The sequence below is a fragment of the Pagrus major genome, chromosome 18, assembly GCF_040436345.1.
Source record: "Pagrus major chromosome 18, Pma_NU_1.0".
Classification (NCBI taxonomy): domain Eukaryota; kingdom Metazoa; phylum Chordata; class Actinopteri; order Spariformes; family Sparidae; genus Pagrus; species Pagrus major.
In genome coordinates this window covers 15018868-15146719 of record NC_133232.1, presented here as the reverse complement: position 1 = coordinate 15146719, position 127852 = coordinate 15018868, and the positions used below count along the sequence as shown (strand labels likewise).

General features: G+C 41.2%; 5 protein-coding genes across 8 annotated transcripts in view; 1 reads left to right on the top strand and 4 right to left on the bottom strand.

Annotated features, from left to right (window-relative positions):
* Positions 1-2045, bottom strand: part of ppox (protoporphyrinogen oxidase) — a 9132-nt gene extending 7087 nt beyond the window's left edge. The window contains exons 1-3 of the mRNA XM_073486299.1: positions 1975-2045; positions 1179-1265; positions 315-449 (exon numbers count right to left, since the gene is read on the bottom strand). Coding sequence (XP_073342400.1) covers positions 315-449; positions 1179-1262 — 219 coding nt within the window. The 5' untranslated portion in view covers positions 1263-1265; positions 1975-2045. The remainder of the gene's footprint in view (positions 1-314; positions 450-1178; positions 1266-1974) is intronic.
* Positions 2046-7065: 5020 nt separating this feature from the next.
* On the bottom strand, positions 7066-83238 carry dyrk1b (dual-specificity tyrosine-(Y)-phosphorylation regulated kinase 1B). Of its 3 annotated transcripts, none has more exons than XM_073486959.1 (13): positions 82521-83238; positions 23941-24113; positions 22450-22569; positions 20650-20838; positions 19220-19367; positions 18506-18655; positions 16417-16553; positions 15612-15758; positions 15018-15158; positions 14303-14423; positions 12401-12583; positions 10019-10122; positions 7066-8699 (listed from the first exon to the last, which is right to left on the bottom strand). In XM_073486959.1, the coding sequence occupies exons 2-13, from the start codon at positions 24007-24009 to the stop codon at positions 8184-8186; spliced, it is 2025 nt and encodes a 674-aa protein (XP_073343060.1). In that variant the 5' UTR covers positions 24010-24113; positions 82521-83238; the 3' UTR covers positions 7066-8183. The 3 variants fall into 3 exon arrangements, with proteins under 3 accessions (XP_073343060.1, XP_073343059.1, XP_073343057.1); XM_073486958.1 differs by lacking the exon at positions 82521-83238 and adding an exon at positions 50678-52613 and having other exon boundaries at positions 8098-8699; XM_073486956.1 differs by lacking the exon at positions 82521-83238 and adding an exon at positions 50672-50870 and having other exon boundaries at positions 8098-8699.
* Positions 83239-83841: 603 nt separating this feature from the next.
* fbl (fibrillarin) lies at positions 83842-96849 on the bottom strand. Its single transcript, XM_073487005.1, has 9 exons — positions 96731-96849; positions 95137-95274; positions 94718-94870; positions 94451-94545; positions 93622-93792; positions 92675-92807; positions 90815-90927; positions 90262-90407; positions 83842-84088 (listed from the first exon to the last, which is right to left on the bottom strand). The coding sequence occupies exons 1-9, from the start codon at positions 96738-96740 to the stop codon at positions 84064-84066; spliced, it is 984 nt and encodes a 327-aa protein (XP_073343106.1). The 5' UTR covers positions 96741-96849; the 3' UTR covers positions 83842-84063.
* A 13746-nt stretch (positions 96850-110595) lies between these two features.
* gprc6a (G protein-coupled receptor, class C, group 6, member A) lies at positions 110596-123186 on the bottom strand. The gene is made up of 6 exons (XM_073487755.1): positions 122839-123186; positions 119774-120068; positions 117401-118204; positions 115295-115510; positions 114920-115043; positions 110596-112545 (listed from the first exon to the last, which is right to left on the bottom strand). Exons 1-6 carry the CDS (start codon positions 123039-123041, stop codon positions 111428-111430), a joined length of 2760 nt encoding a protein of 919 aa, XP_073343856.1. The 5' UTR covers positions 123042-123186; the 3' UTR covers positions 110596-111427.
* Positions 123187-125470: 2284 nt separating this feature from the next.
* Positions 125471-127852, top strand: part of cnih4 (cornichon family member 4) — a 5864-nt gene continuing 3482 nt past the window's right edge. Inside the window, exons 1-3 of one of the 2 annotated variants that reach the window (XM_073487689.1) lie at positions 125471-125551; positions 126335-126403; positions 126626-126738. In XM_073487689.1, coding sequence (XP_073343790.1) covers positions 125483-125551; positions 126335-126403; positions 126626-126738 — 251 coding nt within the window. In that variant the 5' untranslated portion in view covers positions 125471-125482. Of the gene's footprint in view, positions 125552-125738; positions 125796-126334; positions 126404-126625; positions 126739-127852 lie in introns of those variants that run through there. The other variant, XM_073487690.1, reaches the window with a different exon arrangement.

Here is a 127852-nt window from a genome sequence, read left to right as displayed (position 1 = left end):
CCTAATTATGATTTCCTAATTATGTATTTAGTCCTTTTGTTTCCTAATTCAGAAGGTCCTTTTCCTGAGCCTGCTGTTTGTATCTTATTAATGTTGTTCAGCTGTGACCCTTTAAGTTCACTGTGAAGTCATTATTGTGAGTAACTATTCCACAGCAGCAGCAGCAGCAATCATTTTCATCTGGACTAAAAACACACAAATCATGATCAGAAGTCTTTAAAAGGATTCATCAATGATTTTAAATTGTGTAAATTACAGAAAATGATGAGTGAACACAACACTGACTACAGCCTCAGTACTCAGGCAGAACTCACCATGTTGAGTGTGTTGCGTCCCACCGCCCCAGCAGGTCGGATCCCTCTGGGTCCGTGTTCAAACACGGCCCCATCGGACCTCCTGGTGCTCCACAGCCAACCTCCAACTCGACTGCTCGACTCCAACACAACAACCTGGAGAGAAACAAAGAGACCAAACTCTGCAAAGCTGCTTCAGCAGGATGATGATTTAATTAACTACAACACACACAGAAATATAATCAGGAGATGAAAGTTAATGGTGACAACAGGTTACACTGCTACAGATTATATACACACACTTCTGACTACTTTTTCTACTGCATTTACTATTATTATTATTATTATTATTATCATTATTATTATTATTATCATCATCAGTCAGTGATCCTTTATGTTAGAATATTTTAACCACAGAATATTTAGAATGTATGAAACAAAGTAGCATGGACTGCACGAAGACAGCTGGGATGTAATGATGTTGTGATTTGTAGTAAATGGTCTTATTTAAATGTTATCCAGCTCGTTGCTGCCTCGTGTGGCCGATGGACAGAAAACACCCAATCCAACTATAACTGTGACAGCAGCAGCAGCTGTAGGTGTTCTGTGTTTCAGGTGAGATGGCTGCGTGTTTATGAAGCCCTGATACTGGCTATAAAGTGTATGTTAGCTCCACCTTCAGTCTCATGTGGGATCAATGATGGACACCATGATGACAGCAGACACAGCTGGACATCATGTGACCATGTACACACTGCCTCTACCTTCATAACCACTTCACTACGGCTAACAGTAGATTGAAATGAGCTACTGAGGCTGTTGTAGTGTGTGTGTGTGTGTGTGTGTGTGTGTGTGTGTGTGTGTGTGTGTGTGTGTGTGTGTTACCTTGGCAACCTGAGGACTCTTGCAGAGGTAGTAAGATGCTGCTAAACCTCCGATCCCTCCTCCAAGGACTGCAATCGTTCTCATTAGCTGATTGTTAATGGAAAACAAACAGCATTAGTTTGTACAGAGGGTGAGGAGGGTGAGGAAGGAGAGGGGGGTGAGGAGGGTGAGGAAGGAGAGAAGGGTGAGGAAGGAGGGTGAGGAGGGAGAGGAAGGAGAGGAGGGAGGGAGAGGAGGGTGAGGAGGGAGAAGAGGGAAGGAGAGGAGGGTGAGGAGGGAGGCAGCAGAGCAGTGTGACAGGGTGTGTCTGTGTCTGTGGCCTGCTGATAAGGAAACAGTTGGTCTCATTGTGTCAGCAGCTCTTCCTGTATGATCACTGACAAACAGCACAGGCACACTGACTGAAGCTGTACAGTGTGTAGTGTACAGTGTGTAGTGTACAGTGTGTAGTGTACAGTGTGTAGTGTGTACAGTGTGTAGTGTACAGTGTGTAGTGTGTACAGTGTGTTTCTGTTGTTGTGTCCTGTCACTCACACTCACACTCACATTCACCACGTCTCTCCAGTGTTCCTGAAATATCCACACACTTCTTCTGTGGTTCTGGAGCTCAAAGTTACAAACGTGTGAGTTTAGAGTGATGATGTGAGCTGTGGTCAGTTCACACACACACTCCTATACACACACACTGCTGTACACACTGGCACACACTGACACACACACTGCTGTACACACTGGCACACACACTGGCACACACACTGACTGCTCAGTATTCATTGATAAGAAGCTCCGGTGTTACCTCTGCTTAGTGCTCGGTGCCTGACGTCTGCTGTCCTACTCTCTCAGCTCTTCTTCTTCTCTTCTTCTCTTCTCCTCTTCTTATCCAATCCCCCGTCACTCCGGGCTCCGCTTCTTCTTCTGCTTCTTCTCTTCTCCTCCTCTTATCCAATCCTCCGTCACTCCGGGCTCCGCTTCTTCTTCTTCTTCTTCTGCTTCTTCTTCTTTTTATTTCGGTGTTTAGCGCCAGTTGACATCCTCCATGTTGCATCACTGCCCCCTTCTGGATAAACTCGTGTACTTCGTCACTTTTTCTACAGTCTGTTCATTATCCCAGTTAACTGCTAAGAAGGAGGAGGGCTATGGGAGATGATGGAGAAGCACAGTAAAACCAACATATCTACAACGTGTGACTTCTGATGAAGAAACGCGTCCACAATATGAAAGGACACACTTCAGAGAGGTTAACAGGTTAAATGATTGACAGGGCTGAAAATATTGTGATCAAATGAGGACCGCCCGACTGGTTCCTGCTGATGAGGCTGTAATCACTGTGAACAGGATTCTTTCCCAAACGAAATCAAGGAAGGAACAACGTGTGGACAAAAACCTCAGCTGACACCAGAGTGACATTCAGTGACGTCATGACCCTTCCTTCCTTTTTAGGTTCCTTGGTTATTTCCAGGAGCAGAAGTATTGCTGCCCTCCCCTCCTTCATGCCTTCACACTCTTTGACCTCAGTGTGGTGGAAGCCTTCTGAACAGCACACCTATCACTGAAGCTTCTGATGACCTGGAGGCTCTCACACCTCATCACGTCCTCCACATCTCCAAGAGAACCAGTGATGCTATCAGGACTTTTAGACCAAAGAGATCTATACATCAGGAGGAGGAGAGTGTGGTGTTTGGTGACCTCTGTTGGAAGCAGTGTGTCTCTCGAACGTAACGCAAGAGAGTCAAACATGGTCCAGAGCCAGAGGAAACCTCACTCCCGCCATCAATGCAGATGATGAGCAAAGTTCTGGAGGCCAAAGCAGATGCTAAAAGGCCCAGTCTGCACCCTCTCCCCTCAAACAGAGCACAGTACACTGGAGAGGCCCGTCACACAGGTCTGTGTGCTCCTGGAGACAAGAGAGAGAAGCTGTGATGCTCCCAACGAAGAAGAGTCAAGAAAGAGAGACATGATGAAGAAGCATAATGAGTCGTGTCATCAGGAATGATTCTGTGTTACTGTTGTCTCGTGTTAATGACTTCTCTACAAACCACTTTGTATTGTGTTGTATTATTTGCCTTGAGTTTATTTGACACAGTTAGTGGCTATTTCACTGTTATTATTATTATCAGCATCAGTTGTTTTGTATATCGTTGTATTAACTGTATTATAGTTTTGGACAAAGCACCAGATGGAGCACGTGTTCAGGATAAAGGTGGAAGTTGTGTCACCCTGAAAGCTGTGAGAGCACAAACACTTGAAGAATGACAGCGTGTCAGAACCAGAATCTTTGTCCTCAAACATTCTGCACTCAGGCTCGGGTCAAAGTTCAAAGTGCACTGTCATGACGAGGTAGTGTGTCCCAACACTGTGTACGGTGCTGGACCAGTATGTACTGTGTCAGGGCAGCTAGCAAGTAAGTGATTTGGAACCCTGGATATCAGGAGATGCATCTGAAGGAAATGTTTTTTAACCATGATGAACGTAGGTTTCACTTTTCATCTGGAGAATACATCGACCCAAAACACAGATCCTGTCTGAGCGGGCCAACCAGTGAACCAGTGCTCCAGTGGCCCTCTGTTCTGAGTTTGCTTTTTTAAGAAAACTTTATTTATTTTATCTTTTGACAAATTTCCACTTTAATGATTATCACTGTTGTTGTGCTATGATCAGTATGTAGTGTGATAAACTATCCCCGTTTGATAAAAGCTCATTTTCAAAAGCAGCAGAGTGATTCCATCGACTTCATAAGAGAACGTCCAACACGTTGCTCCTCACGCTGCCGTCTTTAGACTCAGAGCATCTACATCTCCAGACCAGAGCTACTGCCGGTGTTCAAAACTGTCTCTTGTAAATAACTGTTTGCATCTTCGGTGCTGCTGTAAGCGTTGTGGTGGTTTTAGCTAACTTCCTGTCAGTGTTAGTTAGCTGTCCCCTCCCTCCTCTTCGTCGCCACACTTGCATGACTCCTTTCTGTCTTTTTCTCTTTCTTCTCATCATCACATCCTGTCAGGAGTGCTGGAGTTGGAAGTGTTCCCTGCTCCTCCATCGCTGCTGTAGGTACCAGATCAGGAGGATCCTGCAGACAGAACCGCCTCTTTATGGACTTCTCTGTCCTGATTGGATAAAGTGGACAGTGATACCAGAGAATTATTTGCTCTGTTACTGTGTGAGCAGGAGGAGAGACACTGACCAAACACTCTGTAACTGAGATCACTGACAGAAAAAGGAGTATATGAAAGAAACGATCATATTAACAAACAATTAATATAGATTCATTTCTCTGCTGTCTGCTTCCCCATGTCTCACATGAAGATGTTAGACAAACTTTTTGTGCATAGTCGTGATCATTTCATAGAAAAACACAGTTCAGTGTGTGATCATCAGTGTGTGATCATCAGTGTGGCTCAGGAGCTGATCGCTCCACCTCAGTGACAGTGAAGGAACTGATAGAAGCAACATCTGCTGCAGTGTTTAGAGACTTGAAGCATCTGACACCTCTGAACTTATTACTGAAGAACCACAGACAGCCTGCTAGAAGAAACATCAACATGTACAAAACACTGAAGTTAAATCAGAGTTGTTGAAGGTTTCACAGGGTTCAGAGCTCAACCCTAAACTGTTCACACTGTACATAATGATATTTGTAAAATGTCTAAAATATTAACATGTGTTTTATTTGCTGTCGGCACTAATTTATATACTGCTCCGGGAAAAGTTAGTGACATCTCCTCTGAATACAGTGGAGGGAACGTCTTACAGAAACAGTCGGATATCAACAAGTGATCACTGAATTAAGTGAAACAAAGTTTATAACATTTTGATAATCAGTTAAAAAAAAAAAAAAAAGGGGGGTGATTGAAAGAGTAAAAATACATTTCTGAGCAGGATAACTGATCATAAGTTATTCTGGAAACCGAACATTAATGATGTCCAACACCAATGCAATATTAGATAAAACTGAAGATAGCTTGAATCAAAACTCACTGTATGTATTGTACAGCAGACTTATTCAACTGGGGCCTTTAACAACCTCTTGTTAGGGTCAATTATCTCTTTCATTCGTTATGTCTCTGATTTCATTAAAAAGACTGAAGCCAGTTTAAGCAGAGGGAATCTACTAGAATCAAACTGACACCCCACTTAAACATTAATAAGGAGCATTGTTTTTCTCCCATACTTTTATTACACTTAATGTTTCTTTTTCAAATTTTAAAACTAATAAAAAAGTGCATTCATTGTTTTAACATATTCAAATATATTGGCCTTCAGAAGTAGTAGCTGAACAGGCCTGCTGTACTCTCTGTCTCATACATCACCTGCTGTGTGGAGACACACATAGAAAACCAACTCTAATCCAGTTGGCCTGCTACAGAAGAAGCATTCAGATTATTATGAATCACCCAACACATTATTCATTAACTTCCATGCTTTAAACCTCTGCGGTGTCGCTGATTATAAAAGTGCACAGATCATGTATGAAGCTCAGAATAACACCTGTACTGTATTCAGAGGCTGTTTTTAATAAGAGAGCTCAGGGGAGAAGGTGTTTCAGAAAACCGCAGGAGGACAAACATAGAGACAAGATGTTCATCTGTTGGAGGGCTGAAGAGTTGTGACAGAGAATAAGAGCGTGTCGTTCACTTTAAAAAAATGTTGAAAGATAAGGTGGGAAGCAAATATGAAATGAAAAGGTTTAAGTCATTGTTCCTGTTATGTTTTGTTAAAGGTGCTGCTTGTAAGAAAAGTTGTTTTTTGAGTCTCAGACCCAACTCGTCAGAATCTGAAGCTCTGGGAATGTAGGACGGCTCGGCCACCATCCCAGAGCTTCAGTTTCTGATGAGTTGGGACTGACACTCAAAAATTAACTTTTCTTACAAACAGCACCTTTAGAGGGCCATTTTGTAGTTTTGTAGAAGAAATTCAAAGTCAGAATTTTAATATTTACAATATTAATGAGGTAATAATACAAACTGTTTCCATAAGTGAATAAACAAGCTGTTCTCAGAGGAAAATAAGGAACACTGTTTGAAGCTAGAAAGGTGGCAGGGTCCGCCACATACAAAGTATGAATGAAGATCTATGAAGTATGACGATCTTTCTCTGCTCATTAACATTTCTTCACCAAAACTACAGACTGCTCCTTTAATGTATAGAGTAGTAGTTCAGCCTGCAGCTTTTCCTTCAATATATTTGTTGTTGCCGTTGTGTTTTTGTAATTTATTTGTTTGTGCATACAGACAATGATGACCCACATCAACTGAACGGAATAAAAAACAATGAGCACAGAACTGTGAACGAGTCCAACACGGTGTGAAGCTCTCCACATGATGACGACGTGTAGTTTCATCCTGCAGCGTGTTGCAGCTCGTCTGAATCACAGTCCGTCTGTCAGACACTTATTGATCATCTGCTCATTCAGACCAAAGCAGCAGCTAGTTGTGGTTCATGCTCACATTACACTCTGTCTTCTGCATCTTTATTCAAGGGAATAATTATCTTAAGTCTTATTCTTTTTTACCAAATATGCCTCCAGTGGTATTGTGATTTCCCATAATATGACGTGTTCACGGGTCTTCCAGTTGGTTTAAAGGCACGATAGAAGCTGAGCGTCAGAGCGTCCCGTGTGACCTGTGGATGAGCTTCATGAGGTCATGAGGTGGTGGATCGGATTAGTAGGAAGAAAAGCGGAGATCTGATGTTTGTTTGACTTTGGTGTGCAAAAGTATACTCTTTATTCTTATTATATATCCAACTTTATTTTGCCCCAACCCCTCCCCTCCACCCAGCCCCCACAACTGGTGGCATTCCCATGTCACCAGTTACTGTCACTGTTACAATAGCCAATCAGAGCTCACCTGCAGAAAGAAGGCAACCAAACAAAGAAGAGCAGAAAAAAGGGTTACTTTCAGTTTGTTTTTTCATGTTAAATAGTAATAAATACATTGAGATGCAGTGGTTCTTACTTTATCCTTTTCCTTAAGCAGAAGGGTTAAAAAGTTTTTTTTAATTTCTGTTTCTATTTCTTTTTATTTCTTTATTGATCTGTGTTGGATCTTTAGCAGCAATCCGGACCAGTTCTCATGGTGATTAGCAGCACAGAGAGGAGGAGCTGTCTGGAGGAGAAACACAACAGGAGGAGGAGAGGAAGAAGAGAGCAGAGAGGCAGGGAGGAGAAGGAGGAGAAGGAGATCCCTATGAGCGCCAGGAAGGCATTAAGTGTCCTGTCACCTTCTCCTCCCTCCACCTCTCCTAACTCCGTCACAGCCGGGTGGAGAGCGACAGAGGGAGGACACAAACTCTAAGAAAAAGTGAGCTGAACACAGACAGGAGAGAGAATCCATGAAACCTTCCTGAATCACACATATGTTGGTGTTTCTCCCTTTGAAACCAGCTACTGTCTTCATGATGCAGCAGTATATATACAGTTTATATGTGTGTGTGTGTGTGTCTGTGTGTGTGTGTGTGTGTGTGTGCGTGTGTGTGTGGATGTGTGTGTGTGCATGTGTATGTGTGTGTGTGTGTTAAGACTGCTCGTCTCTCGGAGCTGTAAATATGAAGATACTAATGTCAGGACTAACCGTTGTGAACATGAATATGTGCTCTTTCCACTTCCAACCACCATATGAGTAAGATGGAAACGTGTGGCTCCTCTCTCTTTCTTCTTCGTCCTCCTCCTCCTCTCCAGGCTCAAACAACAACCAAGTAGAACACACAACTCCTCAAACCCGAGAAAAATCAAATAATATTAAACAACAATAATAATATTAATAAAAACAAACTCGTCACAATCATTCCTTTCCAAGTACAGTCGCAACAAAAGACAACAAACTAAAACAGGATAAAAGGAGTTTTCCCAGCATCCTCCTCCTTCCTCCTTCCTCCTCCTCCTCTCATGCAGTACAAACTGTCTCCTTCAGCACAAAGTTCACCTCTTTGTCTCTGAACTCTGGCTGTATGGGTGTAGTTGTAGTAGTTGTAGTTAAAATTGTATGGCTTTAGGGCATGGTTCAGGTTTTATCAAGAGTTGGCTGGCCCCTCATCTGAGTCCGGCCTCCCTCTGCCCCCCGCAGCGGGGTTATTGTTGTTGGAGGCAGGGTAGTAGTCCTCAGGGGGCGGGGCTTGTGGCCCTGGGGCGGTCGGGGCCGTCCGAGTCCGGAAGGCAGACAGTCCAATTGGCAGAGCGAGGGGCAGGGAGGCAGAGCCGAACTGAGAGGCCTCCATGGAAGACACTGCCCCCAGGTGGTGCAGCCCTAGGGACACGCCCACATCCATGCTGTCACTCATCTGGGGTGAGGATCCCTGCTGGCCCCCACCTCCACCGATGCCCGTCTGTCCGCCCTGCCGCAGGCCACGCCCACCGTTCCCGTGGTGGGAGTAAGTTGGGTGGGGGTGGTGTGGTGGGTCCAGGAAGTGGCGCTGGTGTTGTTGGGAGGCAGCCGGCTTGTGGAGCAGCAACTGGGTGTATGCTGGGTCCTGACCCCCACCTCCACCATCACTGCCTGGCCACATCCTCATCTGCTGCTGGGAGGGAGCCTGGTGGACAGAAACACAGAGGTGAGACACACTCTGAGGTACACAAAGAACAACAACGTTCCTGTCTGGGTTGAATTTATGTTTCTGGAGATGTCAAAGATACAAAACAAATGAAGGTGCGACGCATGTTGAAGCACAGCGAACCTTGTTTCCATGGTTTTGTTGAGTAATGTGTAAAACAAAAAATGCACATATGTTTCCTGTTCGCCACGATCAGGTCAAACAAGAAAAACTGCCTTGTTTCTGTTCTATCATACCGTATTTATCACAGCCTCTCTGTTGGATTCAGAGTGACTGCTGAGGATGTTTTCCTCTGTGTGTACAAAACCACAGCGGTCTGTGATGGATCCTCATGTGTAACTCCACATCACTTTGAAAATGTGCAACACTTCCTCAAACGAGTTGGAATGACATCCGGTCCTGCCTTCAGACGGCTGTCAGAATGTAATTACTCATAAGAGAAGGCTGCCACACCCCCACAGGCCGCTGCCTGAATCTAACCCAGCACAAACTCAAAGTCAAATACTCTTCTGATATGTGTGATGTAATGTTTTTGACATTTCTGCTCGCTGTAGAATACAGGACCTGTGTGAAACAAGGAAGCAAAACTTTCAAGAAAGCATTCATGTGATTTTAGAGAAGGTGTGGTTCTGGGTCAAATCACGTCAGGGTGCACATTGCACAACAGCACCACCTCTAGTGGGGACCTGGATTGTCCATCGGTGTATAAAGTTGTGTCTCGTGTTATGATGTTATTTACACCTTTTCTAAGAAGAAATCTTCACTGTAGCTGCTAAGCTAAAAGCATTTGTCTGAAGTGGGTGAGCAAGCTCCACCTTTTTTCAAATCAGTTTGGGATCTCAGGACTACCAGAGAGTTGGATTATGTCAGTAGAGCTGATGTTTTAAATCAAGTCTCCAGCTACTTCAGTTGTTTAGCAGAATGCTGCAACTCTGTTTTATTGTGAAGCTCCAGAAATGTTTTGTGGACTACGAGACTTCACCTGACTTTCATCAGCATGGAGGGAGGAGATGATGACTGAATTTTACTTTTTGGGCGAAGTGTTCCTTTAATGACACATATCTAAGAAGCTCATATTTTGTCAGATATAGTGACAACACAAAGGAGAAGTAGGTGCCAAAGGCTCAGAAGCTGTTAGTTCCTGCAGTGGAAACAAATGTTCAGTTGCCATGGACTTTAAAACTAATGACTCTCTGTTCCAGGTGAATACCATACCATAGATACAGGATATGACTCAGAGCCATCATAGAAGTGTGTGTGTGTGTGTGTGTGTGTGTGTGATGCAGTGCTGTGTGTACCTGAGGGCTGGTCATCTCATAGTCTGAATGTGTAACAGCAGAGTTGTAGTAGCGGTTACTGTAGCGGTAGTTGCGGTTGTCATTGGAAGAACCACTGGAGCCACCTGGAAATAAAACAGAGCAACATTAGACTCACACCACTGCTGGCAGCACTGACATATCTCATTCATTATATGTTTCTGTCTTTTTTCTGTTACTTGATAGGTACAGCTTAAGAGAGACAGGGGATGACATGGAGCAAAGGGACTGGGCTGGGATCCAACCCAGGCTGCTGTGACTAGAACATGGTGCACATGCTCCAGCACTGCAGCTCCGGGGCGCCCCCTGCAGGTCATCTATCCACTTATTTGATTAGTCCCAGTTTTTAACTCTGCCTCGACTACGTGTCAGTGAATGTGAGACAGTGTGGCTGACAGGGACGAGTCACTGCTGCTACATTCATTATTACAAACAGACAAAGAGGTTTAATAATGGACACATTTGGACTGACAGCAAGTTGTACGACAGCATTATTTAATTAATGTGAGCATAATTATCCCTGTCACAGCTATCGTCTGTCATTCAAAACAAATCAATATTTAAACCTAGTCTATAGTACAACTTCCATGTGGATGTTCAGGCCTTAAATAAACTAATCATCTCACATCATCATGAGATGAAGCTGTCTTTTGAATTTATTGTGTAACTTATCATCATATACGAGATATGTCTCGTAGGATCAGTGATTACTCTACGAGTGGAGTTGGCAAGAAGGAGACTGGCGAGCGCAGGTGAAACGGTGCTGACCTCATGTGATTATGTGACAGTAATCATTCATGTTAGTGACGACGTGTGGGACATTTGTCAGGTCTGAAAGTAGTGCAAAACCACAAGATGTGGAAGGGAGAGGATCAGAGTCAGTGTGCAGGACAGAGGAGGAGTCGAGGCCGGGGGACCCACTTACTGGGGAACAGCGCTGGGTTCAAACTTCCAACTTTTTAGCTGACGGTTATGAATCGAGAAATTGAGAATTGAAGGCTTTGAGGACACAACTGAATAAGAACATGGAGGCTGTTGTCTGAAGCAGCTGTCAACTTGTTATTCTGCTCAAGTATCATTACAGACAGACACTTTTTACAGTGGTGGATACACCAGTATACACTGTAACTCTTCACACAGAGACTGCATTATCACTGCAGCGCAGGCTCGCCTTTACACCGCCTTTTTCTGTTCACACTGAATGAAGCAGCGCCAACATAAAGCGGAACCAAAAGACGCGTGACGGTACACATCATGACGTTGACAACCGTGTGGTTTTTTTTTACGTGTTTACCTGCCACCATGTATCCACCGACTGTTTATAATCATATGGATGCTGTTATAATGTGTTGTGATTGGGATCCTGACACACCATGCATCATGGAAAGTGACAAAGTTACGTTTCTCGCTCTAAATTACATACATCGCCATAGGATAACAGAGGACCCTGTCTGACTCTCTCACTCGTGGGGAGGGATGCTGTTTTCTGGGGGAAAGTTCACTGAAGTCTCTGTCGGGAGGGCTGATTTTTTTTTAAAGTTTTTCGAAGTTGCCAGAGAAAGTAACTACAACATCACAATAGTGGAATCGACCAAGACATGGTGAGTTAAAGTTTTTTGCTCTAAATCTCGTCACATAATCACTGCCATTCAACTGCAGGAGCTGTCTGGCTCTCTCTGCTGGGGACAGATGCCGTTTTTTGGGCAGAAATGTGACGAAGAGTCGGTAGGACGCTTTTCCATTCACACAGACGCTGGCTCTCCTCTGCTGCAGCTCTGATACTACCTCTGGAGGCGGATCAGAGCCGCAGCAAAACTGATGAAATGATTCCCGCACTGAAAGGACAGTGGGAACGGGGCAGTGTGTATGGGGCTCGTGTTGATGCTTATAAAAGAGGACTTTGACCATTTCACTAACAGGCCACTCAGGCTTACATTCATCCTCACAGATTTGATCACAAATACAGAAAAACTGTCAAACAAAGTTAATGTTACAGTTGATCTGATTGCTGTTTAACTGTAAATTAACACATTCACACACATGTATTCATTTACTCTTCAGTATTATTTATCTTCTTCAAAATTAAAAATGTAAATTATTTGAACTCCAAAAATAATTTTTTTTAAGAAGTTGTCAGTCAGTTACAAAAACATCCAACTGTGTCCAAGTCACTGAACATCCCCCGGAGCTCAGTTAAATCCATCATTAAGAAATGAAAGGAATATGGCACATGTGTAAATCTGTTTATCCTTGATAAGGATTGATCATTTTCAGGGAGCTAGAGGAGGAGATAAAGAGCGAGTGATGAGCTGCTATGAGTGAAGCGTCTGAGTGTGTGTGGAGTGTGTGGAGTGTGTATTGTACCAGAGCTAGAAACAGAGCTAGTAGTGGAGGTTGAATGGGAGTGGTCCATGGCAGGAGAGGTGGATGTAGATGAACTGGTGTTGGTTCCTTCATCTGTCGTCTTCTTGAAGAAATTGTGCTGCAGGGCGTAGAATGGCGTGATACGGCTTTTAGGGTCGTAGTCCAGCATGCGCAGGATCAGGTCTGGAAAAGGACAAACATGTTGATAATGATGAATATGTTTTGTAGTAGCTACAGGACACAGGTGTCAAAGAGTATTTCTTAAAACAAAGCTTTTTCTCTGAGTTCTTCACCAACGTAAACAATGTTTAGCTCACTGAAAATGGACCTTATAAAAACTTCCAGGGTGGAGATATTCAGAAACACTGTCGTCAGTGTTTACATCTGGGCGGGCAGATAGAGAGGTTTTAGGAAGCAATGATGCAGACACATGTTCTCTTCCTGATTGGCCTTAATAATGTATGTAGCATCATTTGCACATGTGAAAAGAGTGTGTTTCTGTAGTTGAGGGGTATTGGAGTTTATACACTGACATTACATCGTCTTTAATGAGAAAGACACAAGCGGACATCAATGACACAACGGTGGAAAAGGGACAAAAACAGCTGCTGACAGTGTTTAAATAAAGACAGCAGAATCCAGGAGGGTTCTGTGAAGAGGAGTCACGTTCTTGATTCATTCAGAGTATTTTCTGTAACTAACCAGCTGACCACATAGTATACAATCTGCTCCTGTACATGAATGGTCATGTGATGCGTGTTTTCAGGTGTGTTGGTATGGACAGAGACCATTTCTGTTTCCATAACCAGCTGTGTACATGTGGACGAGGTGGCGAGGTGAGTTGAAGGGCTGCCCTCTTCGATTTCATTTGGTAGTTCTGGCAATATTACCATCACCTCCATGTTGCTGTTACCTGTACATCACTTGCTGATGTTGTTTATGGTAATAATGCATCTGACCAAATTTACTTTATGCTCAATTACCAGTGGTTTTATGAAGAGGTCAGTCAGTGCTGGCACTTTCACTTCATACTTTGACCTACAAACCTGACCTGCGAACATATAAAGCCTGTTGTTCAGCTCCTCCTGAGAGCTAACAGTGACACTGTGTGGAGCTGTAACCTTTCATGTCTCTGTCACATCATCCCACTTTTGCAAGGCTAAACACTGCTGTGTGTGTTTCACTGAGACTCCTGCACAAAGTGTGTGTGTGTTGTACACTGCAGTATAATTCAGAATGTGAGACATTATACAACATTTATTATTGAGTTTAGATTTTTTTAAGGAGAATAACTGAAGGACATCGTTCTCCACATGGTTCTTGTACCCACTAACAATGGTGCACAGGGTGATGATGGACTGTTCAGAAGTCAGCCTGTAACTTCCTCTCCATGTTTGAGATGTCCATACAGGTGAAGAGCAGGTTTTCAGTGTCATTTATATGGAATCACTTCTATAATCACTTTCAGATTCTAAGTATTGATATTTATGTCAATACATCTTGTAATATAAATACAAATCAGTATTTGATGAATGGATTAGTCTGTCCCTGACTGCAAATCAATACAAAGGCTGTTTCTGCTGAAGTTCTTTTCAGTACCCTTTGAACCCTGCAGAACTCCTGGTACCAGTACCTGAACACCAGATCTTTAGTGTGTTTCCACTGTGGACAGTACGCTTCAATGTACTCTAACTCTGGCTGTTCCGACTGACCAATCAGTGATCTGCAGTGTCTGAACTCCACCTTTTAGTATCGGATCAGTGTGCTGGGTACCTCAACAGAGGGGTGACCAAAAAACTGAATGGAACTTTCTTTTGATACCATCCACAACATTTGACAAAGAAGCAAAGAAGTGAACTAAACTGGACTGCTCGCTGGAAACGGGCTCAAGTGTTGGATTACCTTTAAACTTCAGGTAGTCACAGGGGGCGTGTCCTGGCTCACCTGCCCTCCGGCCCCCCGGCCCGCCAGTCTCAACACCCAAAATCTCATGAAGACGCCGTGTGGCTGGGGGCTTATACTCCTGGAAAACAAACACACACGCAACCACACACACACACGCACACACACGTTTAGATACAACATTTTTTTAATTTAGGATCCTCCAAACCCACATTAAAACTATTACAAAGCAGTGAAAGCCCTTCTGCTCTTACACCTGCACATTTTGTCCTGCAGCTGCCACCGTTCTCACACTCTGTGTATATTCTGGATTTTTAACAATGTTGCTGAGGTTTTTAAACTCTTGGACACTGACGCAAAAACAATACAGGTGAATTAAAATCCACAACAACTCATGTCCTAATAATCCAGAGAGGATTTAGTTAAATTTAATATTTTCAGTTGGAATTCATCATCTTTTATAAACCTTTACAACTTAGGTTAGCTCCTTTCCACTTCAGCTGGAGTATACACACAGATCACAGTGACCTCAGTCTCTCTCATGCAGCCACGACTGTTTCAAACACTAATAAAAGCCTCATTTTCTTTACTAGAGCAGCTTGTTTGCTTGTTTACAATAACTTGAAACACCGCATTGGGTTCTTGTGCATCAGGTCAACAGGTGAAAGTTGACTTTTGAATGAAAAGTGTAAATAATGCATCTGACGTCACAAACCTTCTTGATGTCCTTGTTCTTCTTCACTGTCCAGAGACCATCTGACAGCTTGTCAAAGTACTTCCTAGCTTTAGGAGCTGCATCCAGCATGTGGCTGGGTGGGACCCCCAGGACCTCCACAATCTTATTCATCTGGTCAACCTACACACACACACACACACACACACACACACACACACACACAGAGAGTCTTTGTATTGTGTACATCCATGAAGAATAAGGCTGCAATCAAACGTATACACTCACTCTGACTACAGTACAGTTACTGACAGCTCATACACATGTACAAACGCTCTCACTAAATTAACAAGTCTTGTGAACCTTAACCTGTGAATGAGCAGAGGCAATGAAAATGAATGATTTTTAAAATTTAAAATGAATATTTTAATGTCAAACACTCAATAATTCTACAACACCTCCTGTGATGAACAGTCAGATGAAGACATCAGTATATTGTAGTTCATGTCTGAGCAGTTGATGAGAGAGCACACAGCCTCCTCCTAAACGACTACACAGCAAACTGCCACATGACAGCTCGCTGAGTGACATGTGAACTGGGAGAAGTTAACTCATGTGCGGTGTGGTCACTGTTACCTCATTGGAGCCACTGAAGAGAGGCTCTCCTGTGTGCATCTCCACCAGGATGCATCCCAGAGACCACATGTCGATGGCCAGGTCATATGGCATTCCCAACAGGACCTCAGGAGAGCGGTAAAACCTGCTCTGGATGTACTGATAGATCTGAGAGGAGGACGAGATGGAAGAGGAGACGAGTTCAGAGACTCTGCTCATACATGTGAAGAAGTTCAATTACTTTGATTACACCGTGAAGCTTTTCTTTATATCTATTCATGTCCAACCGACTTCTGAAGGCCGAGGGGCCGGACTATGTCTAAACTGTAAAACTCTGAATTTAAATATGGTAAAACAATGAATGCACTTTTTATTAGTTTTAAAATTTGAAAAGGAAACATTTAATATGTAAAAGTACAGGTAAAAAACAATGCTCCTTTTTAGTCTTAAAGTGGGATGTCAGTTTGATTCTAGTAGATTCCCTTTGCTTAAACTGGCTTCAATCTTTTTAATGAAATAAGAGACATAACGAATTACGAGCTAATTAACCCATTAACAAAGTGATCGGCCCCGCCTCTCTAGCGGCTCTGAGTAGCAGCTCCTCCCCACAAAACACTGCAGATGTCTTATGTTTTGTTTTGATAGAGAGCCTCCTAGTGGCAGAAAGTACATATTATACATTTAAAACACTAACGAAAGTGCAGAATTTTGAATTACATCTCGCTTTTACAGGTTTGATTTCGAGTTAACTAAGACATGTGTATGATATGATAATCCTTGACTCTGGGGGTTGTTGGGAGCATCTCCCAGCGAGCACCACACTTACCCTCTGTCCGAGCTGGCAGGAGGATCCAAAGTCGACTATCTTGATCGCAGATCTCTTGGGATTACACAGCAGGATGTTCTCTGGTTTCAGATCGCAGTGGATGATTGACAGCTCTGGAGTGGCTAGGAATAATAACGCTGTGGACAGAAAGGACATCATTCTTTTAATTACCACCTCCCACAGTGGGTCATTGACTGTGAGCGTAAACGGTTATTGTAATATATACTGTAGATCGAAAAAAGTTGGGACGCTGTGTAAAACAGGACCTTGACAATATATTTAATGTTAAACCTCATCAACTTCACTGTCTTTGTAAGTAATAACTTGTAAGTAAAAAATGCTTCTTCTGAACTTGATGCCAGCAACATGTGTCAAACAAGTTTGGAACATTCCACAGGTGAACAGGTTCATTGGTGACAGGTGAGAGTGTCAGGACTGAAAGGATGGGCCGAGGTTCACCACTTTGTGAAGCACATGATCGTATAAAGGAACACTTTGTTAAACTGTTTCAAGTCTCTACATTTTGTTGTTTTTTTTAACCAGTGTCCCAACTTCTTCGGCAGGCTTATGTGATTGGCCACCACAGTGTGATGTCAGCTTTTCTTCCTCCCAGAGTCGATTGTTTCAACTTTATATCACACGGCTGCAACGCTTTGTTTTTTTTTAATGAATGGAAGACATGCATTTTTGATTTGATCTGAATTGAGTTTCTGAAAAGAGTTTCTAAGATCACCCTGAAAAACATTTCCATTCTGACCAACTCGTGTCCTTCGTTCATCATGTAATATAACTGCACTGATCAGATTCATTTTGCCACTTGGGGCAGGCAACAACAAGCTAAAAGTCATGTGTGACATATTATGCTGCTGCTGCACGATAGCTGGGTTTCCATCCTCCTATTTCTATGCACATTTTAAAAATTATTAAATTTTATTTTAATTAGAAAATCTCATAATATTGATAGAAAGGAAAAATGCAACAAAGTGCAATAGAAACAGACTTGGCCTATGGATAATGCAGTACATGAAGCATGTGACCTCCACGTCCACAGAAGCTCCACACAAAAACATCAGCCCTGTGTGGAGCCACGAACAGAACGTACGAACAGAAATGCCAGTTTTCTACATTGTTTTCACCGTTGAAGGTTTGACTGGTGCTCCATTTACTGTCATCTTGTTGCACTCTCTTCTACTGCAGTCGTATAATGGCACCTGACTGCAGAATTAGCACCACCTACTGCTTATCTCAATGAACCAACACGATGATGGTGGATGGAGACAAGCAGACATTTGGATTTTTTTTGCTGATTTTTTTTTTAATAAATTTGGATAAATTGCAATAAATTTGGATAGAAACCACCTAATATGAGCCCAATAACAGCCCACCTGACAGATGTAGGGAGTTGGAAATGAAAAAAAGGCATCAAGGACCACAACTGAATGTTTTTTCCTGACACAGGATCTTGGCTGCCTTATGTTGTCCCCACAAGAAGACAAGCAAACACATACAACGAACTCATCTGGTGCCTTACTTGTGTACTTACTTGCCTACTTTACTCATTTCTCAGACAGACTCCGTGTCTTTTGTGTGTTTTCACAAATGGAAATGTAAATTGAGCATCTTTCAATAAAAAAAATCTTTACAAAAACCCAAGCGTGTGAGAATCTTTTACGATGAATTCCACAACGTGTTCTAGACATTGACCAATAGGAGCACTGTGTCCACTGTGACGTGCCTGAGTGAAGGACGACTGATAATGGTGACGTTTCCTCTGTTTCCATCACTTTTTTGTCTTTGTTTTTTTTTTTTTTAGGCTTTTCTGAACATAAGACAGCCAGCATTATACAAACCACTGTGTTTTCATTCTTGGTACAGGAAGTTGTTCCCTAGAATCTCCTTCCCGACGTCATCATGAAGGTCTTGAAAGACGGCAAGCTATGATTGGTTGGGGAGCAACATGTTGTCTGTCGTGTCTCTCAGCACCGCAACAATTTTAGTCTCCATAATCACCTAAACTGGCACAGTGACTGTCTTCATGAACCAACCACAGTGCAGTGTGAATCCGACGTGAACGTCTCCATGAACCCACCTGTACAAAGCTGCTGTGCAAATTTTCTGGTGAGGTTGAGGGAGACTCCTCTGAAGTTGGTGTTCCTCAGCAGATCGTACAGGTTGTAGCTCAACAACTCAAACACCAAACAGAGATGGTTCCTAAACATAAAGTGACGCTTCAGGTGGACTGCACCGAGACAAATTGACAGACAGACACACACACAGAGACAGATGGGAGACAGGGAGGAAGGTTAAGATATACCCTGAAACAAGGATGAGGTCAGGCAAGAGTACTGAACAACATGAAAATCATTTCCTCTCTTCTCTCTGACGATTACACACTTTTCAAGTCCTGGCTTTTTTCAACAACCATGTGACTAAACAATATGAGGAGATCTGATGCAGTAAATACTTTGGACATCTCGACACAAGGTACAATGTTCATCTAGTTATCATTCTGAAACACACTGTACAACTAAATCCAAGCTGTGGTCCATTTATGCTACTCACAGTGAATATTAAAAACAAATACCATAATTATATATCAATAATAATATGTAAATATTCTTTGAACTGAGTACATCCATGCAATTCAATTCTGACTGGCAACATGACTGCTACAACCAGTGTGGAGTAAACACATCTGTGAGGCTATACATGTGTTATATCTGACCTCTGACCTCTCTCACCTCACTGTCGTGTGTGTGTGTGTGTGGTGTGTGTGTGTGTGTGTGTGTGTTGTCCATCTTACCTATGTAATATTTCATCTCAGTGTCATGCTTGTTCATGAGCTCCAGCAGGCGTAGTTCAATCTGTGCCTGGTTTAGAAACGCCTTTTTGTTCTTGATGATCTTAATGGCAACCCATTCCTGCTCGTGGTGGTCGTAGGCCTTCACCACCTGCAGACGCACATCAACACATTACCATCACACACCCTGATACACATGGACTCACTCAGATCCTTTGTGTTTAGTGAGTCCCAACAAGAACAGATTAAAGCTAACGTTCAGTAAACATTAAAGTCCACTCGATTCATCCTGACACCCAAAAACATCCTTCCAGAGAGGACTGTTACATCCTCTACAAACACAAATTGTCCTTTTTTTTTTACATTTGTCTTCATGTACAGAATAAACAAACAAGATATAACATATCAACTAGTATACTGTTTCAATTATTCATCTTATTTTCTTGGCCTTTTCATGGCTTTATTGGACAGGACAAGTTAGAGAGAGGGGGGATGACATGCAGCAAAGGGCCACTGCTCGGATTCGATTATATATTTTTGAAGTTTTCTACTTTTGATGCTCAGCCAAGCTAACAATATCATAATTCCAGCTCTGTACTAGGAACACACCCACCTACTAGTCAAGTCAAGTTGAGTCAAATTTATTTCTATAGCACATTTAAGACAACATGAACCGAACAGAGAATAAAAGATCATGTTCAAGATGAGATCCCTGATCAGTGTAAAAACTAGAACAACAACCTTTCTGAGAGCCTGTTAGTAGTAGCAGTTTAAGATTGATTGAAAGCCAAAGAAAGAGGTGTGTCTTGAGTTGTGCTGTGAACCACTCAATAGAGGGGGCAGATCTGATGTGGAGGAGCAGTTTGTTCCACAGACTCGGGCGCTATCGAGCTTTGAGCTTCAGCCGAGCCCGAGGGACGACCAGAAGTGACGGGTCAGAGGCCCTGAGTGGTCTCGATGGTCAGATAAAGAAGAGGGGGCCAAACCATGGAGTGCTTTAGAAACAAACAGTAAAACTTCAAAACGAACTCTAAAAGTGACAGGGAGCCAGTGGAGGGGAGATCAGTTCAAGCCCACGAGTCAGTTAAAAGCTGGCAGCAGCGTTGTGCTCTACATGACACCATGATCTGTGATCAGGACGACTTACTGACACTAAGTAACTGCCACTGACTGCAGGAGCCACTGAGGACATCACACACATGAACTGCAGTCTGCATGCTTTGTTTCGTCTCTGATGAATTCAGACCTTTTTCATGAGAACAGTTATGTCTGAAGAAGAAATCTTTGAAGGTTGGTTCCTGACGCTCCATTTGTGAAGACAGCCAAAACTGTTGGTGCTTATACGGAGATACTGATCTTCTGAGAACAAGATTTTATAAACTATCAGGTCATGTGGATTGGGTTTCGCGTAAAGTCTCCTTTGTCGACCTTACCTGTCCGAAGGAGCCCTTCCCGATCAGTGAGTCTATCTCATAGCGGTCCAGCCACTTTTCTCCATTTTTGACTATGTAGTCGTAGTTGTCGTCGTCATAGCCGTCATTGTAGACTTTTCTCTCCTTCTTGGTGCTGCTGTCCTCTGGAGGGACCTGCTGGGCCCTCCGCTTTTTCTTAGTATAGTACACCTGTGGATGAACAGGTTAGAACAGTTTAGGTTCCCAGCTCTGCTTCACAGTGCATCTTAGGACCAACCCATTACATTATCTGCACATCATTGACTGTTAGCTGCTTGGAGCCTGTGCTGGTTACAGAAGGACAGACCAGGTGGGTCACCCAGTGGTCCCATCACAATCTCTTCTTCTGACTCAGCATTCACACAATTGTTCCATTTCTCTTTTTCTAACCTGGACTTAAAACACAAAGCTTTTTTCAGCAAATCTGTGCAACATAAGAAAATGGAACAATCCGCAAATCCTCTTCAAACTTACTCTACTTTGAAAAGCTAATTTCTGGTTTCCAGCAGTTGTTGAAATGTATTTAAGACTGCATGTTCTGCAGTATTTGGTCTGCTACTAGTTACAAAAAACATTCAAATGTCAAAATGTTGAAGGACTTTTTTCTACCTTTTAAAATATTGAGCTTTTTCAACAAACAGCTTTTGAAATATGACGGTTTTGGTTTGATGCATTTTTCACTCCTTTTCTGAGTTTATAATGGGTGTGTGTTGTGCGTCTTGTGCACGTGTCACATGACTCGTGAAGTCACCCACCTCTCCTCTTCTGCTTTCTTTACATGTATCTACCTTATCCCTTGCAACTTCCACAACCTTCACTTCTCAGCCACAATCTAAACATCAAAAAGTGGACACATTTGTCTTATTTCAGCAACAGGATTTATAGTTTCTGACGTTTCTGCCTCAAAACACCAAAAAGGCCATTCACCTGTTTCAACTGTAGCTAGTTAGCTCAGTTAGCCATGCAGCTAGTGGTGTAGACTGGAAGCTCATGGACCAGGTGTTAAGTGACGTTAAGCACGCTAGCTTCAGTAGATTTCGCAATACATATACTACATAATGAAAAACTGGTTCTTCACTCGTTCACCCGTTCGTCACTCCCTGCGCCTGGTTGGTTTAGGCCTCAGCAGACTGTGCTAACATCTTTCTCCTCTCTTCCTGCCAGGCCTCCACCAGCTGGAATAAACAGGACTTTGTGTTTTCACACTGCATCCATTACTGACCGAAATGCCTAACATTGTTATTTTATTTCACTTTAAGCTCAGAAATCTGTTAACAATCATGTACATTATCGTTTCAACCATTTATCTGGAAATGTGTCATTTTTGGCGCCTATTTAACGTCAGCCTGGTGGTTGAGGTGCGACCATGTGCCACATTAGGTAATTATCGGGTTAATTAAGGTTGTGATATCAAATTTGGTTATTTGCTACTACTACATTTATTATCATTTTTGTCTGCACAAACACTTTGGGCAGTAAAACACAGAAGACCTAGAAAACCCCCAAAAACTGCACTCACTACTCAGGCACATACTGTATAATGTCACTCATTAAGCTCATGGTGACACTTCAATACTTAAGTTTTCACAATGATCAAGAACACTGCTTGTCCTAGAGATGAGATTCTTTCAACATTCTAGTCATCAGTATCTGGTCATCAGCTCCAAAATGTCCCATGTTGATGATTGGTTGCAGTCTGCTCGGACCCCAATGAGTTTTTGGAACTACACTGTATATTTTTTTTCAGTTGATCCAAATCTGATGTGTTCATGAAGGCCATACCTCATTGATGTGCTTGTAGGTTTTGATGAGGTCAACAGAAAGTTTCCTCAGTGGAGCGCTGGCAGGGTCTCTGAAACTGGGGGGGATCCTCCGCTGGAGTATGGTCATATCAGACAGCACCTGCAGAGGACACACACACACACACACACACACACACACACACACAGCAGCACTTCATACATCAGTCTGTTTGTCTCCAGTGATAACCACATTTGAGAGCTCACTGTAAATAATATGCATATATCGGCCGATATATCGATATGGGAACTTTTTGCTCCCTAATATCGCCATCGGCCCCAAATACTGCATATCAGTCGGCTCTAATGATTCTGCTGCGGTTGTATTGGGTTTCTTCTCTCCTCTATCGTCTCTACTGTGTTTTTAATATCTGGAGCACTGGACCAAATGGATTTCCTGTTTGGAACAATGAGACTGACCTGACTCTGAATATAAATAAGCACATGAGAATCTAGCGATGAGAAGGTGGAGTGTTGTTGTGTGAGACAACACAAGTGCCTGCCTACAGACATGCAGCTGTACAGGGTTTAAATGGACAGTACAGACATTTTAATACATCAGGACATTTCTGATGTTTTTATATTTACATGTTTTAAAAGTCAAAACACTGTGTGTAGTCTGAGTCTCAATTCAAACTCACATATTTTCCTCTGAGAGCAGCTTGTTTATTCACTTATGGAAAAAATACATATTTCTGAGTTTGTATTATTACCTCATTATTATTATTGTAAATATTCAAATTCTGAGTTTGAATTTCTTCTACAAAACTACATAGTGCCCTTTAAGCTCAGCCGACCACCAGGACAACAAAACACTGCAGATGGAATCATAATCTCCATTGTGTCTGTTGTGTGGAACAAAGTGACAACAAACATCATCTCAGTTGCACATTTGTGCCAGTTGCAGATCTCTAACCCTGTTTCTTACTGTGCAGTAGCTGAAAAAAAGACTGAAAACATATTTAAATCTGCTAGATCCAGATTATTATTCTGGTCGACATCAAATTATAATCACTTACAGATAAATAAATACACCTGAGTTTTTTCATCAAGATCCATGCATTATTTCCTGAACAGTTAAGGTGAGTGTGGCCGATCTCACAATGTTAAAGAAAGACAGAAAAGAATGTCCTGGATCCGTCCCTTTAACTGGATCATCAAAAAGAGTCTTCTCTGGACCAAGACCATTCCACCCATCCAGTTTTGGACACAGGTGAAAACATGACCTCCTCGATGGAGGTAACGTAATAATATAGACAAGTGCTGCCATGTTCATCAACAGGTGGAACACAAATCAGTTCCTGTGCAAAAGGCACGAGTGGCAGATCCACCGTCAGTTTTATTATTCATATGTAGGTTAATACACCATCAACAGTGTGATGAAATGCGTCAGCTCAGCAGTCAGAGCACTAGTTATGTCAAGATAAAACAGAAAATGTAAATGAAACAGAAAGATCTCAGACGTGTGTGTTACCTGCTGCTGCTCGGCCATGGAGTGGATGGAGCTGAAGGAGGGGTGTGTATGTGTGTGCTGGCTGGTCATGGCTGGCTCAGCGAGGGAGAAGCCCTGGGCAGTGGAGGAGGAGGAGGAGGAGGAGGAGGAGGAGGAGGAGGAGGAGGTGGGCGGACATCCTGAGCTGCTTACACCTGGGGGAGAGAGAGAGAGAGAGAGAGAGAGAGATGATTAGAGAGGGAAACCCCAACATTCTCATCTGTTTCCATGCTGCCATCTTTGGTCCAACACAGATACTGCTGCTCTGTTTTCACACACAGAGTACTGTCTTTATTCACCGTACATACTGAACTGTCCACTACACATATCCAAGTCTAGAAGCTGTTCCTTGTCAAGTTCCCAAAACTCAGTTTAAACACATCACTCTCAGAACTGAGAGAGTCCAATCAAGCTGGATCCCAACCAACAGTTACATGTATTTTAACATGTCACAAGTCTGCTCAGGTCATTAAATGATACGGTAGGGTGGGTTATTACTTATCAGCAAACACATAGGTTTATTGACCTGCATACCAGGTTTCTACAAATAATGATCTATTTACACATTTCAATATACAGCAGGTATCTACACAAGCTGCCCCTCTCATTATTGCGCAAACCCTTAGAGCACTGATAACTGACATCATGTTTCCCTCTGATTCAATCACAGCTCAGATATGAAACAGAACATCAGGATGTCCTCACTATCACCTGCTGGTCTGATTCTGGTCAAACTCAGAGCCAAATGAATCATCTGAAAGTTAATGATTTCCACTCAGTGTAGAGTAGGGCTGGGTGACTGGACTGTCATTTTATTCTACTGGTTTAATGGTGAGGCTCTGAAGAGCGTGTGAGAGCCTCTGCTCAGTGACAGCAGGTTAACACACACAGGCCAGCAACAGCAGGGAGAGGCAGTGGGGACAGACAAACAGCCTGTAGAGCCAGAAATCAACTTCAATCCACTTTTTAATCCCAAAAGTTTAAAAAATAAACTCTGCTTCTGCCGTTAACGGCTCTGGATTAGAGCAGCTGTGTCGCCTCTCTCCTCCAGCAGCGGTCTGTAGGCAACAGCAGCAGCAGCTCTGTACCTCCGCTCAGCACTCTGTGAGGCCCACAATATCTCACACCTAACTGCCCCAACCTGAGTGTAGAGGTCACCGTGTTGTCCGACAACTTCATACAAGCACAAGCAGTAAGATCATTAGTGACTGCTTCAAAACACAAACAGCTCAGATGCAACTGCATGAAACAAAGTCTCATCTCTTTAGAAAACAGTTGGAGAAAAAAAAGCTTTCCAATCAGCCAGCGTTCGATCGGCGTTAGATCAGCGTTCACAGGGGTGAACTGAAACACTGAAACTGTGCCATGAGTAAATTTCAACTCTATAATGCTGCTTTAAGTACAAAACGATGTTGGTATGGGAGCATACTGACATACTTTGGTTTCTGAGTTGATAGTTCTGTTGACAATAAAAACGCATTGTACTAAAAATAATAATGATAATAAATCTTTTTTTTTCATTCGTGTTTCACAGACAATGAAGGTCAAATGTTCTGTTATTTCTCTGCTACACTTCTTTTTCCTTTCAGTTTTCTTGAAACCTAAATCAATTCCACTTGATTCAAATTCACCAGCTCTAATATGGCACAGGATTAAATTCTGAATGTACAACCATTAAAGATCAGTTTCCTTTGATTTGGTAACACCACCCCTTGGATCAGTACAACATCTAGATGTCAGTGTCCACACAAGACGAAGGCATTCATGAGCCACAATGACAATCCAGAGAGCAGACAAAACGGCTCCACGTTGTCAAGGGTCTGCAGAGCAGTTATCATATATCTAGATTGTTGCTGTTTCACTGTCCATCATATTACAACTAACATAAACAACTTTTAACTACTAACTACTACTTTTTTACTTTACTGACCAAAAATAATCTAAAATTAAAGCTGCAAGCAGCGATGAACGGGCCCTCGCAGGCCACGCGGGTCGGGCCGTGCTGCTGTCGGGGCGTGCTCCTTACCCGGACCCATTGCCCCGTTATTGTGCGCGCATGTCTTAACTGATAGCCAAAAAGCGGTTTTGTGTTGATAATAGCGCCACCTGCTGGTGATTTTTGGTGTGTGAGTTACAGATGCCAGTCTATACCGGCCCAATCAGTTTCATATCCATAAGTGTTATGGTGTGGGCACAGTGGCAATTATAAAATGAAACTGCCACCAGAGCGCCACCTAGTGTCAGATCGGTAACACCTTCGTCAGCTGTCCTCAGGAGGCCATTGGCAATCAGTGTACCAAGTTTTGTGTTAATCCGACCAACTGACGTCGAGATATAAAATACTTCAATTTAAATAGCGCCACCTAGTGGTCATGGGCCAAGATTTTGCACAGAGCCTTAGGGGCTCATGGGGAAGTAGTGTCCTTAGTTTCATGTCATTTGGACACACCAATGTGGAGATATGCAACACTTCCTGTTTTGACCCGAATCCACAGGAAGTTGTTATTTAATAACTTGAGTATTGTTTGGAATATCAAAATTCTTTTAATAACTTTTTGTCAGAAGGGTCCACTGATGCTGTGTGCAAAGTTTGGTGCAAATCGGTGAAATTGCCTGGGAGGAGTTCTAAAAAGTAGGTTTGCGACATTTCGCGAGCTAGCGAAAAAAAACGCTAGGCGCAAATGGGCGTGGCCTATATCAGGAGATTCAGCAAGATTCACTGAACGCGTGGATATAAGGTTTTTGAATGTGCGACAAAGTATGTGGGAGTTATTAGGCAAAAACGGTTTGTGTTGATGATAGCGCCACCTGCTGGTCATTTTTGGTGTGTGAGTTACAGGGGCCGGTCTGTACCACCCCTATAAATTTCATATCCATAAGTGTTATGGTGTGGGCACAGTGCCAAATATAAAATGAAACTGCCACCAGAGCGCCACCTAGTGTCAGATCACTAACCCCTTTGTCTGCTGTCATCAGGAGGGCAGTGGCAATGAGTGTAACAAGTTTTGTGTTCATCCGACCAACCGATGTCGAGATATAAAATACTTCAATTTAAATAGCGCCACCTAGTTGTCATTGGCCACATTTTCGCACAGAGCCTTTGGGCCTCATGAGCAAGTAGTATCCTGAGTTTCACGTCATTTGGACAAACCAATGTGGAGATATGCAACACTTCCTGGTTGGAACGAAATCTGCAGGAAGTTGTTATTTAATAACTTGAGTTTTTTTTGGAATATCAAAATTCTTTTAATAACTTTTTGTCAGAAGGGTCCACTGATGCTGTGTGCAAAGTTTGGTGCAAATTGGTGAAATTGCCTGGGAGGAGTTCGAAAAAGTAGGTTTGCGACATTGCGCGAGCTAGTGAAAAAAACGCAAAGCACAAATGGGCGTGGCCTATATCAGGAGATTCAGCACAATTCACTGAACGCGTGGATATAAGGTTTTTGAAGGTGCGACAAAGTATGTGGGAGTTATTAGCCAAAACGTACTTACATTGATAATAGCGCCACCTAGTGGTGCACGTTCACAACAACAACAGATTATAAAATTTTTCGCCAAGCCCACTGACTTTGCCAAATAAAATCGACTTTTCATTCACATTCAGGCAGTGAAAAATGCCATCATTTTGGACGAAGGAATAAAATAATAATAATAATAATCATTGCAATTACAATAGGGACCTCGCAGGTTCCCTGCTCGGGCCCTAATAAAAATCAGGGGTCTGCGGAGAATCTACACTACATTTTTGTGTACGTACAAAATATTCAGATTTATAAAACTTGGCGTACACCCAACAGTGTGTAGTTTCTCTTTATAAATCCCAAATCTACTTGGAAATGTGCACAAGGAGTAATATGGAGTAACACACACTTGTCATTTGTTGCTGCAGCTTAGGGAGAAAACTGGTGCAAACCTGGAGAGTCATGAGGTGAAGTGTGTGAGGATCATTCCAACAGCTGATGGCTGATGCCTTTCCCCTTATGGATATAAGGGGGTGCTAGACCCCCACCACGGGCTACAACTGTAGCTGCCCTCAGCACACCTGGAAACACGCCTCATCATGACCAACATGTCAAAGTTTATTTGACAAAGTCTATTGAAAGTTGCACTAGAACACATCAGGCCGCACATGACCGTAAAATCTGCACCTGTACACAAACAAAGTGGAACCTAGCCAGCTGTGTCCATGCCAGTATAACTCAATCATGATTCATGTCTTGACATAAACCTTGACATTTACCTGAGACGTCATTAGATAATAAACTGCTACTGCAAGTGTGTTTCTTTGCTTTGGCCTTGTCGATCTGTGCTGTTTTGCTGGTGAAGGGAAAAAACTGCAGAGTTCAAATACCTGCACTATACAGGTGAATCAGTGATTCAGAGCAGCCAATCAGAAAGCTCTCAGCCAACTTCTTCTGATGCCACTTCAGCACACTCAATCAGCAGTGACATGGGCCAACACTGGGCACAGCAAACTGTGCCAGACACACTCCAAAAGCTACAGCTGGTGGTCAGCACAATAATATGATGGCTGACTGCTCATGCATCTGTCAGTCTCATTCTGTAGAAGAATGACCATCACATCATCACATATCACCACGCTGGTTAAAAAAGCACAGAAAAGGCTCTACTTCCTACAGAAACTTAGGAAGGCTAAATTCTGGAGCCAGATTCTGGTCAACTTTTACAGAGGAGCAATAGAAAGCATCCTGACTGGAAACAAACTGACATGGTTCATCAGGGCCCAGGACAGGAAGGCTCTACAGCGGGTGATTAAAACCACCAGAACATCACTGGTACCATCACTGATACTACAGAGCATCAGTGACATCAGTGAATTGAGACGTCTGCACAGAGCCCAAAGATACTAAAAGACAACACCCACCCAGCCACAGTCTGTTCACCTGCTGCCATCTGACAACAGATACAGAAGTACCTGCTGCTGTACCACCAGACTACAGAGCAGCTTCACTCCTCAGACTGAGAGACTCCTGAACTCATCAACACTGCATTACATGAAACAGATTGTTGTTGGGTTTTTTTGTTTTCTGTGAATGTAGCACAGAGGACTCACACATAGTTTAATTTTTTAACCCCCCATTTTTTTAAAAATGATAATGAGCTTACCTTGTAACCTTGTTATTATTCTGCCAGGTGGGAAATTTCAACAACAAAATGGAATACCAATATGTATAAAGGCGCTTCAGTCACCTTATTATGCAAAGAGAAAAGAGTCCAAAAACACAAATTTGATCCATGTGGATTTGTTTCAGCTATGAGAAAGATTTTAAAAACATCAACAGGTGCTCTGACTCTGATGTTTGAATGGTTCCACCACTTTCATAACAGACAGCTGTATGACATAGCATTTTGTAATAAAGACAGCTCTCTATCATGTAGGTTCTGAGTGTTCATTGAGGAGAAGTGATCTCATCATTTGTACTGGATGTAGCTATTTCCCATTACATCCAAACTCACCTGTACCCATCTTATGCCACACACAAGCTTTAGGTGCTGTCGGAGAACTGGTCCAGCTGTAAGATGCCTGCCCCTCACATGTTCCACCCCTGTAGCCTGTGGATCTGGAGCTCTAGTGTTGGCTCACTACTGACCTCTGCAGAGAACAGCTTTCCAAAAAGTTCCAGAACAGGGTGGTAACTGGACACAATCCAAACAGTAAGATGTGGAATATTATTGGGCTTCTTCCTTTAATGCACAAATCCATGTGGAAGAGAACCTCAAAACGAGTTCATGCCAATTAATCACTGAGCACATGAAAACAAAGCCCCACTCTGAGTCAAGAATGAGCTTTCCATAACAGCAGAGGCAGCCGTAACAACAGAAATACAGTTTGGCATCTGACACAACATCTAAATCAATGTTCTCACACACCAAGAATGACGATGGTGATTGTGTACATGTAATATCAGCAACATGGATCCCTGTTGTAAAAAGCAGCTGGACTCACTAATTTAAAATCTGTTGAAAATGACAGCAGCATGCTGAAGCCAGACATGTCATCATCACAGTATAAACTCTACATACAGTATGTGTGTCTGAGGCTTTTGTTGTAGGCAGCAACAGCAGGAAATACAAACTGTATTAGCAGGAGAGCACACCATCACACAGTGAAGCTTCTCAATCCATGAGCTCAGAGTAAGAACAAAAAGTATTAACACCAAACCACAAAGATCCAGTGAGCTACTGGAGTATTGGAGTACTGGCAGCTACGACAGTACGACTGCTCTCTGTTGTGTACAAGGTGATGGAGTGTCCAAGTACTACAGCAGACAAGCATCTTAAAACATTGTGAGGGGATGATTTTGGTCTCAAATACAGACACTCTGCTCTCTACTGGAATGGTAAGGAGATGCTGTATTGTGGTGATATGTTGTAGTGCTCAGCACACACCACCAGAGGTCAGTGTGTACTGGTAGACGAGAAAGCTGAGCTGAGAAGAATGCGACTGTGAGTGTTGGGTATAATGTTATAGAAGTAGCCTCTGCCCATTTGGGAGCATTTTGGGTTTAGGGCTGGTGGTAAAGTTGAGACAGCCAACATGGATGAAGCCATCTGCACTATTTAACTCAAGAAAGCAGCACATCGTTTCCCTTCAGCCCACTGATGCGTCAGTGTTGACCTCGGCAACATCCGTCATCGGGTCCACCAGCAAGAATCTATAAAAGAAGGGCACTCATTTGCTACCTGTTCATTAAGGAATGACGCCCAGCAGGACTTGTCTAAGTACACTAAATGTATTTAGACACACAGCAGTGTATGTTACAATGACTTCTGTCACCTGTAACTCAGCTGTAGTTATTTGTTTGTACACTATATACCATATATCCCAGTGAAATATCTGGAAAGGTGTGAAGGTATAAAAAATACAGTAGGTCTACATGTATATCACTGTAACATAATTCAGGGTGGACATTCTCAGTGGAAGAATAACTGTAAACTGTAATGAGAGGCTCCTCAGCACTATTACCTCCCATATCTTTTTCAAATAGCTCCCTGAGATTTTAAATAGATCTAAATGAGGCCCTAATTGTGAACCATTGAACCACTTTGAACATCTGTGTTGAACTGCATGTGTGTACTTGTGTTGTGTTGACAAGCAGGAGAAAGTAATCCAATCATTGTGCTGGGTGCTCGCAGCTCTGGCCTGCTTACAGATATGACACTGCTGGAGAGAGAGAATATCTGCCTAGTACTGAAAAATCAGCTCCATCTCTTTAACAGACTGAGAGGCACCCACAGCACTTCCTCAATCTGGCATACCCCTTCTTGCACTGCCATTGGTCGAGGCCCCCTCTTTCTCTGTCAGCTGATTCGCTGTTGGTATCTAAGGGCTGGCTGGCCAGCACTCTATAAATAAACCCAGTGCTGTCTCAGCAACCAGCCTACAATACTCATTAGCTACTTCTCTCTCTCCTCTTCCGCCTCTCTCCTGCTAAGCAAGTAGCTTCCAATAGCAGGCCTGGCTCTCAGCAGCAGGAGTCTGACATACTGTCCCCTAGCAACCCAACCCACCCTACCAGCCACTCTCTCCTCCCCCTTTCCTTCATCATCCTTCCTGCTTTCTCAAACCTCTCTGCCTCTCAATACAGATCTCTTTTCTATTCACTTATTTGTTTGTCTATTTAAGGGACAGAGCACATTACTGAACATCAGGGGGGGAAAAAAAGATGTAAACCTGCCAGATTCTAGCAGAAATGTTAGTTTATATATGTAGTCCATAGGCAGGTTACATCCATCCATCATCCAGACTTCCCTCACTCACATCCTTTCTCCCTCCTAACTTCAATCAGATGACTGCTCAGCATGTCTCAGAGACATTTTCCCTTTCTCTGCCCACTGTCTTATCTCTTCATTAGGGTTGGGTTGTGATGATTTACAATGACGTAACAGTATTTAGGGTAACAGTGAGGAGTCACTCCAGGAAGCACCACCAGAAATGAATGATTTTAAAAAATTAACAGTTGTGCAACACTGCAATGTCAAATGGTGTCTTTACTAGGGGTTGACCTAGTGTGTAATATATATATATATATATATATATATATATATACATATATATATATATATATATATATATATATATATATATATATATATATATATGTGTGTGTGTGTGTGTGTGTGTGTGTGTGTGTGTGTGTGTGTGTTTCAGGGTTAATTTCGATACCAATTAGTAATCCTGGAGACCAATAACCAATAATTGGAGCCGATATACATTTACAGGAATACTAAAAATCTTAGTCAAGAAGTCGAGAACAACCAGTGATGGAATGAAACCAACTACTATTCACGTACTGTCACGTACTATTCAAGTACTGTCCTCATGTACAGTCCTGAGGCACTCTGCTTAAGTATTTGCATTTTCTGCAACTCAATACTTTCTACTACTTCACTCCATTATTTGGCTACTAGTTACTTTGCAGATTCAGATTACTCAGTGCTGATCAGCTATTACTGGTGACATCAGATAGTGTTGTGGACACTGAGACCGGCTGCTGATGCAGTACTTTGGCTACATCAGGGCCTAAGTATTGGCAAAGTATTACATTTAAAATGTTTTAATTGTAACGACAATCAGACACAAAAAACACTGATACAGATAATGGTAAAAATGCTGAATATCAGCCCCGATAATCAACCACCGATAATCGGTCCACTCACACACACAAATCTGTTTAAAAACAACTGGAGTGAAGACCACTGATGTTCAGCTAGAAACAAGTCCAAGTCTGAGCAGTGTCAAGATCCAGTGAGGATCAAGGCAGATAAAAGACAACAGGGAGTAGGAGTTTGATACTCTCAGTTTGTTTGATTTAAGCCAGGACTACCAGAACTTTTGAATGGTAGACCACAAGCCAAAAGCAAACACTTATTGTCTTCCTCAGATGCCAAATAGTACGACACCAAAGCCCTGAGAGGCAAGTGAGGAAAAACTATGGTGATCCATAACGTGAGTGTCTTCTGAACTGTTTTCTGTCCTGTGTTTATGACTTAAGAATACGTGAAAGCACGTTTAGACAGGACAAGCTTTCTAGCTTCCTTGAATCTTTTTATCACGGCTTCAGCATCACCAAGATCCCAGGGTCCCTCATTTGACTGACTTCTGCACAGTGTCACTCTGCCCACCATGATCACATTATGAAAAATAATTCATACTAATTCATATTAAAAAGTTATTCATGTTAGAATTTGTTTAATTTTCTGAGTGTGGTCTCAACTCATGTATCAGTGTTTCCCACACATAGACTTTACTTGTTAAAGCTTGTGATGTCTCGAGATTTCTCTTACTTACATGCGAGGAATCTGAGAGCAGTACACGTCACAGGCTCACACACACACACACACACACACACACACACACACACACACACACACACACACACACAGACATGCACGGCACATGTGCAAGATATACATAAATCCGGCCTTTTGTTCAGAGGTAACTCTGTATACACCCAGTTGGTGCTTGTTTGAAATTACTTTTCTAAGCTTTTTTTAAGACACCTGGTAAATTTCAAGTGTATCGGTGCGACTGATGAAAACCTTCAGTCACACTTGGCAACCAAAGAAAAAGGGAGAAGAAGAATCCACAGTCGGACCCCGCAGCCCCATACCTGGAGCACGACTGATGGGAAACAAGGAGACGGTCACAGAGAGAAAGTTAAGGGACAGTTGAGAATCCCCCTTTCATTTTTACACACCAGCTTACTTTATTAAAGCTCGTCTTTTGGTTTCACTTGTCTGTCTTGGTGTTTTTGCAGTAGGAACTGACCCTTTGGACCCAGCAGACACCAGCTTCCAACTGGAGGAGGTGAGAACTGCCATGAACAATTTCTTCGTTTGTATGAACAGTAACACATCATACATGAGGGCCAAAACTGTTTCTGAATGAACTCTGAGCTCTAAGCCCTGGTGTTTTGGAGGTCCATGTGTGGCTGAACTGTTCTCCGGAGTAGCAAATCTTAAAAAGACTACTGTATGCTGGCTATTCTTGACTCCCATGCTCCCATGGCTGAGCATGAAACCTGCCAAGCTTCAGCCCCAGGTTCCCAGCTCTCAGCCCAAGTCTCAGTCCAAAATCCCCAGTTATCAGCCCAATATCAGTCTGCTAGCAACAACCCTGCCGATCAAATAAGCTTGGATTTGTGAGATTTGCAGCCTTTATGCCCTGAGCCAGCTAGCCACCTCCAGCCTGGTGACACCTCAGATGACTCCCAGGAGTCTCCTTTCTGGGAAACCCAGCTAGCTTTCAAGATGGCCCCCAAAAGAAAGCAGGGCTCCAGACGAGGTTGGGGCTTCTTGTCCTTGCCACTGCCCAGTATGTTCTCCTGAGTCAGAGGTCCTGGCCCATATCCAGTGTGTTCCTGCGTTGGGAGTCCCAGTTTCCTGGGTAAGTCGACGACTCTCCAGACCATCTGTCATCAGCCTTAATGGACACCCAGCCAGACCTCAAGCTGCCCACCTCCAGCCCTGCCTCATGCCTCAGTGCTGCTGCCCTGTCACCGGCCTCTAGTCCTGCCATCCTGTCGCCTGCCTCCTGCTCTGATCTGCAGCTGCTAGACTCTGGTGCTGCACTCCAAATGCCAGACTCTGGTCCTGGTGTCCAGCCTGGTTGGGTTCAGATGGGTCCCATCTTTGCCGTTGGCCTCCCAGTCTTGACGTACACTTATCTTTCATTACTCACTGACTGACTTTAGGGCTGGGCGATATGGCCTGAAAACTATTTTGCAATAACCACTAAACCACTTCATTAACACTAGGACTGGGAGACAGAATCAAACATTACAATATTTTTGACCAAATACCCTCTCTGGTGCGACAGTATTGTAGGAATGAATATTGTTTCTGTCACAAAATAGGAGCACAATTAGATTTAATCATTCAATTAATCATCAGTAATGTGATATAATGACTGACTGGGTAAAGACAAGTATTAGAACATGTAGATCAGTCTGGTAAGTTGTCATATCACTATGAAACAAAATCTCAAATCTATGACAACTTACAGTCTCATATCTTGATAAAAATATAATATCTTTATATTACTGACAGATGTGCTGATACAGGCTAATATCAGCTGATAACATCGCTCTCTCTCTGTTGCCAGTTTATAGGTACATGGAGCTAAAATGAATCCAGTCTCATACAACAGTCCAGCAGTACATCCTGATGAGCTCAACTCTGTGGACGTATCGAGTGCTGTTGAATTGTATCAAATGATGTGGTGTTTCTAATATTTAGTCTACCCTTATTGATATAAATTGGGTGGACAAATTATTCAGAACTCTATATACTAAAGAATATAACATATTTCAAACGCATTATGTTGGTAGCTACCAAAACAACCTTAAATTGACTCAGCACCTCTAGAACTGTAGTTTATCACAGCCAATCTAAATAATATAACCTGCAACACTGAGCTAGAGGCTGTGGGCTGAATCTGTTCCACAAAGTGTTGTACGGTACAGTTCCTGAGCTGTGACCTTGACCCTGACCCACGACTTGGCCATGACCACAGTCTCTAGTCACACCATGGCAAAGCTCTTCTCTTATAGTACACATATAAAGAGAATAAGACTGGTCAGAAATATAGACAAACTCATATACTAACAGTGAGGGAATTGGACAGCTAGTTGGATGGAGTAAACTAAAACCATGAGTACACAGGAGGAGGAGTATGAGCAGCGGGTTTTTCAGTTTTTCTTGTGCAGCATGAAGGACACTGCAACATGAAGACAACCAATAAATTAACCCTTGAACATTGTTAGCAGAGCAGCAGCTCCAGTCTTCCGTCAGTGTTTACACACCATGTGCTCATATATAAATATTTATATGTATCACCTATATTTTGGTAGGAAGTCACATTGAGATTAAAATCTCTTTTGCAAGAGAGACCAAGCCAAGCCAGGGTCAAAACAGCAGCATGAAGGACATGACGAGACAACATCACATCAGCAGCTGGAAGTATAAAATTCTATCCATGAGACTGTATCAGAATGCATCTGAAGACACAGGGGTGTAGTTTGAGCCCAGTGTTGAGTGTAGGTCAGCTGTGTTTTCACCAACACACCAACACTGCTGGTACACATGTATAATGGAAGAAAACACACTTGAATTGTAAAAATAGACTTCAGGTCAAGGTCACGTCAAATAGTACAACTAAACACAACTGTTGTGTGGTCGTGTAGACAGCTGTATTTATTCAAATATAAGGGTATCTGTTATATCATAAGCAAACAGCACATAGAACAAGATCTTGGCAACGAGGTGATCAGGGTTCAGATCAGAACAAATCGTAAATGATTATGATGCCGACAGATGAGCATACAACTACTGACCAGCAACTTTAAAACCAGGTGGACAGCTGACAGATCCCAGTCACAGGACCCATTCAAATAAGGATCACTTGACTATACTTGCCTGTCTGTCTCCTATACAAAAAGACAAGAGTAATGTTCTCCCACCAACAGCTGGACAAAAGCTCAACTGTTGTCCCAGCATGGCAGGAACATACCAAGTGATCAAACTCTCAGTACTGTCAGGAAGAATCGCTCAGTGTACAGCCTCTAACAGACTGACATCTAATAATGGAGGCAGGTTGGACGTCTGGGCTGAACAGTGCCTGGTAACTAACTGGGTGATGGAGGTTTGAATCCCTCTTAACTGAAGGTGATGCTATATGGACACCGAGCAACACAACATCTTCACTCTTCTCAGCTCTTCTAAGTGCTTCAAGGGGCAGATATTTAAAAACTGCAAAAATGAAAAGCAAACGTAAAACATCAATATCATATGGACATAAAAAACCCAAAAAAACAACAACACATGAAATGTGATTTTTGCAAAGTGAGTCTAAGCCACATTCGTAACAAAGTGATTGCACTTTGATTTCTGCAGATGTGTCAGTGTGGACACGCTCTTTTTCCTGTCTTTTCCAGCAGCACTGTCTCCTACAATTGTGATATAGCAAGACAGCAAGAGCAAATATATTTTGAGGGAAATGTAATGCTGACCGAATTATGTTTTCAATTAACATAATGAGGAAATGGGGTTAATTGCGCTCATTTCAACAGGTTCAGCTGTCTCTGATGAAACAATGTTGATGCTGAACGCAGGCTTATTAGTAAAATGTTCACTGACAGCACATTATATTTGTTTACAGCCAAAACAGACAATCTTCCAATAAACTCATATTATTAAACTTTTGATGGTTATGTCGAGGCACTGGCAGCGCTCGTTTAAGGTTAGAGAAAGATCATGGTTTGTTTAATACTAATAATTAATGAACATTTAACCAAAATCCTGCTCACTCATCTGTCCCTTACCTTAGCCAAAGTGTTGATGTTGCCTGAACCTAACCATAAAAAATGGATAGTTTTATTTTCTCATAACAGTATCCAGCCAGTGATTGGGCTTCACCACAACAACATGAAGAAAACTGTTTAGTAGCCTCACATACAAATGTCAATTATAGGAGATAAGGTTCAATCAGAGTGACAGAGGGCATCAGAGCGGCTAACGGAATATATGCTGCTGCTAGCAGAGAGGAAAACAGTCTGCGGACAGCAGCCACGTCACCACACTACGTAGTTACTCACCCTACCACAGCAGCCCATGCAGATAGGTCAGTGATGTCTGTCTTTAAGTCTGTCTGCCAGTCTGTCTTTAAGATCTGATTTGAGAAACAAATTTGATTTGCCTGCAGTCTGAACAAAGCCTGAGGTGTTTAATCCCATGTGTATGTACTGGACATACACAGGACGCCAAGACCAGTTTTAATGAGGGAACCCAGAAACCTTATTTTGAAGAACAGTAACTATATGATGAAAGAGCTTATGAAAGAAGCAAAGATGGTGAAGCCACTGAGCCAGCCATGCAATGGGCAGCTGTACCCACCACACCCCTATCACCTACCTGAGGAATAGAACTGTAACCTAAACCCTGATCACTGAACCACCGCTGAGCTCCAGCTTTACCTAAAATAACAAAACCCAACAGACCTGGGAAGAGAAGAGAGGGGAGGGGAGAAAATCATCAGCCTATCAGCCTGATGTGTTCCTCCCCCTCTCTCTGATTCTTAACTGATTTCAGGTGAGAGATCAAACAAACACACCCACAGACCATGTGTGACATGATGTCCAGGGCCTCGGGAAACAGCACTGCCCTAAGATGGTGGAGTAATGGACCCAATCTACAACTTCATCATCATCACTACAGCTTGGCCAACATCACACTTTGCAAGTGAAGTGTGAGACTGACATCGCAAATCCTCTGATAGACTGCATCAGGCTGCTGAATGTAACTATTCTACCAACTTCCGTGGACTACAGCGTGGTCCACATGAGGTTCAGAGGGCGCTATACGCACGTTTTACGTTATATTGATACATTTCCAAACAAAATATAAGACGAGACAACACTGTTTATATCGACAATGAGGGGCGCCACCTCCACTCCACCACTCAGAAATCATTAGGATTTTTAGGCTGAATGGTGATACACATTATATGTTCGTGTTTTTTAGTTGGATGTGGGACATGTGCTCTCCAGATAAAACACACTTGGTGCTGCACTGTTTTCCACTTGTCTCTGTAGTGGAACTATTTAAACTCGATTTGTTGCCCATTCAGAGCCCTGTTTCAGAAAGCAGGATAAGTGAAAACTCTGAGTTTGTTAAGCTTGAGCTGAGGGAAACTCTGGGTTTTCCGTTTCAGAAACACTTCAATTCTGGCTCATTTACTGAAGTAACGGACTCTGTGAAGCAGGTTTTCTTCAACAAACTCTGGGTTTCTCTCTGATGCCTCCCCTCCTGCTGAGCCTGAAGCAGCTGTCTGACACACCGTTTCATTTCCTCATTCATGCAGTCGATATCGAAGCACATATCAAACACATTCATTTGCAGAAGTTTACATCTTTAGAAACATCAAAATCCACGACAGAAATGAGTCCATTATGCTGGGAATATCTTTAACACAAGGGCTTTAATGATCAATCTGTCATCAATGTAAAGACAGAGACATCGTGGATTCATCTCATTCATCTTTAATATACAGTCAATCATTCATCCTCAGCTCAGAATAAGATCATCTGTTCTTCATTTAGCTGATCCCCTGCACTGAAACATTTACTGTACTGTATTACTGTAGTAATCACATTACTGTAGTAATCACTGTTTATAATTTTTATCTGCATAAGACACTGATCAATGAACAATCATTGTAATGTTGTGATTGGTCGCATGATGGAAGATTGCTATCATAGTGAGCATCATGTTACAGGTATGTGTATTTCTGAGTGAAGACGGTGAAAAGACTTTCAATGTAAGTGGGCTGAATGTAGTTTAAAAGTCAGTTTTTCAATACAGGCTGCATATACGCAGTCTTAATGGGTTCTGACAGCATTTCAGTGACTGTGTTTAAATGTACACAGGTTGAAATGTAGTTTCTGAATGCTGATGACCAAGACTTTTAAATCTAAAAAAGTCAGTTAGAAACCCGACACATTTTAAACTGCACATCACCACAATCATTACTAGCTTTACAATAGGTCCATATGTAATATCTGTTTGATCCATATTTTCATGGTCGGTACCTGCCACATGCAGTTTCTCACCATCAAAGGTTTTAATGTAGGCTGATGTACAGTAAGATTTAAGTACTTCATCATTCATTTAGACAATTCCAGTCTGCTAAATGATGAATGAGTGGACTATGCTGGATAAAATTGAATAGTAATAATAGTATCATGGTCTGTATTTACAAGCTATTTCTAGAGCCACTGGATTAAAATGGAGGCTTTGCTCTTTAATTACCCGTTGCCATGGTGAATCAGAGTATCAGAGCTCCATTGATGACGGACATAGAACATACTTTGGTTGAACTAATTCTGGAAACCATCTTTTCAGTTTCATCTCAGGCTCAGTCAACTCAAGAGTTTGTTAAAGCTGCTGTCTGAAAGAGACCCCAGGTCAGTAGACTGATAATACAGCAGGTGTTCACAGTCCCACTGTGTTTTTTAACTTGTGTTGGACATAAAAACCACCACCATGTCTCACTGCACCACTGCTACCACTCACTCTCTACTCTAACTTGTGTCCTCAAATACCACAATGCCCCGGGTTGCTCACTGGTGATCACATTACGATTCCATTATCAAAAGAAAGTAAAAAATATCGCGTGACAAGTACCATGATAAACTGGATTATAATGCCAGGTTGATGGAAAGTACAGCAAGAAGTGTTTTTCTTTGTCGTGTGTTTCAGAATGATCCATTCCAAGTTAAACTAGGAGTTTGAGATGAAATTAAAATAATTATGTCTTTTAGTTTTAAAAAGGAGTAGTTCACTCAACAAAAACATAAATGCAACACTTGTACTTGCTGTCATTTCCCACAAGTTAAAGATGTAAAACTTTTTATGCAGCCAGCCGGCCAATTTAAAATCTGCCAACACACCCGATGTTCAATTAGATTTCAATATCCAATTTTAACAGTCTCCCTATTTTCTTACCAATTGGTAATTTCTCCTGGTAATCTTCTCATTTCATAGAGATACAAATCAAACAGGTGTTTCTCAGTTTCTGTGTGAAATATGTGTTGTGGTACCCGGCAACCCAACCCAGAGGAAGAGGTGAACACGCCACGACCCTGACTACTGTGCTCCACTCGACCCTCCACTCTGCTCCGTCTGCTGCTGAAAATGGATGAAAAATTTCTCAAGAAGGAACAAAATGGCTTCCAAATTTCACTTCACTTGGTGCGAGACCTTCCCCCTTTTGAGACGTCAAATGTAGATGTTGACTCTTGGTCACTTTTTAGACATTTTGTCTGTTTTTTATCAGACTTCTTAAAAGTCATTTTACTTTTACATCCTTTTAGTTATTCTATTAACATGTGGTGTATGTTATGTGTTGAGGGTGGGCCGCTTGCAGATACCCCAGAAAATCTCTATCTTTTTCACAGCGTATTATTGGTATATGTATCTGCACACTCTCACATCAACGTCAATGTGTTGTGTGATGAACCTGCACATTTTGGAGTGGCCTTTTATAGCAACAGACCAAAGCACACCTGTGCAATAATCATGCTGCCTAATGAAGCGTGTCTGTACGTACGGGACGATATGAACATTTTATGTAACAATTGTCCTGTTAAACATAAAATAATCATAAAATAATCTCAAAGTCATCATTATCAGTATCATTAAACTTTAAAATGAAAACTAAAATGTCACTCAAACACACTGGAATCACTTCAACCTCAGATTCAATCAGGAAACCAACACAGGACTGTACGTCAGCCAGTCAAACAGCTTTTTACACTTAACCTATTGTTTATTGACTGAAAAATGATAAATGTGAACATGCCTTGGTTACAATAATGATTCAGGTCTAGCTTTTACACCAACATGCTGCAAAAAACTTCAAAATGTAAACATCTACAATTCTGATGCTGATGATCATGTGATATGAGAGAAGACTACAGAACTGCTACTAAATGGACCTTACGATCATATTAAGCGGTAAATGGAGGCAAGCTTTGCACTGCTAGTAGTTTTCATGCATTGTTTGTGTGTAGAACCTGTAAAAAGATGCTTTACACAAACAATCTGCTGATTTCACTCATTCTAAATATTGCTGGTCTCAAATCATCCGTCCGTCATTTTAAATAGTTAAAAACACTGACATTTCATCCAACACTTCCTGTCACACAGGATGTGTAGAACATAGCTGCTCTAGTGGAAAAGGACTGGTACAGAATCAGTTAATAAGCATGACTGAAAACCAAGCAGGCTCTGGCCAGCCTGAATGTGACCACTGAAGATGGTGGAGTGCATCATGAGGAGAGAGGACATCACATCAGATCTACTGAAGAAATGTCATGAAGGGAGTCAAACAGGTAACAAACTGTCATGAGGTGAGACAACGTCTCTTTTCCACAATCTGACAAAATGTTTCATTCTTAACACAGCTGACAAAAGCTCCATGTAAACAGAGCTCCTTCTTTATTATTACATATTCAGCACATTGTGACCATGCCTAACACATGGCGCAGACACAGCACTCCTGTAGGACTGCTGCTGTCATGGACAGATACGAACTTTACCAGCAAACTCAATTCTGTCCACAGAACAGCTGTGGTACATCCTCAGAACATGTTGAAGGTTTCAAAGTTGGCTGAGAAAAAAAAGTTGGAAAGATGAACTATACAATGCAGCTCTTTGTCTTATGAAATCTATTCAATTATATATTGAATGGCCAAAAGTGCCAGTGGAAAAACCCAAAAAAGGGACCACCATCACGCCTCGATGGATCAGAGCCAAGTCTGATTGTTTCCAGCACATCCCTCAGATGCTCGATCAGATTAGGATCTGGAGGCTTTGGTGGCTTGATCAACACCTTGGGCTCTTTGTTGTGTTCCTCAAGCTACTCCTGAGCAGTTTTTTTGGTGTGTCAGGGGTCATTGTCCTGCTGGGGGGGCCAATGCCATCGGGGAGTGCTGCTGCCATGAGGGTATGTACTTAATCCACAACGGTGTTTGGATGGGTGGTGTGTGTCAAGGACCCAAGGCTTCCCAGCAGAACATTGTAACAAGATGATCAATGTTACCACCTGTCAGTGGTCTTAATGTTGTCTGTGTGTCCGACAAAATACTTTAACATATCAGAAGAGCAAACAGTAAACTTCAGTAACAACATACAGTCTAAAATATGAGCTGTAAACTTCACTGTGAAAACAAACAGGTTTGCACAAAGTGCTGTCCCACTCACACTTACAGTGATGTCACAGGTGGTGCTGATGAACATCTTGGAGGTTTCCGTGGACTTCTGGCAAACAGCAATAACTGCAGTTGTGACACATCAAAGTTTTCTAGATTTATTCATAACATATACACGCCTTGTTTTTTTGGGGTTTTTTTTTAGTAAAAACAGAGCTAAAAATGAATTAAACTGATAAACAAGCAGGAAAGGAGAGTGATGAGAGATCAACAGAGTAGGCTCAATTTTAATTCCCAGCTGGATGTTAAAACTGAGCTTGGACATGATTGACTGTAGGGAATCCACAGAACCAAATGGACCGGTGCAGTGGTCAACAGTGTTTCCCACACATACACTTTTCATGGGCGGCGCCTCTTTTTTTTTTTTTTTATCCCTCTGAGAGAATACACCATCCGTGATCGATTAACTAGGTGACAATTAGCCAGCCCTTGCTCTTCACCTCCCTTCTCCTGTCAGTCACACATGCTCTGCAGACAGAGGAAGAGATGCTCTCTGGTGTTACATCCCTCCTATAAACACACTGATTGTGAAGCCACCTTTCATATCTAATGTTGTTGTTTTGTACAAACTTGTAAGTGCACCTGATTGTTACCATGTCATTTGGTGAACGTTGTTTTGGATCAGCTACATAATTAACAACAAGCTTCCTCCACACATGGCTCACCTGCTGTCATGACAACAGAATCGCAGGTGAAAAATCCAAAACGCAAAGTGTGTTTTTTGGGCAACTTTATAAAACGTATTGCTGGAGGAGAAAGCAGATAAAAGCTCTTTTCGCACAGAGATTCCGCATTATCGCTACAACAAAGGCTCACCTCTACACCGCCAACATAAAGCAGCTCCAGTGTGTCATTTCATACAGTTCACTGAAGACTCGGTCAGGCGTGCTGACAGTCGCAGTGACTTTTCCGTGATTTTATTTTCAATACAAGTTGCCAGAGACAGTAACTACAACAACACAATAGTGGAAGGCAACAAAGACATTGTGAGTTCTAGTTTTTTGCTCTAAATCTTGTCACATAATCACCACCAGTCAACAGCAGGAGCTGCCTGGCTCTCTCTGCCGGGGACAGATGCTGTTTTTCAGGCGGAAGTGTGACGAAAAGTCGGTAGGACAGACAGGATGACACTTTTCCACGTATAAATTTTCCTTGTACACAAGGGATTTTTCCCTCATTTGTAAAATATGCTGAAGACACGACCTGTTACCACTTTACTATTGTTTGGTCCTGTAACGTTGCTTCGTGGGTTGAAGTGTGGGTCATTTCTCTTTATAATTGATGAGTGAAGGATCTGTTTAGCTGTCAGACTGTGAACACCATCAGACGCTTGTCCCGTGCTGCCGGCATTTCCATTCACAGACGTTGATTCGCCTCTGTTGCAGCTTCGTTACTATCTCCGCTGGTGGATCAGAGGTGGAACAAAATTGTCCATCCATTCCGCCCCCGTAACTTTCATACAGACAGAAGATTCCCGCCTTGAAAAGGCAGTGTGAAAGGGGCTAAAGTTGCTGGGAAAGAGAAAATAGAGGCAGAAAAAGAAGGAAAGGCAGGCAGTGTGTGTGCATTAAGGTGGACATTAAAGTAACAGTATGTAATGTAGGCAAACTCTTAAAGCCATTCTGAAGAAAGAAGCTGATTTTCGAATGTTATTCTCAGGCTGTCAAATAGCCAGTCAAGTCGCACCGTTTCATTGGCCAATGCCCTTTCAATATGAATCCACAGACACAGTTTATACGTCACCAGGAGGCCTACAACACTCCAGATTCTCCCTATGTTTGGTAGAACAATAACAGCAAGGGTGGCGTTCCCCTCTGATTCAGAAACATCCAATCAATGTTTTCATTGGCTGTTGCTGTGTTCGCTACTGCCCACCCTCTGTGAGACGTCTCTTTGTCATGACGCCTGCACGCTCACAGACGGACCTGCTCTGATGACAATGAGCTCTCAAGTCACTGAGAGGCTGTTCACAGCTGCATTAACCTGCATCTGAGTGACCACCTGTAATCTGATGTCACTTCCTGCTCTATATGAAATAAATATGTCCATCACTGGGACAAACACACACCATGTTTTTACGCAAAGACAGAAAGAACTGCATGCAGAACATTTGCTGAATTTGCAAGAAAGCCCAAATAATGAAGAATTTGAGACAGCGTTTCACTCCTAACTCAACAAATCAAAGAAGTAGCCCATATTGGCTACTGTTTAGTGTATTTGTAAAATCTGATGTTTATTGTAAATAAAATGGTCATCTTTAGTAGATATAATGTAAATGATTAAATCAGTTGAAACAGTGTTTTAAAAGCTGTTGGGATCTAAGACGCACTTTAGACACAGAAGCAGACAGGCTGGTACAGCAACGCTGCCACACAATGACACTTTTTACAAGGAAACAAACAACTTCATGTTTTTAGTTAATGCTGAATTTACGTGAGGTAGAATTTGCCGTTTTGCAGAGTTGAAGTTTCTCCTCACACAGCATCTCTGTAAGGGAATCTGGTGATATTGTGGTTACTAGTTCAATGCTTAGTTGAAACAGACAACGTGTTCACAAACATCTGCTGCTAACACAGACCGGTTAAGAGAGCATAAAAACATTATTTGTTGATGTGGACAATGCTCGTTGCCAAAAATTCAACAAGTCTTCTGAATGTGCAGGTGTTAACACGAGACTTCATTCCCAAGATCTTGGCCTACGTAGCCAAGGGGTGGAGAAATGCACAGACTGCCGAGCTCCACCTCAGGTGTGTTAGCGAGTTAACTACACAAACATGCTTAATGATTAAAAGTAACCGTTGTCTGCTGATTGTTTATGCATTCAGTCAGAAATGGTTGTTCAGACATTCAGTTTCAGTTTCAGTTTCAGATCGTCCTCTCGTGGAGGATAATTTTAGTACAATACACAAAGTGTTTGGTGGAATTATGGCTTAGCATACATGTAAATCACTGTGGAGTACAACATCCCAATTTGTATGTATGCACATATAACCTATCAGTGTTTTAAAAACTGATGATTTACAGTCTGTGCCTAAAAAATCAGAGAGAAATCCCAGCCTGCTGTTTCACATCATGTGTGATATCAATCTCTTAATCAACCCTAGCTGCCACACAGATTGCACTCATATTCTTCTTCTTAACATTATTATTGTATTGACATTTTATGCCCTTTATTAGATAGTGATAGCAGAGAGATGACAGGAAAAGAGGATGAGAGAAATGTGAGAAAAGGTCCCATGACAGATTTGAACCTGGGATGTTGCAGATCATGGTAAGCGACCCTGACTGCTGTGAATTATTTATGTGAAAAGTTGTGCATGTGTACATGCATTGTCACCAGAAAGGACACAGGGCTGTCAGAGATAATGCATTTTTTAACAGAACAACTTTGCAGTCCAGGAACAAGCACTGCATGGTTGTGGCAAGTTGCAGCTGGTTCGCATAACACAGCACATTGTACAGGCACTACACATCATGAAGAGGGCTGTCACCATGCTCCACATTCATGATTCTACTTGACTTCTAGTTTTAAGGCACTATTTGATGTAAAAAAAAATTTAGCACTGATGGCTATGCCATCACACTGCCAGCACATGGCATCTTCTTTAAAATGAAAGGGGTGTTTCACAACAACTGTTTGACTTTATCCTGGTGTGGTCTGGCAGTTTTAGGTTAGACACATTCAGATGATATTCCACCATCCGCCTTAAGTGATTCAACAATAAACAACAAACGATAGAAATTCAGTTTTTCAAAGACTGAATTTTCTGCCCCGAGTTAACCCTCAAAACAACAAAGGATCTTTCATTGGACATTAAAAATTACTTCAATAACAATAGATAATAATACTGGTCTGTTTTCCAATGAGGTAAGATATGGCCAATGCCAGTCTTTGGCTAATGTCACCTGAACCCAGATTTTGTAAGTCACTGCAAAGAAAATTTACAGGTGACCGCTGACCACATCTACAAACTTAATCCTAGTTCTGTCATTCTTTGCAATGTCATTCCCCATACAAAAAAACACACTTAAAGTACCAACAATGACATGTCTTAAGATAACAGTAAATTCTAGACAAGGGCTGAATTACATATGAAGCATGTCTGGTCTTCAAGCTTTCTCTCAACACATGCTCACATGAATATATGTAATTGTATTATTATAGTTAAAATCACAATGTTTGTTGCCACTTTTGATTTTAAGGTCACAATTTGATTACATTTTTTATTTTAAAAAACGTACACCACTGCTGGCTATGCTGTTATGGTGTGAAGCAGAGATCAATCAACAATTGAGATAAACGACACCAAAGCACAGTGTCAGCAGAGTTTATTTATTAAATTACTTTGGGTACAAACTGTTAGTGTGGCGGAGAGTCTGACGAGATTTACTCACCAACGGGAAATATCTGCAACTTAGGAGCTGAAAGCTAATTCTCTTTAACGTGCCTGAACTCAGCTGTAACAACTCACACCTCTCTGTACTCTGTCCAGCGCTTAGTCCTCACGATGTCACCGGCTAGGAAATAAGAAACACTAAAACTCATTCATCTGTGGACAGGATCCCTATATATGATCATGAGCTACACTGTGTACGACGTCACTAATTTATTGATCTGAAGAAACGACTTGCTGTCCGGTCTGAACGTGGACTGTTGATACTGCATTTGATTTCCATTGTCAAAATTGAAGGCTGATTTTGATCAATTTTCAATTTAAAATCGACATCGTGACACACCTAATATAATTGAATTGTCTTTGTTCATCATGTTATTTCAAAGTGTAACTCATCTGAAATGCATGTTTGATGCTTTCATATCTCATTAATGACACTTTTAGAGCCTTAATTAACTAAATATTACTAATAATGAATATAACTTGATACCTGTTGAGCCACCACAGACCAAAGACAATAACAGCTTGGGTTTACCCGAAGGGGGCAGTTAGTCTGAGGTGTCACTTTGTGTAGATGCTAGCAAAGCAGTTACTTTATGCGACATGAAATAAACAGTGCAGAAACTTCAGATAGATTGGAGCACCATATTTAAGTATATATCTTTACCCGTTATATTTACAGCTGAAAATGACAACAGAAATACACAAGTCTGCAGATTTCACATATCTTCACAGTGCTAATCAACGGCCAGTTTTCTATCCGGAAGTGACTGTTATTGTGAGGGTGACATCACAGTGATTCGGTCTACAGACGTATATTTTGTCAGAGGAGATACCCCATATAAAGCACCCTGAACTTGCCAGTGATGAAAGTGTTAAGATATATTCATATGAGATATAGTTTGAGACAATACCGTTTATACTGATATAGTGTGAAGTTGCACTAAATAACCTGTTTCTTCTGTAAAGCCATGCCAGTCTGTCTCTCTCCTCTCTCACAGTCTATGAAAGCTCCACCTCACTCACTCACAAGTTGTCCTGCAACACAGAGCAGCTTCTCTGTTTAATCAGTCTGTTAATTAGTCTATAGTGAGACACACACAGGTCTGTATGTTGCACATGCGATGCAAAAATCTGTCTGTGACATGATTGAAATGGCCTGTGAGATACAGCGTAGCCTTGGATGTGTGTGAGAAACAGCTGCTTGTTGGTGTGTGAGGTGAATCACAGCACATTGTTGCTTAAACTTGTTAAAGTCTCTCCTGCAAACCCTAACGAGGACCAGGAGAGGGTGGTGTAAGGCAATGTGCCTTTAAAAACTGTCCTGTCCTCTAATAAGTATCGTATAGATATCAGCAATATTGGCCTTATATATTACCTTTTTTGTTGTCAAAGAATGGATTTCAACAATTAAGTGTTAATTATCATTAGTCTTAACAGTCCACATCATATCTATCTTCCACTTCATGCTCTGTGCAAGCTAGAGAGGCAGGACATCAATAACTGTTTGAACGACTTCACTCATGGCGCGAGAATTTATTTTACCACAACAGCAACTGTAATCTATTTGAAAAAATTTAGAATTAGTGTGAACAGCAGCAACACTAATTACTGTAGAACAGGTTACATTTGTGGTCATTTAGTCCACATTTAGACAGTTTACTTCAGCTTGTTGCCTCAAAGCATGCTAGGAAACTCCGCCCACAATAACCCCTAATACACAACATACAGACACACTGTTTGCAAACACAGACACAAAACCAATGTTTTTTTTCATTACATCAGCCAGCATGGCGCTACTCGGTTTGACTTGGCACATCGGCTGGGATTTGCATTTCCATGACAACAGAGCTACCTGCTACAAGGTGTGTCTTTAACTGGTGACGTGCTTGTCTTGTATAGTGGTCAGAGAAGTGGATGTGAAAAGCTCAATTTCCCACAATTCCTCACAACTTAACACGACACATAAGGTTTGAGTGGTAGAGCAAGAGCAAGTGAGCAAGCGGTGAGCGTGTGACGTGCAGCACAGTGGCTGGAGAAGGAGGACAGTTAGCAGAAAGTTTCCAGCTAGCAGTAACATCAATGTACAGTTAAGGCCCATGAGCTGCTTCATCACTGCTGGTGAAAGTGAAGTGGGGAAGCACAAACAACTTGGACCAAGGAGGAAAACAAACGTCTCCCCTGTTCTCTCGACTGCAGACTGGACACACAGCAGGAAAAGACTAACACACAAGGATTCTGTAAGAAGCTATGAAACTACTGAAAGCCTTTAAAAACACCTTCCTCTTAGATCTCCTGCTCCAACATGAGTTAAGTCTCACAACCCGCTTGTTTGAGGGGGGTCAGCAGGAGTTGGCTGCAGTTGCGAGACATCATTGCAGCCCACTTGGAGGCAGGGCGGGCGCACTTTGGCCATACTCCAGAGAATGTCCATCCCGGGCACGGCACGGCACAGCTCAACTTGGCATAGTAAAACTGGCGATGGAAAAGCAAATCGGCGCAGCCAAAAGTGCCAGTGGAAAAGCCCCACAAGTGTGGAATTAAGTCCAGTTATGTGAGACTACCGTCCGGTACATGTCTGACAGCCTCGCCAGGGGCTGACACAGTCCACGGACGTTCATAGAGTCAACTGAGCGGCAGTTTGGAAAGCGTGTTATTATGCTTGTATTTCACATCATTTTTTAAATAATTAACCTGTTAGTTACCGAGCAATGGGTGACGGCTTTTGAAAAGCAAAATTAACCGATAGTGACATCCCGCGTTCAGGGGGAGTCAAACAGAGCTGAAGGGATTCTGTATAAACTTGTGTTTGGTAATGTTGAGGAGCGAGCTAGCTTCCTCTTGGTTTCTGTCACAAACAGTGTAGACTGTGGATGGTCCATGACAGCCAATGATCACCTGGCCAGAAGTATTTGGGTTTTTATGCCAGAGTTAACCCACATGTTAACAACCCATTTAAAATGGACTTGCAGACCCCTCTGGACAGTGGCCCACCTTGGAAACCACTGACACAGACTAACAAAGAAACAAAGATATCTAACACGTGTGTAGTGGTCAAACTTGATAACGGTCGAACCCTGATGGTTCAGAACAGACGGCCTCCTCACAACCTGTCTCTCAGCTCAGTGTCAGCACGCTGCTGCTTCCCGATGCACCTGAAACTTTAGGTCACACTAACAGGCATGGAGCGTGAGCCGATTCACACCCAGAGCAGCCAATCATCAGCCAGGACTCTGACCGTTTGAGTTCAGGCTGAAACAAGTGTTACACATCCATGCAATAAAAACTCAACGTTACCACTCATTGCCAACACATAATGAAGCTGACATACACACACACACCACCACTCTAACACATTATCTAAATACATACAAATCCAGACACAAAAATGATCATCATACAATAACTGACAGCAACAATAACACACTCATTCACACACACAAACAAGAGGAACAAGGAAAAGTTGCACAGTTTTCATCAGTGGAAATGTGTGTGAAAAGTGTGTGTGTGTGTGTGTGTGCGTACACTGACTCTTGTTCTTGCGCAACAGGCCAGAGGTGATCCAGGGTTCCGATTGGACCATCCTGCATGAGGGCACAGTCTTGTCCTCCACGGATGATGACGTGATCACCATGGAAATGCTTGGCAATTGTTCAATCCAGCAGGGAAATACTGTCAGTCAGAACAGTGTGACAGAGGCGTGGAGCTTGTGTGGAGTCAGGTAACTGTCATCAGACGTGTCTTCAATCCCAGAGTTCAATTCAACCGTTTACATCCAACTGAATCAATGAATCTTGAAATGGTGGGAAACCGACCAACCAATCGAAAGGCACCAACTTCTCTGGCTCTTTTTTAAAATTATTTTGTGACTGTGGTTTCTAAGGCAACCAACTGGTGAACAGGCAGCTTGTCTCTCTTAGTAAAAATATAAAGGATGTAATCTCTGTCCTCTGTGGAGTTACACTATAGATTTAGATCTTTCTTTCTACATATATAATCTGTTTCTCTGTGGGTCTAGGGAGTGGGGGAAATATATTATTTGGTTAGTCAGGTTAACTTTTTGTTACATTGGTTTTGGCAGTTTCATGCATTCTTTCTGTGTGCTGGAGGCGTGTGCTGCTCCAGATCGCTGGTGACTGATATTTTAAGTAGTCAAAAGTAGGCCTTTGTTATCGTGTGTTAACAAGTAGCCACTCTGATCGACAGTTTGAGCTAAATGTCCAAGGGGTAAAGGCATAGACTCTTTATACGAGTAGTTCTTCAGACATCTTGGTAGTAATCCAGCACAGGGTTTATGTGATGAGTGTAGCTAGTATTCCCAGGTTCCAAGACTCCATGGTCAGTGTGGTTCCAAGAGTGCTCAGCACTTGTAATCAGCACAACAAGTTAATCCAATTTTCTTTTTCATCAAGACTATGTGTAAAAACAATAACTAGCAGTAACTCAAGTCTGTGCTAACCAGGCTCGCCCAGCATACTGCCAGGTGGGCTGAGCGAGGTAGTGTGACAGAAGGGGTGGAAGAGAAGGAGGCGGAGGGGAGTTGGGTTTCCAGCTGCCTGGTTTTACCCCATCCCTTAGGCCAAAAATAGCTCCAATAACTGGCACTGTGTGGGGAGACTTGTCACTGGACAGAGGACAGTGTAGAGTGATATTATCACTCAGGCTAATCCAGTGAAACACACAACCCTCCACTGGCAACTTCACCCAGCCTTCACAGCCAGAGCTCCACGAACACACTCCGCTTCCTCCACCCGCCTACAGAATAAGGTGGCTGGCCTCTAACAGGGACGAGGAGCCCTCTCAGAAATCCAGACAGTACTGCAGTCCCAGTACACTGTACAGGATGGTTCTGGGACAGCACAAACACATGTAAACAAACCAATCCACCGCAACGTGTTGATTTGACAGAGTCCCACAGAAAGTTTCTCTGACTGGATATCCACACCAACAGGAGAGTGAGCAGGATCAGGGGGATGTAGCTTTACAGGCAGGGACTCTGCTCTCAGCTGCACACCTCCCTCCCTTCAGGGTCAAACTAGTATTATGGGTTAGATGCCAAATGTTTCCGCGTGTTGAAGAAATGACGTGACACAGGACGAGCCGCTGACGGCCTGCATTGTACTTCCAAAGTCGGATATTGTCTGGTTACCAAAGCGCCCCTTGGTCCAGGAAGTCACTGAGATAATCACACGACAGTCAAATCAAAAACAACATCTGAACCGCAGCAAAGCAAAACTTTCGATTCGTCTCGAGGAAAAGTGAAGAAACCAAATCCAGTGAAGTTCCTGAGCTTGCTGTCAAACGCCTCTGGTCGCCTCTTCTTCCGTCTGCTTCCGCCCTTTTCCCCCTCACATCGCTTTAGTCGTCCCTCTCAGAATCGACGGTGATTTTTTTATTCCTTCAAGATGGAAACCTTCATACGGGCGATTTCGACTCATGTTTCTCGCCCGTCTCCCTTCCCGAGCCTCACCGTTAGACGGAATCTGTGCTCCCCGCCCACACGGCTCCCCCACCCTGCCATAGGGACTATACCATGTGCCCGTGGCAGGGGTCGGAGTGGATGTGTCTGGCGCAGCATCACATAGTGCCCGTAAAAGCTGAACAGATACGCATACACAAAAACACACATGCAGACACACAAATCTCACATCAAGCAGCACTCAGACGCTGACTGATTTTATAAAACATTATCAACAAGTGAGCTAGCGGGACGGTAACCTTCCATCTGACCGCATTAGTCTGTTCCAAGCAGACCTCTCCCGTCCTGTCCATTTATAGTAACAGCGGGATATATATACTGGAACTTTATATACACGCATGCATAGACAACCTTTACTTAAACCCTTCAAACTATTTTATGGATAAAGCTCGACAACACGCCTTGAAACACACTTGTGACCACTTCCTCATTACTTTATTCAACTCGTCAGTCTGAAACTTGACAGAATAACATAAGATACAGTGAAAACATTTTCCAAAGGTTTAATTGTCAAGTAAATACAGTTATGTGTTACAGATATATTATGGTCTGCTCATTATGCAGTGTTAATAGAGACCTGAGCCAGAGGGAGGGGGGAGGCCTACATTGATAAACGTCATTAAAAACATAGATTTTCAGTGGACGCAGACTGGAGACACAAACGTTGATTATGGCAGATTTTAGCATTATAACCTTCAACGTGACAAAGCTGTCCTGAAATGAGGTTTTATTATTGCGACCACAGAGCACACAAAGGCTTTGAGAAATGTTTCAACTTCTCTGTGCTGTGATAAACGCAGCTCTACCCTCACTCAGCACAGCAGGCACCCTCTGCGGGCTCTGTTGCTACCCGACGCTTCGGCAGCAGCGATGCAATTGGCTACATAAAGTCCCTTCCCCGGCTGTGACTGGGCAGCGCACGGATCAGTGGGAGGGGCGCTCGGCTTAGTTTCTCAGTGCCTCTTCAAACGGCGCGAGGCAGGAATGACGCGGAAATAGTTTGAAGATGTCAGGTAGAAATGTAAAGGGGGGGAGGAGAGTGGGGGAGGGAGGCAGGGAGGAGGTGGGGAGAGAGTGGGGGAGGAGATACAGCCGGGTAGCGAGCGGTGCAAAAGGCTTCCATAAGCACATGGTCACTGAGTGACTCTCCACAGCTGAGATGTGTGACTTCTTCTCAGGAGCCAGCCAAAGCTAAAAGTTGTTACTGTTGCTATCCGAGCATTCCGGCTAAATCAGGCACAATGCTGCCTGGGAACAGCGCAGCACACACACACACACACACACATACACAGCCAGCAGCTCCTCAAATACAACCCAGTGCACTCACACATGTTGGACACTTCTTTTCACTCATAGTTCACTTTTTAATCTATGCACCTGTCAGTCAGTAATAAAACGTGATGGTGAAATACAAAGGAATGGTCTCCTGGATTCATTTTGGGGACAGGGCTAAAAAAGGTCCTCTCTTGCCCTGACTTGCCATGTACAGAATGGTCAAGTATAATTTAGAAATCTGAAATGTATTTACTTTGGCAAACTGAGCAGGTGTAGTAACTGCACTCTGGCTTTATCATGTCCCTTTGACTCAGGCTTTTCTTGGTAATCTACTCAACCTCCAGGCTCCAGAAACTATGGTACTCCCACACACTGAGAAACAGCTGACACTGGTGTCAACTGGTCACAGCTAAAACAGGATAGCATGGCCTAATAACATGCTGTAATGATAGAGCCTGCATTAACATGAGCCCTGTCAAAAACTAGTAGCAAGTAACAGCAACACAGCAATGTATGCCAACATGCTAATCACACACAGATGTATCTACAGGTGAGCTGAATGCCAAGCTCAGGGTGACTGGGTCTGAGAGGAAGCCAGGGCTATGTCACACACACACACACACACACACTTCCTCAGGAAGGTGAGGGATGGTGCCACATTTGTAGTTACTCTGTATGATTGCCACCGTTGGGACTCCACTTTGATCCAAACAAAACTGAACTTGTGTGTTGAAAAGTTTAAATACAACACTGAGAGCAAATGCCAGTATATTCAATGGAAATGGTGGTCTGTGATCCACAACAGATGCTGATCTGACAACATGGTTTACGGAGAAAAGGATGGCTTGTACCCTAAACTAAACAAGGAAACTCAAAACACATGGAAAGTATGAATGAGGAGGTGTGAGTAGAAACTTTTATGAAACAAAAATGATCTCCCATTCATTGTAATAAAAAAGAAATCGAGTGCATCTCCACCTGCATCACAAAATACATTCCTCACATAAGAAATTAATGTCAATGTTATGTTCACATTTTGGTGTTTTGGAATCGTACATATAGACTTTGGATAGCTCAGTGACTGTTTAGTTGATACAGGCTAAGGCTGCACATTTAATTTTAATATAATCACAATATGGCCAAGTGCAATATTCAAATCACAGGAATCTGCCATTTTTTGAGAAAAGGTAAAACGTGTGACAAATCAGTATTAAAATGAAGTACTGTAGCGCTGCAGAGATTCCCTACTCCACAAATCTTGCTCCACAGATGTAAGAAAACAGGTTTGTTTATTAGAGATCCCAACAAATGTCACATCATCATGATTTTAATTGTTTTTCAGTGAAAATGAAATTGTGTGATAATTCCCACTAATGGTGAATCAAATCCTCAATTCAATATCTGTCAAAATAAGATGTGCTAATCTTCTCATTCAACTCAACTGCAGTTAACGCAAGAATGTGCAGAAAACTTTAGCACCATAGGCATTGTACATGTACATGTACATGTACAGGAACTAGCACTAACACAATAAGAAAGACTCATTTTGTAAGTAGTTCTTCTATCTAACAGACTTTATGGCCTTATGGCAGTGCCTGCTACATCAAGATTAAACATTCTGAATTTGGTGATTTCATGACATTAATGTGCAAATTAAACAAGAAAGTGCAATCCTGGCACTGTTTCCTTTTTTCACCAAATCACATGGAATGTACACAATGTGAATAAATGAATTATTTTGTGCACATAACAGTCTATAAAGCAGCACTCCTGAACAGTTGCAGTGTATTGAGGTGCTACACAAAAAGCTGTGACCTAGAACTGTGTCTGTGCACACTTTGCATTTGAAGACAATTTGACACATTGCTCGCACACAAAACAGGCCATTTGTGCATGCACACTAACTTTATGTCAAGTGTATTTCTCCATGGGCAGGCATGTCATCACATACACAATCAACAGGACACAAGAAGGTAGCTGGACACAGGAAAACAAGGAGATATCACTTCATTCTCCTGTTCATTAGCCTACTGTGTAGCACTGAGCATTACTACTCTCCCTGCTATGCATAGCCCACAATTATTTCAGCTCCACATTTACATACAATGAGCAATAGGTGAACAAGTGTGCGTGTGTGTGTGTGTGTTCTGGGGATGACAGGACATTCATATTGTACCAACACACCACAGCTGACCTACCCAACCGGCCTGTGCTTTCTCTACTCGCTGTAAGAGGGTTTGTTCACTACAATGATTTGAAGGCATTTCAACACAAACTATTAGTGATAGTTTTTGAGATATATGCATAACAGACAAACACTGAAAATAAAATGAAGTGCAACCTGTCTATCTAAAAATCAATGAACTAATATTTTGGAACCTATCAAATGCCTTTATAAGATCATGTATATGTCGACTCAGTGCCCTGTACAGAAATCTGAAGAGTTACCAGTTTCACAGCACGACAGAAATTCTTTAAAATCATAGAATGGGACTTATATTGAAAAGGAACATGTTTTAATGACAACATTTAAATTTAATTTGGATAGTATTTACTTTTACTTTACTTTCTGTAATTTATGTTAATAAATGAATGCACATTGACAAATGTAATTAAAGCTATTATGTGCAGAATGCTGTCACAACATAAATCAGTATTTAAATGTTTTTTTGTTGTGCCTTTACATTTTGTAGCAGTTCTCATACAACAGCTGTTAAAATGTTTTTATTAAAGATGTTTTTATCTCTTCAGATATTCTTGATTGATTTTGGTATTTGATTTTTAAAAAACTAAATAGCTCTAACAGCTTTAAAACCTCATTGAAGCTTTCATTGTGCTTCAGCTTTGTTAGGTGGTGATACAGCACATTGCACTGGCAGAGAGCAGCCTCTGAAATGAGCTGTGGAATCAGATACAGGACTTTCCTTCTCTGTCTGTTGATAGTGCTGAAATGCTAAAACGTGCTACGGCTATATTACTAAATAAGTGAACAAACCTTAGTAATTCCCTTCAAAGAGTTACTGACTGGCTTCCACTAAATTACGTTCAGCTGTACTAACGACCAGACAGCGGAGATTACAACAGCAGTGCAAGGAGGCAAGCAGACTCTGAGACTCACGTGCCTTGCAGCAAAATTCCACCCGGCAACTATACACTGTACCATGGCAACAGCCCTGCCATTGGTCCCCGGTGCGTTTTCAAATGACCAATGGGATGGCCAGCCGCGGGTGATGCTTGTTGCTAGGTAAACATGATGCAGAGGAAAGATAGAGGAGCAGAATTACCATGCTGCTACTGCAGGGTGCTTTCAGCAAGGAGTGGAGGAGCACTTCACACTCGGAGATACCCTTCTCACTTGGCGGTGCCAGAGAGACAAAAACAAAAAGAAGCAGGAATGATACAGGCAGAGAGGAATAAAATACAAGGCTGCTTTAAAGCCAGAGGGAACGCTGCTGCACAAAGGCCATTCATGTACTTTCCATTAAGGAAAGTTATGTTTAAAATCAAATTAGCAATTCATGTGCCACTACATTCTTCGAACAAAATGTAATGATGATTAATTGACAAGCACACTTTCGGTTAAAAAATAATGCAAACTGCTGAATCCACAACACAACTGATGGACCAAGGTTCAAAAATAGTAACCTACTCATGTAAATACATAAAATAAACGTAGCATAAACAAGGACACAAAATTGTTGAAATAATCTCATGTAAAAGGATCATCACAAAATAAATAAGTAAAACGATCAGCCTGGTAGACATCATGATACACAGTTCACTGTATGGTGACTGTATTACCATGGACACTCCTTTGTAGCTTTGTTTGTAATGGTAATAGTTACTTCATTGTCCCTGTCTGAAATCCCACTAACATGCTATGTAGCACACTCAGACAGCATGTGAGCTTCTTCAAAAGTGCCCAAAACCTTGTTATGAAACCTTAGTATGTGAAATGCATAGTTGTTATAGAGAAATATTACAGTATGCCAGCACTGGACACACTGCTCGCACAATGCAATGCAGTAGTAATGACAACAACAACATCATAACACACAATGGAAGACAGTGACCAATAATCATAAGATCTGAATTTGCTAGTTCATTAGTTAATCAAACTGTCACATCATTGTCTGCAGATGAACTGTTGTGGTTGAAATGATAAAGGTGCAATATGTAAAAACTGTAGTTGAAAGCATTAACAAGAAAAACTAAAACTATCAACACAATTTGAAGAAATAACAGTTTTGACATTATGACATTATGTACTGTGTTGCTGAGATATGTACCATAGTTAGCATGCTAACCAGCTAGCCCCAATCCATCCTGGTCCAAAGCTCCCGTGCTGCAGTGTGTAAACACCAACACTCTCCCTGTACTCCATACCCTCAGCCTCGACTGCTAGCTGCATGGCTAACTGAGCTAACTAGCTAACTGTGGCAACAGTTATGAGCAGTTCATTGTTCTGGTGATATGCTGCCCCCTATTTGTTTTTAGTATGAATTCAACATGATGCCAACTCTTACATATTGCACCTTTAACTGAGTTAACTACGGAGCTAGCTAACATTAATTATGAGGCTAGCGTCAGTAACGTTTACGTCATAAAGGAGAGGGGATAGAGGCACAGTCTAACTTACCCTCCTCCATTACATGCTGGATCTCAGGAAGTGACATGATAATTATATGCTGAGCAGGGCATCTTAAAGGATACATACCACAAAAGTATTTATACATATACACATATTAGGTTTGTAGTGCAGAGTAAGTAGATTTGCACACAGCACTTGGGTCTAATTATTGTTTAGGTAAGAAAATGATCCTGGATTTTAGACGGACCAAAAACTATTCAATATTTTGTTTCAATGGTAGGCTTCATTTGTTCTAGATCCTGCCAGAATAGCACCTCCCAGATCAGGACCTGCACCTGTTGGATTGGATCTAGCACCTCCTTTGTCACTATCAGAATCTGGAAATAATGGTGTGTAATATTAAATGTTAAATATTCTGTCATTCATTCTTCCCATTGAGGTTACTCATGTATCGCTTGGTTGCCTTTTTTAGATGCATTTTAAATCTGATTTTGACGAGGGAGCATGGGGTTTCAACATTCGTACGCGTGACATCAATGGATCTTTTAACAACACCTCAGGACTTCTCTAGCTGTGTCTGGCAACAAAAAAAACTTTTCTTTTTAACTGAACCTCTGTTGGACATCTGTTGCCATGTTTGTTACAACCAAAGCAGATATGTTAAGCCAAAACATGATCATATCCTAACCCTAACCACAAGGTTTTTGTGAAAAAACCTAACCAGATCATAAGCACCCCATTGTGGCAACATAAAATAGAAAACGGAACCTAAAGAAATGTAAAGCTTCAGCAGAACTGTGGTTTGCAGAAACTTACTGCCAACATTTATTCTGGTGATCGGGTTGAAAACTCTACTGACAGTTTAGTTTAGGTTCAGCAGGGAATGTCTCAACCTTTCATCAAAAACATACAGTTTTTGTCGTCACAAACATTGTTGGAGATTGTCACGAGGTCTCGTTTAAAATATCTAGTACTTTCACGCTTACAAATGTGGAAAGTCAGTCTGAAACTGTGGTCACTGGCCTGACAGCCCTTTTATATGGCCGCACTCAGCCACCATCCCCTCCACCTCCCGATAGAAAGTCAATTCATAAACGTGTGATGTGATTGTGTGCAAATGTCAATATGTCAATATGACATGTACAAATATGAATAGATTTAAGCTGCCCCTGGACTTTTGATGGATGAATGTGAAAGATTTGTTTTGCTGCAGCAGGTACACTACCGATAGATGAAAGTATAAATAAATAAATGTGTGAAAAAAAATGAATAAGTAATAAATAAAGGAATAAAGGAATGAAAAAGTATACAAAAAATTGCATTTTTGAGGGGCTAAAGGTGCTTGATAACTAATAAAATTTGCACACTTGTCAGAAGTGGTGAAAAAAAATTAAAAATGATGGGATGTGTGCATGGATTTAGCAAAATAATAGCGCCCCCTAAAGAGAAGCTTTCCTGGCAAGTTTTCACCTAGATGTATGTAAGTCCATAGGCATATGTATCATATCTAGATCTACAAAAGAGCCTCTTGATTCCATGACCCAAACCCAACAGGAAGTCAGCTATTTTGAAATTAGTGCTAATTTTTTTGCCATTCACACACGCTGTACTTTAACAAATTCCTCCCACAGATTTAAACTGATTGACTTCAAATTTGGTGTGTCCAATCTAAAGACCTTTTCGATGCTAAATAGCAAAGCTTGCAAGTTTTTGAATAGTGTTGCCATGAAACAGGAAGTTGTTGTATCCAAGCGTTAACTGGCAGACAGCTACTGGAGCTGGCTTTACTGGAGCACTGGAGGAGACCGCTGTGGGCAGCTTCTGAAGGAATAAACACAGAGTTTGTGATTTTAACTTTCGGGATTAAAAGTGGATGTAAGGAGCCAAAATCCACTGTCCTGTACTGTAACTCTCATTTATTGACTTCTGAATGCAGGGGAAATATTCTTTACTTTATGAGTGTACAGAGAAGAGATGGGCAAAAGAAAAGACACTGCAGGATAACAGAAATAGTCTGGTGGGTGCCAGCTTTGGTCTGACTGAACACTAACATAAACACACATGCCCCCTCAGTGAAGGTTGTTGCTTGCTTCAACTCCACCCAGGCTCCACCTCTTTGCTCATTTATGATTAGGCAGGGTTTAGGCAGAGGCACTGACAAGATGGCGATGGCCGGTACCACAGACTAAGAGCTTCATTTTGGTTCTTCAAAAAACCTCTGGGTGACGTCACGGTGGCTATGTCCAGTCAGTTGTTGTAACTTAACTGTATATTCTTAAATATGCCCCAAATTTCAAGTTTGATAAGAGTCCGCGCCTGAAGACATATACATGCTAATGTTCAGTAAAAAATGTTGTGGTACCTACAGGCAACAGAAAAAGACATTCTTTATAAGTTGATGTACTCCTCGTAGCCATGAGAAAAGCCTGTAGACTTTGATAATGCATTATTGTGGGTTTCCACTGATTGGCACTGCCATGGTGGCACAGCGAATTTCAATGTTTTGCCATGAAATAGGAAGTTGTTGCTGAGGGGCGACAGATTCTTGATACATAAGTTGATTGGGTAGAGAGGACATCCTGTGTTTGTTTGTGTTGGCCAATAGCAGATTAGCATGAAAAAAGACGAAGTACATTAAATTGATATAAGAGATCCTTAAGGAGGACAGCAGGAGCCCTGCACCACCACTTCACACCAAGGATGTTACATTAAAACCTGGATACAGTGTTGGAGACAGAGCCCCGTTCATTCCTATAAGAGCTGTTCAGCGACACTTTGAAGCCAAAAAAGATCAACCACCCAGATATGAAAGTACCCAGATCTTCCGCGTTGCGTGTGCACTAGAGACTTCTACTGACCGAGCTAGCTAACTTCCAGTTTAGTGCCCAACTAACTTGAATGGGGATAAAATAATTTGATTGTGCGGCTCTTCTAGACTTTCCAAATTTTACTGGACTGAATGGATCATTCATTCTCACAGTGAAACAAGTCATTTCTTGGGGGTTGTGAGGCTCAAAAAATGTATCCACCATTTTACAGACACTTCTTTCACAATGTAAGCTTATGGAAGGTCTTTTTGGGCCACAATGCATCAGGTGGTGTTGTAATTACACAGTTTGGCCACTACGAAAACTGGTTTCAAAGCTCTTCCTGGGGGCTTGCTTCACACAGGCTGCGCTTTCCCCACCTACCAGCATTGGACTGCAGGTGCTGTTGTTCAAGCATCTTAATCATAATTTCAATAAAGAGGAAACTTATTTTATAAATGATACTGAGATTTTGTAATATATAACTATATATAACGATATATAGACTAAAAGTTCAAAGGATTAAACTTATATAAGTTTTGAATGTTCTGCATGTCATTGCAGGATTCAGGTGCACAATAAGAAAAACCTGATTTTTTAAGTCCTGTAGAAGCAGCCAGCACCTGCAACCTCATCCAACCATACGAGCCTGTTCCATAAAGGCCCAGCCCACATTAACAGACAGCAACAAAGTGATGTAAGGGAGTAAAAAAAGACAGTAAGGGCCTTATAAATAACTAAACGCCAATGTCTATTATGCCGTACAGATGGGCTTTAGAGTTGCAGCTGAAGCATGCATGTATGGATGTCAACATAGTCCAAAGCCAATACAAAAGTTGCCTCAATCTTTCTACAATGCTGAGGAAACCATGCTTTATATATGATATTTAAAAGTTCATTCTTCATCAGTACTTGCAACTCTTTCAGATCATGAGATGATAGTTGATATTTTTAGCTCTGGTGAGCTCTACAGAACTTTATAGACTCTTTCAGCTCATGTTTTGGTTTAATGAACACAGCTTTGTTGTACTGGTTCAGTCTCACTGTTTCAATGATTAACAAAGAAAATAAAGAGGAAAAATACATTCTTGATTTTATCAGTAGAAACTAAAGTGAAGGGCAGTCTGAGCAAATAGTCGTGTGACAACACATTATTAAATGATTCAACATACAGAAAAGGTGGCTGAAGGTTGAAGACATACATATACTTTGCAGAGAGCTCATTCTTAGAGAGTAGTAGTCATTTTGTAAAAGGAAAAATATCACCTAAAATGTATTTTCAGCAGTGACTGAGGCGTACAAGGCATTGGGTCTGGCCGGCCCTTTACTGGACTTGTATGTTACATAGACAGCTGGTATGTAAACAACAGTCACAGTAGTATTTAATTAATTGTTAATATTCATATAAATCTAGTTATTATGAGTGATATATGTCAACAATATTACTGTACATGGTGTCTCAGCTGCCACTGATCAGAACAAACATCAGTGCACTGCCACCAACAGCTAGAAGCTGACAATTTTATTAAGAATATGATGATCAGAATTCTATTGACTTAAATATTCATGAAGCTTCCTCAAACTAACTAAAACTAAGCCTCCTAGTGGGGAAATTCTAAGAAAATTCTTTGAATGATGACATTTTCAAAGAATTTTCCCTTAAAGTTAAGTCTAGATCTTGGTACAGATAAAAGTAATGTACAAAGAGAGTTCTGAAGGGAAAACTATTAGGAGTAAAGGCTTTTAAGAGCCTTGGGAGTTTCTTAAGCAGAGAAGAAAATGGTGGAAAGACAAATAAGTACACTGAATGACAGTGAGTTAATGGACCGCACAGTTTAGATCATGCACAGTTAATTTGTGGTCGACCTTGCCGTCAACACAATAAAAATTAAAGTGATCACAACACTGAGATATTTGCAACTGTATAAATATAAAAGTGCAGTGGTGATGACTTCGGCCTGTCACAACCTTCAGCAGTGATCACACAAACAGTTATAGGGGTTCACCACCCCTCTCTCCCCTCGCCTTACACTACAACACATCACACTCTTCAATGGTGCACAAAACCATAGGGGCAATCTGCTACACTATATTCTCCAATGCCTGCCTCTTGTTCTGTGCTCTAACACCGCTTTACAAATTGTTACTTCAACAAATAGATGAAGTAGGCCCTCTGAAATGACCAGCATGGTAGTAAATAAATAAAACAACTATGAGCATGTGAAGAGTCTGCTGAACAAGTCGGCCTGTGTCTTCAAACACTTTGTCTTTTAATGTCATTCCCACTGTCCATTATATGCCCATAATTACCATGAGTGCATTTTAACTTCTTTGTTTGTTTTGATCAACCAATCACAGCTTTAAAAAGAATGGGTCGCACCTAGCAACAGGGTCAGTTGCTCGAAGAAGTTTCCTAAATCTTTCTTGAGCTAGGAGCTGAAGGTAGGAGCTCTCTGAGAGCTCTGGCAGAATGTTCATGAAAACAGTCCCTGTTCTTCCAAAAAAATCCTTGACCTTTAAATACTGCCTTCGTAGGATTGGTTGATTTGATTAATTTGGAACAAAAACATGCAAGAACCGAAATCTTCACCCGACACAGCCACTGCTCACTTCACCCCAATCCAACCACGCGTCCAACACGTCCTACTTCAGCTGAAGTCAAGACTGGTGGGATCCAGCTTGGTACCAAGTTTTGCTGACACTCAAATATTTAGGTAATCAAGTGTCATGTTCAACTAAATTAATGGGATTTCAGCAACATTTTGTAGTGTTGGTAAGGTCATAAACAGGTGACCCTAGTGAGGGAAATTAACCCTTTCACTGAGAATGAATTTGTGCACCGATTGTTGCTAAGTTTTAAATGTATTTAGTCCGACTACTTTCTGTACTAGAAAACAGAACAAAACACAAATGAGTCTGAACACAGACACACACAAGATCATTCAGTACCAACCCATTATAAAAGAACAAAAACTGTGTCTGAGTCCAACAACAAGTCACGTTCATTAAAGCTGAGACCTGGTGCCAACATTAGCTTTATCCCTGTTATAGCAAAAGGGTTTAATTGGGTCACTGATCTGCTGTTACAGCTGGTCCATATGAGCCTACACAGCTTTGGTCCAGCTGTAGTCAAGACTGGAATAACACATGTACACACACAGTGCATACATATACAGGCACAGTTGCCAGGCGAGACATAGTCAGGTTCAGTGTAAGACCCAGAAATAGAGTCCCAGTAAGGACAGGTGGAGGGGCCATTCGCAACACCCCCCTCGTCCAAATTACCAACACACATACTGCGAGAGAAAGACTGACAGACCTGAAGTGAGACAAATAAAGCCAAACAAGCTAAGAGGCTCGACCAGAAAGTCAGGACTGCCACCTATTAGTCACATTTTGCCCCCATCTTTGGAGACATTGCAACAAAACTACGAACAGCAGTGCAGCTGGCAAATAAATGATTTTATCATTAAAGTAAGTAAAGCAACACTATTAGCAAACTTTCAAAGTAATCCTGATCTTCAAATACAGACACTGGCATGGCTTTACAGAAGAAATGGCTTATGTAACACAACATCAAACTATATCTTGTTTGGAAATATATTCATATATACTATGCTTAAAAGTTTGGGGTCACCCAAATACTTTTGTGTTGTCCATTTTGTCCTTCAAATTTTGCTTTCATCAAAGAATCCTCCAGGTCTTTACCATCCTAGCTGTCAGTTTGTTGAGGTTATCCAAAGAAATGTCACTCCTAGTTTCTGAAGCACCTTCCACAGGTTGGATTGGCTTGATGGCCACTTCTAACGTACCATATGGTCGGTGGAGCTGCTCTCACAGCAGCTCAATAGGTCTGGTGACTGCAGCGGCATAATATGAAGAAAAAACTATTCGAATGATGAAATGGCAATATTCTAGCCTGACTTCACACTGTCATTCTCAGTTACAACTAGGGTTGGGTACCGAACTCTGTACTTTTAAGGGTACCAACCGAATTACGTTGGTACTACCGAGTAACATTTCATATTAAATCATTCGGTGCCAAATTTCGGTACCTGAGAACGCATCTTTACAGTAACATTATAGAAAGAAAGACAGAGTGAGACGTCTCCTCAAAACTGAGCGACTGATTCCTTACCAACATGCTGTTTAGTTTATTTAAACACTATTTTAATTAGTATGAAACCAGTAGTATGTGAACTGCAAACTATCTACGAGGAAATAGTAAAATGGACTTTATTTGATTCCGGAATCGATAATATAACAAGAGCTAAGCCTGCTACCTCGATTCTACCACATAATGGGAAAGCACTGACAGAGGTTAGCACCGCGACCTCGATAAAAGTATATTTATAAAGTTTTCATATAATTAAACATACGTTTTAATTAATATACTTCACATAAAATGACGTGTGCTTATATTTACAGGCATGTACAGTATTTCATATGCTTTCGAAACTAAATTATAAATGCTGACTTCACATTGTTAGTTAACTCAATCTATAGCCCTTTTCACAGAGACTCCGCACAATCGCAGCAACGAAGGCTCACCTTTACACACCTTTGTTTGTTCACACTGAACCACGCAGCGCCAGCGTAAAGCTGCTCCAGTGTGTCATTTCATACAGCATGCCGGAACCAAAAGACGTCATCACGTTGAGATCTGTGTGTTTTTTTATGTTTCCACCTGTTAATCTAAAAATGTCTCAGCAGACTGTTTATCGTCATATGGATGCTGTTGTAATGTAGTTGTGATTGAGATCCTGACCCACCATGCATCGTGGAAAGTGACAAAGAGAAGTTTTTTACTATAATGTTTTCAGGGGGAAGTTCGCTCGGTGTATACGTTGCCAGAGACAGTAACTACAACAACAATAGTGGAAGAGTGGAAGGTGACAAAGACATGGTGAGTTAAAGTTGTTTCCTCTAAATCGCTTCACATAAACACCGGCATCCAACTGTAAAATTGAATTGAATTGAATTAAAAAATAAATATAGCCTAGTGTAAAATAAATCCTTACCATCGATTTTAAATTGTGAATCGATGTTTGCTGTTTTATTTAAGCAAAAGGGGGACTTATCAAATACCAACGCTTAATGCCAAGAAAATATTTGCGTTGCATTACTTGCGCGCGTTTGATCGCGCGAAGTATTGCAAATAAAAACAACTGTGAACCACATCAGTATGAACCCAAAACAAAGACATTTTCTCTGTGATCTGACTGCAATAAATGGATCAGAAGGACGTGGAAATAACAATATCACAATGCCATCTTGTAAAAAGCCTGATTCATGCTTCATCAGGTCTGTCTGCCAGACGACAAGCAAACAACTTTTAAAATGCTTGTTCCCTGAATGGAGTTCGGATCCATAAGAGCTATACTGTGCTCCCAAACTTACCAGGTAGTCTGACCCACCGCAGCTCCTAATTTATCCTGTCTTGGTACGAGTAGATGTGATATTGTACGGCTCTGGGTGTCCACAAACGGCCATGATTACTGATTATTATCCTCCTCCGTTGTTCATGAATGTCCGGGCATCAGCGATGTGAACGTCATGATGTCAGTGTGAACATCAACGGCGATACGCTTTCGCGACACAGCGTCACGTGAAAATTTCGCTTGAGTTTAATATTTTCAACCCATGCAAATGCTCGATTGAGTGTGAAAATTTGTGCTGTATCATTCGCGCCACCCGGAGCAATTACAACTCGCTTGTAATCACGTTTTATCATGTTATCTTATCATTTGTATGTAATCTAGTCGTGCGAATAATTCATGTCGTGTTTGGTCTGAACACAGCTTCAGAGATTCTGAAATTCATGGACATTTTCAGGAGATTCAAGATTCAACTTTTCACTCAAATAGTAGATAGTATCATTTGTAACAAGTATTACATTTGAAAAAAATGCAAACTAGAAGTACACTTGATTAGTGGTCTCAGACTTTAAAGACAAAATCAAAAATTGTGGAATATCTCAAAAATAAAACAAACTCAAAAATGTATGTGGTCTATGATGGGAGCGATGACGCCAAATTTGATTTCATTAAAGCAACAGGTCTAAATGCTAAAAACGAAAACCACACATTCCACGATCAATCATGCTCCACCTCCCTCAATATATGTGTTTGTTACTCTACCCACGAGACCCGATCTACCCCCTTTTCCCCCAAGGAGAGGAGCAGGGAGTGAGACGGTCCCTGATCACAGGCGAGAGGTGCCCCATGACCAGATTATCACAGTTCATGCAACATACAGAGGATACACCCACATCATGCCCAAGAGACACAGCCTATATCAAATGGATCTGCCGCTGTGCATTCAACCTGCGTTGGACCCGTTCATAGGAGTCAGTATCCAGTCTGCAGGTCCAATATGTAGCAGATGAACAGCAGTACTGTAGACTGACACAGGACGTACAAAGTTTTTGTTTCACATTGCACGCTGCCTCTTCAAGTGGTCAGGTTGCTTCAGTTCTGCAGTGGGACTTGGTCAGCTGGTCTGGAGTTTGCTGCTCCACTAACTATCTGAGTGACTGCGTAGAAAGTTGAGTTCTACCTTTTTTGTTCCATCATCGTCACATTATTAACCTTCATTTTACTAACCCATCGTCACTGCAATCCACTGGTGGAAACCCTGAGATTTATTTCACAGCAGTAACAGTTACATTATGAATGTTCACCAGGGGTCTGTCTGACCCTCATGTCTGATACTTGGATTCAGTGGGACACTTAAAAACTTCCTTACCAGGAGTCTAATAATGGACCAATACATATAATGAAACCAATAAAAACAAAATTAATCCTCCTCTTAGTCTATATCCCTGTAAGAAAGGAGAAACACTATTTTTCAGTTTTAACACTATTTAAGCAAAGCCTAGTAGTTTTAGCCTAGTAGTTATATCAACATCTGTATGTAGTCAACAACTGACTGTCTAATTTCCAGTGAAATAAGGGCTGCATTTTCAAATCAAATACATAAAAGAGCTTTTGACAAATGTTTTTCTTCAAATGAAGTGTGTAATTTTAGAAAAATGTAAGACAAACTGTACCTTCAGTGTCCATTTTTTTCTTCTTTCAACTCCATTTCACAGGTCTCAACCAACTTTGTAACACACAATCTCAACACATGTTAGCAACTGAACAGCCTTTTTCCCTTCTGTCCCACACCCCCACTTTCTCTGGTTTGTGTTTGTTTTGAATTGTAAATTAAAGCCTGAAAGTTTGAGGAGATAACGGTGACAGGCAGGTGAGAAGCAGAGAAGGAAAGAGATTGTTTATTGCAGCCTCAATCAGCACATCAGGAGACGCTGTGTGTGTGTGTGTGTGTGTGTGTGTGTGTTACCCTGAGCAGGGTTCAAACTTACAACCTTTGGATCTAAAAGGGGTTTTGTATCCCCAAAGAAAGTGACACATGACTGCACCACTGGGGAGACATGGATTTCTACACATCTTCTACAAAGTGAGGTAATGACATCACAGGTGCCAGACTGGGCTTTTTGGTCAATTTAAACTTAAAACCCACTTAACAGTCAACTTGTTGGTGAGAAAAGTCTACATAAATAAATGTAAAGGTACATAAATACATCACACATCATTCTGCTGGTTTCCTTTTACAGTTCAGTTCATCCAACAATGAGCAAAAAAAAAAAAAGGCCATGCAGTCGAATTACAAGCAAGATATTGAATATCACTACAGACTCACTGATCTGAACACGATTGGAAACACTTGATATCATCTGGAGATGTCTGTGTCAATGTTAGTAGCACTTGAATGAAGACTGTACAATGTTTTACATATCAAAAATATACAGTGACTCGTTATCCATTGCCCTGGTAACCCAGAAAATGGAGGAGAAGCTTGTTCTGGATGTGTCGGTCTATCCAGAACCGAAACACTCATAACAGAGACAGAAAAGTCCATTTGTAGGAGCAGATTGTCTGTATAGTGAATGTTGCTGGTGGATTTGGTGCTTTCATCAGCCTACATGTTGTAAGCGTGTGTGGTCAGCCCTCTGTTACCATAGTGTTAGCAGCTGTCAATCAAAACCAACTTGCAGTGTTTTTCTCTCTCAGCGCACAAGCGCTTCATCCCGGTGCTTCTGAGCGCACCGCCATCTTTTAAAACCGCTATGTGGACTCATACTGTTGCACAGCACACATTAAACACTTAAAAACATTAAACTAAGCATGTATCAGGATATTTGAAAACGTAACCAAGTATGATCACACACTTGACTGTCATTTGGCCATGACTGTAAATGAACTATGTTTCACACTTTCTGATAGGTGAAGGCAGATTGTTCCATGTGTGAGCTGCTCTAACTGAAAAAGCTGACTGTCCAAAAGCAGTCCTCTTTGCAGGTATTATTCAATCCACTCTCGCCACAGGTCGTCATAAGTCGTTTTCCGTTTTATAGAAGCACTAAGACGAACAGGAGCCAGGCCAACTTTACATTTGTAACCATCTTAATTTGTTTTTTAAATGCAACATTAGAATCCAATGTTATGCCAAGGCATTTGAAATCAGATACCACTGTCAGTGTATCCCTGCAACATTAATTTAATTAAATCATCTGTTGACCTCTTGGTGAGGAACATTCAAACTGCTTTCTTCATGAAGACAGAAAGTTATTAAGCCATTGTGTGACATAGGCAATCAATGCCGTGAGAAGACATGCACGTTGCAGTTTAGTCAAACCCAGAGGCCCATTAAGTCACACCTGGTTGTGATTTTTATTCAGATTCAAAACTCTCTTCTCCCATTGGCTGAAAGCGTAGCTGAACACATCACAGTTACAGACTGCTTCGTGTTTACTGAACACCTTCTAGATCTTGAGGAGATGCTGCACAACCCAGCCTCTCATTCCTGCAGAAGTGAGGAACTGCCCTCTGAAACAGAAATGGACCGCCGCCGAGCCCTGCTTTCTTCGCCCACGTCGACGCCGCTGTTTCCTCCGCTACGACGCTGAGAACAGCCACCGTCAGCCCACTGACGCCTGCCATCTTGCCACTTGCTCCTTCTACCTCTCAAATACATACAAGTCAGGTGATAGATGTTTATTAATTCAAGTATTATTGATTATTGATCAATTTTGCTAATGATAAATACATTCTGTTACACTGCACAGAGCAGGTGCAGTAATAGCCGTTGCAACGGTCAGTGCTCAGATTCATTTCCTTCACTGTTCCTTTCATTTAAAATATTTTATAAATATTTACAATTTAAAGTGAACATCCCTTTTGGAGATCCGGTTTGGTTATTGGTCCCTGATTCCAGGATGGTGGCCCGTAATTACTAAAATAGGCACATATAATATAATCCATATATTAATTGCTAATAACTAAACCTGCCCTACCAGTGTACCCAAAACATGTACATAAATGACAGTAATGTCTGCATACATTCTCATCTTACCTGCATTGCATATGGCAAGTGTCAAAAGCTTTTATTAGATCTATGAATGTGGCCCCTTATCTAGTTTAGATTTCATATTGTCCAAGAGAGAGCAGTTAGCAGTTTCTGTTGAATGGTTCCATCTAAAACCAAAGTGCATGGGATGCAGTCGGAATGGGCTGTTGTTACGATGACTGTTCAGTTGTTCTGCTACATATTTTTCAATTACCTTTGATACAGTCAGTACCATGTTAATTGGCCTGTAATTACATCTGAGGGAACGCCTGTTTTGTAGGTCTGTGTTTTTATAGCTGTCTTCCATGCTCTTTGAAAGACCCCGTCATTAATGGATCCATTGATAGCATTTGCTTATTGCACCAGACAGACACTCATTTAACCTTTGAAGGAATATTGTGTCTGCTCAATACACATCTTAAACTTTGGAATTCTTTAGGCAGTTCATCATCTTTCTACTTTTGTTTCAGAAATGTCTTTAATCTCATATACAGGTACACTAGATTGGTGGAGGAACTCTGTATTTCTGTCCATACAGACTTTACAGAGTATGAATTCAAAGTTGCTTCACACAGATTTCAAGGCACATGTCATTACCACTGGGATTTTTTCCTGTCAACCTCCTTAAGTTATCCCAAATCAGTTTTGGAATTGCAATATATATAACTAAATTATTTAAATTATTTAAACCCAACACTAATAAAGAACCTGATAATGTTAATGAGGAAAACAGAGTTGTTACCTCACTGTGTTGGAAGTGTGCAGCCTGTCTGCTGCAGCTCTTCATCTAAAAGCTTCGATGACTCCCACAAACTGAATTAAACTTTAAGATTTAAAACTGATCCGCTGTCAAAATATGCCCAAAATGACCGTTGTTGTGCTCCATAGATGTATCTATTTTATTAATGATAGCATTGGTGCTAAACTCTCCAAACAATGCATTTCCTGTGACGAGCCTACTTCAAAATAAAAGTCAACTTGTGTTTCACCAGTTAAATGCTTTTAATGTGAAGCTGCAGCAGGAGGAACTGTTTCGGTTTGCTTCTGCAGCACATTAAGATCTTGGGTTATTAAAATGTGACGGTATTTCTCATCGAGGTGAAAAGCTGTCCTCGCCACTTTTAAATCGTTTGAGTGGCAGCATTTGTAAGCACTGTAAGAAAATAGTGCTGTACACCGCGGCTAACACGAGCACTATGCAAAGACATCTACAGAACCACCACAGCTCTCTACTAAAATCAACCAAGCCTGTGAAGGAAACACTGAAAGGCCAGAAAACACTGACAAATGCCTGGGAAATGGGAAATGCTGTCACTGACTGGGAGCTTAAAAGGCCAAACCATGGCGTCGCTATTGTGACTCACAATGCACGTAAAAGCCTAGAATATCTTAGACTGGCCAGTGTACTTATAGCCAGCTCTCAGCTCTGTATCATTCTTGAAGAAATATTTGGTCAGTCTCTGTTTGCACTTCAAGTATTGAGAGAGTACTACTTTGATTAGAGTTGTTCCGATTCTGATATCAGAGTTGGAAATGCCGCCAACACTGCCGAAAATACAGGTATTGGTATCTAATCATATCACATACATACAGGGTTAATAGTATATACAGCTGTTACACGCACTGGTATCGGCCGTACCCAAAGCCAAGGTAACGGAATCAGTATTGGGGAGGAAAAAATGGTATCGGAACATCTCTAACTTTGATCATGGTTTGCACTTAACAAATAAGACAAAGAAAAACTTAGTGTTATTTATGTTATTTTTTTATTTTTTACTTTCAATTTGTGGAAGAGTTCACTTAGAAGCTCACAGATAGTTCATGCAGTTCTAAGGTCTGAAGAGACTCGAGAAATCCTACAGGAGAGAAGCCAGTTAGTTGAGTTTGTGTCAAAACCTTTTACACTGCTTACATATTGTTGGTGTCTTTTACTGCATATGATAATTCATACTCAGTCAGAAAGTAGAACTGAAGTGACATTCAGTACAAGATGATTACTAGTTAAAACATTTCAAAAAGGACCTGCAGTCTTTTGCATTTTGTGACTTTCGATCGGATAAAAGACTGTTTTTCCAGTCATACATGTCATCAATGAAGTTTTCTTAAACTAGTGTTAAAGTATCGTCATACCCTTGGTCATAATGTCTTGTGACGGCATAAGAAGTGTTTAGAAACATGTGGCCTGCGTAATGTTCGTCTTGCAAAGGTAATTATCCAGTCATTGAATAAAAGAAATGCTTGCCACCGCTGCCTTGTTTAAAGATGAACTTCAAGATAAGATAAGCCTGTGCACGCTTCAAAATGTCCGGCTGCTGCACTACCCTCACAGTTCAGTTCCACTTTTTCATTCCATCAACATCACGTCATTAATTAACACTTCAACACCTACATGAATCGATTCTGAATCGTTGGGGATAGGAATCAAGATTCTTTTGTGAATGGTTCTTTTTTTTACCCACCCCTACTTTACACTCATCAATATTGTCTCTCTTTCAACCTACAAATGAAGCAATTGTCGAAATGAGTGAACAAATCTGTGTTTTGTGTCACCTTGATCATCTATGGGACATCTATGGCATTCAAACCAAATATCACCCAGTTCTGAACTAAAAATCAACGTTGAAATCCTGGTTGGTGTTCACTGGGATGTTGAAGACATCATGGTTTGCTCAACTCCGATAAAACGGCAAGCCGACGTGCTTTGTAGGGGGGTTGGCTTTTTCCAACATCAGCACTGTGCCATCCCAGCATGGTCGCACTGACGTGATCCAGTGTTTCCGACACATGGACTATACTTGGGTGGCCAGCCCATGTAGATTAAGACTTGAACAGGCAGATAAAATATGAATTTGAACTGTTTATTTTTCCAAATCAAGATGCTCATTTGTCATTTATTATGCACACAGACCAGTGGACATTTATGGTAAACGTTGACAAATTTAAGGTAGGTTGACTGATTCACAGGAAGTCATGCGTTGAGTAACATGTAAAAAAAAAAAAAATAATAATAAAACAGTTCACCTTACAAGATGTGATCAGTGGCTGCTCATTGAATGGACCTGTGTGCCAGTCCACAGGACTGCTACACACAGCTGTCCATGGATGTGTATTGGGGAAGTATGTTGGAGCATTTAGTCAGATGCCGGGTGACACTGAAGGGAGAAGATCTGCTGCTGAAAGGTTATATTGTGGCTCAGATCAAAAGTAAAAATGTGATTTAAACATTGTCAAATCAGAATGGTAACAGCCTGTACTTTGTTCTAGGCTCGTAGATGTGTTTGCCCTGCTTACCCTAGGGAGGTTAGTAATTATTCATTAATCATTTCATTTTCATTAAGAATCTAACCAATTAAAAATGTTAGCCGGACTTGTATGTCTCGTGTGCCATTTCTCCAGAGCTCACATATATTAACTTTTATACCACAAGAGGGTGTACTTCCCCTTTGCAGCTCAGAAAAACTAGAAGTAATGTAATGATGTGTGTGCACAGGCAATAACTCTGCTGATTTGGTGGAAAAGGACATGTCAATAAACGTGGTCGATGGTGACGGGTTTTGATGAGCCAGTGAACTACACTGAACCAGGCTAACGCTCGCTTACCCCTACAGGAGGTTCAATTACAAGCCACATTGAGAAGCTGCATAACAAAAAGAAAGACGAGCTCAAGGCGCAGTTACCTTCAGCCGACAAGGTGGCTATATGACTGTTGGACTGCGTTAACTGCGGAGAGTTAAATCCCTTTTACATGCCACTACATCAGCGAAAACTGGCATTTCATAGCAGCAGTTTTGCTCACCGAGGCCATACTAGACATAGCAGACAACCTAGCTTACAGGTTGAACAAGGCTGTGCAGACGAAGGGGTTAGCTGGTCGAGTCATAGCCTGTGTACGTGATAATGCGAAAACCATTGTGGCAGCCAACAACCCCACTCGTGGTAACTGCCATGCTTCGCGCACACTTTACATTTTACCATTATGATGGATTTGCCAGCTATTTGCATCAGGTTGTCGTTGCAGCTCCAAGGCTGCTGAGGCACTTCAATAATAGCACCACTGTTATCAAAGCACTGGAAAGCAAGCAGTAACAAATTAAACTACCAGCTCACCAGCTAATACAGCCCTGCAAAAAAAGAACCGTCTGCAAGATATTTGAAAGAATGATCAGCGCCAGGCAGTTATCAATGTGAACCAAATCAAACATTTCTGAAACTGGGGTAAAAACTAGAGGTCGACCGATTGGGGATTTTTAAAGGCCGATATAATAACAGTAGTCTGTAGAAGGAAAAAGCTAATAGCCGATTAATTGGCTGATATATATATAATTAAAATGGTGATTATTTTTTGTTGGTGAAAGCTGGACAGGTAAACATAGTCATCTATATTCATATTTTAAATGTTTTGATTTCTTTTTCAAAATTGAACACTGTATTAGAACTGTTGAACTGAACATTAGGGCCCTCTCTCTCCCACTCTCTCGGTGATAAGTTACAGTAAAACTGGGGCTTTGTAACGTTAGTAAAATAGAGTAACTTTAGAGATGTGCAGGACACAGTCTTTAACTTGAGTTGAAAAGCTAGCAGTAGCTGTCCGTTTGATATCAAGACACAAGATCTGAAACGTGTGATTTAGTGGATTACATCGTTGGAATCTGTTCTATTTACAATGACGATGAGCAGTTCTGTGGCTGAACTGGCCAGGATAACTTCTGTTCTGTCCCGTTACATTGTTAAATGCCACTCTTACAAACCATTAATGTTCGTGCATATTCCCGGGGTAAGAAGGATCCTAAAGTGTGTGATTTCATTTCATGAATGGATGGATAGTTACGTGGCTGGATTATCTGGAAGAAGAAACACCACACTGGTAAGTACAGTATTAAGTAACGCTAAGACTTAGCATTTTCCCATATTTTCTATCCCTAATGTCAGAGTAATGTGTGGAAGGCATTTCATGGAGCGGAGAATCACTTTGTGAAAAAAATATCTCTGATGTAATGTTAGTCTCTCTTAGTCTACATTGAAAAATGTGACGTTAATTAAGTCTGTCACCCATGTATGGCTGCTGCATATCTAACGTTAATGTACAGCAGTTACCTGTCTGTGTCAGTTTGTTTACTTTAGATGAAGAGGGAGATTAAGAGGATTTAGATATTTTCAGCAGAAGTGGCCCTCAACTGATGATGATGACTGAGTGTAACCTCCATGCAAAATGGTGACGTACTCCCCCGCATGGTCGGTGGAGGCTGCGCAGCCATCGGCAACTATCGGAGCCAAGTTCAGCCCATAACTATAGTTTGTAAAAAGGTCCTATCAGCGCCTCTCCTATCTCCTCCCTTTTCTGGATGGAAGCCCCATTTCATTTTCACTTAACAGAAATAACTGATATGATTATTATTAGCATTTTTAACTGTCACACACTTTTTAATGGACTTCAATAAACTGTCACAGTACATGGAGTAGGATACAAGCACAGACGTTTTTTTAACAATTTTACACCTATCAATCAAGGAAAATACTGCACTGACATGCTTGCATGTTACCATATGAAATGACTATAAAAAAATACACGGCTTGGCTACAGATCAATTACAAGATTGCTTCATGTACAGTTCACAATCAGCACATGGATTAGTAATGAAGTGACTGAAATCATGCAAAAATCATGTATCTATAATCATAAATCCTTTGGTTGGTCTGCTTGCGTTCACACCACGAACGACAACACCAGAGTCTGCTGGGAGGTGGACCAAGACCCACCTTTTCAAGTAGTCTTGGCCCGTTTGTTTGGTCAGCCCAAGGGTTTGATTGACAGCTTTCACATCGAAATGAACCAAACTAACCAGGAAAAGTAATTAGTGAATAATTGTGGCCATTCAAAGAATGCAGTTCTGTTTTTTTCAATTGAGTTGAAGTTGATGGTGAGTCAACCCAGACGAGACCTATAGATCCTCTCGATTGAAAATCTCTGAATTGATGAGGCCGGAGCCAAAGACTGCTGACCTTATCCCCGTCCTGCCACAGCTGTAGGGCAAATATAAACTGCACTTATTTTTGAAATCGCCCGTCACATAGCATAATGGCGCACCATATCACCCACCATAGAAATTTCCGTTGCTGAGGCTGACTTGATTGCAAAAGGACATTGGACTTTGGATTAGTAACACCTGCCTCACTACGCCCTCCTTCAACAGCCATCTTGCTGACTTGCAATAGATATTTTAACTTTATCAGCATTTATGTAACAGTTAATTTAAAAGAAATGGTATAAAATTGATATTTACAGTCTTTATGATTGGCCGAGCAGCATTCACAGCAATTGTAAAAAATTTTAACATTGTTTAAAAATGTCAGATTTGCTGATGATTTTGATTTACTGGGTAAGGCGAAATGTGGATGAGTGAGTGAGTGAGTGAGTGAGTCAGTGCAAAGAGAGGAACATGATAAAGGAGGACGATAAAGAGGAGACAAGCCGATATTGAGGAAAGAAACTGAGAAGCTGGAAAAGTCAGAGCTGGTGTGCCAAGAAAGATCTCGTCATTGACTTTCAAACAATTCCCTGAATGGAGCCTAACCAGACCCTCTGTAACTGACAGAGGGTCTGTGACACTGTAAAAAATAGAAAGGGGGAACCCTGGTTTTAGCAGTCATGATGTCTCCTATATGTAATATGTTTCCTTAATAAACAGGAAAATACAACCATGCACAGTCTGAATTCAAGTTTCTCTCTTTGACTGAACTAAGACAAGTTTAATTGTTAACTGCGTAAAACACACTTCATTCAAACTTTGTCTTTCCACAATCACCAATGGTTTTGTCGAAAATAAATCCTCAATTCAGAGTAAAGTGAAAACATTCTGGCTCTACACGCTGTTTCCCCCATTGCTGTTGCCAGATTCTCTCTCCTCTGCCGCTTCACCTCTCTTCCTTCCCCGCTTGCTATGTCTTCTTGTCCCTGGAGTCAAAGTCCCGGTCAGAGCCGCTGTAAATCACCTCCTTCCTGTATCCCCCGTCTTCAAACTGGCATCCGTCGGTCTGGGAGGTTGTGTTCAGTCCCTGTCAGGTTTCCAGCCGTTTTCACTGGGCGGTTGCTGAACCCAGTTGAGCTGAGCTATCTGTAGAGTACTTTGTTCATTCACTGTTCATGCAAACCAAACTTTTCCTCCTGCTGCAGCTTCACATTAAATGCATTTCACTAGTGAAAAAAAAAATTATTTTTATTTTGAAGTACGGTAGTCTCAGGAAATGCACTGTGTTCATTGAGTTTATTGTTACATTGGAGTAGTTTTATTCACTCTGTGGGAGTACTGGAACTAAAAAGAGCTGGTAGATGAAGAGCTCCAGGTGACACCTACAACTTCACAGTAAGGTGACCAACTCCTTTTAATTAATGTTACCAGGTTCCTGTTAGCATTGCATTTAAATCGCATTCGCTTTGACAGCATTCCCCCGCCATTTTCTTTGTGACTATTGTCATCTTATAAGTGAAATGTGACTTCTACTACTCCGTGCTGCGACTCTGCTGCTGGCACTGCTGCTGCAAGGAGTAGACGGCCTGCAGCAGTTTCTACCTGTAGTGTCCATCATCCAACTAAATATTGATTTCTTGAAATAGTAGAATGACGGAGGGGGTGGTGGGCAAGTACTGTAGTTGGTGTATGCCCAACCACCGTCTATCACCAGGATCACCAACTGAAACACATCCACTGATGATCAAAAATGTTCAGCATGAATAACAGTGCTATTATTCCAAGTTAAGTCAATGAATGTAGGCAGACAGGAGCATAGAGGAACAAGACTATTGAGAAAGTAGAGAATGAAGAGAAAAATAATTCATATTCATCATGATAATGTTTCGAATTAGTTTTGAAATGTATCTGTCAAAGCTGTCACACACGGTCTGAACTTTTTTCACAGCTGTGCTTTCAGTCAGAGAGCACATTGTCTGTATCTTTTGTGACTGCAACTGCAAAACCCATCCAGTGGTGAAAGCAAGCCAGAAATTTACATAACATTGTATGTGTGGGAAGGAGCGTTAACTTATAGTGAGAGAGAACACAGAACGTCTGGCACTGAAAAAGCCACTCCTACATGCTCCACCCCCACTGTGCACCCAGTCTGGGATCTAATTGACAAGATTTGACAAGATATTACAATCTATTTTTGAGTTGATGACGCATATCCTCATGCATATTGTGGCACGACACTTGGCAATATTGCAAATTATTATGCCACAATATATTGCTATACCACAACTTACAAGATATCAGTGTCACAGTCATGTTTAACATTAACACTAAGAGTCAAATTTATATCTAAATAAGATTGTCATTGTATTGTTTTTGTTATTTCACATTTTTTCTGTCCTTTCAGAAAATATGGTTTCAGCTCGTAAGTGTAATCACAGAAATCTTAGCATTTCTACAGACTCAGCGTGGTGGTGATGGGTAAGTAGTTGTGTTACACTGACAATGTTGTGAAAAGAACTAATCATCCTGCTGGCCACAGGTGCCTGGAACTAAGCCGCAGGTTCAGCTGAACATCTTTCATGATGAACAGAGCTCAGTAACATAGCAGGTTGTCGGCACAAACCAAATGTTTTCACTTTTTCATCAGTAGCTGCATAGACACATTTCTGTCTCAGGTACATCTGCTAATTAGGACATTGTTCTATACTAGTTTGTCTGATGACAGAATAAAAAGATCAACAATATGGCTTAGATCCTGTGTAGCTCAATAACATTGCAACGGCCTGAATTACACATTCAATTCCACTGGAACCTTGCACATCCTCACTTGCAGGAGAAGGAAATTTGTCTCTTCGCCCACCCTGGAAACAGTTTGATGTTAAAACAACTTCTAAAACTAGATGTCGTCAGGGGGTTGAAATATATAGCCAAAATGAAAACCGAACCGACGTCACGTTGCAACATCAATGTCATCTCAACATGCAGTCTTCAACATCGACACTGCCTCAACGTACAGTCTTCATCTTTCAAAGAATATTCAATTTGAAAATGTCCTGACATTTTTGGTCAATAACGGTCTTGCAAGAATTACACCAATGCTTATGATGACATCAGGACAAAGCACAACCACTTACTATTAAAAAATTACTGTTTAACATTGATTCAAATCAATTTTGTGAATGGTTTTCCCTACCATAGTAACGCTTAGGTGCATCACCCAAGCCGTTTTGAATGAAACAATTGAATGAATATACAATCAATACTAAGAGACCCAACCCAACTACCTAAATGCTCTTTTCCAGATCTAATGGATGTACCCAGTGAGCACCAACTGGGATTTAAACATCGGTTTTAATTTAAAACTGGGTGATATTCAGTCTGAACGTCTCAGATGTCTTTTTGCCATCTTTTCAACCAGCTAAAATGTGTTTATAACATCAACGTGTCACAAAACACATTCGTTTTTCATTTTAATGATTGCTTAATTTGTAGGTTGGAAGACAAGTGATACTGATTAGCGTGAAGGTATTTCTTCATGTAGACTACATTCCACCGATGAGTGAAATATGACTTTGAAAACATTATTTCAATGTTTTTAATGTTTCATATACAATGTCATAAATATGGAACTATACAGGCCATGAGCTGCCAACAAGAAGCTTCAGGACATCGTAATGGGAGCAGTTTCATACATTATGGTAAAATAAGAAATTGTGCTTAATGCTGTAAAGTGCATACGCAAAAAGATAGAGCATTACAGCTTTGACTACTCAGAATCATGATTTGGGGAGCAAAGTGAGCAAGCATAAGGAATAATTATGATGCTTCAAGTTACTGAAGTGTTTGTGGCTGTCCATCGACAGGGTATGGTAGTTTGATTCCTGACTCCTGCAGTGAAAATTGTTGTCGCTATAAAGACTCTTTTTATTCTGTACAATGTGCAAATAAGAGCTTATCGTTATTGTTCCCATATCTAACTTAAAAGCCAGTACTGCAAAACCTGGGGAAATATTGTCTTAATGTGATCATTTAATCAATGTCTTCAAATAATGGGTGAAAAACTCTCACCTTTGAACCAATTTGAACTTCAACAGAAACATGTTCACTGAGTAATTAGTTAGCAAGTTTTTTGGATTATCTGCTCTAGCTATCCAAACTGTTAGTACAAGGATATGGTAATAATAATAATGGCCCGTGATGATGTGGAATTGAAGTTTTTAAATTAAAAAACATCAAATTTTCTTGCAGAGAGAAGAGCCTGTGTTGAGCCTGAAGTCTGAAAGATGCAAGACATCCACAGTAGGTTGAAATATATACAATCATTCTTAACATTTAATACACAAAGACAACTCTAGGTTGCATAATTCTATTCCAAGAATTGGGAGTTGTTTCATAAAAGATAGAGGAAAGTTGGAATATGCTAGGCATGTGCAGTAAATTGAAATTGAAATTCGTGCTTAGGAACGTTATATCACTTCTTATGCAAAGATAACTTTGAGGTTGCAAAGTACTGTATAAGAATGTCAGGGTATGGATTTGTGCTCAATACATTTTACTTACACGGCTTGCTGTCCTGTGGTTCAGGTAAAACTTGCACGTCATTTAAACCATTTTTACACAGGAGGTTGTATGCAATCATGCATACAAGTGGTTCAAAATTACCAAGATATGATTTGAGTAAATGAACAAAAAGAATTAAGTAAAGTAGTAGTGGTTGGGAAGAAAGGTCCAATTTGAGACTCAAATATGTTGACCACAAGAAAAACAGCAACCCCACTGTAGAATAGACTATTTCAGATTACATCTTCTGTTAAGTAACAACAGAACAAGGACTACAGAGACCCATATAGTCAGACAGAGAGATGTCAAGTCATGATTCTTCCAGCTGTGCATCAGCACTGGTCTCATTATAATCCTGTTCCTTAACTAGAGGCATCCATCTCCCAGCAACTGAGTGCCTGTGTCCCTCTTTTCCAGGGCAGGGTAGGGGCTGATGCGGTAGCTAAGCTAGCGGCTAGCATTAGCTGCCATAGCAGATGAAATGCTGCAGATTTACAGAGGACAATCGGGGGTTGCTGGCTGGCTGCTCTGACAACTTAAGCAGCTGCTCTCCAACCGACATATCGGGATATAATGACCTACTGTATAGCAGAGCATATCAACACGTTTCGATCATGCAGCAACACACCCATTCATCTCCCATGTCTCCCTTCGGTTTGCTTCGCCGGCATCCTCTCCCATTCTATCTGGTGTCGTGCGGTAACTTAAGGCAGGTCGCGACTGCTACCGAAACTTGCCTAGATACACACTAACGCGCGCGCACACACACACACACACACACATCGAATCGATCATTTTTCTCTAAATGGCCAACATAACACTTTGTAGACTCGCCACATAGTTAGCTGTTAGAAACGACTCAGTCACAAGGTAAACGAGAAGGGCAAGAGGCTGATAACAGTAGACTTGGAGGACATTGCATGCTACTATAACGGGGTAACGTTGTGGAGTCCATCACCATAATGCACTTATCAGCTACTGTAGATGCGACAGCCAAGCCTTGATTGTTGGTCCATTGTCCAACACCGACGTTAACCCACCTCCTTCATCAAAGCCTGCCCAATGCCCTATTAGCCATCTTAACAGCAGTGGCAGAGGAATGGGGACACGAGGCCGGTGACAGGGGCGAATAACATAGGAAGGGGTAACAATATGCCATCAAGTACTGATATCGCTGATTGACTATCAAGCCTTTAATATGCACATACTAGAGACAATAGTCAACTAGCGCTAGGCCCACATAGACACGAATTAAAAAGACAAACGCCGACCGGCTATTTCTTACCTCAGGCGGTGTGTCGAACCAAGTTCCGCGTATCAGCCATATTCGGAACCTCTATCGCCCTCCGTCCACACGAACCGAGCCCCCTCCCCCGGGTCAGTCGTCCCTCTTCCACAGCAGAAATCCAAATAATGTGTTGCCGATAAAAATCCCAGTGCGTTTAGTTTCCAGTAAAAAAAAAAAATGCGTTATTCTCCGGAGCTCACAGAGCGGCTTGTCGATAGGGACTGATTGCCGGCGCAGCACGGCTAGCCGTGCCTAAGGGGAGGTGGGCAGCCCACCGCCTCAACCACGGACACCCCGAATTCAGTCTTCTTTCTGTTCGGCAAGCGCAATTTACTTTGTCGAGTTTATGTCAGATATATAAAAGAGACCACGTTGTAACGACAGCGTGGGTCAGTTAGATTAGCAACCCCGTCCGCTTGTTCAATTAATGTAGAGGCAAGAAGCTAACATTAGTTAGCTAGCTATTAGCTAGCATGCTAACAGCTAGCTGCCTAATAAAACACTGACATTGGAATTTGGAGGAAGACAGTCCGCACACTGCAGGCTGCTTGGCGGGCAACGGCCAGCCGATGGGCCGCTGTACAATACAGGTAAACGATATGAAAAATTATATTTTAGCAGGCACAGCTACAGCTAGCTCTATGCTGGCCAGCCCCTCCGTGATGTTAATATCGGTCAAAGGAGAGGGGCTGCATTGAGAGCGCACTCCCGACACCAGGCAAGTACGGCCCAGCGCGCTCCAGAGAAATTTCCCACAAAATGGCTGCCAAAACAAATTCATAGCGGGCAGTCACACACTTTACTTCCAAAAGCCAGTCTTTAGATGGAAATGTGTTGGCGTTATTATTTCTCATGGAGCAAATCACAGTACCCGAACCCACCTCGAGGCATTTGTCAGCAGGCATGAGAGAAAAGAGGCATTTTGTAACGAGCTGACAAAGTTAACACTAAGAAACCTGATTGATTCCCTCCGACTTCTATAGAACAGTGTAAGACCAACACATTTGTTCAATCCCAGAGTCAATATCCCGTAAAACAGAGGCCATACGTCGGAGGTCTATATCTAGTTTGGTCCAATACCAGTATAAGAAATCTGGCCATCATCTCACATGCAGGTCCAGGTGATGGCCCTGGGCTGACCACTGGCAACTGGACCTTCATGTTAAGGGGACAGGAGAGCAGTTCAGTGCTCATTAACCACCAAAATGTTCTCATGAATGTTTGTCAAAGTGTCAGCTGTTTGTTTCCAGTGTTAAAGTACTCCCATGTTCTGTTTGTAACTATAACAAGGCTCACAGATTACAGTCAAATCAAAAACAAGAATCAAACATTTTATTAAAGTTCTTGGGTATGTCAAAAAAACAAACATATAAACTGTATCAAGCACAAATTGTAGCTTACAATAATTCTGCTTCATACTCTGGCAACATAAAAGTTATACAACTACTATCAAATTAGAAGAGGAGGGCAATATACAACACTGACAAAGTAGATGGTGGCTGAAAAAGGTAATCGGGTCTCCAGAGCTTTCTTCCACTCCTCATTTCTTCAGTTTAGGTGGTGGTCTGTGGAGAGAAACAGGCACATGTTAACACACAAAAAAAAAAGAGCAGGATCCCTCTTTGGTTTTTGAATAGCCATTAACACCCATTAACCAGTAAATTTTAGAATATTAAGTGATATTTATGAGGTGCTTTCCATTTAATCCAGTGCTCAACAGACACAATGAGCTCCGGCGCCCCGTTCAGACCCCGGGACAAGGCTGTCTGACATGTTCTGAGGGAGGGACTCTGAGTGAGGAGCACAGTAGTCCCACATAACTGGACTTATTTCCACACTTGGTTATGTCACTGTACCAGCGCTGGAGACAGAATCACACTGGACTGCATCTTCCAGTCAACACTGATGACGTCACAGGTAGTTGTGAAACTTTCATTTGTGAAAGCTGTCCAGTAGGTGCTAGCTAGAGCTAACGTTAGCATGGCTGCCCTGGCTAGTTTGACTTTCGATGTCATGACGTACTCTGGCTTAAGGTAACATTACCGAAATATCTCTTTGAATCCCTTACCCGCTACTACACTGATTGGCAGTATACATCTTCAACCAGCAGGCACGCTTTCTCCCCCCAGGTGGTACTACTGAGTTATTATAGATCCCACCCGAGTTCTGACAAGAACCGCTCTACTGTGCCTCTGATTGGTTGACCTCATTGGATGTGTTCTCTATGCTTGACTCAAAGAGTTGACTCAGTCCTTCTGTTGTTGTCTATTTTTCGGCAGCTCTGATCTGTAGTTTTGCAGGTAAACACACCAACCTCTTCGGTCACCCTCCCCGTCTTCTGCTGCTCCTCTGTAGGTCACACATCCTCCGGATCTGCTCTTTGCTGCAAGACTGTCCAGCAGTCTACCAAGGCCACAGAAATCTGTCAGTGTAACTGACTCGTTATTATTTCCAAACTGTACATTCAATGTTTTTTGGATTATGAGCTGTAGTTGCCCTTTGGCTGTGGCAGCTGCAGTGTCTCTGGGCTCATTAGGTAGAACGGCCAGTCTGGGTGGTGAAGTAGTGGCAGCCCACCCTGCAGACAACTGGATGATGTGTGACCCTGAGAGGAGCAGCACAAGAGGCCAAAGAGGTCGGTTTGCCCGCAAAACTACCAACGCAAAAAAACAGACATTACCAGAACTACTGCATGCGTGAACAGTTTGAGTCAAGCATAAAGAACGCAACCAATGAAGTCAACCAATCAGAGGCGGAGTGGAGCGGGTCCTGAATGAACCCTGTTGGGATCCATGATAACGGAGTGATATTACTAAACTAAAGAGTAGCATCACACATTTTAATGTACATTATCTTTGTTGCCTTTCTGGAGGTGTTATTTAGGCTAGGCTCACACCAGTCTTAAAAATCATAATCTATTGTGAAATGGGGCAAGGATTTCACAATCCCAATGACTTATACATTACAAACCTTAGAGAGTGGGACACTTAAAAACACCTCAATGTTTTATGGAGTCTGCATTACAAGGAATCTTATAATAGTTATGATGAACAGATAAACAAGAAAAGCAAATCATCTTCTTGGTCAATAACTCGGTAAGAAAGGGGATAACTATCTTTTTAACACTACACGACACAGTTTTAAACCATTTTATATCTGCTTTAGGACCTGCTGCAGCCTCCCTTTAAAGTCGGGAAAATGACTCAAAGTACTACTCCATTCTGACATTTCTTTCTTTAAATAAAGTAGAAGATTGCCATTTCTGTAAATAGTTTATCAACAAAGCATTTGTCAGTAATACAGTTGAGGTGGAAAAAATATTAATATATTGCATGACGATTAAAGTGGTGCTCCCAAAATTTGTGCTTGTGCTCCTAAAATTGCTCCTAGGAGCACCGGGGATACTAGGGGAAAACAGTCTGGAGTCCTGCACAGAGAGCTGAGTGCAGCAGTTTTGGAGGGTCTGGATGTATGTGTCAGCCTGTCACCATAACTCAACTCTGGGAACATTAGTAGGTAGGGGAAACTGCTTCACCTCATAATCCCAGTCATGGAGCTCTGGAGCAGGACCAAAACCACTTGTTCCCGTCTGTTTAGTTGTTTCAAATTCACCATATTAATATGTAAATTCACTGCCTCCAGATCTTAATACTGCATGTCACTGTACAATCGACTTGGGTGTTTACATGGTACCACGCTGCTAAGTAATTACTACTACTAGCAGATGGTGAAAATGTTGAAAACAAACTCCAAGGTAAGGTAAAGTGCAAGAGAAACAAAAGGTGAATGGTAAAATTATAACCCCAAACATTTTGGTGTAATTATGTAGTTTATTAACAATGGGATATTATTAGTGACGTTCCATGTTTGCTCACAGTTTTACTGCCAAATAAAGTGATTCAGATAATGTCAATCGCTCTCACTCTGTCCGAGTACTTCTTGATTGGGTTTCTTCAGACTTTTTTGTAATGAAGTTACAAACTACCTTCTCCTCTGATGCCGGCAACCTCATCATCCTAGACAACCTCAGTGCAGAATTTGGCACCAACCACCATCCCATCCTTCTCTCGCGTCTCAAAACTGTTGTCAACATCACCACTACTGCCCTCTCCAGGCTCAAATCCTACCTCTCTGATAGACATCAGTTTATCAGCATCAACAACTGCTCCCCTCTCCCCAAAAATTGGGGTATTACAGTTGCTGTGCTAAGGAACACAGCAACTGTAATACCCCAATTACAGCTGGGAGGAGGTATGCTTTATGGAGATTGCATTGGACTAAAAAAGACTACATGTCATTCACCTGAATCCGAGGAGCCTGCTGACCAAAACAGAGAAGCTCAAGCTTCTGACAACTAAACTGAAGGCTGCCGTGATTGTGGCCAAAGGGACTAGGATCAACAGCTCGACTGAAGATGTGGAAATTGAACTTCCTAGACGGAGCGGTCTATGTAGTGTTATCGTAGGCTCGTGTCATTTACCTTGGCATTACTCAAGATCAGTCACTCTCAGCTGACTTTATAGCTGAGAAATTATGATATACAAGTATATAAGTATCAGTAAACTCAAGTTCTTGTATTGAGAACGAGGCAGTTTGACTCACAATTAAAAGAAACCTTGTATTAACACTGATACAGTGCCATTTTGATTACACCTGTTCTGCATGGTACAGTGGCCTGAAAAAGAAACTAAGGTATATAAGATGCTGGTTAACAACACTGTCCTGTAGGAGATACTGAATTCAAGAAGCCAGGGATGCTTAAGGTGGAACAGTTAAAATTCTACAGGGACTGTACTGTGGAACAGCCATCCACTTAGCATCAAGCTATCAGAATCCAGGGAGGTTTTTAGATGTCAGGTCTGGGTCCATATTTGGAACAAGATGACTGACTAGATGGAGACTGGCAGGCCACGAGCGTGTATTGTGCTTTAAAGAAAAAAAAAATGTTTTCATGAAGAAATGCTTTAATAATGTAATGACTGAACAAAAAGGACATATTAGGAGAGAGACTGAAGTTTCAAGCCTGTATTTTATATCAAGGTGTGTTTGGATCTTTATTTATTTTAGATGAATCTATATATGTTGTGTTACTGTCCGTCCTGTTAGGGACCATGTTGGAAACAAATGTTCTCACATTTTACATGTTATCCCTTGGATTTATCTTTTATACACATAAATAAAATCAAACTTCACAACTTCCACTGACAGCTCTCCTGTGCTCACATCAGCAACCTCGGTTTCATCCTCAACATGTCAAACACATCACCAAAACAGCCTTTTTCCTCCTTAAAAAGCACTGCCCGTCTCCGCCCATCCCTCTCCTTTTCAGCCATGCATTCATTACTTCCAGAATGGACTACTACAATAGTGTCCTCCATGGTACATCCTCCAAAATCCTCAAGAAACTCCAATATACACAGAACTCTGTTGCTCGTCTGCTCACCCACTCCCGTGATCCCTCATAACCTCCACTGGCTCCCTGTCCCCCACTGAATCCACTTCAAACTTCTCATCACTTATAAAGCCCTCCACAAACTGACTGCCCTCTACTTGACTGACCTCCTTCGCTGGCATTCCCACCTGCATCCTCAGGTCGGCTGACGCCATCCTCCTCCCCCAGCCCCTTACTTGAAGTTTGAATGCATGTTTAGATTAGAATGAAATTATTATATATGGTGTGTAATTAGTATTTATCTTGACTGTGCTGCACTTTGTTATTTACATATGATTGGTTGAGACGTTATCAGAACTATTTGAATTTCATGTGTTATACACAGTGAAGATGCAACTTTTTAGAAGTCCACAAGATGGAGCTGTTTAACCCAGTTAATCCAACAAGTGCATGCAGGTGTGGCAGAACCACCTTATACATTCAACTCAAGCTGTACTGACATGGGGAAAAAACTAAGGATAACATAAAATTTTACAGCTGCCACAGATCATAGGGGGTCCAGCTCTTCCACTTCTGACATACTACTATAATATACTAACCCAACTAAGGCCTTTAATCTGTTGGTGTAGGCCGAACTATAAAGATGGATGGAAATAAATTCAGCAAATAATGGAAACATCTCTTCATTAGATTTAGGTTCCCTCACTGGCCAACCAACTCTTAGATAACACTATTAGTAATTAGTTCACTATTAGTTCAGACAGATCAAAACACACAGCAGAAATGTTAAAATAGCTTGCATATGACCCAGGATTTACAGCTAGTAAGGACAAACGATTCAGAGACTGGTCCCTCCAGTGGGTTCATAGTACACTCACTCATACGTCAAGGTACAACAGGGAGCTTTTTCAAGAGATTAACGACAAATTCAATTTGCAGAATCAGAACTGCACTTACAAATTAGACATTTTGAAAAAACAATTCAATACTGATCGAAGAGAGTGAGCTTCTTTATATTAATGGGAGCATGAGGGTAAATCTTGTATAAAAGGTCATTTTAAAATTATACTTGAGCCTCCAGCAACTTATGAGAAGTAGGAGGACAAATTTGGACTACAGTGGAAAACCACAAGCTCTTTCCATTTTGACAGAATTTAGAATGGATGTAGTCATTTCTATACACCTGCCAAAAAGAAATGCAATGTCTGTCACCTGTTTATGTAATTCGACAGACTGTTGGGCATCTAGTGGGCACAAATCATTTTCATATATTTTAAGGTTTCCCTCTGTGGGTCCACTTTGCATCCTGGAAACCATCTACCAAACCAAAAGCAGTTCTGCGCTGATGTAGCCAATTAAGAACTTGAATGGATGGAGAGAAACATTTTTCAGAGTAATATTGGTGGCTTTTAAGAAATCCCTAACTAAGAAACCCTCTGTTAACAGATGGATTTATATTTATTTACATTCCATATTTTACACCAAATTTTACTGGTATATGCAGATCTTTTAAACACAGGTAAAGCTGGAAAAAAAGGTAATTGACTCATTTCCCATTGCCAGTAGGTTGAACAGTAGAAAGCAGCAGATCATATCTCATCAGCCTGTATCCAGAAGACGTTAAATTTTGTTTTAAAAAAGTCTTAAAAGCATATTCTGAATGAGACCCACTGATGAAAATGACATTTACAGGTAATTAGTGAAATAATGCATTGAAGTGGTTTAGAGTCAATAATCTAAGTGTATCTAGAATGCAACCATTGTTTGCACAAAGTCTGGCCTGAAAAGTGGACATCTAAGAGGCTGTGCACTGTCCCTGTCAAATAAACAAATAAATACATAATTCATATTTCATCTTACCTTTCTGAGCTAAGTAAGTAAACAAGTAAACAACAGTTAATGAAATAGATCATTTGGATGACTGTATCCAGGCATCTCACTATCTTAATCTTTGTAATAGATTTAAGGAGATGTTATATTGGATACTACACAGACCACCTTAAATTCTGAACCAAAATAAGCCCAGCAGATCCTCTGTGTACTGAATCTTAGGTGTCAGGTGGAACCTGTAAGCATCGTTTTGGAGCCTGTTCTAAAATCTATTAGTTCTAGTCTTGTATAGATAAGGGTTGAGTACAGGAGATGTAATGTCTGTAAAAATAAAAGGGTTGCCATCAAAAGCAGGAGTCTTACACTCTCGAAGATTTAAGTTTGCAAAAACAAATGTCTTAAACATACTAAAAACCAGATCAAATAACAAAAAAACAAAACAGTTCAGTTGTGTCATGGTAAAGGGGGTTGATTTTATCTGAGCTGCTCAGGACAATCTGTCTGATATTAGTTTACCTGTAGATGCCAACCACCACAGCATGGTCTCTCTCATAGGGCTCCAGTGTGAGCTGTTCCTGTGGCTTCATGTTCTCAGAACTCATCTTCTTCACTTCTGAGGCAAACACTGCCTCTGGAGCTGCTGTCGAGTCTATACAGTTAGCCTGAAGCAAAGAGACACATCAGAGTCTACACAGCTGACAAGAGAGTCAGTACTAACAAACATCAACAGATCAAAACTAGTCATAAGCAGCAGTGAGAGTACTGTACTGTGCATGAAATTAGTTTCCAGGCCTTAATTACATTCAGTCCATTGAGCATGAGACGCTTCTGATCGTCAAACAATGTCTAAAAACATTTTAAAAGTGAATTTATTTGGCAGATATCAATCCATTAAAATAGTCCTGTCAAGAGTCCAGAGAGGCCCAGTCAGCCACATCCCACCTGTTTGAGTCTTACATCGTCTCTGGACTTCACAGTCACGTCACTAGCTTACTACACAATAACAGGACTTAACAGTTTGTGCTGAAGGTTGGAGGACTGCCATCTGTCAAGGAGGTCATCAATGTACCTTGATTGAGATAACAAAGTGTCCTCCGTTCTTCAAGAAGTTGTGAGCGTTCAATGCAACAATCCTCGTCTGGTCAGGCTGGGCAACATCAGCAAAGATAACATCCACCATGCCTGTAAAGGGACACACCATTACTCTCTGCACACTCAGCGTCTGATTCAGTGTGCTTTCACAGACACACATGCCTACAAACATTGTGACAATATGTATCAATTGATGTCTATTAATTTCATCAATTAATTGTTACCACAATGTGAATAAAAAAATGTTGACAGGAAAATTTAGAAAATCTGTTCATTTTGCCCTGATGTATAAAGAAGACAGCTGTTTGGACAGACAAACCCAGTCTGATCACAGCAGCCATCTTAAAGCATTGTTTTCCTTTTTATCAACATTCTATCTGCAACTCCAAGAAGTAATTCCCACTGTCTGTATGCATCTTTCTAACTGGATGATTTTTTTCCTGCTCAGTGCATGTCTGGTGCTCGTGCAAATGCCAGCTTCCAGTATGACTACTGTGAACATGCTTGTCAGGGCCTATTAATAAACCCACATAACTTAAAAAGCCCAACAAAACCATGAGCTGCTGCTGGCAGCTGGCCTCTTCATTAGAGGCCTGTCAGGTGGGAAGCAAGAGAAGAGACAACCTGTCCACATATTACTCTTAAACTCAAACTGAAAGATGGACCAAGTGTGTTGTTCCCAATGAGGATGGCGTGCCTTTACGACTCAAGATGGGCAGAAAGGACAACCAATTGGAAGACACACCAGAAGACACTATTTGCAGATTCAGGGTGTTAGTGATTAGCTTGCTCCTTCAACATATCGTTAATGTCAAGCTTGTGGTAAACATGTATTTCCTCTAAAAGATCATTTAACTAACCCTCACTTGTAATAAATGGACTGAATTTCTAACCCCAGAGTGAGCAGACTGTGACTTTACTTGTTTCATGCTCATTTCCCTAAAGTAAGCTCCCCTGGTTCTGATGTGTATAGTAAGACTTTTAATTGAGCCTGAGATGGGTAAGGAAGTAAGAAAAGTTTAAATGGAGGTATGAATAGGTGTGAAGGTTGTAAACAAATGAGCATGCATGTAAATATTGATGTGCAAGTGGACAAATTCAATCTATAAAACATAGGATAATAATGGATATGTAGACGTGAGGATGGAAGGCTGAAAGTTGGTCTGAGGACTGAGTTGTGGCCCACAAGGACTGAGGCAATTAAATATCTCTTCCTGTGCAAAGTTTCTGAATACTCTGAGACCACCTTTTCCACATAAAAACAGGGCGGGTTTGTCAGATTATAAACATGAACAGTGTGTGAATACCAATGACGACACATTGCTTGAAGCAACACTCTGAAAATAAAACATATGGTAAACAGTATTCATTGTTCAGTTGGTTTAACAGAACAGACTGGTATAGTTCTGAAGTATTGACTGCCAGTGCTATTGTACAGGGTGATGATGGATCACCAATTCTCACCAGATATATCGGCTGCTAGACATCGATTCTGGTCAGCTGCTCTAATCCACTTCCAGAACTCTAGAATTGCTGTCTGTCTGTTGCGAGTTATACAAACGCCACTCTGAAACTGAATTCAAGCAGCCACTGTCCAGGCTAAGACGTACCTGCAGAGATCTGTTTGGACCGCCTCCAAATGCTGCTTGGATCAAATGTCCACAAAACCTCATTTAATTTATTTTTTTGCTGTTCAGATGGTCTAAAATCAATCTGGATACATATTATCTGTACAAGATATGGACCGGCAGTCTAAACAAGGCCTAATTGTGGCCTGCCTGCCTGCCTGCCTGCCAGCATCTGTGGAGTGCTACTACTGGGGCTCAGGACTACCTACCAACCAGCATCCGGTATTTGTGTGGGTGCCGAGCATCTTCGATGATTGGAATGATGTTGGTGCGCTTCTTTGCCACATTGAGAAGGTCACGACCTGATCGATGGGAGAACTCCACAGCGTAGACCAGCCCTTCCTGTCATACACAAGACACGCATTACTTTCATGTTTACTTACCCTCAGCAGAACGTTACGTTCAACTGTACCTTACAGTTTATCTTGTTCACAGGTTTTAACATTTATTACTGCCTTGCTTTATATTCATGTATGGCATGGCAAACATCTTATTTGTTTATCTTATTTCAAATAACTACACTGTATACAGGGAGACTTTTATTGTGAATGATTTATAGGAAATGTGTTCATTACCACATTTCAATGCAGAATGTTGATTATATCTTTAAACACTAATTTGACCATATAAACAAGGGATGTTTATGTAAAAAGACGAGACTAAAAACTAGTTTAAAATAATAAAATCACCAAAATCTCTCTCCATTTTCCCTGACAAAAGAGAGCAGACATATTACAGACTGCATTTGTTTGTTTGTTTTGAAAATGGAGCAGTTCCATCTTTCCATTAATTTCAGTGTTAATGTTTCAATAACCCTCTGCAGTCAGTGTGGAGTGTGACGTAGTGTGGATGAGCAGTTCTCAAGAAAGGTGCAAGCAGCAAAACCAGAGGCCAAGCAATCAAACAGGCACTGGACTAGTTTGATATAAACTAACAAGGACACCAAAAACAAGACTTAAAAAAAACAAACAAAAAAAAAAACAGCTGACAAAATTAAAACTACTTTCAGAATTATTGTTGGGACATTCTGAGCAAGTTTTTTTCTTTATTAACTGATATTGTAAAGGTTCTTGTGAATATTTGGTGAAAAATGGCCACATGGTGGATGTGTTGTATTCAATGACAGTTTAAATCTTTGAGACAGTTCAGTACTCACCGGTCCAACTATGTCAGAAACGTGGGACACTGTGGTGCCAGAGGCAGCTCCCAGGTACATGACCTTTGCTCCGGGCTTGATGTGGATCTGGTCTACTCCTCCCAAGATGGCCGCTGCTAGCTTGGAGCGGAACGGGTTCCAGGCTCTGTACTCAATCTTTGTCTCGCCCTCCTAACAGACAAAGAGTAAGCAAATGTTGAATCCTAATGTGGCCACAAGAAAAATGACAATAGCTGCTGATTTCACAAGATCAGAAGTGTTTGAGTACCAGCCTCTGCCCAAAAAGTTCCTGTCATGTACATGTACCGCCATCGAATCTCTTATCAGTTCTTCTATCATTTATAATTGTTTTTTTTTAAATAAATTCAGAACAGGATGAAAATGTATTAATTTTCAAGAGTAGCAACAGTAATGTTAACAGCAAAGTCACTGTATAAACTCAATATCTGGCTGGAAACTAATCTAAAATGTCAGTAAAACTAATTATTTCCTGATTATACAATGAAGAACACAGACATCAGTCAGAATCAGTCATTCCTCCTGCCAAGTGATTCACTGCCTGCAGGTACGCAAGTCATATTTTCCCCATGTTTGTTAGAATACATTTCAAAGTACTGATTAATGAGCCGCTAAGGTTGGAACTTATGGTTACTGACATTACTGTCTTTAATAATTTAGCCCCAGGGCTACCAGGTTTCTGTACCCACCCCTCTGTTAACACCAAATGTGTACAGGTTGGAGGGTCTGCATTAAGTAACTGAGCCTTTAGCAAACAGTTATGATTGTAGTGCGATACTGATGTCCTACACTGTTTGAAGTACAATCTCACCTCCACACTGATCCTCTTCTCTCCATACACAGACTCTCCAACCACCATGTTCTTTGTCACCAGGGCATCCTCCTTCCCTCTGGAGATGAACACACCTGAGTGGACACAAACACACAGTGAGTGTCTCCACTTCCACACACACAAATGTTCAGAAAATGCATCAAATCCATGCCATGAGTTTAAACCAAGCTGCAACAGGGTTTCAGCACGTAGTGACCGCATCCCAAATAATAATCCAGAATTACTTTAAACAGGAATAATACATACCTTCGTGTCTGTGTGGCTCAACCAAGACCTTCTTCCCTGCTCCAAAGCCGCCACGGCCTCCAAAGCCACCCCGCCCTCCTCTACCTCTCGGGGTGCCTCTGCCACCGCCCCGGCCCCGAAATCCTCCACCGTCTGGAGACCTGAATCCTCCGCCTGAATAAAGGACACATTTAAACAGAGCCACTCGGGTCAGAATGATAACCAACTCCTGAGCCTTGATGATACACACTGCACTCATGCCAGGTTACACTCAATGTGTTGAGGTCATAATGGTAACCAACGTGTGTTCTTTAATGAAAACACTATGTCCTGTAATTGCTTGAAAAAGTGGATTCTCCACCACATTGGATTAACGGTAATGTGCATGTTGGGATGACAGAAATTACATGACGTCTACAACACACATCCTGCAGCCTCACCTCTTCCTCCTCTGAATCCTCCCCGTCCGCGGTCGCCGAATCCTCCCCGTCCACCGCGGTCACCGAATCCTCCTCGTCCTCCGCGGTCACCGAATCCTCCTCTGCCACTACCTCGTCCTCCACCACGAGGACTGAACCCTTCAAAACAAACACAGATAACAGGGGCTGAGTGTAACACGTCTGCTTTAGACTCATACAGGTCTAATAGAAGTACCGGTTACAGATGGGAGCCTTCAGTAGTTACAGGAGCTCTGTGTGGTTCTGAAAGGAAATTCAAGCTCACAATTTTAATATTCACAATATTAATGAGGTAATGATACAAACGGTTTCCATAAGTGAATAAACGAGCTGTTCTCAGAGGAAAATAAGGTCCCAGAACACTGTTTGAAGCTAGAAAGGTGGCAGGGTCCGCCACATATAAACAAAGTAAACAGTATAAACTGTGTTGTCCTTTAAGGTCAGTTGTTTGTTTATTCAGTCACGAAAACAAAGAGTTTGTTTAATTAGGCGGAAGAAAATAAATAAATAAATAAATAAATAAATAATCAGCCAATGAACATTTTTCTCTTCTCATTAACATTTCTTCACCAGAACTACAGACCGCTCCTTTACAGCAACACTGTTGTGTGCAGTAAGGCGCTGACCCGCTGTGAGAGGTGGATACAGCTCGCTGTGAGACACTCAGCATGGTGAACCAACAATGTGACCAACTACAGCCCAGCTCGTCAGTGGAGTCGAAAATGGCGGCTGGCTAGCTAAAGAGCTTCGTACACACGACCGGAAATGAATGTATCGTACCTATAGTGTAGTACCCAACAGCATTTTAATCAGAGTGTGCCTAGGCTAGTGTTTCTGACATGTTTGGTGAGGACCTGTGACCAACGCGTGCTGGTCTCATGTCCTCAGCCATGGACGTAACTGAGCTCCACAAGCACGCTGGATCTGATCATGTCGGTGTCTCCTGTGGATGGTACTCGCTCCTTCTCCATGTCAGACTAAATGTTTTTAAACAGTTTCTACACACCCGCGAGACCATGAACTGAGTTCTGGTGAAGACTAATGAGCTGATAAACTTTATGATCTGAAACAAGTCTGAGTGACGGTGTGGGACGCGGAACGACTCCGATCAACACAAATACACACGGTTCCGACCCGGGCTTTAATTTTAAAGCTACATTTAAGTGTCGAGGCGGGAGCCTGTGGCACAAAGGAGGGAAAACGAGAGCGAACATGTTGGATGTGGCCCGTTAACAGCTCCGGCAGAGTCACAGTCCCGCTGCTGTTGATCTGCTGTACGGAGCTCAACACGTGTGTGTTCCACGACACAGCGTGTAACTGTTCACTGTCCCTACAGCCTGTCTACACAGTCTACACCATCCAGACCAAACATTATTCCTCTGAGCAGTCTGCTCTGCTAACGGAGAGACTGTTCACAGTCCTGGCAGCAGTTTTCTCTAATATTAACAGTTTGCTGGGCAACATGGCGGTGTAGGCCGAGCCCGCACGAGCTCATTTAACATCAAACACTCGACGAACAAAATATACGAGTAACCGTGACGTGATAAGAGCGATGTAAAGGTGTGTGCAACGTTACCTGGCCTCATGTTATCTGCTGTGAAGAGTTAAATGTGTCTACTGCTCCTCTGCGTCTCTTCCCCACTCACTGCACGGACACACTACTTCCACACGTGTAGCTGCGCGACGGACAACTTCTTCTTCTTCACATGTTTCCGCCACGCGGTACTGTGCGAAATGGCTCTGCGACGCCCGCTGCTGCCCCCTACCGACAGGAAGGAGCCATTTCACTTCATTTCTGCAGAGCAGAAACACTTTATTGAACATATTCAAGAAGGGAAATCAACAGTTTGCATACGAAACAGAAGTGTATGCATGAAACGAAAATATACTTCAGATACAACATTATACATATAAATAAAATAAAATAAAAAATACTTTAAAAAAGACACGTACACTTAATGTTTTATGCTATAGGTGAGTATACTTTAAGTACTCAGAGCTTAACATTTTAGGAACAAAACACATGGCTTCATATAGTTTGTTTAGGAACACATTCTCAGACATCAGTCTTATGGAAGTATTGTTTATGTTCATTTTTAAAAGGGGTTATGGAGGGTTTGTTGTTGTTCCATATGATATTTACCCAGTAAGATAATTATGTTGACCATTCTTGACACCTTTCTTAGAAGACCATTCATATAAATCATAATCTAAAAAAGCTCTGGATGGGTTCCAGTGTTTAACCAGCTATACAGGTCCTGACAAAACTAGAATGTAACTGAGTAGGTGATCAATAGTTTCAGGCTCTTCTAAGCAAAATCCAAATAGATCTACTTCATAATTAAATATTTTATGCAAAGTTTCAGCAGCTGGGTAGACAGAGTTCAAAACTTTAAACTGCATTTATTCTATTTTATGAGCTACTGGCCATTTTAGATACTTAGTGTTTCTTATCATTGTTCCAATATCAATTAAAGTTAAAATCAGAGAATAGTTTGCATTTCAAAACCTCTACAATAACTTTGTCATTACATTTTCTTTGACCCATATATATTTCACCAGTTTTCACTTCTGGAAGTTTGATTGAAACATTTGAATATGTCAACGTATTTTGTATCCTGTGTTTTAAGGGAGGTTGAATAGCTTTACAAATGTGACAGAATTCCCTGTAGGAGCCATTAACATTAAACTTTTCAATAAATTAATTTCAGCCCTGTGATGAACTGGCGACTTGTCCAGTCCCCCGACCCTGAAAAGGATCAGTGGTAACAGACAATGATGGATGGACGGAATTAATGAATGAATTGAACTGTATGAATTGGCCATGTTCATCCATCAAATCAACAACACATACCACATTTCCTACCACTCTTGACTCTTGTTTGCACAAAGAATTCCTATTGATTGTAAAGGTCCTATTATTCCACAAGGTGGCACTATGTGGTGTGAAGTTGTGGGTAAATATCATTTTCCAGCAATGCAAAATGCATCTATGGAAGTTTAATAGCTTGATAGGTAGTCTGGAGATTTCAAAGTCACAGCCCATCAAAAATTCCAACCCTCCAATTTTCTGGAATAAGCACCTTGGTATATGGAACCATATGGAGCCAGGCTGGGCCAAGTTTTTTATCCAATTCAGTTTGAATACATTCATAGATTCAAATTCAATGGCTTTCAGACAGCCACGATGATAGTCTTTAATAATGTGAAGTTTGTTTTTCCATAATAACTTAAAGATAACTGAGTTCACTTTTTTAATCATGTGTGGAGAAACAAAGAGATTGACAAGGATAAATTAGTTTTGATATGCCCTCTGCTTTGGTCAATAGGATTCTACCCAAAACAGAGAGGTCTCTTATAAGCCAATGATTTTTTTTTCTCTCTTCTATATTAATCTGGCATCCTTGTCCAATTCCACAGAAAATCTTCAATTTTGGTGTTATCCTGGATTGATGGAAATATAACTATAGATCTCATTCTAAAACATTTTAATAACTTTGCAAAACCCTTCGCCTGCCCCAAGTTTTCTCAGACTTGTAAACATGAATTAATGTCCTACAGTATCAAACGCTTTGAATCAGACAGCATCATTTTGTTTATTGACTTTCAATGAGTGATTCATAGTCAATAATGTATATAATTAGTCTTATATGGTTGTGAATATATCTTCCCTTTATAAAGGCTGACTGATATTCCTCTATAAGTTTCCCAAGGACATGTTTAAGATGATTAGCATATACTAGGGTGAGTAGTTTATAGTCATTGCATAGCAGAGTTGTTGGTGTCCAGTTGTCTAGCAACATCATGTCTTTTTGGGGTTAAGGTAGCAAGGTTATTAAACCTGTCTTCATGGTAGGGGATAAATAACCTTTTTGAATATATTCCAGAAAGTCTCTGTATACTAACTCCCTAATATCATCCCAAAAATGTTTTAGAAATTCAGAAGTTGGCCCATCAATTCCTGGCGACTTACCATTTTTCATTTGTTTCAGTGCCATATCACTTTCTGTTACAGTTAATTCCTCATCCAGCAGAGTTTTTTCTTCCTCATTCAGTTTATTTTATATCATCTTAGATGTTTTCAAAAAGGAAATCACATTCTGATCTCACATTTTGATTTATAAAGGTTCCAGTATAAAAAAGCCATATTCCATCCTGAATCAACTTTTGATCCTCCATTATATTTTCATTGGCCATAATCTTATTTTTTTCTTAGTTTGTCCTTGTTTTTCAAGGCCGAAAAAATAAGATGAACTTTTTTCTCCCTATCGATCCACTTAGCTCTTGATCCTATGTAAGCTCCATTTGCTTTCACCCAGTACATCTCATCCAATTTTGACTGTAAGGATTGCAATCTTATGTTATTTTCTAATGACAATTGTGTGTTATTTCCCAATGAATTAATTTTATCAATTCCTTTTGTTTTTGTCTCCTTTGTCATGATATGGTTTCACTTGTGTCAATCGCCATTTGTTCATGTTAGACATACCTAGATTTTTGACCTCAGTGATGAGCTTTGACCCATTTATGAAAACCAGCATTTTGGAGCAAGTCATTATTAAACTTCCAAATGTTAGAGGTCTGAGGTTTCCTATACATTAAGGACAGTCTAATACAGTGATCCGTGAGCGGAGATTTTGAGATTTCACTGGCTAAAATATTATTGCATAGTCCATAGGAGATAAGCCAATAGTCCAGTCTTGAACATTGTCCATTTCCTGAAGAGTTTATCCATGTTTGTTGAATACAATTCGGGTTAGACATTCTCCAATAGTCAATCACGTTTGTTGTCATGCACAGATTTTGTATAATGTCATCATTTAAAGGTTGTTGGCCCCTATGAGGTCGTCTGTCCAACCATGAATTAGGGCTATATTAAAGTCTCCTCCCATTATCACTCTGTCGAGGTAAGGGTTTGTGACAAAGTGGGTGAGAGATCAACTTCACTCATCACTTGTCACTTTCTGCTTTATTTCAAATTCCTCTTTATCTCAAACAAAACATGAGTATCTCTACATTGGCTTATCTAATTCTAATTTACCTTTGCTAGAGTAACATTGCTTAACTAACTATCCCAGGCTTGTTTGCGGTAGCATTATGTTTCAGTCTACATCAAAGCACACGAGTAAGTTAAAGTGAACACATAGCCATAAGTTAGTTTAATTTATTTTTATTGTGTTGCAAGTTTGAATGCTGTTAATTGTTTGTTTCTTTGTTCATACTTACATTTGTTTGTTCCTTTGTTTAAAGCCACCATGCAGGAAAAAAAGGGGGGGGGGGGGGGCTGCCTGCATTTCCTGGGTTATATGGGGTTATTGATGTCATCAATGACATCATTGGGTTGAACCAAGTGTAGGGGTTTCTGTTTAGTAGAAATGTCTAATTTGGTAGTTTATTACATATCGACACAATGTTTGAAGATTATTATTCTTCTGTTGAGCTAACTAGTAATGTAATGAGCTGGAAAGTAGTTAAAAACATGATAGATAATTTTCCTGAAATATAGGGTTTTGATTATGTCCTCCCTCAGGAATCATGGTAGGGACTGAAGCGGTCTAGGTGTTAATTGAACACCTTATATAAGCAGACTGGTTTTGGGGTCGGTAGATCAACACACAGCTACTTGGCTTGGAGGAGTGACCATGTGGAAGCTGTGAGTTGAGCTGGGACCCGGAAGGTGGAGAGCCGGTGATTTGGGTGTTTTTTTCGTATTAAGTGGTTTTGTTTTGGCATAATCTGAGTTGTGACTGGATCAGAATGGGAAGTTGTAGTGGACTGTCTGAGGATGAGGATTTGGAGACGGAGTGGGAAATGAGCGTTAGCAGGAAAGGTGGAGGAGGGAGAAGGGATAGCAGAAATAGTCGGTCAATAAAAAAACAAGCATTAGAGGATGAGGAAGGAAGAGATGTCAGGAAAAGGATAATAATGGAAGACTTTAAGATCATTCTTAAATTTAAAGTGGGCAGTGAGATAACATCAGTTAGTCCAATCACTCTAACAGCTGGATTGAGAAAGGTGATTGGGGAAATAGAGATAGCGAAGATATTACGTGATGGCAGTCTGTTGGTAAAATGCAAGAATACTGAGCAGAGAAATAAAACAATGAAACTGCAATCAGTATGTAAAAAAAAAAAGGAATAGTGGAAAGTGTAAGAGAATGTTCCTCCTCCACTAAGATGCTATAAATGTCAGCAATATGGTCATACTGCTAATGTATGCAAAGGGAAACAGAGATGCGGAAGATGTGGAGAAGAGCATGCGTATGGACAGTGTGGCAGAATGGCAGTTAAGTGCTGTAATTGTGGAGGGAACCACACAGCAGCATATGGCCGATGCGTTGTCAGGAAGCAGGCAGTAGAAGTTCAACAAGTAAAATCAGAGCGGAAAGTGACATATGCAGAGGCTGTGCAGATATGTAACAATGAAAGAAGAGAAGAAGGAGTCAACCAAAGCAAACATGAAACAAGCGTGGCTTCAGGGCAGGCACAAAAGGACAGTACAGGAGTGCCAGTGGACAGATTAATGCTATTCTTAGCTTACGTCATCAACTGTTCAGAGCAAGCAAAAACCAAGACAGAGAAAAGCAAAATCATAGTTAAGGCAGCAGCTAAATTCCTTAACATGAAAGATTTATCATAGGAAACGATACAGACTGACCTTAGCCACGGAGAAGGGACCTCGGAGGCAGCTTCGCAAATCATAACATAATGTTGATACTTTAATGGAACGCCAGGAGTCTGATAGCTAATGGACAGGAGTTTAAAGGATATATTGATAATTTAGAAAGGAAACCAGACATCATATGCATTCAGGAAACATGGCTCAAATCATCATTATTAAGGGGTATACTGTTATACGCAAAGATGGAAACAATGGTAATGGGAGGGGATGTGCAATATTTATTAAAGAAGGTATAAATTATAGACAGTTAGATACAATACAAGAGTTAGAGGTAATAGTTATTGAAATATGGAGTAAGAATGGTAGTATGAAAATAGTAAATTTTTATAACCCAAGCAAAAAATTTGAAAAAGGAAAACTAGGGTTAATATTGGAACACTGGAGAGGTAATATCATCTGGTGTGGGGATTTTAATGCACATAGCACAGTGTGGGGGGAAAAAGAAGATTTAAATGGAGATTTTAGAGGAACTAATAGATGAGAAGGCATTGGTGTGTTTAAATGATGGAGCAGGCACAAGGGTTAATTTGGGGAAGGGTACAGAGTCAGCAGTAGACCTTACTTTGGTATCACAGTCACTGGTCGGGAAGAGTTATTGGGAAGTATCTAAAGGAAGCACTATAGGGAGTGATCACTATCCAATATTCATAGGTGTTGGACTTGAAAGGGAGATGAAACAGGATGAGAGAGATGGAAATGTGAAGAAGCAAATTGGAACAAGTATATAGTATTAGCTGAAGGAAAATTAAAACAGATCAATATAAACCAGACAATTGAAGATCTCAATGCAGAAATAAGCTGTATTATTCTAGGAGCAGCAAAAGAGTCAATACCAAAAAGAAGTGGGAATAAAAGGAAAAGGATAGTTCCATGGTGGACGCAAGAATGCACTAAAGAAATTAAAAATAAAAATAAGGCGTTTAAAGTCTTGAAAAAAACACATAATTTTATATCTATCTATATCAGGATGTAGTTATGCACATGATTTTGGTCATTCTGGTGAAAGTTTTCATGTGCACTGCATTGAGCACCTGTAATGTAAAAATCAGGAAGTTTTTCTAACAACAATCATAGCATGTACTACATCACACTACCGGATACACTGGTCCTAGAAATGAGAATGTGATTAGAGTAAGGGGATCATTAAGATCATGTCATTATTATAATTTTTTTACAAACTTTATGAGTCTGGACGAAGGAAGAGTGTGTGTGTAGTAGACAGCAGCTGATAGGTGCAGATTCCCTGCTGGAGTGCTGCCCACAAGTGGTTGACTCCATTTCATTCTCTGGTGTACAAGCAACTCTGTTGCAGGCATGTCATGAATAAAAAGATCAAGCAGGCACTCCTCATACACCAAATACTTCACCATGTCCTGTGGTCTCTTGGTTGGTGCTCTGTCGAAATTGAAAACCACAGGCAACACAAAAAGACATGTTGCAAAGTGCATTACATAATTCCTCAGATTCATACATAAATGATATTACATAGAATTCTCATTTCAGCATAGAAATGCATCAGTTCAAGTTTATAGATTTTATAGATTCAAGATTATAAACTGGTGGAGTCAGACATGCTGGGGAGGTGGGTGGAGTCATCATGATCTGCAAAGCTTGAACTGATTTCAGATTCCTGTAAAGAGGAAAACTCCAATAGCGGACCCTTTGTTGGAGGGCTGTCGGGGGGTTGTGCTCTCCACTTGAGTGGAGTTGATGTAGAGAATGGCAGAAGCTGAGATGCGTTTTTTTCTGTGGCTTGAGAACCTGGAAAATATACAGTATATGCTAACAAAGATAGTAAAAAGAGTTCTTTTTGTTCAGTATATGTGTATGAGAGGTGGACATGTAAATAGAACAGATGTCATATTTTTTTCTGTCCTCCAATGATTCAATTTGTATGATTTCCTACACTATGCATGGGTTAGGGTTAGGGTACACAATGCATGACATTCTCTCTTGCACTTTCAAAACATTAGCGTACTTGATGTCTTAAACGTGTTTAACTTACTAACTAACTTGTCTGTGTTCAATATCTAATAATTACGTTCTAGGACATTAACACATCATTAACATCAGTGTGTCGAGCGTTTCATTAGTGTGACTGGTATTGTCTCAAATTGAGCTCTTTCCCCACCTGCCTCTGTGGCCGGACACCAAATACTTCTACAGTCAGCCACTTCTGAAATCTGTGTAGAACACTTTGGAATAAAAACATGATTCAGTAAGCCTGACGGTAGACATTTTTGAAATATATCACATAAACTCGATCCCTGACTAGTCTTAACACAATAAATGCATTTAAAAAATATTTATTTATAAAATAAAATCTATCAACCATGGTGGAAGTTGCGTGAATTTTTTACCTGCTACACTAACATTCATCTTGTATATGACAGGTGCCAATTTCAGGAGTGTTTAATCAAGAACTATATTTTGCATAGCTAGAATCTGATCTGACTGTGGACACCACAGACATTCACAAATACAGAGCTAAACATTCTTTCTGGTGCTTAGTGTCCTTTAAGACAGCTGTGTGTCCTTATCCCAACAAAGCTGTCTGTCTCATATCCAACTTCTCTGGTGACATGCATCATGTCACACTGGCACTCTTGTTCTCTTCTGGTTGTAAGGGACTTTTTTTGATGAACAGATAACAGTTGAAAATACTTGTCTGCTGAGTCAAGCATACTGATGCATATGAGCAAAAGACTGTACCTTATTAACAATACCCCATGACAAAACAGGTTACCAAAGTAAGGACCACAAACTTTACAGTTAACAAGTGGTGTAGTTTTGAAATGACTGTAACATGTATACTGCATGCATAAATTAGATGACAACTCCAAACGTGGGCAGGTTGACTTGTTATTTCTCTCTCCCTGCCTCCTTTCTCCTAGTTTACAGGAGTCAAAATGTGTAAAAGCTCGCTCTGTAGAAAAGGGATATTTTTCCAAACTCTGCAGCTGTTCCTCCGGTGTGTCTTTTATTTTAACAGAACCTTGTTAAAAATTGCCCGCCAGCTGGATGGATTTCCAGTTGATTTTTATAAAAAGTTCTCCCACCAACTTGCTCCTTTGTTATTAGACATTTTTAATGATTCTCTAAAGTGTGGCTCTTTGCCTCCAACTTTAAATCAGGCTTCAATCTCACTCATTTCTAAAAAGACAAGAACTTAGATGAATGTAGCAGCTGGAGACCGATAAGTTTATTAAATTCAGATGCAAAACTTCTAGCCAATGTACTAGCATGGCGTTTGGATCCTTGTCTACCAGACATAATTTCTTTAGATCAAACAGGGTTTGTTAGAGGTCATCAACTATCATCTAACATTAGAAGACTTTTAAATATTGTGCTATCTCCTAACATGTCCCAAGCTGCTGAAATGGTTGTATCTTTAGATGCGGAGAAAGCCTTCAATTGGGTTGAATGGGATTACTTTTTTTCTGTTTAGGGGGAATTTGGCTTTGGGTCTAAATTTATTTCTTGGATACGACTTTTATACTCTGCCCCTTCTGCTTGTGTGACAACTAACTTTCAAAGGTCTGAATATTTCCCTCTATCAAGAGGGACCTGCCAAGGTTGCCCAATGTCTCCCCTGCTTTTTGCCATAGCTATAGAGCCTCTTTCCATTGCTCTCAAATCTTCATGTTTCACTGGTATTTTTAGAGCTGGACTGGAACATCGAGTGTCTCTCTATGCTGATGACCTGTTGCTATATGTCACAGACCCAGTAAGCTGTGTAGATAATATTATACACATCTTGACAATTTTCAGATCATTTTCAGGTTATAAATTAAACATCAGTAAAAGCGAGTGTTTTCTGTTAAACAGCAGCTAAACAGATCCCATCAGATTCACTACCATATCAATCAGCTCAAAACAGCTTTCGCTATTTAGGTATTAATTTCTCACTCCCTCCCCTTACTATACAAAAATAATTTTACAAAGTTGGTTATGGCAATCAGGTCTGATCTGGTGCACTGGGACTCGCTCCCTCTGTCTTTGATAGGCAGAATCAATTTTATTAAAATGAATATTCTTCTGAGATTTTTGTTTCTTCTCCAGTGTCTTCCAATTTTTTTTTATCTAAATCATTTATACAAATGTTAGACAAATTGATCTCAAAATTTATTTGGGCTGGCAAGAACCCAAGAGCGCGTCGAACAACACTCCAAAGAAGCAAATCAGATGGGGGGCCTTGCTCTGCCTAACTTATTATTTTACTATTCGTCAATCTTCAAAAAATCCATGCCTGGTGTAATTCTCCCAGTTTAGACTGGTGCATAATGGAAGATGCTTCTTGCCATCCCTCATCTCTGGCGGCTCTGGTTTGTGCCCCTCTAGCTTCTCGTTATCCTAGTTATATTAAAAACCCAATTGTACTTTCCTCTTTGAAAATTTGGAAACAATTCAGGCAACACTTCAAACTTTCAACACCCATCCCATTAAGCCCTATTTGCAACAATCATTTCTTTCCCCCCTCCAATGCAGACACAGCTTTCACTTTGTGGAGAGAGAGAGGTCTGGTTCGTTTTTCAGATTTGTGTTCAGAGGGCTTATTTGCTACATTTAATGATTTCTTTGTTAAATATAATTTACCCCAATCTCATATATTTCGATACTTCCAAGCGCGGAATTATGCTCGCACACACTTTACATCTTTCCCTCAATCCCCAACGGGATCTCTTATCACTGTGGTACTCTCTCTTCCATTGGCTTGTAGTAAGATTTCAGTATTATTTGACCTCATATCATTTTCGAATATGTCCTCCCTTGTGAGGGTCAGGGATAGTTGGGAAAGGGAGCTTGGCTTTGATTTGACAGATGAGTGGTGGAGAGAGGCACTGATCAGGGTCAATTCTACAACTTCTTGTGCTCGTCTTAGTTTAATCCAATTTAAGGTTCTCCACAAAATTCATTTAACAAAAAACAGACTTAGTAGGCTATTTCCAAGCACAAATGATATCTGTGATAGATGTGGTTTGTCTCCAGCAGACCATGTTCATATGTTTTTTTCTTGTCCCAAACTAGTCAATTTCTGGTCATGTTTTTTTAAATCGTTAAACAATGCCCTCAATATCATGTTAGAACCCTGCCAACTGATATCCATCTTTGGGGTACCTCGTACTCCAACTAATCTCACTAAGAAAAACTCTGATGTTGTTGCTTTTGCCTCGCTCATAGCCCGCAGACGTATTCTATTACATTGGAAAAGCCCAAACGCTCCTCCTACTACTTCTTGGTTAAGTGATTTAATGTCTTTTCTGTCTTTGGAAAAAGTTAAATATTCCTTAAGAGGCTGAGCTGCCAATTTTTATAAAAGATGTCAACCTCTCATCACATATGTAAACACCTTCATCTCTCTGGACACCAACTGAATCGATTTGATGCATCCAATTTTTTATTTTATCATTTTTTTTAGTGAGCACACTGGGCATCCTTTATTTATTTATCTATTATTTTTATTATTATTAATCTTTCTCTTTCGCCTCCCTTTATATTATATTTTATTTTATTTTATTTATTTCTTTTCTTCTTTTTATTTATGCACCTATATCTTCACCTACTAATTAATTCTTTTTGTGTTTATTTTTACTCATTTGTTTATTTATTTATTTTTTTTCTCTCCCTCTTTGTTCTTGGGGGATGTTCTTTTTCTGGTTCTTTGTTCTAATGTACCATATAAAAAAAAGGGTGGAAAACAGCTGTGGAATAACTGTTTATCTTGTATTGATACTTGTGAAATGCTGGTCTCCAATAAAAGAAAAAAGAAATGACCCGCCAGCTACAGTTTTACCTTATATAGTTATAGTAAAGGGCAGATTTCTTAAATTCTAATTTTATATATATTAAAAAAAAAAGAGAGAGAAAAGAGAGAGAGAATGAGAGAGACTCATTCATACTGAAGGGTCATATATGAATATAAATATGAGCATACACCTAACCCAACATATTACAAACAGTAAAATACTGTACATTTAAAGGAGTCCACCTCCAGCCGTCTCTACACATGTCAAAAACAAAACTATAAGAAACCGTGTCAGGCTGTTTATCATTAAATGTGATTATATCCTTCAGTATCAGTGAAAATAGATTACCAGACAGGAATGTCAGCTCACTTATATCCCATTACAGCATGGCATTCTTTCCTAGAAGGAGGCTGGAGTTTACCTTCCTCACAGCTGTGAGAAAGATTCAAGTTTCTGCTGAGCTCTCAGGCTCCTTTTCTCCCTGACGTCATTAAATCAAGGGTTTTAGTGTCATTTTGGCTCTCCACTTCCCACAATCCTAAACTCTCCTTTTAATAAACACACACTCACTGAAAGAAGCAGGATATTGGAGCACTGAAATGGATTTAAACCGTAACTGCGTTGCCATTTAATATTTAAAGTTGTCATGTTTCTCCTCTCCCTTCATATCTTATCTTATTTTTTGTTGCACAACCAGACAGACAAGTTTAGATCTGGGGATTTTTCAGCGCGGATGAAACTGATGACGAGCAGCACCTGAGGCTGTTTACACTCTTACCCTAACAGGCTGACCACAGTCTTTTTTATGCAATGGATTCAATGTTTGAAATGTCATTTTAGTTTGTGTTGTGTATGAACCACTTCATTAAATACTGGCTTTGTTTTGTCTCTGTTAGCATGACATGACACATGATGACTGTATGTACATAAATGTGGTAGCAGATTAAACACAAACTGATAAAGCAGAGCAAACAAATTTAGTAGAGAGGAAAGAAGAAGACGCACCCTGCGGTCTGCAGAGCTGTCAAAACAGCAAACTCAGTGATGAGAATAGGACACTAATTCATGTTCTGTGTAGTTACCTAAAGTTGAAACACTCTGGAATCAATCACACGAGAGCACCCGATAGATATGAGGTCATTACCTCCTGCTTCCTGCTGTGTCAGGAAACTTTACTTTATTAAAGACGTGGTTTGATAAATCCAAACAGCTGAACTGTTTGGTAGAGGGTTTCCATTAGACACCATGGGCCTATGGTGTCCTAATCTCTTGTGTTTTATTTGATGGACAGATTAACATGATCATGATTCATTTTTATGATCATCAGTGACAAAAGTATTTGTAAATTTGGCTCCTAACAGTGATGGTTCTCCACAGGACAGAATATGATGTTAAATGCCAAAAGCACAGCATTTGTTAAGATACAGAACAGCTCGCTGGCTGAGCCACACAAAATGTAGTCTTCACATCTACACCCCCATCAGCTCTCAGACATGCAGCTCACATTCACACCCTGGAGGGGGGGTGTGGCTGCAGACACGCTGGGCTGTTGTCACCTTCACTCTGGCTTGTTTAGCAGGGTTTCTGCCTTCAGGTTGGTGGAACAAATGATCGCTTGTATGGAGGTTGGGTTTAGGGGTTTACCCAATATGGATGTAAACACTCGAACACCCCAAAGAAAAGTCAACATTTTAAAGCCAGTCTCTGTAAGTTTTGCTATTATTATCATTATCACCATTAAGCCATTGAAGTGACTCAGTATGGTCTAATATACAGCAATATCTATCTAAGGTTTGCTAAAATTAGCTACCATAAGACACCATTAGCTAATGTCACACCAAACCAAGTTTAATTTAATTAAATGAGGTTGTGATGTAATAATATTTATTGTTGAGATATCAACCTTTCTTTGGAAAATGAAGACTTTCAGAAGTGAGACTGTTATATAATAAAAGCATTGTTTCATTTCAAAGCCATTGTGCTGGATCAGAGCCAAAACCAAGGACATGCACATGGTCAGCTAAAGTAACCTATGATTGTTAAATATTAAGTTCATTAGACCAAATTAAAGTGCTATATCATGAAAACTTTCAGTTTATTCATTCAGTGACATTGATAGTTTGTATTATTTGCTAGGTCTTGGTTCAAAATCAGAGTGGCTGAAATAAACAGGAGGATCAATTTAGTTGTTTCCCAAAAAAATGTCAAACATTAATTTTAATGCTCATAGAGAGCCGAAGTCATGCCACTTCCTTTGGACCTCATGGGACTTTATTTAGGAAATAAATTGTACAGAGGTCAATAAGGAGAGACAAATACATGTTGATCCTGTTTGAGCTGTGTCATGAATCACACATATGATGCTTGTGAATTAAACCGAAAACATTGTCGAGTCAATAAAGTGTCAGTTTGTTGTAATGAAAGTAAAACCTCATGTAGTTTTGTGTTACAGCGCTCAGTGAACCACATCGTCTCATCAACACACATCACCAACACCAACATGGAGCCAACTGGGCTCAGAAAAGGTCGTAAACAAGATGAACATCACAATCACTCTGATCGTATTGACAACTGCAGTTCTGTGAAAGGAGAGTTGGTTCTGGTTCAGTTCTGTGAGCTGCTGATATACAGGAGCAGCTCTACAATGTTTAAGTTACAGGTTTTAGTGAGCGTTCAACGAGACGACGTCACTGAAGAGATGGTTGGCTGTGTCCTCTTTATAATGACGTATTTTCACAGTTAGTTTGACAAACATCATCTGTGTGATTCATGACACAATTCAAACAGGATCAATAAATGATTTGCCTCTCTCCGTTCACTACCAGACAATGTTTTTCTGAAATCAGGTCCCATGAGGGACACTGAAGGGGCGGGACTTCAGCTCTCTATTTCACACACATACACATTACAAGTCCTCCAACTCGTTTATGTCTCTTGAAGTATTATTACTGGAATGGGTTGCACCATGTTTTGTATAAAAGGAGCACATTGTTTTTGGAATATCGTGTTTCATTTTTTTCAAATAAATAGTTCCAGGTTCCATTGACTCCACTGTATTAGGGTGTAGGAAGATATTTCAGAGCACTAGCTTTCTTATCAATCATGTATAATTAAATTAAATTCTAACTCGTTAAATTTGGTGATTTTTCTCTTTACAAGTGAAATGAAAGTTTGACTTCACATGCATGACAGCCATAGGTGAAAATGAAGTCTCTCTACAGAAGCTTATTTTGGTGGCCTATACTTGTTGCGGGCATTGAGAGGGGAGTCTGTGTGATATATGCAGTGTTCGGGATAATGCACCACAAAGTAATCTCTTAGAGTACTCAGATTACTTTTTTGCTGTAACGAGTAACGTAATGCATTAGTTCTGCAATTCAAGTTATCCTTTACTTGAAAAAAGTTGATGTCTTTTCCTTTTGTTGCCACAAAAATAGAAGTAAATCTCTGAAGCATTGTCACTGTTTCTGTTTCTCTCCTGCTGCTTCAGGAAGTCTCTAGCAAAGAATAGAGCAGTCGGTGGCATGTTGTTGCAGCATTGTTTGCTAGTTTCTTGTTTAGCTTCCAGAACATGCCACACACAGCTACCAAGACAACACCAGCAGAGCTGCTTTTGAGAAGACAGGTCCGCACTAGACTGTCTCTAGTGAAACCAGAGGTAGGAAGAGGAAACTCCTCCTCTGTGGGTCAGGCCACGCTTGTCACAAACTACAAGGGAGGAGGGAAGAGGTTGGCTGGTGTGATTACTGATGTTTTAGGTCCTGTAACGTGTAAGACAAGACATGTAAATCAGATTTTGCATACAACAAAGAAGGTGGCTCCTGAACGGAGTGTATATTAAAAGTTTAAATGCTGGTGCTTCTTCTGAGGCAGTGATGTCTGACTGAACCTCTGTGCAAGCTTAAACAGTTAGTTTGGTCTGTGCAGTTTGTCACCACAGTAGGTGTGAGAGGATTTGCTGCAGATACAGAGAAGAATGAAGCACTGGTGATGTCGTTTTGACCACTGGACTGTTTTCCCGATGCTGAACTCTCAGACACAGAGGGAGAGCCAGAGGTTTTGCTCGAGTATTCATACAGATTCTTCCTGAAGGCACTCTTGGTGTTTTGTTCTTTCTTAAAAAGGATTATATAACACTTTGGGAAGAAATGACAGCTGAGGATGCCGTAGTTGGAGATTAGAATGACCACCATCTCCACAGCTGGCAGATACACTCCTGAAGTGGTGACGTAGACAGGGACAAACAGCAGCCAGGAGATGAGGTAGAGCAGCATGCTGAAGGTGATAAACTTGGCCTCATTGTACTGCTGTGGCAGCTTGCGTCCTTTGAAGGCACAGACAAAACACACAAAAGCCAGGACAGCTATGTAGCCTAGCATCACCCCGAAGGCCAAATATGAGCCCTCATGACAGTCCTCCAGCAGAGTTGTTGGATTCCTGATGATGTGCTTAAATGGACTTTTGAGCACCAGCCAGCAGATGCAAGTAGCTGCTTGTAAGGCCACACAGACACAGACGATGGCATAAGGCTGGTAGAGCTTCCGCAGAACCTCCTGCAGCCTGGGGTCGAACTGGAAGGCTAGCTGGATCTGCAGGGTCTTGACCAGAATGCAGGAGACACACAGAGTGAAGCTGATGCCAAAGAGCACCTGTCGAGCCTTGCACTGGAAACTGTTGGGCCGTCCAACAAACAGCATGGCACTGATGAAACTGATGACCAGAGAGAACAGCATGGCCTGGCTCAGCGGCCCTCCGGCAGCTTTCACCACAGGGGTGTCACGCTGATGTAGAAACAGAGCTGACACCAGCAGAGCCAGGAGGATGCCCAGAGCAGAAAATGTCAGGAGCACCACAGCGAAGCCATCCTGCCAGGAGAAGAAGAGCAGTGCTTTTGGGATGCAGCTGGAGCTGCCCTTTGGAGACCACTCTGTGTTTGTGTCGCAGCTCAGACACTGGTCCATATCTGCAGGGATGAAGGAGCACAAGCACAGGTACACAATCAAACCATCACACGCAGGCTCACAAAGGTTTTACTCTGTGCACAAAGAACTCCAAGGAGGGGTTGTCCTACACAGGAGAGCACCTCTCATGGTTGACACCGAGCTCAACTGGATTGTCTATGAATGATAACGCCATGTTTCCAGAGAATTGATTAGTCAGAAAGCGGTGCTTTTACATCTGTTATCTCGAACATGCTCCCGAGAAGGTTAGATGTAAACCACGGGTGAGGTCACACTTGAGTTGTTGGTCACATTACAGTCATGTGAGAGTGATTAGCCACAAGAAGTGATGACTGCCTGAGAAGGGACATCATCATCATCATGGTGGTTACTACTTTAAACCCACTTTTCACTAATAACCACATCAGGACAGGCTCATACTAATCTGAAGTATTCATGTAACAGTATGATGTGCACCTGAGAGAGGTAGAGATGAGTCCTCGCTCTGAGGAAAGCAGTCTGTCCTCCTGGTGTTTATTGTAGTGCAGTGTAATGCTGCTTCACAACATAAGCCAACAGACGGCTAATGTGCACAGTAAAGTGTTGCATACATTCAGGACCTGGATATGACCGGTGGCTTGTTCATACTACACTGGATGTCTGCATACCTACATGTGGCCATAATATGGTTATATGTTAAATGTCTAAGTGTTTAGTCATGCAGAGTTTAATAGCTATGTCAATGAGATGGGTTTGTATAAAAAAAATGAGAGAGCGAGCAAAAAATTAGCAACAAATAAACACTCTCCACATTGTCTACTTTGCTTACCTTCCCATTCAGTCACACAATAGGGTCATTCCTGCCAACTCACCCAACTCACCCAAAATGCAGAACTTTTGCCAGTTCATGTTATGGATTTTCTTGAAAAAAAATCATGTTGAAACTTCCGTTAAATCCATGAGACCTTGATAAATGCTATAGCTGTTGCGAGGGAAATTATCAAATGTCTCTTATTATTTTTGATATATTGTTCTTACATATGAAACTTAACAATATAGATACAACATTATCATTTATGTAAAGTGAAATCTTGTGTCTGTTGGCTTCAGACATGTATTCATGTATTGTATATGGTACAGTGTGCCGTGAAAACTAACATAACAGGAACTCAGTTAAGGGGTTCATCCTGAAGGAGGTTTGTGAAGCCTCTTCTGTGTATATGTATTCTGAACTAGGCTGATGTATGACGCACAACAATGGTTGAAGTGTATAGGAAGTTTTATGTGTATCCTGAGGTGGATGTGGAGATGATGGGAATGTTGTCTTGAGTGAGATCACATGTAATCTTGTGACTGCTACAATTGTGAGTATTGTTTTCTGCTATTATAAAGGATGAAGAGGATGACATCTCTCTTCAGCCACCATCTATGCGCTGCTGATGTGTGACTCTTGCTTGCAAGCAATAAAGAACTTCTAGAAAAGAAATATTGTGTCAAACTTGGTGTTTTGACCAACTCTCATCTGCACTAGACAAGTGACTGATTTTCAGTTGCCACGACACTGTACTTTAGTTATGATGTGATAGAACTATATTAATACTACACAGAACCAACATTTGGTTGCAAGAAAGTGAAAACTAGTGGAGATGTGAGTTTTTGAAAATGACAGATACTTCATTCTAGTAAAAATAACTTCCTGTTATTATTTTTGATAACTGTAAACATTCAGCAACAATGTGGTCAAATTTCCTCAGGGTCTCTCCCAGCCCAATCCAGTGAAAAATAAGTGATTGGTACGGTTTAGAATACACATACAGAGAATCAATCAGTGCCAAACTTCAAAAATCAATTTGTATTTATTATTTGTATTATTATTTGGAGTACAGCTATAGGATTTTTCAAGCTCTCGTGAATTTAATAGAAGTTTCAACATGATGACATGAACTGGAAGGCCCTCGGTGAGTTGGTATGGAATGTAGGAGAATAGTGGACTACATAAACCATCGCTCTGACTGTGCTGTTGCCTCTTCTTGTGTATAAATGTGATCAAAGCTGTCTTTTTTAAATCAGTTAGTGGTCAACTTTGCCTAATTCATTGGTCTTCAGATGTGGTCAGAACATAAACAGGACTGCATAAAGGAACTTTTAGCTCCAAGGACCAAATATCTGCTTTTGTTTCAGATTGTGATCAGATCACAGTTCTTCCTTATTGCACCTTGAGAGTGATCACAGGGTTTCTCTGCATGTAAGCACAAATAGTAATATGATCACCTAAAATACAACTTAATATCAGGTGAAAATCAGATTCATATCAACAAATTAGACACGCTCAGGCTCAGACACATATTATATAGTATATAGTTATATAGTGCATGTAAATGTATAGAGGGGTCTTGCCTGTGTTGTTAGAGTAGTAGTTCTCAGTACAGTTGATGCACTCATAACAGCAAGTGTGTTGGCCCTCGGCTGTTTTCTTGAACTCTCCAGCCACACAGCTGTTGGAGCATTTTGAGATGATGTGCTGAGGAAAGCAGGAGAATCCATAATCATGTTCTTGTTTTGAATTCAATGTATATTTACTGTATTCTACACAGCCTGTTTGATTTCAGAAAACTCATGCTTTATATCTGGATATTTAAACTGAAATACAGTATTTTAGAATTGCTCAGGTCAGCTTTAACACTGAATGTTTCCAGTAAACAGACACTGCAGTGTGTGTGAGTGGTTTTCTGTTTATACAAATGACATGCGGGCAGCAGAATGCGGGCCTACCTTGAGGTCCTGCAGATATTGGGTGGTGTTGTTGTTGTTGTGGGTAAAGATGTTATCTTGTGGGTTATACTCAGCCACAACATCATGGACATGAATGTTCCCTCTGTCTGACCTCCACATGGTCACATCGTAGCCGAGGTTCAGATCTCCGCTGCTGTCAAACTTATAACTCTTTCCTCGAAGTTTGAACTCCTGCGTCCGCAGAGCTCTCAGCACCTACAGGACATGAACCATGGTTACATCTATTGAACCTGCTTACTTGCAGGGACATTCTGTTTTGTATTTACTGTATGCATAACTATACTTGAGAAGTCCAGCACTTTTTCAGAACCAGAATCAGCTTTAGTGGCCAAGTTTGTGTGCACATACAAGGGTTTTGACTCTCGTTTTAAGTAACCCTCTGTGTGACTATACATAGTTCCAGGAACAATACACAGGTAGATAGATAAACAGCTAAAAGCAAGGAAACAGAGCTAAACTTAAATAGGTAATTGAATCATATTGCCATCCTCTAGCTAGATGGAGATACAGTTTTAGCTGAAGTTCTAGAGCGGGACCACGCCTCAATCACTCCCCTTCCTGTCTAGTGCCTATATAAGTCTTAATGCCATGTCATCCAGGTCATGGTAATTCTAAGTGCTATATCATAGGCAACTGGACTTGTTTCAGTTTCTTGAAGACGACACCTGGGTCAGAAGAAGCGAAATGGAAGCCTTCACAGAACATATAAATGCTGTGGACAATAACATCAAGTTCACACAGGAAGATGTCAGAGGAGACAGTCTGCCCTTCTTGGACTGTGCAGTACACACTGAAGAAGACAGAAGCCTCAACATTGAGGTGTACAGAAAACCTACACACACGGATCCATTCTTGCTGTTTGACTCATCACCCACTGGAGCTCAAGCGTGGGCTCATCAGAACCCTAAACCATCGGGCTGAGGCCGTGCCCACAAAGACAGAGGGGAAGGAGAAGGAACAGAAGCACATCAGGGAGCACTTAAAACCTGAGACTACCCAAACTGGACCTTTGTCAAAACCTCTAAAAGATCCAGAGCAGACAGAGAGGAGGAGACGAGACAACGTAACATCTTCATTCTCTATGTCGCAGGAACATCTGAGAAACTCAAGAGGATCTTTAATAATCATCACATCCCGGTGAACTTTAACCCTACCAACACATTGAGGCAGAAACTTGTCCATCCTAAGGACTAAACACCCAGGCAGTAACAGAGTACTGTAGTTCATGCTGTTCAGTGCAGCCAGGACTGCACAGATTTGTTCACTGGGGAGACAAAACAACCTCTCCATAAATGAATGGCACAACACAGGAGGACCAACTCCTCCGGTCCAGACTCTGCTGTCCAGTTACATCTGAAGGAGAAAAATCATTCCTTTCAGGACAACAGTGTAAACATGTTGGCCAGAGAAGACAGATGGTTTGAAAGAGGAGTAAAAGAATCCATCAATGTCAAACTGGAACGACCGTCTTTGAACAGAGGAGGTGGCCTAAGACATTACCTATCACCCACCTACAATGCAGTACTGATTTCTCTCCCCAGACAGCTTAACAACCATACACACCTGGGCTCACGTAGCCCTAGCAACCTACATGAAGGCCGGTTGGATCAACGACCCACAAGTGGCCCTAACGACTCTGTAATGACACTCCCACACTATGTAAGGACACTCCCACACAGAGTTTAAAAGCCTGCAACTCCCCTCCAGTTAGTTAGAACTGAAGAAGCCTTTTGGAACACTTTGTAAAATCGTTGTTGGTCAACAATTTGTTTGCAAATGATTGCTCCCTGTTTTTTTATGTTTCTAACAGTGTCTCAACTTTAAGGGGAATTTTGGCTGTAGAACCTGCAGAACCTGCTCCAAACGTCCCCACAGGTGTAAGAGAGAGGCTGCCAATTCTCTCAACCCTGTGTTTATGGTAAGTATACCAAGGTATCATATTTAATGTGACCATAATCTTTCCCATCAGCCAAAACCTAATCCCCAACTGTTAGTTGAATCTAACCTTACCATTAATCCTTATAAATGTGACACAAGAGCATTTACACACTTGTAAACACACACTCGTGTATTGCATGTCAGTACCTCCCAGGGTTGCACGGTGCCTGCTGTTTTGCAGTCTCTTCCCCTGCAGACAGATGCTACAGCCTGAGCGATGGCGCTCACAGCCATCTCAATACTGAAGACAGTACCAGCTTGAACTTGTTCTCTGAGTGTGTTCACAGCTTTAGCCAGAAGGTCAGTCTCTCCAGAATCTGTACTATCATTTAGCTGCATGTAGAACTCCTGCATGAAGGAGTTATTCACTGTGCGCTCATGTCCAGCTGCCTCCAGCATGCTCAGGTACTTAAGGAAGGATGACATGGATCCCCTCTTGAAGGTGAAGCCCACAACATGTCCTATGTCCTCCAGAGTTAAGTTCCCTTTCACAGAGCTAGATGAAGACCAGCTGTCACTGGCCACCCACACTCTTCTCATGGACTCAATGTTCTGTCCTGCTGTCAGCGTCTGATTCTTAATCTCCTGGAAGAGGTACATCATGTGAGTGGACTTCGCAAATGACACAACCACTTGTGCTTTGGGAATGTTCCGGATGGTTTTGGCAGTCTGTGTGATAGCAAAGTGGACATCCCGACTGGTTACAGATTTAGGTACGATGGATTTGAAGGCCACACAGATTCCTTTTTCAGAAGCCTGGGACACAAAGTGGTCAAGAGCTGATCGGCCATAACTTCCATCTGTGGCAACTATTCCCACCCAGTTCCATCCGTATGTGCTGAGCAGACTGACCATAGCAGCTGTCTGATGCTCGTCATTAGGAATGGTCCTCATGAAGGCAGGGAAGCGGTTCTTATCACTCAGAGTGACAGCGGTCGATGAATAACTGATCTGGAGAGAAGAAAAGCAATGATGTCATTTTTTCATTTGTAATATAAGTTTGCTGATGATTCTGTCATTGTATCACTACTCAGCAGTGATGACTCTGATCAACGCCATGGAAATTCACAGACAGACGACAATCGTCCTTCTTTGTCTTCAGAAGGTCCGAATCTAAAGAGGTGAAAACAGATTTGATTAACAGCCAGGCTGTAACTAATGTCAGGCTGTCCTCTGAGGTTCATGTTGGTGCTGTGTGCAGGAAGGCACATTGGTGCGTTTATTTTTATTGTAAGCTTCACAGTTTTAATGCTGACAGAAAAGGATCTGTTCTCAGTCCTTACATTCTCCTTTGTCTGCTGGTATGGGAACAAACTGCAGCATATTGTAAAAGTGTGCAGTTAAATGCAGATTAGATTAGATAGACTTTATTTATCCCACAACGGGGAAATTCACTGGTGACCTTGAACAACCTCACTCTGATCTAGACAAGGTCAGGACTTTGAGTAAGGCCCAGTCAATCCTGGCTGATCCTAGTCACACTGTCCAAGGAGTACAAGTTGCTTCTGTCTGTCCACAGATACAATCTGCCAGGATGCCTGACCAAAAGACTCAAGTATTCATTCATCCCTGCTACCACTGGCTATCACTGAATATGATATGATCTTTTGTATTCATTGTTTTTTTGTCGTATGTTTGTCATGTGGTCACTGCACAGACCATAAAGGTTTCTACTAAATGTAATGTTAATCTGACCGGTTGATGCTGATGTTGCTCCAGACCAAAGTGTTAGATGGACAGACTAATCAAACAACATCCTCATTCTTTGACTATAGGTGTCATGGTCTCTTCCCTCTTCAGTGGTTTTTCTGCCAATCAGCCCCATCCCTGTTTCTGGTGTTTTTCCATTCATTACCTTCACCTGTGTTTCTCCGCCTCTCTCCGCCTGCACCTCACCCCCTTGTTAGTTTAGTTTGTATTTTAGTCCAGTCTTTTGTTCAGTCATTGTCAAGTCATCTGTTGAGTTTTCCTGAGCCTGCCTTTGTGTTTCTCAGATTTTTCCTTGTGTTCGCCTGTTCCTTGTGTTGCCGTGATCAAGATTAAAGCTTCATCCATTGCACATCCACCTTCTCTGCTCCAGCATGACAATAGGATGTGCAAAACACTGTCATTATTTTTTTTATAAATAATTCAAAAGTGATGCCTGTATCTGTATGAATAGCTGTGAATGAAAAGCAAAGTCACTGCACAGTTCCTAACTGTACATTAATAATAGGGTCAGAAAACTTGTGCGTTTATTTCCTTCTGTGTTTACTCTTCCAGTTAAAGTCCACTCAGATAGGATGCATCTGTTTGTGTTCCTGTTCATCTGTGGTGCCTCACCTTAAAATTGTTCAAGCCTGTTTGATTTGATTCTAGAGTCAGTCACGCATCAGCAGATAATGTATGATCATAAAAGGTCCTGCTGATGTTTTGTCAGCTGCCGGTGCAAACCTGTTATGCTTCAGTTCCCTGTAACAGTGAATCAGTCCTGCCAGAAATGCTGCACTACCTGCTCCCTCGGTGTGCTCTCTGACTTACTTGAGGAATCATCTTGAGAGTCAGTTGCCTGGCGATGGCGATGGACGTTTCAGAGCTCGCGGCCCCTATAACAGCCATGACAGGCTGGCCACAGGTGGAACTGTTGCTTCCTTTGTGGCAGTCAGCCTGCTGGGTGAAGTCTGCTGTGGCTCTCAGAGCAGTGCTGACATCAGAGCAGGAGTCCAGGATCCGGTAGCCCAGAGTGATGTTGACCTCAGTCAGCGGAGGAGATTTGTTCATGATCTCTATGGCGTTTATCATAGCGAGCACCCTCGCAAAGCCTCTGCCCTGAAACCTGTGTGAACAGTACAGTTTGATCATCTCATAGTAAATATATTACAGATGTAATGAAAAAAATATGTCTTCCGAAGAGTTTAAAGGTGCAGTATGTAAGAATTTTAGTTTTGAAAAAAGTCAAAAATTAACTGAAATTATCAAGAGAATGTGAGGAGATAAGAGTTTTTCTCGTAACACCACTCACACCACACCACTGAGCTCCCAGTCTGGACCGCTAGCTGTACAGCTAACTGAGCTAATAAGCTAATGGCAACTACAGTTGAGAAGTTAGCAGTTACTCTGGTAAAATGCTTCCCCCTATTTGTTTGAAGTATGAATTCAGGTGGCCAACTCTTACATATTGCACCTTTAATTTGTAAAGAAAAATGACATCTTGAAGAGAACAGCATCAGTATTTACTCTACTTTACTAGTGTTGTACTTAAACTCACTACAAGGAACTTTTAAGTGGTTATGAAACAGCCTCAATTTAATTCTGATTCCTCTTTATAACATTTATAAGCAAACAAGACCATTACTGAGAAGACAGACTATTTCTACGTAGTTATTCTCCATGCCTGCCACTGGGTTGGTTTCTGAGAATGAAAACTATTTTGCTGAGGATGGATGAAGGAGTCTCACAGCCTGAGGAAAGCAGCTGCTCTGTAGTCTGGTGGCATGGCAGCGGATACTTCTATATTGCTGGACAGCAGCAGAACAACTGGCTTATAACGTAATTTTTTTATTGGGCTTGCTGCGGGGTTATATCTTGCTGTTAGCATATTATTGTGAAGACATAACATTATCAGGAAATGTTGATAACTTTAGCTTTAGCACAACAAATGAACTATTGATGATTGATGATTATTATATCAAGAAATATTGGCTCATCTTTTGTACTACCATATACTTCTATCATCATTCTTACATAACTATATTGTAAAGATACGATTTTCCTTTTAAGCCTAATTATGTTCATATTAAATCGGTTTCTCAAACAAAACAACAAAAACATTAAATGTCATCTCAGCAGTAGGACTGTCTGATTTCTTACAGGCTTGCAGGATTGTACAGGCATACATCTTTTGGCCTCCCAGTGAGCGAATTTCCATACTACCCTCTTTAAATCCAAACTGCAAGCGCTTTTATTTTCATGACGCAGGATGTCCAGCCCTGACCGTCTTTCCCTTCTCAGATAGTCTGAGAGCCGTGGCTACATCACAGACACTCATACTTAAAAAAGGCTGTGTCAAATCTTGAACTGAGCAATGCTTGATTTCCTTTACGGTGGACACTAATGTACGTCTTACTTAAAGCACTTCTCCTGGACAATCTGCCAGTGAGTCATCTTTTGTATTGATCAATATAAATGTCATCATCCATTTTAACAAAAGGGTGTAAAACCCCAAACCTTACCTGTGCAAGGGCAGTGTCACAACGTACTGTCTCCCCATTATACCTTCATCCTCATTTAAGTCATCAACATGTCTTTGATGATTGTTAGTTAATATTTGTTTTATTTTTATACCAATATTGACTCTGACAATACAGACAACACCCTATGTATACAGTGCATCCAATGTACTGTAATTGTACTTTTGCTGGTCGACCAGCAGAAGAGTTTAGTTGCAGCACCTACAAAATGTAGGACAGAGGACAAGGTTCATGCTGGCATCATATCGTAGAGCTGGTGTCTGCAGGAGGTATAACAGTCGTTGTGACAATGTTTTAATGTCATCTCATGGTTTTCATGTTTGCTCTGAGCAAAACTCCTGCTGAAGAGCGTGAGGTGTTGAGTGCTTGTCACTGAGACGTGATGGAAACGGTACAGAACAGGGTTAGTAAGTGGATGTTTACTGAACAGTTAAAATTGGCATCTACTTGAACCAAATACAGCTGCAACCAGTGATCTGTTCCCTCCAGGCAGTCTTAAGGTAATGATACCCTGACTGTAGGAAGAATCTTAAAGGAGCAGTCTGTAGATTTGTGTTAGAAATGTTAATGAGCAGAGAAAGATGTTCATTGACTGATTTTTTTCTGCCTAAACAAACTAAATAAACAAACTCTCTTTGTTTTCATGACTGAATAAACTGAATAAACAAAGTGACCTTAAAGGACAACACAGTTTATACTGTTTTACTTTGTTTATATGTGGCGGACCCTGCCACCTTTCTAGCTTCAAACAGTGTTCTGGGACCTTATTTTCCTCTGAGAACAGCTTGTTTATTCACTGATGGAAACAGTTTGTATCATTACCCCATTAATATTGTACATATTAAAATTCAGACTTTGAATTTCTTCTCCTTTAGATACACTTGTTTAATTGTTCCCTGCACCATTTTAATCATACTTTAATTCTCTATTAATTTATGTCCCTGATATGATTGTGTTCTGCATTAATATCCAATTATCCAGCACTTTTAGTAAATTTCTGTTTCAGTACTATTGAAATTAATATTAGTATATACAATACAATAACAGGGGCCAATTATACTATGTTATCCTGTATCTGAATTTGAAAACAGGCTTTTAAAATCGTTTCTACTTTTGCTTTAGGTGAGGCTCTGATGACCACTTCCACCTTTAAAGAATATTGAATATCATGTGATTTGCTTTCTTGGTTACTAATATTTCCTCTTTAGATTCTTGCTGCCTAAATGAAAAGAGTTTGGGAGTTTTGGTAATTGCATCCAAAGAGTCAGGGTCAAAAAGGATAAATATAGACTTGAATTGAAAAAGTAAACAAATTCATCATTATATGGTTCATTGCAATAGGTTGATTGGTCTCACCTGATACATGGCTGTAGGTGGGGTGCATAGGAATTGTTCTCTTTGTCTACATCTTCATGAATGAGAAAGATTCCTCCAAGGATGATGTCTCCTGGGGCTGTGGCTCCGGGTGCTCTACTCCCTTTTTCAGCGCCATGTCCACTTTCCAGAATAGTAAAGAAAAGTGTGATGTACAAATAGATAACAAGAGCAATCCAGGCCATGCTACAATATTCTCAACTGTTCTTCAGTGTTGGCTTTAGGCTGTCTCTTTCTCTCTGTCCCCTCTCTCACTGCAGTTCTTCGCCTCCAGCAGAGTGATACTCTCCCTTTTAAGCATCTTAACAAGACTAAAAGAAAATTCCCTCTTGTTTCCTCCTTCACAGTTTACTTCTCTCATATTCTCCCCTGCAGCCCTGCCCATTTCTTCATGAGTGACAGCAGGATGAGTCACTGCTCTGCACAAACAACCCTCATCATATTTGTTGCTGTGGTTAAGCATTTTATGATTGTCACTGAGCTATTTTTACTGGACACCTCACCTTTTGGTATGTGTGAGGAAACAAACACAGTCACTTTTGTAAATGAACAAATTCTTTGTGAACTGGATAACGCTTGTATTACATTTCTATCAAATTATGAGATCATAGTTGTGACTAAACTGTCACTAACTATGCAAATTGAGGAAGAAGGAGAAGTTTTATTTCTCACATACAATCATACAATGTACAACTGGTTCTCTGCATTTGATCCATCCCTGAGGTACGGTAGGCAGCCAACGTGGCACCAGGGACCAACTCCAGATCCAAGACAGTGTCTTGGTCAAGCATGTACAGGAGAATTTCACCCACAGAGGCCAGAGGATGTCAAATGTCTAAAACTCTGTATGTATTCAGGTGTACAAATCTGTATACACACAGGAAACATGCGAACACAGTCTTTTTGTCTGATTAATAAAACCCCCACGTAGTCTGTTCACACGTGTATATTACTCATACGTCTCAATCATTCTGAAATGTTATGCATGAGCACGAGCCGTCTGATCATCCCCACAATTTACTATAAATGGCTTTAAACACACTCCCAATTACCTGGTTTGCATATAAAGAGCTATATTATATATAGAGAGATATATTGAGTTCAGTGTTGAAGAGAAATGTCAGAAGCAAAGAAGCAGTTGAAGAACAGGAACAGGAAGTGTAATTCTACAGACCGTGAATTGAAGTAATGATTGATCAAACTGACAGACGAAAAGCAGTATTATCTGGAGGCTTCAGTGAAATGGCAGAAAGTGACAGAAGCTTTAAGCCCTGTGAGTTCAGAGCCACAGACTTTGGAGGAGTTAAAAAAAGTGGTCTGATTTCAAGCGAGAGGCCAAGAAGCTCATCTCTGTGCACAGTGAGAGTGTGTGAGCTCCTGGAGGAGGAGAGGGGACCCCCTCACTCCCTCCGCTTGATGAGCGGTCATCATCATCATCATCATGGGTCAGAACATCAGTACGGTTCTTGAAAACTCGCGCTGTTCTGTCATGTGGCACGGCCATTACACAAGGCTACAGCCCTTATACAGTGCCTGTTACACCTGAAGGCTTCTTACTCCCCAATAACAGGAAAATAATCCTTATTTACGTATATAAAGATCGTGTATTTATTAGTTCATTATCATAATGCACACTGACAGACATATTTACAGAAGACACTGAAAAGATTGTGGCACAGTACGCATGGTGTTAAAGATGTGGACCAGCACACACACTCTCACCCTCTGTGGAGTTTTATACATTCAGAAGATCTGGTGATCTTAAATGATGGTTAAGCAGTTACAGGTGGTTTCAAATGTAGAGTGCTACAGGACTATAGAGTTTCATATTGGATTAGGCTTGATTGAATTAAAGGGGACTGTTTGGCATCGGTGGAGGTTTGTGCTCTACTGAGTGCCATTCCAGTTTTGTCATGTTGTCTAACCTGATTCTTGGTGTATTGTATTTGGCTTGTTTCATGCAGGTGGGTATGATGTGCTCTCCTATTACAACACAACACACCCTATCCCCAGCAGACTGTGTCTTGTAACTATAAATTACAGGTGCAACTACACCAGGAAACACCTCACAATCCTTTACAACAATCTCCATGGACACAATAGGAGGTTTGCCCAACACAGCAGGTTCTGGTTCTCCTTTGAGGAGATGCCTCGAGTCTGTTAGCATATTAGTTATTAGTGTAGGCCTCATAGAGTGGTGCAGCAATGACGTATTTTGCAGCTAATTAAGATAATAAAGTTAGCTCTGGTTCCCTCTGTGGGATTATTGAATTGGATTTTGGATTATTGCAGAAAATAATCTCTGTGTCACACACAACTTTATGATACTTACAGGTTTTACATCATCACTAAGTTTCTTACTACACTATTCTACACACACGACATGTATATCTACTAGTTGCACAATGATACACAATCATTTTGAACATTGTGTATTTAGTGTGTAGTTCCTCTGAAGAGCTGTGTGATTCATCGCGCTCAGCTGCGGTGGCTGTGCTGTCATCAGTTGTCCTCCAGTCCGCCGGGGGGCAGCACTGCGATAATCAGCTGTCACTGTGTGGGGCCGCGCGCCGCACAGGATTGCTCTGTCCGGAAATGGAAACAAAGCAGTGACGGAAGAAGAAAAATGGAAGCGGCAGTGTTCATCCTGTCACTTGTAGACTGCTGTGCACTGATTTTCCTCTCAGTCTACTTCGTATCCTTTTCGCCTGTGTGTTCTCTGGCGAGTGTCGAGCTTATTCGCCAAGCCGGTCAGCTGGCCGGAAGCGCTGATGAATTCCTTTCTATATACGAGGCTGTGTTACATTAATGCTAAGTAGCTAACCGGTTAGCCGCCTAGTTACAACTGTCGGTGCCATGCTAGCGTCAAACCAGTTAAGTTACCAGGAAACTTGTCTGACCAGCAGAGAAACGGTGTGACCAGGTGTGGTCACGAGAACGTAAGAACAAATAAAAAGTTACAGTTTTACAGTTTTAAATCAACATGACACTGTGCTTTTGTTTAGCTTGCTGCCTCTGTTGCTGTTTCTGATACTGCTGCCGTGTGTGACTATTACAACATTATAAAGACTCCCTGAGTCAGCAAATGTGTCTACATTACAGATGACCTTTATCATTCAGTCGCAGTAAGTGGAGTTATTCCAGCTACTGCCTCGAACCAAGTCCGTGTCTGCGAAGAAGTTATGTCAAAACTTGTATTAAATTCACAGAACCTTCTGAAATCCTGTCGCTCAACTAAACACTGTCGTTAAACATTTTAGCCCTCGTAGCCTAACAGCATGGTGGTTCTTTACATGTGTGTTCTAGTAGTTCATTCTTTCAAGGTATCCGTGACATGAAGGGGGTAAAGTTCTGATTTCTGGGTGACTTGGCATGGAATGATTTATTTATTTATAGAATTCTTGTTTCAGATTTAAAAATAAGTTTTCTTTATTCAACACTTTCTCACCAATTTGTGGCACCTTGACTTTGGGCTCAGATTATAACCTTGTCTGATCTAGAATGTGACTACATCAATGCCAGAGCCTGCTGCTCCAAGCTCAACAAAGTAGGTCTTTTACATGCATATATATACATATATATACATACATATACCTGAACTATTTTTGATTTTGAGCCTTGTGTTTGTTTGTTTGAATATATTATGTGTCGATGGCTATTTGGTTGCTAAAACATATTTTCATGTCTGTGTTTTATAGATGGTTGAGACGTTGGGAACTTTATAACTATTCTGATTTCTGATTGTTATGTTTGATATTTGTGTTTCCAGTGGGTAATTCCAGAGATGGTTGGCCAGTGTCTCTCCACTATGCTGATGTTGGTCTCCATGCACTGGTTCATCTTCCTCCTCAACCTACCTGTAGCAGCCTGGAACATTTACAGGTACCCAGCAAGCAATTGATGTCATTTAGACGTCTCAGCTTGATAGAGCCCCAGTTTAGTCGGCTGTGTGCAACCCACTTCTAGCCAAAAGATCTTGAAATTGTTTAGATTTTCTTTTTGCTTCTGCAGCTTGCAGGATGTATGATATTCAATCAGGTCAGAAAAGCCCACAGTGATTACACAGTGTTTTTTATTTCTTTAACATGCTCTATGCTTAGTTAGTTCCCAACTGAACGGACAAGCCCAAACAGTTTGATTGTAGTTTTTGCCTTTACAGCTTGTGAGATGGATAATATCTCATCTTGTTTGGAATGTCAGTCATAAATACAAGGTGTTGTATGATTTCTTTGGCATTGTCTGTGTGTTGCCATGATTACACTCTGATTTGGACAGGTTACGTGCAGCCTGCTTTTACATTGTCACAGCTACAGCCCTGATTTAGACTGGTATCAGTCAGGTAAAATGTGGTTACAACATCAACGTGTCACAAAACACAGATTTGTAATTTGTTCATTTATAGGTTGAAACAGAGATGATATTGATTAGTTTTTAGTATTATTCCAGAGTCACTGTTGGGTGAAATGTGGGCTACATGAAGACGTAATTGCAATGCATTTAATGTTTCATATAAAATGTAATTAATATGGAACTATAGAGGCCGTGACCTGCAAGCAGGAAGCTTCAGGATCGTAATCGTAAAGGGAACATTTTTATACATTAATGTTAAATGAAACATTGCGCTTACTGCTGTGAAGTGCATGTGCAAACACTTAAAGCCAGAACCGAGACTTGTGGTGCAAAGCGCAAAGGCTAAAGTAATGCATATGATGCTTTACACTGTTCAGGTATATGTGGCTGTGGGGACACGTCTGGTAGAGCGGCCAGTCACCAGCCAGGAGGTTCGACTCTCCAAGTGAAATTTATTATTGCAATTTTTAAAAAAAATTATTAATAATAATAATAGTGATGATGATAATCATACATTTTATTTATAGGCGCCTTTCAGAGTTAAGGACACCTTACGAAAAAACCAAGTTAAAAGCAAACGGCAACGTATCAATTAAATCAGACAAGGCAATGGTATATCGTGAGAGCTGATACAATAATTCATAAA

Bases quoted from the DNA above. Each gene is read 5' to 3' on its own strand.
- dyrk1b (XM_073486956.1), bottom strand. From the start codon at position 50,780: ATGGTGATCACGTCATCATCCGTGGAGGACAAGACTGTGCCCTCATGC. The intron at 15,159-15,611 runs GTAACAGTGACC...GTGTGTGTGTAG, and splicing joins TCTTCAGTGGCTCCAATGAG to GTTGACCAGATGAATAAGAT. The intron at 8,700-10,018 runs GTACACACAGCA...TCTGTCCACCAG, and splicing joins ATGAGATGACCAGCCCTCAG to GCTCCCTCCCAGCAGCAGAT.
- fbl (XM_073487005.1), bottom strand. The intron at 93,793-94,450 runs GTGAGATTGTAC...TTTGTCTGTTAG, and splicing joins AGAAGAGGATCAGTGTGGAG to GAGGGCGAGACAAAGATTGA. The intron at 92,808-93,621 runs GTGAGTACTGAA...TGTGTATGACAG, and splicing joins TTTCTGACATAGTTGGACCG to GAAGGGCTGGTCTACGCTGT.
- gprc6a (XM_073487755.1), bottom strand. From the start codon at position 123,041: ATGGCCTGGATTGCTCTTGTTATCTATTTGTACATCACACTTTTCTTT. The intron at 120,069-122,838 runs GTGAGACCAATC...CTGTTCACACAG, and splicing joins CACCTACAGCCATGTATCAG to GTTTCAGGGCAGAGGCTTTG. The intron at 112,546-114,919 runs GCAAGACCCCTC...TCATCCCTGCAG, and splicing joins CTACTACTCTAACAACACAG to ATATGGACCAGTGTCTGAGC.